Below are 120,790 nucleotides of genomic sequence, written 5' to 3' on the forward strand. Positions count from 1 at the left end.
TAGTCTCATAACATTCAGCTTTTGCCATACATTCGCTAGAATACCTAAACTAAGAGCATTTATATTTCTTGGAATCATACGATTATGTTTTCTATTTCGTGAGGATCAATATTGTCACAAGCTTCTCATAGTATTCAGTTTTTGGCATGCACCTTATCTCGAGGTTTATAGCATTCAGCTTTTGTCATGCAGCTGCCTTAACTCAAGTTTCAAGATTTGTTTTTGTACCACTCACGGAAAAGTTGAAGTCTATGACTTCATATGAATATGCCTTTTGTTTAGCGATCAATTATTTTCTAATCAATATTTCCACAAGTTTGATTGATGTACGTTATATCGAGTGTCATATCAGTCAGCTTCTGTCATGCAACCTCACAGCATTTAGCTTTTGCCTTACATTCGCTAGAAGACCTAAACTAGGAGCATTTACATTTCTACAACTTCATTTATATTATCATACGATTGATTACGTTTTCTATATAGTAAGAAATGTTTATCATTATTTTCACAAGTTCCATAGTCTTTTGCATTGATACCTTACATAGAGTGTCATATCATTCAGCTTCTGTCATGCAGTCTCAGAGCATTTGCTACTATCATAAACTCGTTAGAAGCACATACAAAGAGCATTTATACTTCTGTGAATCATATGATTGATTATGATAATATTTCGAGAGAAATGTTGATCATTATTTCCAAAAGTTCCATCTTTTGCATTGATTTACCTTACATAGAGTGTCATAGCATTCAGCTTCTGTCATGCAGTCGACTTAACATAAGTTTCAAGTTTTGTTTTATAACATTCACTGGAAGAGTTTAGCACAGTTCCATAACCATTCATATGATATGTACACATATCATTTCGTGAACAATGAGTGCCTGTATTGCCACAAGCTAAGTATTCAGCCTTTGGTTTGGCATTGATGTATCGAGTCTTGTAGCATTCAGCTTTTGTCATGCAGCTAGTGTAACTCAAATTTTCAGCTCATGTTTCGGGTTTGTCACATTTACACACACACATATTGATATTGTATTTATGTAACGTAGTCAGGGCCTCTCTTAGTCTGATCCGAGTGACGGAGGGTCGATAAATATTTAACCGGTAAATAGTTATCGAAAAAGTTATCGAAACTGGTAAAAACCTTTCGAAAAACTTTACGAAATCGATAATAGTTATCGAAGCCGATAAATAGTTCAATAGTTCTGTGAGTCTGATAAAGTGTACCCGAAAGAGTACTTCTGTAATTTTGATAATTAGTTATCGAAATCGATAAAAATTATCGGAATCGATAAAAAGTTATCGAAATCGATAAAAAGTTATCGAAATCGATAAAAAGTTATCGAAATCGATAAAAAGTTATCGAAATCGATAAAAAAGTTATCGAAATCGATAAAAGTTATCGAAATAACTATCGAAATCGATAGATAGTTATCGAAATAGTTCTCGAAACCGATAAATAGTTCTGTGAGTCTGAAACTAAGAGCATTTATATTTCTTGGAATCATATGACTATGTTTTCAGTTTCGTGAGGATTAATATTGTCAGAAGCTTCATAGTATTCAGTTTTTGGCATGTAACTTATCTTGAGGTTTGTAGCATTCAGCTTTTGTCATGCAGCTGCCCTAACTCAAGTTTCAGGATTTGTTTTTGTACCACTCACGGAGGAGTTGAAGTCTATGACTTCATATGAATATGCCTTTTGTTTAGCGATCAATTATTTTCTAATCCATATTTCCACAAGTTTGATGATGTACGTTATATCGAGTGTCATATCCGTCAGCTTCTGTCATGCAACCTCACAGCATTTAGCTTTTGCCTTACATTCGCTAGAAGACCTAAACTAGGAGCATTTACATTTCTACAACTTCATTTATATTATCATACGATTGATTATGTTTTCTACATAGTAAGAAATGTTTATCATTATTTCCACAAGTTCCATAGTCTTTTGCATTGATGTACCTGTCATAGCATTCATCTTCTGTCATGCAGTTGACTTAACTCAAGTTTTAAGTTTTGTTTTATAACATTCACTGGACGAAAGAGTACTTCTGTAATTTTGATAATTAGTTACCGAAATCGATAAAAAGTTATCGAAATCGATAAAAGGTTATCGAAATCGATAAAGTTATCGAAATCGATTGGTTGTTACACCAACGGATGGCTTGATGGGCTGTTGATTGTCAGACGTATATTTATAATGCTTATGTATCGTAGTCAGGACTTCTGTAAGTCTGATAATTAGTTAACGAAATCGATAAAAAGTTATCGAAATCGATAAAAAGTTATCGTAATCGATAAAAAGTTATCGAAATCGATAAAAAGTTATCGAAATCGATAAAAAGTTATCGAAATCGATAAAAAGTTGTCGAAATAGTTTTCGAAACCGATAAATAGTTCTGTGAGTCTGAAACTAAGAGCATTTATATTTCTTGGAATCATAGATTATGTTTTCTATTTCGTGAGGATCAATATTGCCACAAGCTTCATAGTATTCCGTTTTTGGCATGTACCTTATCTTGGGTTTGTAGCATTCAGCTTTTATCATGCAGCTGCCTTAACTCAAGTTTCAAGATTTGTTTTTGTACCACTCACGGAAGAGTTGAAGTCTATGACTTCATATGAATATGCCATTTGTTTAGCGATCAATTATTTTCTAATCAATATTTCCACAAGTTTGATTGATGTACGTTATATCGAGTGTCATATCAGTCAGCTTCTGTCATGCAACCTCACAGCATTTAGCTTTTGCATTCGCTAGAAGACCTAAACTAGGAGCATTTACATTTCTACAACTTCATTTATATTATCATACGATTGATTATGTTTTCTATATAGTAAGAAATGTTTATCATTATTTCCACAAGTTCCATAGTCTTTTGCATTGATGTACCTTACATAGAGTGTCATAGCATTCAGCTTCTGTCATGCAGTTGACTTAACTCAAGTTTTAAGTTTTGTTTTATAACATTCACTGGAAGAGTTTAGCACAGTTCCATAACCATTCATATGATATGTACACATATCATTTCGTGAACAATGAGGGCCAGTATTGCCACAAGCTAATAATTCAGCCTTTGGTTTGGCATTGATGTATCGAGTCTTGTAGCATTCAGCTTTTGTCATGCAGCTGGTGTAACTCAAATTTCCAGCTCATGTTTCGGCCTGAAACTTTCGGGCTTGTCACATTTACACACACACATATTGATATTTTATTTATGTAACGTAGTCAGGGCCTGATCCGAGTGACGGAGGTCGATAAATAGTTAACCGATAAAAATTTATCGAAACCGATAAAAAAGCTATCGAAGTAGTTATCAAAGTCGATAAAAAGTTATCGAAATCGCTACACAGTTATCGAAACCGATAAATAGTTCTGTGAGTCTGGTAAGGTGTAATTAGTTATCGAAAAAGTTATCTAAATCGATAAAAAGTTATCGAAATTGTTATCGAAACTGATAAAAAGTTATCGAAATCGATAAATAGTTGCCGAACTCGATTGGTTGTTACACTGATGGCTTGATCATTGTTAGACTTATAGATTAATGTAACGTAAGTCAGAGCTTCTGTGAATCTGATCTGTGTGACGGATGGCGAAGATACATTGGTGGATGGATGGATGAGTTGATAAATTGATGGATTGATGGATTTATAGATGAGTCTGCCGGACTGCTTATTTGACACCCTTCTATTATATTTTAGTACCATCAGTTTTCTTAGTCTCTGCCAAGCCAGGTGAATGTATTCTAAAATGGTTTAAAACGGCATTCAAATATATGTTCATTACTAAATATAGCAATTTCCATTTCAGCAGCAATATTATTAACATCATTCACATGGCAACAAGCTAAGTTTATTACAAATGTTTATAAGCCCCCAGAATATAAAGCTTCAAAGACTGGAAATATCAAGTAAAGGCACAGTTGAATTGGCATTACTGATTGAAGCTTGATTACAAACGAATTAAATATGCAATAATTGCTGATTTCAATATCCGGCTTAAACGAACTTAACGCGTAAGCCCTATTAAAGTCGTTTGATGTGAAATTTAATTATTAATTAAAAAATTATTTAATTCGCATAAAATACGTTGACAACCAACACGTTTTCCATTGGAATGCCAATGGAAACTTCTCTTAATTCAAAAGTGAGTTTTAGGTTTCGTATTGACTCGACTCGAGCTTTCATCAGAGATATTTAATGCATGGCCCTAACCCACCTTAATTAAAATCTCGCTGGCTGGTAAATTTCAATTATATTGTGTGACCTATCAGAGGCACAACAGTAAACAAGCCAGTGTAGCACGCCCCCCAAAAGTCAACCTCATTTGCCCCCATGCAACGAGCTGCCGCTGTTTCGCTCTCTCTCTCTCCCTCTCTCTCTCTCTCTCTCTCTGTTGCTCTCCCTGGTCACAGTCATTCGTTCGTTCGTTCGTTTGCTCGCTTGTTTGTTATGAAATTCGCATATAGGTAAAGGTCTCAACGCCAGCACCACTGTCCCATCCCGCAAGCACAACACATATGTGTCATAAAAACAGGCAGCGCATAACTCTGCCCCACATCCAAACCAGACTCGACTACCAACAACAGCAGGAGCAGCAGCCACGGCAGCAGCAGCAGCAACTCTCCCGTTTGCCGTATGTTGTTTTGTTTTTTATGCCACACCTCGATGCAAATCATTGCCACATCTGACGCACATGTGGCACGTAACAGACACAGAGACATGCTTCCGTACATCGCCTGCCAGCGTCGCCAGCAACGCCATCGTCGTCGTCGTCGTCGTCGTTGCAGGATTTGTCTGTTTTGTGATTGTCGTCGACGGCGGCTGCTGCCTGGACCAGTCCCCCCCTTGCTCCCCTCTTTCTCCTGCTCCTCCTCCTCCTCCTCCTCCTCCTCCTCATCCATCGTCGTGACATTCTGTAGGCGCTATGGCGTGCGAAATTGTAAATTTTTGCAACTCCCGCCACTCCGGCTTCAGCCTCAGCTTCAGCTTGGCTCCCACTCTTACAGCTGTTGCCGTCCATGTTTTGCTTTGGTGTTTTTTGTGTTTTTGGGCATATGCATTATTAAGAATATACTCAGCTGTCAACAAGTCAGCGTCTGGTGCACAGCCCAAGCTCTCTGTGTTTCTGCGTCTGGACTTTGATTGGCCCCCGCCAAAAACATTTGAATTTGCGTCTTTGATACGGGGGAGCTTAGACTTAGGCTGCTCGCTTAGTTTAATTCTCAGTTACTTTTGAAGTTGACAAATTTTGATGAAATTTCAAATTTGCTACAACCTTTAATAATCTCTCGCTCTCGCTCTCTCTCTCTCTTTCTCTCTCTCTCTCTCTCTCTTTCTTTTTCGTCTTGCCTCCTTTTAGGAGCCACCTAACTAACCCTGTTTTCCGTTGGCTGGTGCTAATGATCGCAGTTATTGAACTCGCCTGTCCCTTGTCTGGCCGTCGCCCTAACTGGCCCGTCGATGAATCATGAGTACGTGCCGAAAGTTTCACTTTGGGTTTTTCGCTTTTCGGCTTTTCGCTGCATGAGTTGAAAAATAAGAAAAAACCGTTGACTCCGCTTGACCTGCACCAATAGTGTGCGCGCCTTTTTCGAGTTGTGCTTAAAAATTTATTTCATATTTCTGCTGACAGCACGCGGGGTCAGCGAGCGGGTGGCCGGACAGGCGGACGGACAGCTGCCGCCACAGGAAGCTGCAGCTGAGCTGGCCGCTTTGCTATTTACTTTTCATTTATTTGAAAAAAAAAAGAAAAGAAACTCAAAAAAAAAAAAAAACAGAAGAGAAAAAAGCGCCGCTGCTGCAGTTACATAGACCTGCCCGCTGCCACGCCCCTCCGACCGCTCCGCCAACATTTTGGCTCGTCACTTTTGCTCATTGGACACGTGTTCACAAATATTTGTGCTACGTGGCTGCACACCTTTTCGCATTCCCACTCCCCAGTCATTTGTGCCTTTGTGTACCCTAGACTCTTTAATCCTGCAAAGGGTATACAACTTCTAATAGCCAATTACATCGTTTCCTGCCAAGTGCTCCGTAAGCCTCCTCCATTAACAATGAAAATTGCCGATTTTTTGGTTGTAAAAATAGACTTGCCTACACTTAGAGCGAAGCCTATTGGAAAATAGTTGCTTGATAAAGAGAAGAAAGTGGGAAAATAGACTTGAAAACATATTTCAGGTGTGGAAAACATTTAGTTTAGAAAATAAAGTTTTATTTTTTTTTAGAAAATTTTCAAATCTATTATAAAGTTTATTTAATAATCTGTCTGATGTTCAGTTTTTACCAGCAAGCTGAATAAAATACTAATAAAATAAAATCCTTAATAAATACTAATAAATTCATCGGCAGATCTACGAAACTCAATGAGAACAGAGCAGGAGAAAAGGATACTTTCTGATACCCGAAGTCTTGTCAGTCACATCATATGAGAATTTTTTTTTTTTTTAGTAGATGTTTAAAGCTCGACAAATCTTAAACTTAAAGTTGGCATATGTGAACTTTGCAAGACTTAGGAAATCTACCATGAATCTATGCTCGTCTGCCTCAATCGTACTCTATACCTAGTATATATTCTAGATCATAATAGCTTTAATGTACTAAAATCAAACTACTCCAAATTCAACAGCTAAACTAATGCAGCAAACAAATTTTTATTTTAACACAATTTCATCTATTATATGAATGAAATTTTTAATACAAGGCTCATAATTAATTGGTTGTTTTGACTAAAATAAATGAAAGATTGTTAGGTATTCATTAGTTTGACGAAATGAAATTAACCAAAAATTCTTAACATGACTCTGAAGTCAAATAACTTAAATTTTATATCGATACTAAGTTATTTTCAGTTTATTGTAACAATATAAGAACATAAGAAATTTTTGATAGTTCTGGATACTCTGTTCGCTTTTAATTAATTCATGATCAATTTCCAATAAATAATTTATGAATTATGGATAATATTGAGAAATGCTTGATTGATTTTTTATAAATTTACGATAAAGTCCTAATACGCTCTTGAACAATTTCTAATGAATTCTAAAAAAAATCTTCATCAATTGTCGACAGATTCTTGATTGCATATTATTAAAATCCTGATGAATTTCCAATAAATTCTTGATAAATACCAGATAAATTTTAAATAAATTCTAAATAATTTTTTTGATAAATTCTAGTTTGGACTCGTGATAAGTTTTTCATACATTTTTGATAAAATCTTGATAAACTCTGCAATAATTTCTTATAAAGTCGAGATAAACTCCTCATCAATTTTGGCTAAATTCTTAATCATCTTTTGTTTTGTCCTTGAAAAAATCTGGAGTAAATTTGGATTGATTCTTCATAAAGTCCTCATAAATGTTAGAGACACGCTCATTCAATTTTTGATTAGCTTCTGATAAGTTCTTGGCGCATGTTTGATACAGTTTTGATAAATTCTGGACAAAGCTGTCATACATTCTTGATAGATCCTTGAAAAAGGCATCAGCACCTGAATTATCGTTGCTACCCATTTCGTATTTTTTAAATGAAACACGCTCTATATAAATATCGATATCATATTTATATGCTCAACTTTATGAAGAAAGGCCGAGTGCAAAAGCAACGCAGCAACTGATATTTGAATTTGGCATCAAATAGCGTCAAAAACAATTTTTTTATTTTATTTTGTTTTTAATATTTGCGAGTCCAACTGAAAATGATTTTATGCGATAGTTTTAACAATCTGTCGACTTTTTGGACAACGTTTATTTACACAAACGCTGCGAACGTATAAAAAATGAAGTGAAATAAAATAGAGACAGCGGAAGCAAAGAAACCCGAGCATCGACAAATTTACCGGACGCATGATGTTTCCTATACAGCCAGCTGCTATACATATATGTATGTACATATATGTATGTATTTTGCTGTAGTTGTATTTTGTTCGATCCGGATCTGATTTTCAATAAGCACGGGAATCGCATACGCCGAGTCTCGATGGCAAATGGGCTTAAAATCATTTGCCGGTTGCTTGGCAGCTGATAATTTTCCGATTTTCATTTGTGGCCGTTGCAATTTAATTTTTGTTTAGCGCCAATTTGAATGCCAGCACGCAGAGTGCGTGCGTATGTGTGTGTGTATGTGTGTGTGTATTGGTGTTTGCTAGGCCATAGAGAAATTTAATTGCGAGGTAAAATTGTAAACCAACTCCGCGGTTTGCACTTTAAGCTGCAGCCGAACTGCAAATGGGAAATGCGAATGTGTTTGCCAAATGTTGGACCCCCACAATGTTTATGTTTATATTGGAATTGAATGGGTTAGAGCGATGCGATACGCTGGACTGGGCTGCACCGCTTTGGCAGCCCACTTGCGGGTTAAATATTTGCCGGCGCCTGCTTTTGAGCAAGGGGCCAAACGCTTATTGGTGTGATTACCATTTGGATGGCGTCTATTTGCCATTGTCTGTGTTGACGCAGCGGTTTGCTTATTGCTGTCAACTTTTCTGGTAAATTATCTGCCAGTAATCTGTGGGGCTCACACTGCCGCACGCAAGTATTTCCACAAAGAATTTTCAGTCAGTTGAGTCAGTTGAGTCAGTTGAGTGAAGTGTGGAGTGAAACTCTTTTGGCCAAATTGCATTCATCTGGCTTAGTCAAGAGTTTCGTTGGCCAAACAGCATTCCAGTTCATTTGTTCTTAACAATGCAACACTCTATATATATATACTGTGTACATACATATAAACATGTATATTGATATTGATTATATGGGCGCCTGGCTGACCCATATATGCGTATAATTTACATTTACGCTCCGCTCAACGGCTGCCATTTGCTTTCGCCTAGCTTTAAGCTGTCAATTTATTATAGCCCAGTTTTAAGCTGTCCATTTAATATTGCTGTTGCATTCAGCTGACTGTTGGCTGCGTCCCATTGGCCATTGATATGGCAATAGGCAATAGGCGGCCCTTTAAGCGCACACTTTATGCCATTGCATAGCCTCAAACGTTATCTGAATGGGCAGCTGGCCTTATGTGTGGACAGGCGACTAACACCGTCTTTTTTTCTATTTTCTATTTTGTTTCTTTTTGTTGCCCTAAGATATAGATAGCTGCAAAGGTATAGGTAACAGGGCATCTTGGGCATCTCACATGTTCCTGGGGTGTCTGTATGTGTATGTGTATGTGTGTGTGTGTGAAATTCAATTGCAAAATGTCGAAGACAACACGAGGCTCTGCTCAAACTGGCAAAACTTACCCGCTGTAACTTTTCGACTATTTGCACTGACATGCAAAGTAGCAGAAAAATTGTCTAGCAAAGTTGCCAGCCAGCCAGCCAGCCAGGCAGACAGACAGACAGACAGACAGACAAACGGACAGACAGAGAGACGCTGAGCCAGACAGCCATCTATAAGAAGTGCCCCTGCTCCTGCTACTACTCCTGCTACTCTGCCCTAACTTTTCAACCAGACGCATAAAATAGCTGCAGCTGTATCTGTATCGTGTAGCTCGCTGTAGTTGCAGCTTGAAGCTGACTGCTGCAGCTGCCGCCATTGCTGCTCCTGCTGCTGCCATTGCTGCTCCTGCTCCTGCTGCTGCTGCTGCTGCTGCTGCTAAAGCTTACGTTTTGGGCTTCTTTTGGCATATCTTAAAGATTTTTCACAGCACACAGCGCAAACTTGTCGAAAATGCTCGTATATACGAAAATTGTTTAACAAGTTGAATGCTGCCAACATTGAGCTGGCAGCCGAGACGAGTGAGGCAACTTTTTCACCTGTTTTCTTTCCGGGCCGTGTTGAGCCGAGAGCTCGGGCTTGGCCTGCAAAACTTTTCACACCGGGCCATAAGTTTTGGCGCTCTGTCTTTGCTTTTTGGCCAACTGCAAATTCTAGCAGACGCAACGGCTTTAGTTTCAGTTTCAGTTTGCAGCTTCAGTTTCTCAGCTTTTAATTAAATAATTTCTGCTAACAACGGCAGCAGCGGCAGAAGGCGGCAATAAAATGTTTTTTACTCAGTCCAAGTCTCTCTTTCTCTCTCTCTCTCTTTCTATATTTCTTTCCCTAGTGAACATTTCATATTTGATTTAGCTTTGCGTTCGTTTCGTTTCGTTCGTTCTCTGCAATTATTTCGGCTGGCAAAATATTTAACTGCATTTCCTATTGATTTTACTGCTTTGTAATCAACTTGGCTACCTGCAGGCAGCCAGGAAATTGACGATCTCCTGCAATTGTTATGCCTTGCCAAAGCCGGTGCCCCAGCCGAAGTCGAAGCCGGAGCAGGAGTCAATGTCGACGTCGATGTCGATGGCAAAGTCAAAAAGCCATTGCTATAGCCATAGCCATAGCCAGCAGTCATCCAGGAAGTGAGCGCAGCTGCATTTGTCTATTTTTCTACAGTCTTCTTTACACTCACACACACCCTCACACACACACATACAGGGCAAGTTGCAGCGTTTTTAGCAATTTTACTTGACTTTTGCTGCTGCTGCTGCTGCTGCTGCTGCTCTGTTTGCGCTTGGTCAATAAATGAGCGTAATATTAAGACATTGATTCGTATGGCTAAAACGACATTGCCAACTCAGGTGGAGCAGAAAAATGCAATGCAATGTTTTCCGTTAACTTTGATTCGTATGGTCAATAGAAAGCCGGCCAGCCTAAGGGCCATTTGCTGTTTTTTGCTTCTGTGCTTTCATTCTCTTTTGCTTTTTTTGTTGTTGTTCCTTTTGCGAAGTGCAAGCAGCAACTGGCAAAACGTTTCTTAAAAACTGTAAACAAAACGAGGACTAAAGCAAGCAAATAGTAAACTGTTTAAACAGCATCTGAATAGCCTCTCTCTTTATTTTTTTTTTTTTTTTTTTTTTTTTTTTTTTGAGTCGATGCGATTGTGTTTCATAGTGCGAAATAGACAGTCTAAACTGAAAGTTGTTAGCCAAGGTTATCGCATTGCAATGCATTGACCAGTTCTTGAATTGCTCTTGCAACCACAGAAATGGCAGTGTTAATTGCCGCATGAATGTTGGCTAAAATCTACATATGCTTCTGCCCAATCAGCTGTATAAAAAGGCAGCCTTGGCTCTATATACTATATCTACTCACTGTAAATAATAACAAGAGCATTCGTTGATTCTCAAACAGCTTGGGCAGATGCGGAGCTATGTATATGGGGACTTGGATTGGAGACATCAAATATGTATTTGACAGTCATCAATAAAGGAACTGCAAAATATAATCACTAAAAAAAACTGAGCTTCAATTTAGAGAATTTGGTAACATTTGTGCACGTTATCCAAAATTTAACAAAAATCAAAATCATTGTAAATATTCATTAAAATTTTGTATACATAAGTATTATACTTTTAAAATACATTTCATTAATTTAAATTAATTAATTTAAAACCAAATCCTTTTATTGAAAGACGATTTTGGATGTGTTTGTCCTAAATTTAATCATTTTTATTTATTTATTTATTTATAGAATGACTATCGATTAATTATATATACGATTATTATACAAACTTGATCTGCTTGGGTTTATAGGGACTTCAGCAAAATTATATGTCGTTAGCTCCAAAAGTTTCTGTGCTCGACACTTCCATACATAGATAGATAGACGGACGGACGGACGGACAGACTATCTCATTCCCCTACTCAAAAATATATTCACTTTAGGGTCTGCATTGGCTTCTTCTGCCTAATACATACATTTTACCAAATTTTTAAATATAATAATAACATTTTTTATTTTTTTTTTTTTGTTATATTTCTTTTACCCGTTGAATCTGTACAATGCAAGTATAGTACCTTAAGAACACAGTTAGATTATATTATATAGAGCCTAACCTTCTGATATACTCAGGAGGACTTACAATAATGAATAAAAGAAATATATTTCAAAAAATTTAACCATTTCTCGCCAATAATAATGCCGTCAATGAGAGGTATATCAATAACTTGTGCGCCAAAGTTTCAAAAGTTTCTCAACAATCTTAAATAGAGGTGGATGTGCGCAGTGCTTACCTTCAAGTGGGCAACAATATTTTGCAGCTCAGTTGCAAGATGCTCAGCCAAATGACAGAACAAGTGTGTGCTATGGTTTTTAAAAAGTCAACTAACCAAACTGGCTGGACCCCACGGCCCACACACACACACATAGACACACGTAAGCACACAGAGAATTTGTGACAAAGCTGCAGCAGCCTGCATAGCCATGCAGCACTTTGACATGAATGTAGTATACCTAAGCATCTGTACATGTATGAGTGTGTGTGTGTGTTTGAACGTGTGTGTGTGCGCTGCCAACGTGTAGCTCAGCAAGCCAAAGTCTAATTCAAAGTCAGGGCGCGCACAATGCGCACAAACAGCAGCTCGCGAGCCCGCCCCCTCCCGCCACGCTCCACTTCCTTCACCTGCCGGTCCATTCGTTGTTTTGTATTATGACAGCAGCTGCACCTGAAAGTATGCACTGATTTTTTTCCACACGCGCCTCTCTAAAAAACTGTAAACAAAAACCGGCAACAATAGGAAAGGTGGCAATAGTTGACAACGACGCTGTGGCATTCCAAGTGTTTATTGTCCAACGCACCAACAGACTGTCCTTGTGTGTCTGTGTGTGTGTTCGTGTGTATTTCAAAGCAGTTGGCATATCAACTGGTCGGACATGGTGTAAACACGTATAATGTTGTTGTCCCTCTACATTGCCTGGGTGCAGTTGCTCCACCTTGGGCTGCAGCTACAGCTGCAATGTTGCTGCGTTTAATTTAATCTACTAGTCGAGCTGCTACCTTGACATGGACTAGACCAGTCACCTCACAGACACACACAGACACAGACACAAAGGCACACGCACATGCACGCATTCGCTTAAAGTCATGTACGAGTGCGTGTGTGTGTGTGTGTGTGTGTGTTGGCTGCTTGAGTGCACCGCAAGTCCATTTAACTTAACTTTGGCCGTACATGCACTCGGTGCGGACTAGCTTCTGGCCATCAGCCGCTCACTCTTGGCCTGGCTGCCTGCCTGTCTCACTGCATCAGTCAAGCGCACGACCAAACGGTGACAGGGCTGCGTTCCCATGCATTCGCATGTATGTGTGAATGTGCGTGTGCGTGTGCGTGGCTGTGGCCGTGCGCGCCTGTGTGCGTCTGTGGGCAACGTAATTTGCATGGTCAGCATGCAACGACAACGGCAATGGCAACAGATGGGGCCTGGGGCCTGGGGCATACGAATGGCAATGGGAATGGGTAGTGGACTGTAGGTGCAGTTGCCAGTTGCCAGGTCCAGCAGTGGCCTGACTATCCTTGCTTAATTGCATGCTACTGCATCGGCAACTTCATGCTAGAGAAATCCAATTGCAGCTGCAGCAAAAAGTGTTGCTTGCTTTCGGACTCGTTACATCTGTGCGTGCGGCGTCCATCGTCGTTTTCTTAGTGTAACTCACTAAAACATGCATATTAGCTTCTGTTGTTCCAATAGTTTATAAGCATTAATGTCAACACTGAGTGGACACGAGGCACAAGTTTTAAAGCTTGATTTCTAGGTGATTATGGGTCCAAGTTTTTCTCCAGCTTGTGCATGTGTGTGTTCACGTGATCCGAAACATGTGCACCGCTTTTTACGACCCATGCGAATAGCTGGAAAAAAGAAGTAAAAAAAAAGGTTGTACATTGCACAAGTGCCGCGACACGCGAAACATTAAAAGGGATTCCTTTTTTTTCCTGCGTCTACAGTGTCGGAGTCAGGGAATCAAAATCAGACCGTGTACATATGTATGTATGTAATATGACAAGAGCTGAGTGAAAAAATTGCAAACAAATGGTGCGGCATTTGCTGTCGAGTATTTTTTCGTAAAACTATCAACCGTACGAATCATTTGCAAGCGATTTAATTTCAATTGCATGGGCGTTAATCAATGCCAACAAAAGCCAACTGCCATTTAAGGTAAAAGAAACAAAGCAATGCAAAATCATACCAAATGCATAAATTCAAATAAAATTAACACAAGTTGAAAGCGCGCAAAACAAACAAATGAACATAAGTTGACAGACGAAAATGCATTGGCAGTGCTCTAAGCTAATATTCAAATACGCGCCAAAGCCAACAGTCAATGCTTACCAACACTGCGCGTGAGCGATTTATCTAATTATTCACGCACGGCCACTGTATATCGAAAGCATATCGAACTGCAGCTCGATTTCCATGTATCAGTCTCCCACCACCAATTAACTACGAGCAGAGCATACAAATTGACAATCTTGGAAAATAAAATTAAAATATACAATAACTGAAATAAGTTAATAACAGCTAACATTCATTAAAAATGGAATTTGAATGTGTTGGTAAGAATTGATTTCCAAATACCTATAGAGGTGCATTCCAAACTAATCTGACAATTATTCGCACTGAAATTCGGATAGAGACAGAAAATAACAAAATATTTAAACATTAATAAAACCAACTGAGAATTGAAATACGTGAGCAGTATTTAAAGCAATAATACAGCTTAAACCAAAGAACCAACCAAATTTGCTAATTTGCAAAAAAAAAAAAAAAAAAAAAGAAAGTATATAAGAATATATATACATTTTTATGTATATAACTAAAAAGAAATGAACGGGAATAGAAAATCAAAATCGCTGCGCCTAGTGCGATTCGGAGAAATATTCTATGATCAGCAGAAGCGTCTCATATTGATATGCCGAACCTGTCAGCGTCATTATTTGTGCCTGGACACCTTTCAGTCGCATCTCAACAAATGCATTGGCATCAGGCACATAGTCACGTCGATTAACGAGCTGCACTACGACGAAGCAAAACGAGAGACAAGATTGATCAATGGCAAGCAAGAGGTAGTCGTGTCCACAGGGTTTATGTACAAGCTAAATATTATAAAGTAAATATTTCTTGCAGCTGCACATTTATGAGCCGAGCGCAGTGCGTCATGTGAACAGTGTCAAATGTAATATTGACTGGGAAGCCGAGCTCGAGGATCCGCGCTGGTATACCGAGGAGAGTCGACCAGTGCCCAACAACAACAAGGCGCACCAATCGCCCACCAATGCCAAAGAAAACGTAGCCAAAAGTCGCCCACGTCATCCAACAGCAGATGTCGAAAAGGCGAAGCGCTCGGATTCAGAGTCGCCTGAATCCTCCGCCAAGCGAATGCGACATTCCACGCCCAAGACTCCACGCACGATTCTCACAAATCAGCAGCAACACAAATCGAGCGGCCCCTTACAAATGCCCCCAATGACAGCTAATATCAAAAACGAAATATATACTGTGGAAAATATCGTTGAGGACTTGAGGCGTATGGATGCCATCCGAGCTGCCGAAGCAGCCAAGGCAACAGCAGCAGCTGCAGCAGCAGCAACAACAGAAGGAGCAGCACCAGTAGCAACTAGTTGTCCAACAACAGTTGAAAATCCATCCCAGTCAACCACACAAGCAACGAGTCCATCCAAAGGCGGCGACACACAGGAAATACTGAACAAGCTGCGGGCTTGCGGCGTGGAGGTCAAACGTCGTAATACACGAGAAAACACCGTTGAAAGCCCTACCCGGGGCGTGGATCCAAAAAAGCAACTCGCTATGGATATAATGCGAAAATTGCAATCGAATGGCATCAAGTGCACCAAAGTCAATAATTCTAAGAAATAAGAAATTCAATATATCTATAAGTGCCCGTGCATGTCTACATTTAAATTTCATTCGTTTATGATTTTTGAATTCATTGTGTTTGCTAAACACTTTGGAGGGAAACAGAGATTTAAACAGCTGTTAAAAGCAATTGACTTGCAAATCAGATTGACTGCCATTCACATGAAGTCGTAGACAGGCTGTCTGCAGTTGCTTACATTAGAGATGAGTAATGTCATAATACTTCATTGTAATTCTTACAAATAATAATATATGAATATTGCATATGAATTTCTTTATTTGAAATACATGTTATAAGTCTTTAATTTCCCTGTACAAACTTTTTAAATTTGACTGTTTTTATTTATTTTATATTGCGTGTATAGCAACTTGTTACTTTCCGATAGTTAACCAAATACTTACGCACATCTGTCGCACACAACTCTCATCTCTAGTTGATTATTATTTGGTGCCGCACGCGTGCCGTTCAAGTCGAAAGAAATTGGTTAAAAATTAAGCTGAATATAACGGCGTTCAGTTTGTTTATATTTAATACAATATTCGTAACGAAATTCACCAAATTCGAGTGTCGCGTGTGGCCAACAAACGCAGTGGTAGTAAAACAGGTAAGACACAATGCCTGGACTTACATAATTTTTGGGCCTTTTTTGCGTTCAAGTTTGTTTTGCATTTATAGATTTGTGTGCCGCACTGCAGGCAGCAAATGACATCATACTTAATATTAGTTTACGGGCGCCCAGAACTGCAATTGCCTAACAGTTGGACTGCTCGAAAGAGCCTTGAAACTGGGGCCAATTTGATGTCTGTTAAACAAAGTTTTTAATTGATAACAGGAACTGATTTTAAATGAAAACAAAATCAAATTTTATGAACAAGGATTTCTTTGCGTAGAATTACGCTTGTGTGTGTTGAGTTGGGAAATATGCCTGTGTTATATGACATTTTATGTGCCCAACTTTCTGACTTCTAAGGGGCATATGTTTTGGAGGGAAACAGCCAACTGCTGTACTAGCTAGAAAGTTTTTTGAATTTTTAGCTATTTTTTTATTCGTTTTGGAGGGAAAAGAGTCACGCTTAAAGCAGCTTTATAGTCAGCTGCTATAAAGTGTTTGCAATTTGTTGTTAAGAAAAGACAGTTTTAGCGGTTAATTTAAAATTTACATTTTTATTTGTTTCATAAATTGAATTTTGTATTCTGAAGTATGCGGAAATAATTGTTTGCCTTATCATTGACATACAATTAGCGCTTACTATTCTTCATAATATTTTCTATTTGAGAACCTTGCCTTACATTATTTAACCGGCTAATTGAATTCGTTTCGTTTGCATTTCTCTCATTTCTTATTTTAACTTTTCATTCCATTTTGTGTTATTTTAGGCTAAACTATTTAGTGCATGTGCCCATTTTTATCATTTGCTCTTTAATTAGTAGGTTGCGTTATTTATTTTTGTTGTTTCTGAATTTTTTCTCCTTTTTGTTTGTTTTTGTTTTCATTCGTTTTAAACATTAACTTAAAGCTGCTTATTGTTTAGTGCCTGTTCTTTTCTTTCATTTCTTTCATTTTTTTTTTTTTTTTTTTTTAGAAATTTGCACACAAAATACAATTTTCGTTTTTCAATCACATAAAAAGAGGACATAAAGTAATTATTTGATATACATTAACAAGTTGAGAGACAATCATTACATTATGCAGGACACTCAACGTTTAATAAACATTTATATTTTAATATATACGAAAATAGATGTAATATTTATGCTAAATGTATTTATGCTAAATATTAAAGCATGTATGTGTACTCAAAATATTCTCAGTGTGTGAACTAAATGCGTTTCATTCATTTTCACTCCATATTTTCACGACATTTCACAATTCATTTAATATAAACAAACTATTAATTTGATTCAAAGAGTCGCTGTCGCTGCCGCTGCTGCAGTCGCTGCTGCTGCTGTTGCCTCAGTTGCAGTTGCTGCTGCTGCTATTCGAGAGAGCGACGTCGCAGTTGCCTGCGCACACTGCCCATGGCAGCGCTGCTGCGATCCAACAGCTCATTCGAGAGTCGGGCCAGCAGTGGCAGCTCCCGCATGGACACATTCACGGATGGCAGTGGCGCCAGCTGCTGCTGCAGCTTCTTGATCGAACTCGCATTGCTGCCCGGCTGGTGCTGCGGCGTGACGGGCAGGCTGTGGGTAATCGATACTGTGGGCACGGCGCTGGTGCTGATCTTGATGACCACATCCCTGGCGTCCACCTCGTCCACATCGGTGTGGCGCTTCAGTGCCTCGGCGCCCAGTGAGTCTGGGCGTAGCTCTGTGGACTTGGCTCGCACATTTTGCTGGTGTTTCGCTGCCTCCTTGAGCATCATCAGATGATCGAGCTTGTCCACCGTGGCCTTCAGTTCGTGCTCCCACACATCGTTCTGCTGCTGTCCGTCGCCGCCCTCGATGGGTCGCACTGCGAGTATTTTGACCTTTTGACGTAACGCCTCCAACTGGCGCTCATCGACCACGCCGCGTAGCTCGTTACCCAATCCGCTCTCATCGTAGTCGCACACATTGTCCTCCTCGGCCTCGTCCTCAGTCTCCACGGCCGACGCCGTGGCGACTGTGCCGCCGCCCAGCGACATTTGGCTGCCCGCTATCGATGGAAAGTCGCACTTCTCCAGCTCCAGCTGGAAGTCGGGCAGCGATGGCAACGTACTGGAGGTGGGTGTATTCAGTTCAGCGCCCACGCCCGGCTCACGTGGCCCGGGCGGCGGCGGAGATCCGCTCATCGCAGGATAATCGCCGCGCTGCCTGTGTATGTCCTCGCTGATGCGCTCTAAATTGCGCAAGGCCGTCGAGTAAGTCGCCTTGGCATTGCTCACTTGCTGCTGCAGCTCCTGGATGCGATTCTTCTGCGTCTGCAGTTGATCCTGGCACACCTGCTTCTCCTCAAAGTACGGACGCGACTTGTTGATGCTGCGCCTGAACCGATCCTCGAGCTGCTGCAGCTTCTGCTCGGCACAGTGAAAGAGCCGCGTGCGTCGCTGATGCTCGGCATGGCAGTCGGCCTTCTGCTTCTCCGCGTCCATCACCTTCTGTGTGGCATGATTTAGCATCTCCTGCCAGGCATTGTCGAACTGCCACTCGTGAGAGTTGGACATGAAGCGCTGCTCGGCCAATGCCACCGTCTCCTTGGCAGCTGCATGGATTTCTGTAAAGAGCACTTGCTGCTGTAGCAGGCATTCCAACAATGGAATTCTCACACTCACCATTCGCTCGCTGGAATTTTACCGCCGCCTGCTGGCACTCGATTTGCGCCTCGCGCAACTTCTCCAGCGCCTCATAGTAGGGACGCGCCTTCTCAATGCAGTTGCCTAGCTTCTTGGAGGAGAGCTTCAAGCGGCGCGTCGACTCATTCAGCAATATGCGGAACGTTGAGTTCGCCTCCTGTTAATGATTAATTTAAATATTGATTATGGTGTCAACTGAAGGTTGCTTTCGATTATCACCTCCAATTCGATTTCGAGCTTATTAATCTCATCCGTAGCGCTATTGAGATTCTCTAGTTCAATCTGTAAGCAAAATGGAGAATATGTTTAGGTGTAAATATATAAAATAATACTTGATATTTTAATTAATTTTTTATTTTATTTATTTTTTTAAAATTTAATAGGACTAAAATAATGTTCTTTTTAATGTATTAAGTCTTTATGACAATTGTGAAATATTAACACATTTATTATAATTATAATATATACACTCATAATAAAACTGAATGACTTAATGTTTGATAAATTGAATAAATGTACGAAAAAGTATGTTATGTAAATTATGTCACGCAAATTATGGTATCTTTAAGTAAAGAGTAGAGTACAATTATTCATTATGACTAAAAATAATGAATTAATTACTACTTAAACTATGTTATATAGTTAATATTATTTACGAAAAAATATGTTATTATACATATTCTATTATTACTATTATATTCAAAAATAAATACTATTACTATTTTTTACTTGAATGCCAAACGTTTAAATTATGTTACTTAACTGTCACACAACAATTCATATTAGCAAACAATGTTTTCTTTATATAGAACACTTATACTCATGTAAATCTATCCATCTTCCACTTGCAGTTGTTGCCAGCCAGTTAACACCCACATCAACATCTGCCCCACGAATTAACCCACTAACACAAAATGTCTACGCCGAAGGATCCGAACAGTAAATACGACCTGAGCAAAATATCAGCCCGGGTGGATAAGGTGAATGTGAGCGGATTGCAGCGCACCCACGATGACTATGTGATGCGAGCAGCCGAGGGCCTGTTCAAGGCGAACAACTTTCAGGAGATGATGCTGGAGGCGATGGCAGCCAAAGCGTACCTGCACGAGTTGGGCATCTTCAAGGATGTGAGCGTGCACATAGATATTAGCAGAGGTGCGGATGCCACACCACAGGGCTATGAGGTGACGCTGAAGGGCAAAGAGTTCACACGCATCATGGGCTCGGCGGGCACTGAAATTGGCCAAAACGAGGGCTCGCTGCGCACCGAGCTGACCATACCGAATATACTGGGACGTGGCGAGAGTATATCACTGCAGGGCAGCTACAGCAGCACCAGAGCAAACGATCTGCAGCTGAAGTTCTGGAAACCCTTCTTTCACACGCGTTTTCGCGAGAATCGACCCGAGTAAGTCCTGATAATTGCTACACTGATTGATTTAAATTCACTTCGATTTTCTACCCAAATAGAGCATCGTTCAGCGTCTTCAGGCAAACAGATCGGTATGACATCAGCTCGTTTCAGACAACCAACTTGGGCTACTTACTGGACTTTAGCGCACACACAATGCTAGGCGTTGATGTAAGTTAACATTAAGGGTCATAATTAATCAAAGATAGAAAGTGGTTTAGTTAATGTAATCGACACAGACAGAAAGCTGTCAAAATAGTCCAAGAAACTAGTAACTAATTTTAATGCTTTTTAACATTTGACTGTGAAGGAAAATAAAGCTGTTAACAGCTGTATCAACTAGCTTTAGCTAAAATACGAGAATTCCCACTAATATACAATCTGTTAGCTTTAACAGAAGAGATCAAATGGGAGCATTCATATACAAGCTGCTCAATTTAACTGTTAACAGAAGAGTATTTCCCTTCATATAAAAGCTTATAAAATACGCTTTAACATTTCACTTCCTTACAAGCTGTTAAGAGACTAACATTTCCCACTCATATATAAGCTGTTATAGGATTAACATTTAACAGAGGCGCCTTCCTTTCTTCTCATATACTAATTGAATGTTTCTCTATTTAACCATCAGCTCACACACTCGCTGCAGTATGAGAACTCGATCAGGGACCTGAGCTTGTTGAACAAATCGGTGCCGTTCGGAATACGCGATCATTGTGGACCCAAATTGGCATCGCTGGTGCGCTATTCACTAATCTTTGACAATCGGGATGCCAGCGTCTTCCCCACGCGTGGCCTTCTGCTGAAGTCAGTGAACGAGTATTGCGGCCTGGGTGGCAACGTTGCATACACGAGCAGTACGGCGCACGGGGAGGTGAATGTTCCGTTATTTGCGGGCTTGGTGGCCCAGTTCTGTGCACGGGTCGGCGTCGTCAAAGAGACGAAAAAGACGACAGTGCTGCCCATTAGCAATCTATTCTATTGTGGCGGACCACTGACATTGCGTGGCTTCAAGTACGGTTGCGCTGGACCCGTTATCGATGGCACGCCCATCGGGGCGCAGACCTTCTGGTGCACGGGCGCCCATCTGTGGACGCCGCTGCCGTTTGCAGGCGTCTTCAAGGGCCTGGCTAGTCATTTTCGCATGCATTTCTTTTACAATATGGGCAATAGTAATTCCTTCTCACTGGGTAAGCAGACAACTTATCTGATATGGAATATTTTTAATTGATTTCAATTTTTTCTTTTTTTCAGACAACATGCGCAGCGCCTATGGCATTGGTCTAGCAGTCAAGCTGGCGGAGCGCGCTCGCATCGAACTGAACTACTGTGTCCCGTTGCAAAAGCAGGCCTCTGACAAAGCCCAGAATGGTTTCCAGTTTGGCATTGGCTACGAGTTCGTTTAAACCGAGGAGAACTTATGTTACTTAGCCTATATAGAAGCCCGAGAGTCCCCCACGAACACAAAAGCGCAATACTAATGGTGCTGCCGAACAATAGTCACATTTCAATGTTACTCTGCTAGTTTGTTGTATTTCGTTGACAATGCATTTTCATCCTAAAATTTATTTGTAAACAAGAACTCTTATTAAGTGTAGTTTATAAGCAATGTGTATATACAAAAAAGTCAAACTTTAAAAAATAAAAACAAATTGCTAAATTTCAATTGTATTAAACTGAACAAGAATTCGAGAAAGAGCTTATTATTATCAAAACTTTGAATTCAACTATAAATAAAATGAATAAACATAATTAATACACATAAATTACGATAACTAAATATATAAAATAAATTTACAAAAATAGTAATGTCGTTTATAGGTTTAGTGAAGAGCTCCGCTAAACAATGAAGTAAACGCGTACCCTCCGTGGAGTGAACAAAACGTGTTGCTATTGCCCCCCATGTAAACAAGAAATTGCTTTTTGAGCAGCGAATTTCCAAAGCAAACCTAGGGGCATTATCATAAATACTCTTAACATAAATTTATAAATAAAAATCCTAAAGTTTGTCTGTCTTTGTCCGACAAGCATCAGACTCGAACCCACGACCTCAAACTGAGAACGCGCGAGCCGCAACTTAACGCACACCACCAAAGTAACATTGCCATAGGCAGCAGAAATTGGATTACTTCAAATAAGAATTAACAGCATGCTGTTAACAACATAAATTTTACTTAACAGAACAGAATTATGTTAACGTAAATACCGTAGCTTAATTGAATGTAAATATCGATATTGAATATTTCCCATGCCATTTATGTGCTTTGAGTGTCATTATTATTCAAAAGGCAAATAATATGTAAATGAATTATTATTAAGTATCAGCCTGTCAGCTGCGCCAATACCATACACCTAAGACGAATGTGTGTATGCAGAGGTGGCGAAAAATAAAATCGCATAAACGAGATGGGAAATATGCTCAATTGGGCATGCTTTGTTGTATAGTTAAAGTATTTTATTACTGTTGTTGCTCTCTTGCTGGCTTGCTTGCTGTGGTATCGAGAAACTACTGCTGGTTGGTAATTTATTTAAAAATTCCCAAATGTATTGTGTGGCCGGCGGGCGTGCACCAGCAGCTCCATTGTCATGGATGGCTGAACTGCATGCGGTTACAATTTTTGTTTTGGTTTTGTTGCGGTCGCAACAACAATAACAACAACAACGGCAACGAAATAAACTGGTTTTAATTATGATATTTTTGAACTGAATTTTGACCGCGTGTGTGTATCCAATAGTCTCGTAGTATATGTATGTTTATGTTGCAGCTTTTATTAAGCTTGTCCCAGTTTGATGATTATCGTCGCCGTTGGGCATTTCTTCACATACCGGATATACGAAAAGGGGCATGTTAAGATGCATACATATTATATGCATATGTAGGTGTATTTGAGTGTGTATGTGGAACGAGCAACGCAGCGCAGGGCAAGTCGGGAATCTGATTGATTTAAAGGCCAACACAGACGCGCTAGCTGCTTGGACCGGTTCCAGCTTACCTTTTGGCTGGCATCACCTGAAAACCAGTTTTCTCATGCCCCACAACAATTTCAACAGTTGAACTTTCCTGGAATTCACTGGCATCTGGCGATTCCACAGAGGAAGCGGTGTACAGCTTTTGCACGGGCTTTCGTCTGGCATTCGCCGTGCTTGTTAATTAAAACTTTTTCAGCGCATTTCTTTTGCAGGTCTACAACAATTTCCTAACAATTTCCATGTGCAACATGCAACGAAGCCTAAAACACAAAGCTAAATTGCAATGCTAGTTAGCAACAATTAAAATGCGCATTAGCACCATAGCGCCCCCTAGCGGCTGCCGTGTGCAGCGGTTCCTCAAAAGGCAAAGACCTTTAAAATAAATATAAATACGAATGGATAAAGAGTCAATGCGACTCTGGAACATTATAAAAACTATATATGACAATGCAATTGAATTGTAAAAACCCCCAACCAGCCAGTTGATAAATTATTTACCAACCATTGGCAGCAGCTGTACTTGCTTATGGACATGAATAAGCAAAAATATTTGACTATCAGCAGAAGAAGCAAACAATACAAATATTTATTGTAGGTAAATTTATGGAATGACGTCTCGGAATTTTACTTATAAATTTTGCATTTTTTTAACGTATTCTTGTTTTTTTGCTACACAAATGAGAACAACGGAGAGAGAAGACAGCGAGAGAGAGAGAGAAAGAGAGAGAGAGAGAGAGAGAGAGAGAAAATTTACTGAGTTTCGCGCAATTACGAATCAACATTGCAATTATATAAATCGTTGCACAATATATATAAATTTATATATAAAGGAACGTTATGTACTTATTGTTTTTCTTTTGTTGATTACAGAATTATTTTATAACGAAAAGCAATTCAAGAATGACAAAATCACAATATTATTTTGTATGCTCTCTTTATATTTACATAACACTCCTTTTATACACAACAAAATTTCAACAGAAGTTTTATTTCTACTCTTAGCAACAAATTATTGATTAATCATTGCACACGTCAAATGCTAAATTGTTAAAGCCTCTACTGCTAACGGGGTCAAAATCACATGAAGCAGGGCTAAGAGCCCTGTAGCTTAACGATCAAATAACACGCGATTTGCTGGCATTACTCTTTGTATTCGTCAAAAGTCGGCTGAGTGAAATGTAGTCGAAACTTAAATCTAAGTCATAGACTATATATATCAAATGCAAAAGGTTACCGCAACCTGGCACATACACAAATATATATAAAAGTAAGTAAAAGTAAATTTTAAAGGCCAGTCAAGATGACGTGTTGCCTGCTCAAGGAGTGAAATGTTTGGTAGACAAACAGGAGCCCCCATAACATCAACCATAAATTCGATTTTATTTTATTATACTCATTTTTACTTGTTTTTACACCAGAACATATCTTGTATGAATATATCTTACAAATTTTATGAATTGAAAAGAAAAATTTAACTTTATACCAAAATTATTCATATATGATTTTAAAAAATTATTTATAAAGTTTATGCATTTGAAATGGGTATAAATGTATTTTAATGCATGTAAGAAATACTTTAAAAATTGTCAAAAATTAAGTGTTATTAATTATTTTTATTGAAATGATTTTTATTTAATTAATTATATCACAAATTTACCTAGACAATATCAAGAATTTTGTCTAGAAATTTCTTATATGAATTTATTGCATATTAAAAGTAAGATGTTTCAGACAGTCATTACTAGTGCTGCAAAAATATCGGATCGGAATCGTTATAATCGATATTTTCGAATTTTGGCAAAAGATCGATATGGCTTTCTTAGTATCGATATATCGAAAAAATGGTTATTCTTGGCGTTGGTTTTAACTGTGTAAGAAGCGCATTTATTTAATTTTGCTAAATTGTATACAAATTGATTGATTTAATTTAATTGCAATAGAAAGAAAAAAATGGATCAGTTTTTGGGAAGAAAACGTAAGTACAATTGATATATACTATTGGAAAAGCTGGGAATCATAGCTTGTGTGTTTTAGGCGCGGCGAGGGTTGACTCCGATGAAGAAAATAAGACCGTGGGAGCCCCAAAAAAATCCGAAGTGTGGAAATATTTTGAAAAAGGAAAGGATGGTTGTGCGGTGTGCAGAAATTGCTTTAAGGTCTGCAAAACAAGTGGAAATACCACAAGCCTTAAAAATCACTTAACACGCATGCATCCATCGCTGCAAGAGAGTGAATTGGCACCCAAGTCCGGTAGCATTTTGCACTTCGTAAATAAAAAATATGAGGCAACGTTCTCTGAGAGCGAGAGGATGTTTAGCAAAGCTGGAATGATTGCTAATTCCAGAAGGGCGTCATTAAAACCGGAAACAGTAAACAAACTAATTTTTTAAAATAAAAACCAATGGGTTTTGTTTTAATTTCTTTTTTTTTTCAAACTGCCATGGAGGCAATTGTTTTTGTTATTATTATAATATAATTTTAAGGAGCATAGTGAATTTAAGCTTTAATGAATTGCTGTTTTAGGTTTAAGTTAATGAAAAATAATTTGTTATACGACTTTGTTCGGTTGAATAAATTTGTTTTTGTTTGATGCTGTTGCTTTTATTTTAATCTTGAAATGGTTGCCATTTTATCCATTAAGAAGTCATAATTAATATAAATATTATAATAGATTCTAAGCAAGAAAATTAACATTTAAAAGAAGTGTTCGATATATCGTTTTTATCGATCTTTTTCTCTGAAAATATCGTGAATATCGATATTACGGAATATCGATTATTTTGCAGCACTAGTCATTACTGTATTTGTGTTAAATACATATATATAGTACTTTTACCATAAAAACAACTGTACATAGTTTGAGTAGATCAACTTATTGCATCTGCCCTAGAGACCTCTATTTGTGCTGACTCAGCCCCGACAAGCTGATCAAATTGGATAATGCTCTAATTTGAATGGTGTAACAACAAATATAATATATAAAATATATAATAATGCCCAGTCTTTGTTTAGTACTGGGCATATCATTAGCTTATTAATTTGCCCGCTCTGCTGGCCAAGGCAGAGCGAATGACGCCAGCAACTCGATTCAGGCCGGGCGTACACGCTCACGGAGTCAGCTGCTGCCGATTTGTGGCGTGATGCCTGCCTGCTGTTTGCGAACAACTTGCCTAGCCCAATGCGACACTGCCTACTCCTTACGCCGCACTAAGCCGACCCCAACCGACGCGACCCGACCTGGCATGACCTGACCTAGTTGTGGTGGCCTCGTACCACTGCGGCGCAGACTTCCTGACCAGCACCACCCCCACCCTCATTGCTGCGTAAACATTGGCGAGTGGCTAAGGAAAGGCGAGCCGTAATGGAAGCCGTAGTCATCGATTCGGTTTTAGCGGCAGAACCAGAAGCAGGAGCAGGAGTTGGGCACGTGTAAAAGGACATTCAACTCTATAGAGCGCTTTTGCGTCATTAACAGCAAATGCTAAATATATACATGATATATAGACAAATATATGGACATGCTGACATGTATATATATCAATTATATACGTATGTACTTTGCGCAGTCAATTTGAGAGAGATAGAAAGTCGCAGCTCCACCCTAGTGGGCTGACAGAGCTAAAACTAAACTAGTGCAAGTGTTGCCATTTTGCCTGGGCTTTGCTGTCGCTGCTGCTGCCTGAGACTGTGCTGAGAAAGTGCTGTTATATAAAAAAGAAAGAGAGAAAAAAAAAAATGTCTTCGGGCGCTGCCGCAACTCAGCGTTCAACGCAATTGACCGCAACAATTTTAATTAGCCTAAAACTTGAACCCAAAACAACAAAGAGCAAAAAATTGTTATGTCAACAGCATGAAGCCAATGGCCAAAATCTGATAATTAACAAGTAAAAGTGTAGGCAGTACACGACTAGCATATGCCCTGACGATCTATGATAGTTAGGGCATAATAATGTTTTATAATGATACTAAACAGGAACTTAAAAGTGCATAGATAAGAAATATTTATATTACACAATATATACAATATATAAATATAAATATAGATATAGATATTCCAATCAGTTACTTATTCTCTACATACACAAAATATTTACTACATACATAGAAGCTTTCTCCATCGTCGCCTAGCTACACTCCCACATCCTGATCTTCCCCCTTTGCCAAACAATTCTAGGGTATACAAATGAGTCTGAAGTGGGCAGCCTGAGATGTCAGACGTCTATAAATTATGAGCTTTGCGTTCAATAGTTAAACAAAAGAGATTGGATAAAATGTTGCTATAGCAACAAACATACTTATATACATATTTACATTAATGGCTTTTTCACAGAATTTGAGTTTGGCTTTTTTCTGAGTAGAAAGCCAGCTAAGTTGAACGACAGCAGAATAAACTGTTTGTTTGCTTATGATTCTTAAAATCTCTGGAATGCTGTCCAACCAAAAGTTTCTTTTTGGATTGCTCAATATGTGGTCTTGAAAAGAAAATTCTTTATGTACTTGAATAAGATATGAGAGGCAATCAAAGCGAAGATAAATTATGGAGATTAATGTCTAAAAATGTGGAATTTGCTTTAATTTCATATTTGACAAATGAGGGCGTATTTTCACTCTGCTAATATAACAACAAGCTTTGACTGCTACAGTAAAGTCCAATTATAATATACTGAATTTTAGCTATAAGTCTGATTCATATTTTTACTTTAAAGTATGGCAAGTTTGATTTAATTTTATTGAAGATTACATTTTTGCAACATCTAATCAAATCAAATAAACAGAGATGGAATCGTAAGTAATACTTCAGATTTCATGGGTTGATTGGCATTGATTGTTTGTTAAGCAGATAAAGACTATGAATACTATATATTTTGTATTCTATCTATTGCCCACATTTCAAAGATAACATTTTACCTTATCGATTCAAGATAAACAAATTGCAAATTGCAATTAGGAAACTGCATCTCATTCTTCCCCCCTTTTTAAAGTTCAAGCAATTGAACTTTCGAATAGTTACGGAAACAAGTAATAACTTTGTTAGATTGATAAGATTGTTTCTGATTGTTTTTTTTTTTTTCCATTGGGAAACATGTTCGCCATGCTATATGAACATGTCAGATAAAGCCCAACAATTAAGATTTCAGTTTCTATTTATATAAACCATAAACAACATAACAAAACTGCTGTGCATTTCGCTTGCGGCACGAATTAATTAAGGCAAAAGCCCCACAACTAATAGCGAATGTAAATTGTGTGCGGTAACCGCGAGCGAAATGTTGGCGACTTTTGCCATAGATTGCTGTTGTGCATCATTGGAGAAGAGGCGAATGATAGAGATGAAGGCGCCACTGTGATGCTATCAAAATACATGAGCATGACAGACAAACAATAGAAACAGACAGACAAACATGACAAACAACAAGGCGAAAGTCATATATTTGAGCAACATTGAAAATACAATCGCAAAATTATATATTTCCTTTGAAAATACTTTAAAATTATGTACATATAATAATAAATTATAAAATGGCAGAGCGAATGATTATACATAAATGCTGTAACTAAGCCCATTTCTCATATGCCTCACAACGTCCGTTAGATCATCTTAGCTTATGAAATTCATAAATTACTGCACTCCAGTGCAAGCGAGACAAAAAGCATTTATTCAAGTTTCAATTGCCGCACTGTCTGCTCGCACGCTGATGGTGTGACAGCGATAAAAATACTGACAACGCTGCGTGGGAGCTTCGCCCATTGTCGCACAAGTGGCAAGCAATTCAAATCTTTTTTTTTTTTATCACTTACTGTTGCCTCTGATTTAAAAATAAATAAAGCCAACAATAAGATTGGAAATATTTTTGTAGGCCTGATAAATATAATTAAGCCCACAGCGACAACGCGATATAGCATGAGAAATGTATTTGAACGCGGCCAGCCATATGGTAGCGTGGCCGAGCGGTCTAAGGCGCTGGTTTAAGGCACCAGTCTCCTCGGAGGCGTGGGTTCGAATCCCACCGCTGCCAAGGGATTTTTTTTTTTTATTTATTATAATAAATTAATTTTTTTTTTTTAATAATAAAAATGTTTAAGCTGCACACAATAGATGTTATTGTTTATTTTACGCCAATTAACTTATCTACATATATTGTTAATTCATTCGTGCTTCCAGGTATTGAATATACGTGTGAATTAAGCAGTTTTCCGTTAATTACTTTTACAGCACTCTCCTTTTGAATCATTAGAATACTATATGTATATAAGTATGCACATTAATGGCTTTGTCAGGCGAGCATTACGTGAATCACTAGAGGTTTTCGTGTTCTCTATATCGCGCCATGTCTCACCTTGCTGACAAAAAAAGGCATACAGGTATCGTGTCTTTATTAGTCATAGGCAAACATTCAGCTAGACATGGATTAAATTTCCTATCGTAATCAAATTATCAACTGGAACAAGGCAAAAATTTTACTGTCGGCAAGTATTGAAATTTAAAATTAAAATATTCAATACAAAACCGTTGATAATCGATTCCATAATTTCATTGCAGGTAATATATATATATGTGAATGACTTATTTGAAGTCATTCTACTATGACGTTATTTTCTATATAAATAAATAGGGAAATAATCATATTTTGCTATTTTAAAAAACGTGATATCATATTTTATCGCTTATATATAGATATTAGTAGTATTAGCCCATCAGTGATAAGTGTTAACTAAATTCATAGCTCACGACGAAGAAAGCTTGATAATTCCATGAAAAATAAACTATATGAAAAATTCCCCACACAAATAACTACACATTGCCCGTGTTGGCACCTGACACGAGTGGGAGGCAGACTTGAGACACAACTTCAGTGGATCGCAAATATAAACACCTAAACAGCTGTCCAAATCGAAGATAAAGAAGAAGCTTTTTATTCTATTATTATTATTTTTTTTTTTTTTCTTTTTTCATTGTTAGTCTATTTGCTTTCTTCATTTTACGCCTGCCTCAGGTAGGTAAGACGTCATCAAGTGTCTTGCGCTCTATTTATACACTTGTTTGCTCATTCTCTCTTTGCACATGTCGGCCTCTCTCTTTCTCACGCTATTGACGTGTGGGCGACATCTTTGATAAGACAACGAGCCACTAAATTGCACGCGCTGAAAATTTCATTGATAAACGTAGAAGCACCTAACAAGCCGGTAGCAAAAAATAAGAGGAAGTGGTGCATAAAGCATAGAAAAGCACCTCAAAGACAAAAATAAATATTTATGATCATTTGGCTGTGTGTGTGTGTGTGTATGTATGTGTATGTACGAATATTTAGTATTGAAGGTGCCTAAAGACGTATTCGGCAATTTTCGCTATGTGCATAAAAACAGGTTTTTTGTTTAGAAGAATCTTAAATTTTGTACATAATACAAATGAGTGAATTCTCTTTCACACACACACAATAACAAGTACACAGACATGACGAACGTTCCAATCAAATTAAAGGCATGTGATTTAGCTCTACATCAATGTAAACGTTTTTACGCAGCGTGGGATATTTATTTTGTATGTATGTGTGTGTATAATAATAGACAAATGGCGGCCGAATGAGAAATTAATGGCACTGATGAGAAATTTTTATTCATGGAAATGTACTGCACCGAATAAGTTGAGCATGAATATATACTTTTCTTATAATATGATTCCATATACATATGTATGTATAAATACATATATAATTACAAATTCTCAATCTTGGCATCATAACAAAGAATATCATAAAGGAAGCAACAAAATACAGCAAATAACATGAGCTCAGCTTAATTTATTCAAACTGCGCACAAGTCTCTGGCAACTTGAAAACAAATAAATACAAAGGAAAGAAATACTTTGATTTTGCTTTGGGCATATAATTTGCACATTTTTGTTTTCATCTGCTTGCGTCGGCGTTTTGGCATTTCCCAAAGCGTTTAATTTCTATGCATGCCGCCGCTGCCATTCCCCGAATATCTATGTGACTGTTGCGTTCTCGCTTGCACTGCATAAGCCACACCTAAGCCACACACACACTGCAGTAATTGAGTTTGTATTTGGTCAAACATATCGAATGGTCACCCACATACATATATACATACAAAGCGTATATTTATGAAGTACAGTATATACATACACAAGCATCCACAATTGAATATGTACGAATGTGAGTTCGGAATTACGCACGGAGTGTAAAATGCAATTACTTGGAAGAGACAGAGGCAGCAAGGCAGAAAACGCACTTGACAAGTAAGGACATTGAAAGGACGCTAAAAAGGAACCGAGAGAAGATGTCTGGAAGTGTACTGTTGTTTTGTCAAGTGTGCTCTTGGCAGCCATTTCCCATGAATATTTAACAGTTTCATTAAAGGAAGCGAACAATTTGTTTAATTGTCAGGCAAAACGTTAGGAAAATTGATGATTTTTGCTTGAGTCGACAAAATGCAGTCGAGCGTAAAAAATGCGCATGCAATAAACCAAAAAATAAATGTTAATGTAAATTTGCAACAAAAAGTGCAATGAATAACTAATGCCGCCTTCCTGTAGAAGGCTTAAGCAACTGTCAAACTAATTAATAGTGAGCACTTAGTAAGGGGTAGAAGGGAGAAAGGTGCAGAATGAGAGACTACGTCAGTAAACAAAGAGAGCGCCACAATAACAACTTACAAACAAAGCCAAGAGTAAAACAAAAACAACAGTAAAACTTGTCAAGGCAACAACAGCTGAGCATTGTTGTTTTTCTTTTATTTTTATGTTTCTTTCTCCTTCTCTTTTGTTGTTATGCGCGCTGGTCGCGGTGCCTGGCACCAAACTCGCACACACGTGCAATTTCTGCCCTGGGCTCACCTGAATTTGCGGGTCCAGCTCGCTGTCTTCAGTGTTTGACATTTTGCACTCTGAGCAAATTTGTTGCCTGCCAAATCCAAGTTTCTCAATTGAAATCGCTTTTCACTTTTGTCGCCAGCTGCTCCTGTGGTTGTTGTTGCGGTTGCTTGCTCTGTTTGCGCCTTTTTCAATTAGTATACATTTGCATTTTCACTTGCATTTATTGGCCAGCGTATTTACTATTTATTTTGGCTCTGCCCGTGATAAAATTTAGTTAATCACATGAGCTTTAGCATGTGTGTTTTGTGTTTATGTGTGAGTTGCCGAAAATATGTAAATATTTTTCACATTGGGAATTTACTAATTTAAGCAAAATAAAAAAAAAATAATAATAATAGTATTTGTTGTACTGCGTTGTTTGTGTGATGCAAGAAAGCGTGAGGGTAAGAGAAGTACAGAGTGTAGACGCGAAGAAATTAAACAACAATTACAATTATATATATAAACACAAATACTATTAATTGTATACACGCACGCACACACACTCACTCACTTCTATTATTATTGGTTTTTGTTATTTTTGTTGATATAAATTCTATGACTATCTTAAAATTATCGGAGCGACCGAACGCGGTGTAAGTGAAAAGCAGACTCAGTGTGACCGCAAGAAGTAGCAATAGATATAGCACATAAATGCTTACATGTATCGATAGCTATCGATAAAAAGCAATGTTAACAGTCTGAATAATTCACTGTAATGTGTAATTTTGTGATTTAATATATTTATATATATAGGCTTTCGCATTAAAAGCAAACTAAACCAAATATTCAAATTTCATAAAATGCATATGCACCATATATTTGGGACTTAGTAGTAATACTGTTATGTGAGGAGTGAAAATGTTAAAAGAGAAGCCAGTGGAAACATTTCATGTTAGCTTATAAAAAATACCAAACGAGATAAAAGTTGGCGCAATATTTAAACTTAGCCAGCTTCGAATTTGTCTTCAAACTCTTCAATAAAATAATTTCATACGTTTTTACTATGAAATTTTATTTTCTTTAATTGTTTTCGTTTTGTTTTTGTCCATTATGTGCTTTACATGTTGTGTGATTTCCTTTGCATTTGATAATATATATGTATGTATATGCATTTATGTATACGTTTATGTATATTTCTTTTATATAATTTTCAATTTCAATTACTAATAATGATATGCGCACCAAAACAAATTAACTTAGGCGCAAACAATACAACTCGTTTTACAACTGAAAAAGTTCAAATCGAAATCAAAATAAAAACAATTCAATTCTTCTCTAAAAAATTGTTTATTTAAGTAAATGATAAAGAAAGGCATTAGAAGTGTATACCACGGAATTTCTATACGTTATTTAGCATTGATGCCCGTATTTCGCTTGCTTAATATAACGCTAATATATATCTTTAAATATATATATATTTATTTATAATGTTCTTTTTGTTTATATTTAATATAATGAATTTAATATATAGTTTATATGGAATAACACTTAATTATACATTCATTCATATAGATTTCTGTATTGTTCTGTATACATATTTAAAATATATATAAAACTCAAGAGTTCAGCTGGAAATGATTGAAATATTTGTTTGATTTGATTTCTAGTTGTTGTAACAAAATCCATTTTGTATCAACTAAACATTTGTTTAAGTAGAAAAGTTTGCTAAATAGTTGTTACTTTTTAATTACTTTGTGTTTTGTTTGTTTCTTGTGTGTGCTTTGCAGTTTCATTTTCATTTTGTTATTCTTTCGTTTTCGTTTTCTTTTTCTGTTTGGTATCAAACCTCTAAATACTTGCCATATAAATGATTTTTTTTAAATATTTATTAAATGTATACATATATTTATATATATATATATTTTATGCTATATATATTAACTATGCAAGTGTTGCATATATGCAATTTGCGCTTACTTTTCATTATCTTCAGATATTCCTTATTGTTTGCTATTTTTTTTAATATTTCTCGATTTTTTTTTTTTTTAATTTTGCGTTTTCTTTTGTTTTTTGTTAACATTCATAGGGAAAGTACAAAAGTATACGTGTTTCAAAAGCTTTTCTGTTGTAGTTTTTCGAGTTTCATTTAATACACAGCTAAATATTGTGTAAATCAATCATAATTAACTTTAAAAAAATAACTGGCCTCGTCATTAATATGTAAAAACTATTTAACTTAGACAGTAACTAATTGGTCTATTTATGCTACAGCTTGTGGCTTAGCAGCCAAAACAAATATACAATTATTCATATTTATTTATTTATATTTTCAAGTTTTCAAGTTTGGAATGTCTGATATTTAGCTGGATTTCTTTTTTTTTTTTTTTTGTTTATTTATATGAAAATTAAATACATATATCGATCTATTGCTTTGTACACGTGAGAGCAACACTTGTGCTGCCATTTGTTTAAAGTTTAACAGATAATTAACTAAATTTAGTTCAGCTCTAAGACTGCCATAACATAAGTAGACCAATTATTGATATAACTACATTTGATGCACCTATGCAGAGCCTTTCGACTTAGGCAATTCAATTATAACTAAGACATCAATAAGAACTAGACAAATGATATAAAAACATAACTGTAAATCGACGCGGGACAGCAAACTAAAAAAAACACATTACACGTTTATGTTTACGTTTACAAACAATTCAGCTACACTACGTGAATGTTGCTCGGGACACGAGTTGCGGGTGTTCATCTTAAGGAAACTTTCTGTGTTCGGATTGTTTGTTGTTGCTGCTGCGATGGCGGAGCGCGCCTCTGCCCTTACTCACTGTCTATGTTGAGACCCACTCGCTTCTCCTCCTCGAGCATGGCGTCGAGCTCATCTGTTAAATTGGCCAACATGTTGCCAATGTCGTTGAGCACATTGACCGACACCTTTGGCGGCACCGCATTGACAGTGGTCGGTGCAGCAGCAGCAGCAGCAGAAGTGACTCCTGCTGGCACAGCTGCCGTTGGCTCTGGTGATGAGGCAGACTCAATGATGCCACTGCCAGCACCACTGGCCATATCTAGGGTGGGTGAGCGCAAGTGCAGCGCGCTGCTGCCAGCGCTTGCGGTGCTATTCATGCTGTCGCTGCGCGCCATTGTGGCATCGTGCAGCGAACTGGAAGATTTCAGCGAGTGGAACGAGTGCGCTATATTGGCAATGGTGTTCGTCGACGACGAACTGGAACTGGAGCTGGAGGAATGCAGATGCGTGCCGGCCGCATGATGTCCAGCACTCGATCCCGCTGCACCGCCGATGCCCGGCAGCTCCTGGCGATTGAGCAGACGCTGCTTGATGGTGCCGGTGTTCTCATTGGCAAACGGTATCGTATCAATCGAATCGATGCTGGAATTCGATTTATTGTCATGATACTTCTCGCAGTGTATCTCGGCCGTTGTCTGCTGTATGGTCGCATAGTTGGCATAGATCGGCTGCTGCTGGGCATTCAGGCCGGCCGCCTGCTGCTGCTGCTGCCAGTGCTGTGCCGTGTGGCCATAGAACATGTGCTGTTGCTGCTGCTGTTGTTGCTGCTGCTGTTGCTGTTGCTGCTGCTGCTGCTGTTGGTTCACTCCGGCAACTGGCGCCTGCTGCGAGCCATCCGTGCTCAACTGCCGGGAATTGCGTATGCTGCAGTGACGCCGCGGCGGCTCCGGCGCAATCTTCTTGCCCGTCAAGGGGCTGCCGCTCAAATAGGACTGCAAGAGAAGGAGAAGAGGAAGCGTTAGCATTTGAGTGCCACCAGAGTTCTTTCTGTCCACTCTATGTGTCGTCTACTCACTGTTGCACCATCAGCACCACCGGCTGTCACATACTCGGCCGCCGCCGCCGCATTCATGTAGTGATGATGCTCCAGTGGCGGCATCGTATTCAGCACGGCGCGTTGCAGTATGCCGCGCTGCTGCCGTGGCAGCGTGCCGCCGCCCTCCTCGTAGAGCAGCTCGCGCGTGGCATCGTTGGTGGGTGTTATGTCGCCATCGTCGTAGGAACGTCGCCAGGCCATGGCTGCCGCATTGCTGCCCAGCAGACGTGCTGCAGCCGCCTGCTGCTGCTGCTGTTGCAGCAGCTGATGATGCTGCTGCTGCTGCTGTTGCAGTGAGGCGGCAGCTGCCATGGCTGCTGCTGCTGCCGCTGTCGTGGGCGGCCCGAAATGTCCATAGTCCGTGGTCGTATAGTGGCTAAAGGTCAAATGGCTGCGCGTGCTGTTGTCGTGGATATCCTCGAGCGATTCCAGGCTCTTGCCACGTGGCTGACGCACCTGCAATGGACAGCGAGAGGGACAGAGAGAGAGAGAGAGAATTTAGTCACTGACATGCGGCACTTAAAGTTCAAGGACGACTACGCCTACGATTGCGCCTACAACTGACATTTGCCAAGTATCCGACCCAACCCAACCCTACCCAACCACCCACCTTAATGAGCACCACATCGTTGCCGTTGCAGCACTCGTGATTGCTGCCCGTGCAGTAGTAGGCATCGCCCCCACCCACAGTGCCCAGGCCACTTCTGTGGCAGCCATTCAGCCCATTGGCCAAGGCATTCGCGCTGTTCGCGCTCGTCGCATAGATCTTTGTGTCGTCCCAGGAGACGCGCGTCGTTGGCACATAGGATGGCGTACTGGGTATGGGCACGTTGAATTGCCAGGGCTTGCGCTGGTATTCCTAATTAAGCGCGTCCATTAATCAAATTATTATGAAACGAAAAGGAAATTAAATCAAATTAGAAAATTATGAAAGCAAAACGATAAAAATCAATTTTACAAAAAGAAATACGCAAACAGTAAAGTTAATTTAAATAGAAAAAATTAAAAAATATAAAAATAACAATAATAATAATAGTAATAATAATAATAATAACTATTTAAAATAATAAATTAGCAAAGCAATATTATAATGGATTTTTTTAATTAAAACTAATTTATTATACAAATAAATATAGACATAAGAGCTATATAGACTAAAATATATTAATATAAAACAAAACAAAAATGTTTAAAAATACACAAAACATAAAATTTACATAACAAATTTTATACAAAATATAATTATTAGAAAAAAGAATTACAAAAATTTAATTATAAATAAGCTTGACAGAAGAATGTAGAAAAAATATGTAAAAAATATTGATATCAATATATATTTGCAAATTTATAAATTAAATAATACAAATATTGAAACGAAATTATTAAATAAATAAGATACATTAAACAACAAATAAATATATTTTTTTAATGTATAAAATTAATCTAAAATGAATGTTTATATTTATATTTATATGTAAAATGCTTTTTAAATAACTTATTTTATTTTTTAAAGACATATTGATTAATAAAATATTTATTATGTTAAATAAATTTAAAAAATCTAAATATAAAATAAAACCAAATTTGCAATATTAAAAAAATACTTCAAAAAATAATAAAAAAAAACTTAAGCATACATTTAAAAAATATTAAACAAATATTTAAGCTGACGCAATAAACGTGATATAATGACCAAAATCTAATTAATTGACGTCATCTTCGTCAGTCTGGCCCAACTACTCTCGCAGCTATTTAATGGCATTTCTAAGTCTAAAATAATGAATTTACCTGTTGCTGATAGGCATTGGCGCCGCCGGGATTCCACTTGCCGCTGATAATGTCCTTGACCCGCTTGATGGCCAGCAATATTTTCTTCTGATGGCCCAGCTTGACAATGCCAATGTCCTCGAGATCCTCCCAGGTCACTTGGGTGACATCGCGCACTGTCTTGTAGTTCTGCTCGAGCAGCGGCTGTATGTACTCCTCCAGGCGCAACAGCTGCAGCCATTCCTCAATTGAACCCTGTTCATGGAAGAGCATAAGAATCATCTTTATTTATGTGTTGTTTTTTTTTTGTTTTTGTTTTTTATGTTTATTTATTTTCATCACTGTCTGTCCATATTGACGGCTAATCGCGCTTGATTAACACAGCGAGAAAGCCCCTCAAGTGCGGGCAGCCAGCCAAGCTACAAATTTGTCCATGAACCAATTCCAGGCCAAAGCGCTGATACTACTGCCACAGTGCTGCGGGCTAAGGGGGTGGGGGGCGGGGCACGGGGCCCTGTGGTACGTTTTGTACACCGCTTTCTGATGAGCTCGTCGCGGCTCTAATCAGTTGTAATTGATAAGATATGACATAAATCGCGTCAAAGCACAAACATAAAGGAACGGGTAAAGAGACAAAACTCGTCGCTGTTTGCCATTAAACGGTAGCCAAAGCTGCCATAGGCAGAGGCAGAGGCAGAGGCAGACACACTGAGATAGAGACAGCGACAGGCATGCACACACAGACACAGACACAGAGGCATAGACACACGCAGCGAGAGGCAGTCAAAAATCATCAGCATCAGCAATTTCGTATACCCTGTAAACAGGCAGCATATGTAGAGCCTGTTGGAGCTGCATAATATAGAGAGTATGTCTCTTTAGTATATTATACTATCGATCTATATACAACGAAGGCTTCAACAGGTCTTATATAGAGCGATACTCATCATCAATGCCACATCTACCCATTCAATTTTGCAATTCAATTGCCTAGTTCTAGGGCATCTGTTAGTCGTGCTTACAGCTTTTACCATACTCATATTCATACTTGTTTTTTCATCTGACGTGTTAATAACTTTTGCAGCTTTTGCTCTTTTGCCTGTTGTCTAAATTGGCGTTGATTTCTATTTAATTAAGCGAATGGAATTGTTGTTGTTGCTGCTATTGTTGTTGTAATGCTGTTTGTTCCGTTCCTTACGGCTATGGAAAACTGATTTCAGCTAGACTTTTCAAGGGTATAGCCTCTGTTTTAATACAGTGCTAAATTATAATCAAATTCAAAAATTATTATTAAGATTGATTCCTTGATTGCTTATGACATCTATCTATAAAGGCTCAATCATTTGTTGGATTAAAGCCAAAGTTAAGCTTAAGCTGGAAGAATTTTTTTGGACTAACTGAAGTTTCAAAAGAAGTTAAATAAGAGTTGTATAAATAGCAAAGATTTTTATTGTGGAAAATTTCCATAGGATTTGCGATAGAAAACCTATAGAGACCTAAGCATATTAAAGAGAATGTCTTAGAAAATGAATTCTTTATTTAAATATTAAAATGGAAATTTCAAAACAATATATTTTTAATTTAAAATAGTTTAATTTTGTTTACTAAAACTATAATAGATTTATAAATAAAGTTGATTTATGTGTGTGGAAAATTTCAATATTTAAGAGATTGGGATTGCGGATAGAAAACTTATGGAGTCTTGGATTATATATAATAATATAAATATATATATTAAGCAGAAAAATATAATTATAAATATAGTGAAAAGTCGATTCTGTATTTTAATTGTTAATTTATACAAATCAATTTTAAATTAGTTAAAGAATTGATGCATAAATAATATAAAATTTATTTGTGGAAAATTTACGTAGGAGATAAGCTTAGCTTGAAAAAATATTAAGAGTTGAATAACATCTGTAAACGCAAGGCAAAAACTTGAGTAAAAACTTTAAAATACCGAAAAATATAAATAAAGAATTTACTTTGGACTGTTTTTGTCCCTAACTAGATTTGCTACCTACAGACTTTGCTATAAGCCAATCGAATAACTGTTGACATATGCAGCTTTATTCAGTTGTTTGTTTATATTTTGCATATCTATGGCAATACTTAATAAATAAATAAAAGTTTGCATGTCTATAGCTATAGTTTATAAACAAATAGTTTGTTTAGCTCCAAGCACCGCTTTAAAGAGATCTGCATATATTTTCTATATCATGTGCAGCTCCAACTCTAATCAGCAAGCATTGAGACAGCTGACTGCGCAACCGAAAGATGTTAATCAAATTTTAATATTTGTAGAGAGCATCTCGACTGCAGATGCCACAGAAACTTCAAAAATAATATTTATTTAACGTCAGTCAGGCGACATGCCGAAGATATGCAAACATATATAAGAGTTATATGTATGTGTGTGTGTATATATATTTTGTTTTCTAATTTGAAAACTCATTAGCAGGTAGCATATGGTATGACACCGAAAAAAAAAAAACAGACCCGCATACAGCAGCCAGGCAAAAGCGGAATGGTCAGAAACTCGTTTTCCAGCAGCAAAAAAAAAAAAAAAAAAAATTAAAAAAAAAATACACACAAATATATGTAGCTGTATATGTATATATAGTTAAATATGAGTACGTCAGGCCGAAAACTAAATACCATTTGGAGTGTCTAATAACGGCAACAACAACAACCGCCAGCAGCAAACGCTTGGTCTGAACCTCAAGGTCGTTGCGTTGATTGCGGTTTTTGTTTTTGCCTTATGGAAAGGTATGAGCCGGGCCCAGAGATTGCCAACGACATGTCGTTGACGCTGTTTAATAACTATTTCTGTTGCCTTTCCTCTGAGTCTGAGGTATTTTGCTTTATTTCCTTTTTCGTCAGATAAAAAAAAAAATGCCAAAGAAAGTGCCGGATGAGGTTGTTTTTTCTCATATCTTAATTTAGATTTTTATATTTTTTTAGAATGTGTGCTAATGAAGCCTTCGTTTGTAGCTCTATATATGATATTTACATTACATATATACATAATATTGATTTTTGCATGATGTAAGTGAAGTTTGCAGCCACACCCAAGGCGTGCTTGTCACTCAAGATCAACTGAATAAATAACAATAGTTTTGGGAGAGCTTTGTGAGAGAACCCAAAGACTGTGAGTAACAACTCTCAATAGCAAATAGAAATAAAATAAAGTAGTAAAACAAGAAACTTGCGAAAACAGTCACGCAGCATTATACAAAGAGCAAACATAACAAATCAAATAACAACTGAAAAATTCTACTAGTAAAATATTATGGCGCGTTTGTATACTCATTCATGGGAGTGAAATGAGTATATTGGCTTTGTGTAATGTTCATTTTAAAATTTTAAATATATATATTGAATTATAAAGTATCAAGACTTTACCATAGCCGCCTACTAGGGGCGTGGCAAATTGAAAAATTAATTTCTCAGTTTTTCAAAGGGATTTTTGAAGGCCTAGAGAGCTGAAATTTGAATTTTCACTCGCGTTGACATTTAAAATTTAAATATACCACGCACCCATTGGAGGCGTGGTAAATCGCGAATAAAATACAGCTTTATGTTTAGTAAATACAGTTTATTGTTTAGTAATTAGTAACTCTAAAATTGACCAATAAATTACTGTTGACAATCTTTATTTATTTAATAATTCAAATATAACAATTGAGGGCGTGGCAATTGGGAAAATAGATTTAACAGCATTTGGACTATGATTGAGTATACTTCAGTCGGTAACGCCCGACTGCAACGAGCTTACTTCATTTTTTTTTTCAACTGAAAAACCAAACGAAGCGCAAAAAAAGTGTTTAAACAAAACTAAAAGCTGAGGTCATTTTGTTGAAAAATTGCACAGCTTCAAAAGCGTCGCAAATCGGTCGAGATATTGGCACATGCTTAAATACAGTCAGCCATCGGTTATTAAACAAATGCCCAACAACAACAACAACTAACGATATACAATGGCAGATAATGGAAACCGTAAAAAAACTGGCAAACAATCAGCCATAGGTTATAATTTGAAACAAGCAATTAAGAGAGCTCCAACCAAATGGAATGTGGACCGAGTTGCAGAGCTGCAGATACAAATAGATAGCCGATAAATGATATTTCAAGTTGCGCTTGCAACCGGCAACAACTGCAACAACAACAACAACAACAACAACAATAACATATGCATTTTGTAAGCTCTTGGCATGGCATGCAGGCAGGTGGGCAGCTGACAGACCGCATTAAGTCCAGCCCAAGCAGGTGGGCGGCGGGAATGTGTGCGCGCGCGCGTTTTGACTTTTCAGCTTTGAGAGGCTGACGAAATCAATGAATCAGACGAAAGACTTCAAATGCAGTTACAACTAGGGTATTATATATGGGGGGGACTATGGCTAGCTGAGCGGGTGGGCGCTGGTTCAGTGGCTTTGTCTGTTTTTTTATGATATTCATAAAGCTGCCATTGAAGGCGGACTTTAAAGTGAAATCCATGCTGAATGCATGACTATCGCATTATAAACGATACGATATTTTAGTTTGTAAAATGTCATAATTGTGAGCGTTACAAGCTGATTCAGTATGCACAGGTAGCCTATAGAATATATAGAAGTAGTCTGTGATTGTTTTAAACAATGTTCTATTATGTGTCCTTAGTGAATTAGGTTTTATTTTTACGTAAAGTTTCCAGATTAGAGATCCAATGGACTGAATAAATATGAGAGAGAATATGAAGAATAAAGAAGTGAAGACAAAACATAGGATATGGAAGATAAAAGATATAGTAAAATATAAAAATTATGTTGTAGAAGTTAAAATATATAGAAGAATATACGAGCCAATTAAAGGATAAAACAATAAAATAATAATAAGATATAAAATATATAAGGTTAAAGATGAGGTCATAACTTAATCACTCAAACCTTCCTTGACATCGTCATACTATATGAATAGTAACTACTCTATATATGATACAACATTTATTATATATACATATATAACTAATTCAACCATATTCTTCTTATCTTAAGCGCAAAGTCCGCTTAATACTACTCTTTGTTTTAATTTGGTACTTTCAGTATAATCTGCTATATATTTTTTATGACTACAATAAATGAAAGCATATTTCGATAACAATCGATAACATGATAACACAAAAGATTGCAAGCCAGTCTATATATTAGTTTTGCGATCATGACTAATGATAATACCCATATATACTTTCTTCCTAGTTACTGTTTTTAGTGTGCCACGAAATGTCAACACGTATCAGAAGCGATTAATATTTGACATTTCGTGAGTTACTTGTATTGTAATGCCATGGATGGGGTTTTAAGAGGGCTTGAGCACCACATTTGGTTATGAGAAACCTGTGTCGAGGGCTTGTTTCAGTTGCACGTGAAATGCATATCGAAACGACAATCGCAATGCACTCGGTTATGTCACGTATTTAATCGGATATTGTAGACGCCCATCAAAAATGATGTGGATAAGGCGACGTTATGCATATTTGTAGCGGAACTTTTTCACTTCTGAAAAGCGCGTGTGTGAATCACATGATATATATGTATATATAAATAAGTAATAACAGATAATGTCAATTTGCTCTATATATTAGCAAAGTTAAGCTAGAGTCTTACATGTTTATCCAGAGACTCGACTACTTTGTGAGGGATAACGTATATAAATTAGACTATATATTATTCTGATATATTACTTCTGAAAACTAGTTTTTTCAAATGACTTAATCATCAGTTGTAGCAGCTTGTTATCTTTCAAGTTCAGTCTTTAATCTTAAAATTGCATGGCATTCAAAAGCCCAGTTCCATTAATTGTTAAGAGGCATAGAGACTACTTTGGTCTGTCAATGTTCAATGTTAACGCGCCGTCGATCAATTAGCCTTGCAAAAGTTTCGAGTCAATGTATTAGCTGATCCGTAAGCCCCGCACACCTTGCCACCTGCGAAATGTCACCTGCGAAAGGCGCCAATACGTTCAGCTTGAGAGAACCTCACAGAGTTTACGTTGATTTTGCATTCTGTTGCCTGTTTATAGACTCGAGTGTTTTTTTTAATGAATTGTTGATGGGAATTAATGTGCGCATATTAAACGAAATTCTTTCATTAACAATAAAAATAAAAATAAAATAATAATAAAAAAAAAAAATGAGTAGAGAAGAGAATAACAGTTTGCTGACGACGGCGCTTTTTATGGTTCGGGGTTGGCGCTCATCAGAGCTCACAATATGTGAGAAACGAGTTTTTGCAGCACGACAGACTGCAAATGCCTTTTTAATGAAATATATAAAAGATAAGCTGCGAAAAAAAAATACAAATACAAATAAACAAGCGAACGAGCGACAGACAGCGAACTAGTTGGGACAATCCCTGGCTAATAGAGATGAGAGATCTTACAAAGGGAGCAAAAACAAAAGGGAGACGAATATGTTTATATATTAATTGATATTTAAGACGTGGGAAGCTATTAAATTACATATACGTGAGGCTATTTAGAAATCAGATTAAACAAAATCTTTCGATTTAATTACTGCTCAGATTTGCTGCTTTTGATTGGGGAATTACAATTAGAGAGTATAAAACTACTGCGTGGAATAAACACCTACACATATGGATATCATTATAATGCTTTTTATTACAAAAGTTCAACTGGAGCAAACGTTATGCAAGAATCGATGGTCTTTAGTCAGGCAATCCCAACTAGAGAATTCGTATTTATTTTTTATTAATTCTTTATCTACTGAAAACTCATGAAATTCCTTAACAACATAGATAAAGATCCATAGATCCATATATCACATCTCGAGATCATCCTACATAGAAAAAGAGAAACTTCTATTGGGTTAATAAGCTTTAAGATATGAGATACGAGTAACTAATTACCGTGCAACATTATCTTAAAGAGAGAGCGAGAGAGGGAAAGAGAGATCATCTGATATAGAGAACAAAAGTTATAGGACAATTCATTTTATTAATTAGACAGAGGCATCCTAGTCAGGCACTCCCTTGTTTTATTTATTTTGAAAACGAACTTTTGATCTTCTAGAAAGTTTCTAAACAACTCTTCAGTTATGAACGAGGCTTTTTTTCTAAAGCTTAAACAATGTTTAAGCAACGATTCGCAGCTGAAGATTCTAAATCCACATATCACACCTTGAGATCATCCTACATAAAAAAGAGAAACTTCTAATGAGTGGACAAGTTTTAAGATAAAGATACGAGTAACTAATTACCACACAACACTATCATAGCACAAGAGAGAGAGAAGCTTATGTTGATAGTCTAAGATCATCTGATATGGAGAAACTTGTTAGCTTTAGCCAAGTTTATCCAAGTGAACTAGAGACTAACTAGAGACCGGCTGTTCTGTATTCAATGAGCTACGATCGTCGGGTAGTGCCCATCTCTAGCTATTTTCACCTTTAGTATGCCGGCAATTAATGCCAATTTGACAAATTGCTATCTGTTGACTTATGACTAAGTTGGCTTTATGCAAATATCACGAGTTTTGCGGCTGATTAGATAGGGAAAAGCGGAACCGGTCGGTCGGTCTGACTATACTAGGTTGCTAGGTTGAGTTGAGTTGGGTTGGGTTGGGTTGGGTTCGTTGTTTGTTTACTTACCGGCACAAAGTGTGGCAGGTTGTCGAGCACCTGCAGCTTGTCGATGCGCTGCTTGATGCGTTCGCGATGATGCGGATTCTTGATGCCGATGGCGGTGAGATCCTCGGGTGTCATCCGTGCAATTGTTGGCAAATCGTAGCCGGCGGCTATGAATAGCTGAGCGTACTCCTCGTGCTTCATTTCGAGCAGCCAATCGATGATGAGCTCATCGTTGCGCTGCCGATCCACGCTGCCGATCGAGCAGGAGCTGACGGAGCTGCAGCGGGGCGAGGAGAGCGGCGCACGTATCGAGGCGCCCGATGAGGAGACGCCCGTTAAATATGATGAGGCACGACCCGAGTCCAAGCTGGCGGTGCTGTGCCGCGACCCCGAACCGGCCGAGCCCGACGATGAGCCAGGCGAATCGCGACCAGGCGATTGGGTCAGATCAATGCCCTGATCCTCCTGCAGCGCCAGCTGCTGGTGATAGTAGACCGCCGCCTTGTGGGTGAGCGGCTCGCGCAGCGTCGCGCAGAATACGGGCGGTGGACAGGCCACAATGCTGGGCGGCAGCGTCGTCTGCGCCGGAGCCTGTTTGCTGCCAGAGCTAACACCTGCAGCTGCTGCCGCTGCTGCTGCTGCAGTTACTCCAGCGCCAACGATTGGCTCATCCTTTAGGCGCAGCGCCACGCTCGTCTCGCGCGGCAGATTGAAGCCGCCCTCCTCCAGCGAGGGCGACGAGACAATGCTGCTCCCACTCATGCTCCCAATCCCATCGTCCAGTTGCTGAAGATGTTGTAGATGCTGTTGTGGCTGCTGCTGCTGCTGCTGCTGTTGTTGCTGTTGATGGTGTCGCAGTGGCCCGCTCAGCCGGTAGAGCGGTATCAGGGGCTGATGATGTCCGCCAAGGGGTGAGCCGGGCGTCGGCTGTTGATCTCCTGGTATTGTGGGCGGCTGTACCTTTTTAGCTTGTGCCGTCGATGCGTGCGGCTTCAGTGAGCGATGCATGGCGCGCTTCTGTGACTGCTGGCCGCGCTGGCCAAATTAGCTGCAGCGACTCCTGCAAGAGCAAAGCAAATAAAAACTGCATTAGGAAAATATGCATATAGAGGCAAAGCCAGATGTGCAGCAGATGTGACTCTATATATATCTATGCATGTGTGCGTGGAGGATGGGAAATCTGCATAATTGGGCATAAATTTTCGTAGCTCTAGCTAAAAATAGGGTCACACTGTTTATGCGCTCGCGCTGCTGCTGCGGCAAGTCAATAAACTGCCATAGGGCACGAGCAGCGCGCTGCACAGTGGGCTGCATTATATGCACTTACGGCCATAAAAAACACAGTAGAACGACGGAGCACTAAAAAAAAATATCAAAGGCAAAAAAGAACTTGGCGATAAGCTAAAAATTTCTCTAGCTTTAATAGTGGCGAAATGGTTTGCGGTCATATGGACAGACGGACGGACATTCCACAAAACGAATATACTCATTTCACTTCAGAGGAATGAGCATAATTACCAAATTAGAGCACGTCTACAAACATAAAATATGACTCAAAATATTATTGCCAACTAGTTTAGGCCATGTTGTTTTATATACACACACACATACATATTAACTGTGACCCACTGTGCGCCCGTAGCATCGTATTACAAATTTCATTCACCAAACACAACTAAAAACAAACAACAAGGGGAGAGAGAATAGTGCCAGAGACGAAGTCAAAGTTCGTTGACTGCGGGCTGCGTTCAGGGCGGCTGGGGGAGGGACAGACAGGGCGTGCGGCTTATAGTTGCGGCTTGTCTAGGCGCTACGTCATAATACACTTGAAAAATGCAGCGGCAGGCGGCGACGCTGGCGCAAATCTGGCAAAAGTCACGAACAGCGCTACTGCCTGGGCCATGTCATTAACATTAGCGAGAACAAAGCCGCAAAATACTCGGAAGCAATAACAGAAATTAAGCTTTAATATGCACAGCTCTTTTCTGGCGAAACAGTTAAAGGCCAAAAACGATTGACTGGAGCATTTATCGATAACATGCTAAGTGCAGCAACGGCCACCTGTTCGAATAACTACTCGATGCTGTGCCCGGCCCGGCCGGACGACGTAGTATACGATACAAGCACGCAAACACAAATACACACACACACGCACACACATGCACCGAGAAGCAGACTTGCCGACTGAGAAGAGCAACGAATACAGCACAAGAAGCAGGTGCCAAATTTCATATCGTATCTGTGTATGCGTGTGCGAGTGGGTGTATAAAGAGAGGCGAAACGTAGCAAAAAAGCAGAGCAAAAGCTAAAAAAGCAACAACAACAACACGTAAAACGGTGGCAGTAGTAAATTTCATTTACAAGCCCGTCGACTGCCTTTAATGAATTTTTATGTATGCGACGTGAAACGAAAATTAACGAAAAACTGCAGCCGAAGGCGCGGGAGAGGCCCAAGCAGCGCAGCTCAAAGTAAAGGAGAGAGCGCACAAAATGGAGAGCGAGCGAGTGTGATAGAGAGAGAGACAGCGAGGCGTGTAGAGCCGAAGCACAGATGGCAGTGGACAGTTAAGTTGAGGCAGAGGGCAGCGTAAGCAGAGGTTGAGCAGAGTTTGCAGTAGAGGCAGCTGGCAGAGGCTGAGCAGCGTCTGTAGTAGGGTAGTATATCAAAAACTGCGAACGATATACAAATGTGGGTTGCGATTTGCTGCTGCCGCTGATGTTGTTGTTATTATTATTACTGCTGTTGTTGTTGTTGTTGTCACCCACACACCCCGTTCGCCCAGCTGCAGCATTTGCAGATGTTGTTGAACCGTGCGGCCGGCTTGCATTTTGGGCTAACAATTTCTGTTTTGCCTGTCTTGTTTCTTTTGTGTCCCGTTTTATTTTTATTTTTGTTTCCGTCTTTTTCTCTTGTTTACTACCCATTTTTATGAGTACATTTTGCCATAGTCTTTTGTTGCTTGCACATTTAATTGCAAACATAGCACACACACACACACACACACACACACACACACACACAGGGCGCCCCCTGGCGTAGATAATACAAAAACTATTGCAATTGCTGCTGCTGTGGTTGTTGTTGTTGTTGTTGTTGTTGTTGTTACTGGTGTTGGGTGTGGGTGGTGAGTAATCATAATGAGCGCAACAACACTTGCGCGTGCAAGCATGTACATACATACACATGTAACTGTGTATGTGTGTGTGCTTGAGCATAAAAACTGATTGGAAATGCAATTGGACGCTTGGGCGGCCTTTTCCTATTAGAAACTCTGCACACAATACAAAACTATTACAAAGGGCAGCGCAGGCTGAAAGATTTATTGATTGTCGCACACACACACACACAAATTGATGAGTGTGTATGTGTATATATACAATGTAGCGGAGTTGCGGTTTTGAAGTTAGCAGCAAAAACGCTGAGCAACTAAAAATAATTATGGTTGCCATTGCTTTAAACACACACATACAAAGACACACACACACACACGCCGTCAACATGCAGACTTGAATGCATATAAACGAGCACAAAGGGACCGCAAAGTTGATACGCTACTCAATGGGGGAGTATTGAGAGTTAGTTATAAAGTTTGAATAATTTTTTGAATGGGCTACGATAAGAACTTGTATGACACTCTCGTCTATCTATAAGAAAAATAAGTTCTCGTATTACAAATGTGGGGTGAAGCCAAAGGGGGAAAATGCATTTCATTTCACTCATCAAATGCTATACATGAGTATGTCGCATTAAGAGTTTTCACAGCATAATAAACTATAAATTTACAGCTCATGTTGTCGAGATATTATAATTTTCTTAGTAAAGAATTTATCCGAAATTAGAAACGACATTTTCTTGGCTTTGGAATTAGTCACATTAAATTTAAGAGATTTTCTTTCATTTTCATTTTCTTTTTTTGATTTGAATAAATTTTGGAATTATTATGTGAATATTTTACTTAAATCAGATTTTATATTATAAATTATTATAAAATAAATTTGATCTGTTTTTAATTAAAAATAATATATTTTATTTAATAATCTTCAATATTTAGATTTGCAATTCCAGTTTATTTTTGTTTTTGAATATTGTTTTGAACTACTTGCTGTATTTTTGTCTATGTAGATCTCCAAATGTAAATGAATAATTTGTTTTCATTTAATATAATTTATTTTACAGAAATTAAAATACTTTTATATTTATTTCTTCAAAACTCCATACACTAATATTCAAAGAAAATCCATAATTGATATTCAGATTTAATTAATTCAATTATGAGCGAAATGAGAGTGCGTAAGTGTATTTGCAGTTCGTTAAGCGTGTCTTGTCGCTGTGAGCCGTTAAAGTTTACTGGCATGAGTAATCAGCCAAATGGAGCGCAATAAAATGGCAACGGCAACGGCAACGGCAACGGAACGGCAACACGGCCAATCTATCAGGCCAGGCAACACATCAACTAACTTGATGTTGCCCAGCCACCCCCGTTAAAGACTGCTCGACCACCAACCACTCCACGGCCAGATTCATATGGCGAACTGGCAATGGGACATGGACCTCAAATGGGTAAGGGGAGCAGCAGCAGTTGGGGGCGGCGGCGACGGCGGCTGAAATCAAATGAAGCGAGTCTCGTTCTCATGTTTATTAACGGTGCTTAACTGGGATATTGTAGAAGAGTGTGTGTGTGTGTCTGTGTGTGTGGGTGTCATTAAGTACGCTAGATAAAGGGACCGCCCAGGCAACACTTCATTAACAGCGCGACTTATTGACAACGGCTTTTTCTAACACCCTTTTAAGATACCCAGAACCGAATGAACAACTTGGACATAAAGTCTTTTAGTAGCGCTTAAACTTAATAGATTTGATTAACTAGTTGTTTAACTAATGCCGAGCTTTAATTGAAATTTACAATGCAGTTTAATAGAAAAGTAAATGCTAACGGCTCTTGGTTAATCCTTTGCAATTTCTTTTCTTTAAAATCTTTATGGAAAAGCGTTAACTGAACAAGCCCAGGCATTAACAGCTCTTCGTAAGTCTTTTGAATAAAGTCTTCAAATTGAATACAAAGTCTTTAGACTCTTATTTCCTTATTTTGTAGGTCTTTCTTTCTAGCTCTTCACAGGGTATCTCAAGTGCGTATCATACTCCATATTTGCTGCTGCTGCGGGTGCTTTGCATATGTCATGAGACGCTTTCCATACTTTCCCTAAAATGCAAGGCTGATAAAAAGTCTTTTCTTTTTTAGTTTTTTGGCTGCATTTTTCTTACATTTCTTTTCAGTTTATTTCTGATATTTTGTTGGTCGCTTTGCCACGCCCCACTGAGTGAGTCTTAGTTTTCGTGTACTTGTACATTGTTGGTAGCGTGTTTTGTCAGCCAGCAGCAGCAACAGCAACAGCAGCAGCAGCAGCGACAACAAAAACAAAGTAAAAGATGGTGTCGCTGCCTGTCGATAACTGGAGATGTTGATCTTGCAAGAAGCAAAGCAGAGGAGAGGACAACAAAAGCAGCCAACGATGGCCGCAGGCCGTATAAACTTGTTTTGCCTGTGTAAAGGGAGTTGTTGTCGTTGTCGATGTCGTTGCTGGTGTTGTTGTTGTTGTTGTTGTTATTGCATTGTCTTGCGTTTTGTTTCAGGTTTCATCTGGCAACGCCAAGAACGGAGCAAACAAGAGCCCATAAAAAGCTCGTAGGAGTAAAATGCAACACACGACGAAGATGTGTCAATTGTGTGGGCGAGAGAGGGAGAGGCAGAGTGTGTGAGCGGAGCAGACGAGCTCAGCCACATACATATGTACGTGAATATACACTGGTCGGCATTAGTATTTAACCAAAATAAAATGGATTTTTGACCATATATTTTTACTTTATAGAGAAATTTAGTTTATTCTGCTTTTTATATTATTTTGTATTATATATAGAATATAGAATATAAAAGAAATTTAAATATAGGCTAATCTTTTTTCCACAAAACATATACCTGGATTTTATTTTTAATCAGGTTCCATGAATTAAGTTTTTCTACAAATAAAGCTAACTATCAAGATTTTTATTTTTTATCTACATAATGGAAATAATAATAGGGATTCCTTTATCAAGTCAAAAGTGCATTAAATTTATTTTGTCAAAATACTTATGCCGTCCACTGTATGTATATACATATTTAGTTGTACGTGCAGTTAACGGTTAATGCAAAGCGAATGCGTACCGCATATGGCACCAGACAAGCAGACAGACACACCGAAGAAGAAGAGACGGACAGACTGACAGACAAACCAAATAAGGTTGTCAGCACGTCTGCACGTCGCAGCAGCGCAGCAAAGCTCCAAAAGCGGCCATCAATTCTGCTTTTTGGTCAAAATACGCGAACAAGTTGTAAAGCGAGCAATGCGAACAAAGCAACAACAACAACAACAACAGTTGTAAAAGTTCCAGTGGAAGAGGAGAGACAGTGCAGGCAGGCAGAGAGCATTTACAGTTATGTACATTGAACTTTTTAGTACCTAAGCACTTGCCACCCACTTGCAAAGTGCGTTTACTACTACGCACGCACGCACACAAGCCCACCTACAGTAGCACACACATACACGTACACACACACAAATTTGCAGAATATGAATCCGCAACAACTGTGACAAAAATATGATAATTACCATTTGAAAACGTCGATTTCTGCAATAACTTTTATGGCGTACACAAAAGCTCAACTGAAATGAGCATTAATTAGATATTTTGTAGAAATTGCACTAGATTTGGTGGCATTTAAACGCGTCCGAAAATTCTGTGCAAATTTCTTTTGCACAAACACACGCACACAAACTAAACACCAACACTGACACCGACACACACGCACACACGAAACAAGTAAAGCATATGAAAAAGGCAGCGCAAAAAGTTGCCGCTGCGGCGACTGCGGCTGCGGCTGCTGCTGCTGCTGCTGAAAGAAACGAAGAACTAGCCGAAAAAGGCGGAGCGAGCGTGCACGAGCCGACGACGACCGCAAGTCAAAGCGTATTGAAAACGCGGCTCAAGTTCGAGTCGTCCAAGTCCTCCGGTTGTACAGTACCAAAGTTGTTCAAAAAGAGAGCGGGATGAAAAGAGATGGAGCGGATAGAGAGTAAAAGAGTGAGCGAGCGAGAGTGCGCGTAATTTTTGCCGCACTCAAAACTCTGCTCAATTTATTTATCCCAAGTCAAACCAAGCCAATTTGTTGCAATTGAAACAATAACCGTTGCCTGACAATTTATTGTTGCTGGCAAATTAGTTAATAAACGAAACAACAGTCGGTCTCCGTTTTGATTATAGACGTGTGCATACAATTTCGCCGCACTGTAGCGCCTGAAGGAGCGCAGCCTGATGAGAGAAATGCATTCATTTCCAGTTGTACAATTTACGCACAGTGGACCGAATGAAATTGGAACGCAACGGAAACCTGTCCGAATGAGATACCTTATGAATATTTACTACCTGTCATTGCTTTTTTTTTTATTATTTCCCCAGATTGGTATGATAAGAATTAGAGGTCAATCCATTGAGGCGGGAAAAACTTAATGATCGTTTGTAATTTGCATTCAGTCGTGTTTAGCATGGGAAAACTTGTAAAACTTGGCCCAAATCATTAACGTAACTCAATTCCAAGGCTAAGCATACAAATTAAAGTTGTTTAACCAATTTACAGCTTGAAATTGTTTAACTGATTTAGTTTTTGAAATAATCTGCCTACAACAGATTTCAAATTGCAACATCGGAATTTATTTTTTAATATATTCATTTCTTTTAGATTTATTCTTAAAAAAAAAAAAAAAAAAACAATATTATATTATAAATATTATTAAATTCGACGGCATAAAAAATAGGCTTAAGCTCTCAATTTGAAAATTGAAAATGATAATACTTTTACATCAAAATGTTCTATTAAGCTTTCTTTTAACAGAAAACGATCCACTGTGCGCTGTATGCCACAAAACATATCCAAACACACACACTCACGTATAACCAGAGACAGGCTAGTCAACCACTTTGCCGCATAAGCCAATAAGAGCCGAAGTCAGAGAGTAGAGATAGAGAGAGAGAGAGAGAGAGAGAGAGAGAGCGAGCACGCGCTCCACACGAGCTTCACACAAAAACTTCAAAAAAAGGCTCCAACTCTATTAAATGGCCTGCGCACGCTGCCGTTCTCTTGCTCTCGCTCTCAGCTTTATGCTCTCTGCTTTTACCACTTACGAGCGCTCTCTCGCTCGTACACAGAAACACTCGCTAAGCTGTCAGTTTACCCCCTCCCCCGCTCACATGAACGACAATTCTAACACTTCATTGGAGCCGTTTACGTTGTGTTGCGTTGCGTTACGTTGCGACGGCAACGACGCGTCGTCAAGTCATTTGATTCCCACACAAATCTCTGCATATTGAGCGTACGAACGAGAGTCGCTCCCCATTATGGCAAGTGAGTTATGAGCCTATGTGTGTGTGCGTATGCGTGTGCGTGTGTGTGCGTATGTTTGTACTGCGCTTTCTATTGATTTATATGAGCTTTATAGCGCAATCTGAGTGCTTTGCAACGGAGTACAAAGCTCAGTTGAACTAAACGCGCATTGAATTTCCAAGTGAACTGCCAAAGACAATGCGTAAATGACAGCTAAACATTTAATTGCCGACGAGCGCGTTTTGTAAAACAAGTAGGGGGAATAAATTATATCAAGCATCAGCAGAGCAGAGCTCAGCGGAGCCAGCGCCAGAGTTGCCACAGCGCCATTGTTGTCTGCAGCACGCGTCAGTAGCGGCGCTCAAGCGTAACGCATCGCTGCTGCTGCAGTCGACGCTGACACGTGTTGGTTTATTAATTACATAAGCAGATGCAGCCGCAGAAGCAGAGGCAGCAGCAGCTGCATATTGTCTGGAAACAAAAACCAATTTCCTGCATAAGCGTATGGCAGCTCTGCCACAAAGGACCCGAACAGCTGGCAGCCACTGTATACAACAGGGTATAAGAAGCAGCAGACAAAATTGACAGATGGCGCAGTCGCCGCCGACGTCGACGCCGGCAGCAGGACACGAGTGTCAAAACAAAACATTTCAAACACAATAGTTCAATGGAACCCAAAACAGCCGGTTAATGAAGACTTAGAAAATTTGCTGAATGTTTAGTAAATTAGATTGTTAAAAATAAAAAATAAAATGTACCAAATAACGCTCACCTTTAGTTTGTATGGAAAATCTATTTTTCTCACTGTTTGCCTCTTTCAATTTCCAACAAAAAAGACCAATAACAAAGAGCAAGTTAATCACATTAAAACACAACCGCGACGAAAGTTGACACACAAAAGTAAACAAATGTAAAAACTGTAACAGGGCATTAATTATTGTATTTGTCGTTGCCTGTTTTTATGGTATTTTCTTCCAGCACTCTTTCACTCACACTCACGCACACAAATGCACAGATACAAATGGCGCGCGCGCGACTCATAAAAGTAAAACATAAAACCAGATTAATTTTTTGTGCAGCCGAAAAGAGTTTATTAAGCTGCGCTGCTTACGTAGTTGTTCCCGAGTTGTTGTTGCTGTCGCTACTTTTTATTGTTTGCTACGCCGCCATTTTCTTAGTTGTGAACTCGTTATTTTAACTAATTTTGTGCTCGCAGCTCACATTGGATTTAATTTATACAATTTTTTGTGCTTTTATTGCAAACATTTATTAGCTGTATGTTTTAATATGATCAATTAATTTATGCGTTTTTAATCACAAAATCTGATCTGCGCGACAAAGCGACGCGAACCAACGCAACCACTTAGCAAGAAAACAAAAACACAACTGAGACTGGCTGCAGACTTAAAGCGGCAAAATACCAAGTCCAAAATTAGAGTTATCGATAACATGTTATTATTTTGTAGTATATTTTTCGGAAATCGTTTTAAAAAATCTTTCTAAAAAAAATCTGTATATTTGAAAGAAAATATGACAATTAATACAGAAATGGATTTTAATTGATAATAGAAATGAAAACCTGAAAACTATTTCTATATTGCAGAATATTCATTTTTATTAGGGATTCGTATTTTAAACTGATATGCAATTAATTCATGATTTTTATTAGAGGGAATATGACTAATGACACTGACCAAACAACAATCGATAGAACTTTGAACGATAGACTTGAGCAATTTGCGCCATCGATAAGTATTTAAATGTCTGTAGTCCCACCATTAGTTTTCAGTATAAAACAGCGCAATTCGTTAGCAACATACAGCCACACTTGTTGCATTTGTATAAAATGTTACAATTATTTAAACAAAATTGATGGCAAACAAATAAGTGGAAAAGTGCGTGCGCTTAAACCGTTTTTATTTAATTATGTGTTACTTTTGAGTTTAGACTGCAATTAAGATTTCTGTTTCTGTGCCGTGCCGTGTTCCGTTCGCCTTAGTATTTTCTCTAAGTGTGTGTGCGAGTGTGAGTGAGTGTGTGTGAGAGTGCGCTTATTGCTATTGCCTTGTGCGGCGGCATTTTTGGTTAAACAAATTACGACGACTAACAAAAGTAAGCATAATCAGGTGAAATTAAGTAAAGCGACGGCTTATTGTCTTGCAAAAATACGAACGTAAATAGAAACTCAAGAAAGCGCAGATTTGCTAAATGCAAATGAGTCAAAGAGAGAAGAAAAGAGGAACCAAAAAAATACAGGTTGTCGCGGCTACGCTTTGGCATTTGTTGGCTTGGCTTGGCTCTCGCTCTGTTGTTGTTGTTGTTGTATTGGACTGCCTGCCTTTTTAGTTGGTCAATGTACGGCGTTAATTAAAGCTGTATAAATTCTCGTAGTTTTGTGGGCCTAGGGTTGTGTTTGCGCAATAAGTATGCTTAACACTGTTGTTGTTGGTGTTGTGTTCTAATTTTCTTCATTATTTTCTATTCTTTTGCGTTACTCTGAGAAGTGGGCGTAACGCCTTTTACCAGTTGATGCTATGAATCATGGCATTGCAATGTTAGTTGGCAGCAAACAAAAAATATACTTATGGCGCAAGCAACAGCAACAACAACAGGCAGACACCTGTGGCATCTTGTTTATGTTGGCGGCAGCTTGAACCGGTGCGGTTCAAAAGTCAAATTTGACAGCTGCGTGGCGCATCCTAAAATGAGATTTGAATTAAAAAAGCTCTGAACGAGAGCAATAGATGAAAAGCGTTTCATCGTAAGCTTTAGCGCGCGCGTGTGTTCATGTGCTCATGTGGCTGTGTATGTGTGTGCCTGTCTGATGCATCTGCAGCGGGCTGGAGGAAAAAGAGAATGAAAAAACGCTGTTAAGCCAATGTCGAAGCACTGCATAACAGCGCTGTTAAATATAACATTGAATCTGTTAAAGTACTTGAAGTTAAAATGAAATTTTAAATATTTGTTACACTTTAAAAAGTATATAATTAAACAAAAAAAAAATATATTATTCAAAATTTATATATTATTTATTATATTGTCTATAATTTTAATACAGGCAGCTCATAACAAACAAGATAACATTAATATGTTAAAAATACAAGACGAAATCAAATCTATTTATTAATATTACGTATAATATAATTTTTTTTTCTTTTTTTTAATATTTTTTTTTTTTTTTTATAATTTTATTTATAATTCTATATGCTTTCAGTTTCGTTAACTGTGATTTCTGTGCTCGTTTTTTGACTACAACTTTAAGGATAATAAATATATCTAGATATTGAAAGAAGCGCTCAATAAATTTTACGGACAATCAGTTCACGCCTCCGTCTCAATTGTCGTTCTGTACGTTTCCGTCCCAATGCAGAAAATGCCCTCGCAAATTTTAAACGATGGCAGTGGGTCTGGCAGCTTGCACAATGCGGCTTCATTGCTGGGCGCTTCCCCAAATGCCATTACAGTGAAGACTGCCTACAATGGTCAAGTGATCATAACGACTATAGACAAAAACATTACCTACGAGGATCTATGCTATGAGATACGCAATATTTGTCGCTTTCCCATCGATCAGGTGATTGAGATTATACTCGTGTTCATATGTTGATTTCATTGTAATTGTGTTTTACTGTCTGTTGTAGCCCTTTACCATCAAGTGGGTCGATGAGGAGAATGACCCGTGCACCATATCAACGGACATGGAACTGAATGAAGCCATACGATTATACGAGATGAATTACGATTCCCAGCTAGTTATACATGGTAAGTGAAACAGTTTAGCTTATCGTATATATGTATATCAATATGTTATATATACATACATGTATATTTATTATACTGTAAGTACATTATTTGCTTAATAAGATAAGATGTTTTTATAATTCCACGTAATATTGAAGACACAATGCGAAAAGTTTTGTGTCACTCATATGGCTTATTCTTGGATGTCGTAAGGCATAAAAAATATTCAGATTCTTAGGAAATACCGATGTAAAAACAATCAGATACTTTATATATACATATACATATATATAAAAAAAAGAAGATATATATTCAAACTTTTACATATTCACTTCACACATCATTTCATTATCAAAGTAATTGAAATATAAAAGCTGTTTCTTATAATATAAATGATTGTAATTATGATTATTATCATTACCTGAATGAAATCTATGCATCCTATGTATTGCATATAATGTATTTCATTTAAGTAATCATAAACTTATTCATTTATTTATATTATGTGATTATGCTTTTACAAAGTGTTTGTTTGTTTTTTGTTTGCTTTGTTTTTGTTTTTTTTTTTCCTTGCAAACTTTGCATATATTTGTAAATTATATTTGGAATGCTTATTTGTTAATGCGCTTCACGTGTTGGCTAAATGCATTTTGCCAAGTTAAGTTAAACTGCGCCAGTTGGCTTTATGCCGTGCGCAGTCTGTCTTTAGGCCCCAACTGTTCATAAATTGAGTTTTTCTCTTATTCTAGTAAAAGCTTCATGAAAGTAAAAAAAAACTTTTTAATTTACAGATTCAATTTGTAATTATTAAAAGTGCTTATCGAAAATTATAGAATATGTATATACTGTATGTATATACTGTATTACAAATAATAGTTAAGTATGATATAATATATAATATCATCTATATCAATAATTTCATAAGCTTCATAAGTTCGGTAGTTTTTGAGAGTTAGGTAATATATACCAAAATCTTACTTAAAATGCTCATATAAAAGTTTTAATAATTAAGGTTAGGTAGTTCTAATATATAAATATAAGTTTAAAATATTTCTAAATGTTAAAATATTATATATTTTATGTTTTCATATTATTTATTATATTTTATATATAAAAGAAAATTTGTATTACAATATAATTCTTATGCCTTCTCCAATGTGAAGATATATAAATGATATTCGGAACATTTTCTAGAGCGTACAGCTCTGGCTATAAATCGTATAAAATAAGTTAAGTAAGGTTTCAAATATAAATAAATCTTAAAGTTAATAACGATTGAATGAGTTTACATTTACCAACTCTAAATGGTTTCTTGGACTAGTTCCACCCATAATAATGTAAACAAAACCCGTTAATTAAGCAGTAAATTTATAAAACGAGCATGTTTTTGGCCACAACAATTCTTTGAATTGTGGCTTAGGTACATGTGTGCATAGCTAAAAAGGGATTTGTTTTATGTTGCCAAAAGGATGTTGTTAGTTGGGGCGAGTAAATAACACACACACACACACATGCACACACATTTTGCGTTTGTTTGGCTTAAGCGAAAACTATGCAAAAGTTTTCTATAATTTTGTTTTAAATTTCAGAAATTTCATTACCAACGTTGGCGTTCATTGGCGCCTGTTGAAGTAGGTCGCCTTGCCTGCTGGGCCTTTAGGTATATGTAGCACAATTTAACCGCAATTTTGTGCACAGTTTTAGCCTGGTTAAACAATATGTTGCTGCTGCTGCTGCTGCTGCTGGCGCTCGTTGCTTTATTAGCCCAATAAACCGTGGCTGGCATTGCCTTTTGGCTTACGCCCGCAGCTCCCTGTGGGCCGACAGCATGCGCAAATTCAAACAGCAGTCGGCCATGTTAATAACATAAAATATTAATTAACTTGTGCAGGCAAATACATTATAGACACACACACACACATACACACACACACACACACGCTTGGCTGCGGGCTAAATGTTTTAGCTCGTCTTTGCTCCTTTAGCAGAGTTTACTGCTTTCGCTCGTATCTCTCCTGTCTTTTCGCTGCTGTTCTTAAATGTTTTTTTTTTTGTTGCTCTCATCATATCTGCCCTTTGACCCGATTTGCTGCTGCCGGCTTCGTTTATAATTCATTATAATTAAATTGTTTGCTGGCAGCTCGGTTAGCTGCGTTTTCAAAAATTCAATTTTTCTGCGGCTTATTTGAGCTGCTTAGGCAGTGCAAGCACGCCTCAAAGCATACACACACACACACACTCACACTCACTCACTCACATACTCAGGCACTCCATCTGCTTAGTTAACTGTCTGCGCTTAATTATCCTTGCCGCAAAAAGTTTTTGGCTTTCGCCCCATTCGAAATTTGCCTAATGACAAAAACAAAATGTTTCGACAACAACAATAAATAACTGTAAAACACGTACAACAACAAAATGAGACAACACCAGAATTTTATTATGTTTTTGCTACCAAATTAACATTTTACAGGCTTACAGTTTTTTGTTTTTATTTCTTTTGCTTTTAACTTTTTCCGGTTTCTTGCAATTAGTAAAAAAGGGTTGCTTAACTCTTAATACATTTTAATTTAAAATTTTGTTGTAAAGAGTCGATTTATTATAGAAGCTTTACGAGAATTTTTTGGATATCAAAGAAGTAAAAATTATTTAAGTAAATTATTATTTTTTTGTAACAAAAATTAATGTGTTTCTCTTTTGATTTTATTATACATAAATATGTATTTTGTACATTTTTAGTAAGAGGGCGAAATTAAATACCTACAATAAATCTAAATAAAATAAGTACTATTTTTATTATAATTTTTTTTTTTTTTTTTTTAATAATAAATGGAAAATTTATATTCATAAAAAAGTCTAATTTGATGAAAACAAATTATTAAATATTATATAAATATTTTTTTTTTTATTAAATAAATTGAAACTAATATTTTTAAGATAAAAAATCTTCATTTAAATTTCTAGAGAATTTGTTTTGTATGACATTTTATTATCTAATAATATCGTTTTTACCGAGTACAAACTGTACTTCTCTAATTATGCTCAACTATATATTTTTTAGTTTTCCTAGCCGAAAAGTTCAATGTTTGCTTATCACTTAACCGTTATCTATATTTGATTTATGAATAGAAGTTGGGGTTTATAGAGATACCGTTTGGAATGCTCAAATTCTAATTCATGCTTCGAAAGTTTATCGTGTTATTACGGCCGGTGTTTGCTTTGTGGTCGTTTTTTCTCTATATTCTCTTTTTGGGTTGCTGCAAATGGCAAAAAACTGAGTTCAGCTGGCATAAAGAAAGAGAAGGAGGAAAAAAACTAGCAGATATAATTTCGCCACCGCGAAACACTCAACAAAGTTTGAAATGTTTTAGGTGCTTTTTTTTTAGCAGCAGAAACAGCATTCCGGCTTCCTGGTTGTCCTCTACATATTTCTATCTATGTATATTTCCAGGATTTGTTGTAGTTGTTGTTGTTGTTGAGGTTGTTGTTGTTTTGTAGCCACGTGTGAAAAAATGCGGCTTAAAATGTATTAAAAGCATTTTCTGTGCGGTTTCTCTCCGGCTCCAGTCTGTGTGCTAACATATTATGCTACTACTACTACTACAAGCACACACGCACAGTGGCATACAGAGACACACATTTACATGCATATACATACATGTACAAACTCATACAAGCGCCTTAAAAGCATTACACGACGCGACTGTTGATGTTTTGCTACCTTTGCATGTTTGTTTTTGTAGTTATTGTTATTGCTACAGTTGTTGTTGCTGGTGCTGTTGCTGTTGCTTTTGCTGCTGTGTGTTGATTAGTAAATGGCCATGTGTGTGTGTGAGTTTGTGTGTGAGGCTAGCGTTTTTATAAGTCGTTGTTTTGGTTGCCTTGTGTTTTGTATTCTACCTTCCGGTTTCATCTCCGGCTAACAATGAAGCGTCTGCCCTCTCTGGTACACGCTCTCTCTCTCTCTTTCTCTCAGTTGCTTTTCGCTTTATCTCAATGCCTGTCGTTATAATTTATGCGCCTGCAATATGGCAACGCTGCCCACATGGACACATATACACACAAACATACACACACACACGCGCAACAAACTTTATCCAGGCGTACAAGCTTTGAAACACATAAGGTCGATATACAAGATGCCCTCACGTCAGAGCGAGATAGACAAGAGAGAAAATTTCCCTTGTCAATAGCGGTGACTGTGAAATAACACAAAAAGGAAAAAACAGCTGAGCGCTGGCTGGCAGGCTGGCAGGCTGGCAGCATTGCCAGCTAAGCTTTTGAGTGCGCTCAATGGCTGGCAATGCTGCGCCGGCGTTTGGCTTTTACTAGGCGGGCGGCAGCCAAAGTTTCAAAGGAAGTGAAATTGAGCGCAAGTGCAGGAGCAGAACTTTAAAAGGCGTCCGGTGCTGTTATTGCTGTTGTTGTTGTTGCTGCCGCTGCCTGCGTCACCTGACATTGAACAGCGGGCAGACTCACACACACACCCACACATACATAGACCTTCTCTCCATACGTGTGTGTGTGTGCGAAAATATCCCTAGCAAAAGTTTTGGACTGCGTCGGCATTCGCCGTCCTGTCGCAACACTCGCGCCGTAACTGTTCGCCTGTCTGGTAGTGCCGTGCGGAAAGAATAACACGGGCCGCAGAAAGAAAGAAGAAAAAAAAGCTTCGCGTTTTTTTCCTGCTGTTGCTAACGTCGCGTCGTCGCGCAAAGCAAATATACCAGACCAATACACAAACGCATACACGCACACACAAATTATACATAATATAATATAATATAATATAACATATATATACAAACAAATAAACTGAGTGAATTTAACTAAAACGTTGCCAATTGTCAACACAAAAAGCCAAGTGAAAAGCCAAGCTAAAGGGTTTGCTAATTTCTGTTTTAAAAACTCCAACTTCTTGCTGCAAAGAATAGAAAGAAAAACGAAGTAAAAAAAAAATTGAGTGAAAAAAATCAATTGGCCGAAGGGAATATATATATATATATATATATATCAATATTTTGTTGCTGTATTATTTTATATTTGTTGGCTGGATCGGCTTGGCTATTCGATTAGTTTGCTGTCGTTGCTGCCCCCGCCCCGCCCCCGCACATTGCTGTGTGCAACGGGGCGTATGAATGCTGAGCTGATCCGAATCGAAATCCAAATATATTTTATTGTATTTATGCGGTCTTTGCATCGCTTGAATAATTCAAATGCTTAAATGAAACGGAATATTTTTACGAAATTGAATTGGAGTGTGTAATTAAGTCAGTTGTTTGTAGGTTGAGTTGGCAGAGAATAGAAATTGTTTGATTTAGAGAAATTTAAATAGGAAGCAGTTGATGTGTTTATTAATTGGAATTGTTTTAGTATGAAGTGTGCTGAGTTCATTAAACTTTTATTACATTCATTTTCATTATAATTGAGTAGTTAAATTAGAAATATTTTAGGTAAAGAGCAGCTTATGTGCTTTGAATTGAAATTGATTTAGTATAAAATATTTGAAAAATTCATGTTAATACTATTATTATTTTCTTTCTATTGAAACCCAATTTAAAATACATTTTATTATATTTACATTTTGTATGTCCTAGCAATGTAATTCTTTAAAGTCTTTTATGATATGGAATATGTGCAAAATTCCAATTATTAATATTATTTTTGATTATGATTATTAATTTATAAAAATATTAATTAAAGAGCAGTTAATCTATTCATAAATTTAAATTGATTTAGTATAGAGCCTTTGATTATGATTGTATTTTTTAAAATAATTAATTTAGAGAATTATAAATAATAGTGCAGTTGATGGGTTGGGAAATTCAATTATTAATTTTGAAATCAATTATTATTGTTTTTATTACAATTATTTAAAGTAGCGGAAACTGCTTGATAAATTATTATTGACAATTCAAAAAAAATTTTAATTTTAAATAAATTCCTCCTATTTGTATATCATATGGAATATGTGCAGGAATAATATTACATTATTAGTATAGAATATTGACAATTTTTCTTATATATAAAAAAAATATATATTTTTAATATATTAATTTTTAGAACTTCCCGGTTTATTTTAAATTTGATTTAAAGAGATTTAATTGATTGCTAACAACTTTCTATAAAGCATCAGCTGCTTTCACTTGAATTTCTCTCAAACATTTCTTCAAATATTTATATATATATATGTATATATTTTTGTGACTTAAGATATTAGGTCGTCAGCTCGTCAGTTGTCGTTAGCAGCGAATTGATCTGCGGGCACAGGAGAATGCGTTGTCGCCCTTCAATTTGGGGCTTTACCCGCAAGGCATGTGTCATGTTTTACATTTGTCACTTAATCAAATTCCTGGGCTGCGACTGTGAATCCGGTTGATGTTAGCGTCGCACCTCATCGTCGTTGGCTTCAGTTTCAGCTTGAGCAGCAAAATCGAATCATTGATTTTCATTTGCTTCGCTGATTCGTTATTTCGGCTGCTGTGCCACAGCAGACACAAGCAAACAAACAAACTCACACACACACACACACACACCTATACATGCAAGACAGACAGACAGACATTGAGGCGGCAAAGGCAGCAAAATTGAAAAAATGAAAGAAAACATCAGTATGTCACTCCTCTCTCTCTCTCTTACTATCTATATATATATGTGTGTGTGTGTGTTAGCGGCCTTCTCACACCAAACTTGACCCTAGCAGGCATTTGCACTTCATCCAAGCGTTGATGACGCCGTCGCCTGCCTGCATTACCAGCCCGAAAGCTGTCTAGGCCAAAAAAGATGCCCAAATACTTGCTACTTGACCAGGCTAACACACACAACGTGTGTGTTTCTCCTCTGTGTGTGTGTGTATGTGTGTCAGTGTGTTGCCAAGACGCTGCAGGGCGCACAATTTGCTCTTGCTCTCATGCGAGCGAGACTCTCCCTTTCTCTCTCCCTTTCCCTCTCTCTTTATGCTTTCTCTTTGTGTGCTGTGTGTGTGTGTGTGTGCAAATCAAATGCCCAAAATCGACAAATTTTGTTGGCCAAGCTGTCGCCTGCAAATGCGCTGCCATTTAAACTCGTTGTCGTTGTTGTTGTTGCTGTTGTTGTCGCTAGCAAATCAACACATTTACATTTTGACATTGCATACTTTTTGGGGCTAGCTTAGCTCGAACAGCGCCCCTCAAGTCCCTCATCCCCTGCTGTGGCCCGAAACTGGGCACATTATGATTGTTTGGCATATTTTAATGATGCCATTGGGCTTAATGAAATTATTGTTAGCACTCGGAGCAGAGCCGCACAGCCTGAACGACCTCTCGTCCCGCCTCCGCCTGCTCCTCCTCCTCCTGCTCGTCCTCCTGTCCGGCCTCGTTTCGAATTACCTCCACGAGCGTTACTTAAGTATGCACATGACGTACATTTTGACTCGTTTTGCATGCATGGCCAGCTTCAGCATGCGCTGCTTTGGATAAATGTTGTTTCAGTGTTGCTTCTTTTATTTTTGCTGGCTCTTTTTTTTTGTTTTTGTTTTTTGCCTCTCTTACTTGAGTTCTTTCGTTCGTTCTTATTTGTGGCGTGAAATTTTACAGTGTGAAGCGTTTCCGCTTTATGCGAAGGCGTCCAAAAATATCGGACGCAGGTGGCCCAGCAAAATGGCCAAACATTGGGCCAGGCCAGCCAAGCTGGCTCCCAGGCACAAGCACAAGCACTTACAAATTTACGGTCCTTGCCGTCTCTGACGTCATTGGCAGGCAAATTTCGTTGTTGCTTAACACTATGGGTCAGAGCGGAGGCTGCCGCATAGCCAAAACGGAACGGAACACGAAACACACCAGAGCAATACACGGAACGTGGCTTTAAGATGGCCCCGCGTTCTCGTTGTTTTATTTATCGTTATTATCGCTTGGAACTTGAGTGGATTTCGCTGGGGCGTGTCCCGATAAACATCAACGGCTGACTGCGCTCCGTGTGATGTAAGGCCATTGTTTGCAGGCCCTTAAGCATTGTTGATTTGCCAATTTGCTGAAGTAGCATCGTCGCAGCTAGCCAGCTGAATATTGTTGTTGAATTGATACTTTGGCTCGGCCATCATTTAATCAGTGAACGTTGACTGCCATTCAATAATAATGGACTCGGAGCATATCATAATGCATTAATTATCTATCTATTATCTTAAGGGGTTTTGGGCGCTGTCGCAAATTATCCTCCCTATTGCTTAGTATTGTCTGTATCTATATCTTTGATTGATTGGGGCCATTAGCAGGCATTGCGTTTCGTTAGGTTTGTTGTTGATAATTTATGCAATTACGTATCACTCAACATGCTTCACATCAATTTCCACTTCGATTACGTGTCGTATGAGTAATGTTTGCTAATGTGCTAATCCTTAAAGCTACGTTGGAGCTTGTTGTAGAAGCCTCATAGTTGTATATGGCAAATGGAAATGGTTTCAAGTTATTAAAAGTTTCTAAATTATTTGTGTGACTTATACCCTGTAATAGCAACATATAAAAGGGGTATATTAGGGTAAAATAATTTTTAGAAGTGCTTTAAATAGCAACCTAATTGGAGTTAAATTTTTAAGTTTGAAGCAATATTGAAAATGAAATAAAAAAAGACATGCAAAGCTTTAAATTTTTAATAGTTTTTAAATATATTTTCAATTTTATTCATAGTTAATTTTCTGTTGTTTTATTTTATTTATTTAAATCAATCAATAATATTAATTTACAAAACTTAAAAATAAAACTTAAAATTTTTGTAAATAATAATGAATATTTTAAATTTAATTTCTAATATATATATGTAGCTTTATTTTTTTATTTTAATAAAAAAAAAAACATTTTTTCTTTTAATAAGCCGAATATTGATTAATTTTTTTTGTTATTTTAATCATTTATTCATATACATATATTTGTTTGACATTTTCAAGTAGTTGCGGTCTTCTGTCAGATTGGTCTATTCACATAATTAAAAGTACGGTAGAAAGTTTTGAATACTCATTTACAAAGTGAAAGGGTATATTGGTTTCAGACAATGTTTGTCTTCCTATTGAAGCTTGGCTTGAAATGTGGAATATATTATTATTTAATTACTGCAGATTCTCGCTTGACATTCAGCAAAAATTATATGGTTTTGAGACTATGAAAGGGTATAAAGTTGTCGTTGCGGCAAAGTTATTAACATATACAAATATTTTTAATAATTTTAAGCTCTTATTATACAAAAAAAGACCGCAAATAATCAGATGTAGGCATATATTTGTAACTACTCCAATTAAATTTACAAGTCTTACTCAACTCTATCATAGATATTGAAGTTTTCGCTTTCGTAATTTATGATTGTATAAAGTTATTCTTAGCTCAATGTGCAATTAGATCATTAATTTGAAAACTTTGAATCGCAGCTTTGTCAACAATAATAAATAACTTGTTTAATGCCATAAATCCGTCGGCTATAAACACTCGGAGCACTTTTTCCATTGCAGAGATTATAATTAAAGACTTAAGCTAACGAATCAAATATTGTCCTTTTCAAGACAAAAGACAAATAGCCGAAAATTCATAATTTCGCAACTTTCCATTGTTTGGGAGTATATGTGTGTGGGTGTGCGTGTGGGCGGAAAAGTTTGTTTCATGATTTAATTGTGGAAAAGCTGGAAAAGTTTCTATTCCGAGGATTAACCTCGTTTTGTCAGCGGCATGGAGAACTGTACAATACAGAGTCACTCGTATAAATTATATTCACATTTCGAGTTTATTGCAGCGTCAAAGGATCTCTGGGGTCAGCCACTGATTGATTTACCGCACAAACTGTCGCTGTTTGGTGGGTGGCTGGGTGGTTCGTGGGGCTGCTGTTAATGCTGTGCAACTAACCAACTCAGTTGTCAGTTCATTCTGACAGGCAGTCGGCCAACCAGCCATCGCCAACCAGGGGAGCCGACCAATATTCATGCTCCAATTGCACTCGCCAAACAATGCCTGGGAAGTGTGTTTATATTTAGCAAACGATGTTACCCAAAACACAAGGCCACCCAATGGGCGGCCGGACGAGCTCTCGGTCGCTGTGGGTCCTTATATCTATTCCCAATTGGTTGGGGTCTTGCAGCATCAGCAGAAAAGTGGGGATCGACTGGCTTGTCACGACACAAACCACTTGCCTCAAGTGGATGCTGATGATGCGGCTGCTGTTGCTGCTGCTGCTGTTGCTGCACTGGGAGCCCGCCTCCTTGGTCGCCTCGTTAATCATGCGAATTATGCATGAAAGTAGAGTACTTAATTTCAATTGTCTCAACAAGCTACAAGACCAACGACAGCAACAACGACAACGACAACGACAACAACAACGTCAAGTAGTTTCGATGTGACCTACCAATACACTTGAAGAAATTTTCTATTTACACTTGACTGCACTGGGGAGGATTATATTGCATAGTTTCTCGGGGCGCTCTGGGAGTAAAATTTCCCTGCGCAGTTTGGCTCTCGCTCTCTCGATTTCTTTGTCTCTCCCAATTCGATTTGCTCTCTTGCTCTATATCGTTTCGACTCTCTCTATCTTCTTGGGCCTTCACACGCCTTTGACAATTTGCAGCAACTTGTGCGCTCGTTTGACTTGGGTTCAATTGTTTGTGATTGTCGCAGCGTCGCTGCTTGTGTGCGCGTCTCTGTGTGATTGTATGGCTGGCTGCTGTATGATGTGTGTGTGTGCTCGACTTTCTGTTTGTGTGCGCGCTTGAACAGAGTTGTCAGCTGTTTTGCTTGCATTACGCCGCTGCGCTCCCTTCACGTCTTTGCACAGTTTTGCTTCTTCTCATTCGTAGTTGCGCTGTGCTGCCCATTATTACACAATTTATATATATGTATATGTATATGTATATAGTTTTTTTTAGGTGTGGTTTCTGCGGCGATAGCCGCGTCTGCATGACGCCCACTGCCGGCAACGCCCCGAACCGCCCACTGCCTGCAGTTTTTAATCAATCATTTTAAACTATAGAATTTGCACGCCAGGGGGCGCAGCTGTCGCTTGGCTTTGAAAACTTTTGCATTGCATAGTTTTAGGCGGCCCGTGGCGTTGCCTGTGCTCAACTGTAAAATGCAGCAGCTGCACCAGCAGTTGGGCCTTGTCCCGATTCTATTCTTTTTCCTTTTTTTTTTTTTTACTCGCTTCTCGTAGCTTTCGTTTGTTATGTGCGCTGCCATGTGCCGCACAATTTGCACTTGGCTTAGCACAGTGGGACAGACGTTGACAAATGGATATTTCATTGATTTGCTTAAATATTATTTATTGAAATTAATTTGAGAAATGGGCTATAAACTGGATTATCCTTTTTTTGCTGACTGAAATTGGTTAGCATAAGTTTAATTGTTTAATTTTTAAAAATATGTAATATTATTCATTTGTAAATTATTTATCTTATTTTTCTTTTTCAAAATATATTGTGTTTGATTTTTAATATCTATAATTATTTTATATTTATTATATTATTAATAATTATTATGTATGTATTTTTTTCTATAATTACTATTATTATTATTTTTGTTTTGTTTATACATATGTCATTAATTGTTTTAATACTTTGTGTTATTAAAAGTTGTACTAAATATGTTATAATTATTATGAAATTTTACATGCTTTAAAAATAAGGGCTGCCTAAACGATATTTGTCATAATGTATCATATCAAATGAGAGCAGTCTTCACTTTAAAACTGCATTTAAATTTAAACACTTAAAATTTAAGATGTGTTCCATTTTTTTCGCTCTTGCCCCACTGTGTAATTTGGTCAAAAGTTTTCATTCTCTTTGCCTTGCTTTGTAATTCAGTCTTTGTTGTGCTTGTTGACATTGCCAGTTTATGCAAATTCGCGGCAATTAATCGCAACTAACGGCAGCACTAGCAGCAGCAGCAGAAGCAGCGGCAGCAGTAAAAGTCAAGTGCAAAACAAACCGAACCGAAGCGAACTTTCTACGCGCCGCGTACAAAACTGAAATAGCAAAAACAACAGCAACAACAACAACAGCAACAAACACACGCGCGAGTTATGGCTTGGGGCTATTGGTCCGCCACAACAGTGGATCGTGGACGCTCACCACGGCGCTTGACGCAGTGCACGCCGTTGCCAGTGAATCTCGTGCAGCAGGAGGAGGAGGAGGAGCAGCAGCCGTCGTGTTTGCCACAACAGCAGCAACAACAACAGCCGCAACAGCAGCAGCAGCAACAGTCGCAGCAGTCACAGACCTGCCCCAGCACCCCCTCGGCCAGTCAACAAGGCGGCGGCGGCGGCACTCTCTGCTACAGTCCCACGTGTCGTTCGCGCTGCTCCAGTCCCTGTCCGGGCTCGCCGTGTGGCTCGATAACGCCGCCGCCGCCGCCGTTGCTCACATCCTCGCAACAGCATCTGCATCAGCACTCGAACAAGAATTGCCCGGCCGCACAGCAGCTGCTCACGCACTTGGATTACGCGGCACGCAGACAGTCCCTGGATCAGCTGGACAGTCCGCAGGTACTGAACACGGTACTACAATGAACAGGGCACCAGAGCTGTGCACGGTGGGAACAGAATTAGCGTAGCCCACAAAATTGAGATCCATTCAAGTTGAGAAAAGTCTAGAAATATGCGATGAATGAGTAGAGAAAACTAACTGCAATTGCGTATGACTAGAAATAGTTGGAGTTAGAGAGATTTGTATATTATATTTTATCATTAACTGAAATTCTTAGTAAAGAGTTTCTTTAATGCAAAGATAAAAGAAGTTAGCAAAAAAGTTGAAGATGTATATAAATATAGATGAATACCTTTTATATATTTTATATAGATCATATATATCATGTGACATATATTCTATCTGAAATTGGCAGAATATTGAATTAATATTGAAATTCGGGCCATATATTCTTAAAATTCTCATTTCAAAATAGTTCATACTCGTTTTTCTGCTATGGACCAAATAAATCCTTTAGTAAAAATAAATCAGGTTTTAGTTCCTATAAATTTAGAAAAATTCTTACAAAAATTTATATAAATAGACATATATAGTAAAAAAAATTTACATGTTTTATTCTATATATGTTTTATTATTATTTATGTCTATATATGTTTTATTTAGAACTATTTAAAATCATTAAAGTAATTTAAAAATTGTGCAAGAGCTATGGAGTATTTTTTTTTTTTTTTTTTTCATATATATTTGTGAACATTTTTAGTTCAAAACTTTAATTTATATAAATTCTTATACAAATATAAATGTTATATAAAATATTCTACAACAAGGAAATTTTTCTTAAACTTGTACTATGAAAGAAGCTCTTAAAAGTATATTTTTATAAATTTTAAAATGAAAATACTAAACTAGTACTAGCTCAGCTTCTGATCTAGCACAGATCAAAAAAATTTCATCAAATATTTTAATGCCCCATTGAATCGAAATAAATCCTTTTAAAATAATGCCCAAGCCAAGAAATTTCGAGGTCAAAATGCAATTGCAGTAACAGTAAAGTAAATAAATAGTTCATGTAATTGGAATATGTAACAGCAAATTGAATGGGTAGTCAAGGCAACGAATGTTATGAATCATGCACAGCTCTCTCGCAGGAGTCGAGCGTAACATCACTGACATTTGTTCCTCTTTTTGGGTGCGACAGTCGAAGTACTTTGATATCCAGGCCAATCAGCTGTCGGACATCATGTGCCGCGGCGCGGTGGTCAGTTCCATACAGTCGGCCAATAATACGCTGACCAGGGGCGTCTCGCTGCACAGTCGCAGCGGTAGCGCCCATGGCAGCCATCACAGTCACAGTCACCATGGCAGCGCCCACGGATCGTTGGGCTGCCTGCAGGGCGGTGTGGGAGTAGGCGTGGGCACAGGCAGCACCGGCAGCATTGGCATGATGTCTGCCAGTCACATTGATACCGGCGATTACGATGTGCCGCATCCGCATCCATATACGCATCACTATATGCAGACGACGGCATCCGTGACGCCGCCGCATGCAACGCTGAGCAGGCCGGGATCGGCTGGTGCCGTTTGCACCGGCCACGATTCGGGCTCGGATTCGAGCCAGGGCTGCGGTGGCTCCATTATGGGTGGCATGCTGGTCATGGGCCATGCCGGACACATGGGCAGCCTAGGACATCATAGTACCGGGAGCGGTTCGCTGGGTCGCTGCTCGAGCCGCTGCCACAACACCACCACCACCGATGACTCCGGTGGCGGCAGCAGCGGCGGCGGTGGTGGTGGTGGCGGCGGCAGTGGTGTCGGTATGGGCACCACTGTTGCTGTCGGCGGCCCCGGCATGCTAATGGACTATCATCATGGCCATCATAGCGGCAGCGCTGGCAGCGGCCTAAACGGCTGCGGCGCCGGCGGCAGCATCGCTGGCGGCAGCATCGGCGGACGCAGCAGCGTCCTGGGCACCATACACAATGGCCACGGCCATCATCATCAGCAATACCATCACGAGTGCATCCACTACGAGCGGCTGCCTATTCCCGTGCCTATTCCCACGGTTCCCATGGGCGTTACGCAACAGCAGCAGCAGCAGCAGCATCAGATGCCCTCACAGCATCAACTGCAATCGGAGGAGGAGATCGAACCAGCCTATGCAACAGGTATAGTTTGAGGTTTGAGCGAAGATTCTCTTAATAAAGTATTAAAAGTGAGACAAAGCAAATATCAGATACTTTTATATATATTTATTAAAGCTGTTTTTTATTTTAAATAAATTTTGTTTTATTTTTACATGTTTTTAACTCATAATTTAGTGTCAAATTTACATTTACCTGCATGCTCAAATCGATAATGAAAACATCATTATAAAAGCTGAAATATATCGATATATACATACATAAATATATAACATATACATATGTAGAATATGTTATATATTGAATAAAATACATTTTTGCTTTATATAAGCTGAAATATATGGTATATATATCCAGCTTTAAAATTTAAAAAAAAAATAAACTTAAAAAAAAACCTTAGCTGTAACTTGAAAAGCCTTAAACAATATTGAAAACATTCGTTTGCTAAAAAATTTAACATAAATATTTATAGCAATAATTTTTTGAAGCTAGTTAAACACACTTGAATATTTTTTGCTTGAACCTAAATGCAGAGAACGTTGTTTGAAAGTGCTGCAAACTCGTTTTTTTTTCACGTTTATTTCGTGATAGACTCTTTTATTATTATTAGCTTAACTTAAGTTAATAATGCTAGATATATTATAAATGCGTATATTTATTTATACTGTGTATTGTTTAGGAAATGTGTAGTGAGGCAATATATAATAGGAATACCTAACGAAGAATTTTTAAAATATTTTTTCTTCGTTAAAAAATAAAAATTGTTGAAGGCGTACTACGTCTTTATGAAAGAAAAAATGGTAGTTATATTATATTTTGTATATATAGCAATATTATAATTGATGGGAAATATGATATCCCGCCCACTATTTTTGTAAGCATTTATAAAGTTATGCCCTAATTTTAAAAATTCTCTCGCTTTAAAAAATATATATTTATTTATCTTAATATATTTAACCTTATTATTAATTATAAGCATATCAAATTAATGATTCATACATTCTTAAACTATCTGCATTTTTAGATCTTAAAGAAATATTTTATTTTTATCAAATATCATAAAACAATTTATACATTTTATTAAGAGCAGTTTCTTAATAGACCTTGCTCTGATTATTAACTTAATATATGATGTTAAGTATTTCTATTTTTTGTCAAATCTGCAAAGTTTATAACTGGATTGCAAAACCAGTATTATATGCAAAGCAAAGGTCTCTTGCGAATCTTTAACTATTTCTTATTAAGTTGTATTACTATTTGAAATATGCCAATAAGAATTTGCACTTCTTTCCAAACCACTAATTTCCAGCCCTGATCTTATCGTCTGCGCTTGCTCGTTCCGCTCTCACTTGCTCCCAATTAGTCTTCTGCACGTCGTCGTCGTTGTCGTCGTTGTTGTCCGATTCTTGTGACATTTCAATAGCCTCTTGAGTCTGTTAATTCTGTTTTCTTTTATGCGGCTTTTTGTTGCTGTTGTTTTTGCCCCTTTTGTTGTACTTTTTGATTTCGGTTCTTTTGCCCGCGATTCGCTGCTTTGCCGCAGTTCGCAGCTGAAGCTCGCGCGGTTCAGACGGCTGTCGCGTGCCGCAAAAAAAAAAAAAAAAAAAAAAAATATTCATAAATTTTATTTTACTTTGTTGTGCATAATTTGTTTCACTTTGCTTTGTTGTTGCTGTGGTTTAACTAATATTAATTGGCAACAGTTGTGACGCCGCTGTCTGACCCGCGCTGAACTGCCGCACAGAGACACGATGATCATCTGGAGCGGTTTCTGTGAGGCGGCCCAAATTTACAGCAGCCAAACGGCCAGTTTTATGAGCGGCGGCGTCTCGTGTTAGTATTGATCTGATGGAGCCACTTAAAGTGTCAATGGCTGTCTCTATTTTGATGCCACATTCGCGTGTGTGAGATCAGTGTGGAAGTATTTATGAATCAATAATAGACTCATTGACAGCTAATAGCCTTTGCTTCTGCTTTATGATTTTTTTTTGTTTTAGTATAAGTATATTTGTTTTATCAGCATCAGTAATCAGTGTTTGGAAATATGCGTTGGTATTGCCATTGTATGTGATATTTACATTCCACATAGACTCCACATGAATTGTATACTATGTCAGGTGTTTGAAGTCCACACGAAATACGTTCCACATATATTTTATAGGCATTTAATATAGCATATACAATGCACCTGCTTTCCGCTTACACTCCACATGCGTTTCACATATTTATGAGGCCAAATGCGCGCTGTATACATATATTCCACATCCCTTTCATATAGCTCATGCATATTGCCTACATTTCACATGCGTTCCACACTCACTACATATTCTAAATGCAGTTTACATAGCCAGTGCAAAAGCATATCACTTACATTCCACATGCGCTCTACGCGCTTATAACATCCCAAATACATTCCACATATATTTCTTTTATATGGCCTACGTTCCACATGTGTTCCGCACACATACATCACACCTTACACATGTATTTTATATGTCCTATACATTTATTTTGCATATATACCAAATACGTTCCACATACATTCCACATGTAGTTTGTGCAGCGTATATATGCAGTGCACCTGCCGACCATATCAGTTCCACATACGCTCCACACATTCATACCACATACATTTCGCTTATTGCACAGGAACACACACATTCACACACATACTAACATGAGTACGCGACCTTCACACTTGCCCAGCCACTTAGTTCAATGACTAAACGAACTGCTGCATTACGCCGCGCCTTCAGTGGGCAAGCAAGCTACTTACATTTCCCAATATTTTCATCGGCTCTATAAATTTACAGTGTTATCTGAGGGCAATGAGTGTGCCTAGGTCTGTGGCTTTGGCTATAGAACAACACCCATACACCTAGCACAAGCCAAACAAATTTTGTCATCCATATCACAGTGCGGCTGATAAGGCTGGCAACACAGAGCAACAACAACGACAACAACAACAACAACAGTTATATGTATCTGTAGCAGATAAACGCCTACCAGATATGTACGCTCGTACGTAATGTAGGCAGTCGATAGATAGCTGATATGGCATTAGAAACTGAGAATTCTAGGTCAATGCAAGGCATGGACTCTACTCCATACGGATTGTTACAATTTTGTGGCCTTGTGGCCAGTCAAATGATGAAAGAACCAATTGAATACGATCGATGTAGCTGTAGAGAACATCATCATCATCGTCATCGTCATCATCAACATCAACTCTTTGGTGCTGCGAACAATTGAGCTCAATTGAAGCACTGAGACACTGAGGGAATCGTTGTGTTTGTTGCTTCTGTTGTCTCTTTGCCTGTACGGAAAACTTAATTAACTGAGGCAATTACTTGGAAAAACTACTCAAAGAGCGCAGCGCTCTCGCCGGTTGTAGTTGACTTTTTTTTTGTATTTTGTATTTTGTATTTTATACATGGTGCGTGGCCGTCGACTCCGGGAGATAAGAGTCGAGCGCTTACTGTTTGTGCGCCTCAGTCATGGAGTTGGTTCTGTCATGTTAACAACTCACATCAGACACACAATTCACTGGGCAAATGTGGCTGGGCAAAAATCCGTTTATAAGTAAAGCAAAAAGTAGATAGATACAATAAAAATATATGTATATGTAGAGTAAATTTATAATAAAAAGATTAATTCAATTTGCTGGGCTTTAGCCGGCAGTCAATTAAATTGATAAGGCCAAACTCGAGCATGGGCAAAGCAAATGGCCGTAAGCATGACAAATAATTGAAAGTGAACAATTTGGCAACAATTATTGAAGATTTATATTTGTATAGAAACTAACAGTTAACAATTAACATTTTCCATAATTTGTATCTTTGCAGTATTTCCGAATGTTCCTCAAGCGCCCGGCTTGTCCTGCGATGGCGAAGATCGTAAGTAGCTAACCAGATGTGAATGCAATCCGATTTATTGTTTGCTTTTCTAATTATGATCTCCATTTCCGTCTTATATAGGCAGCATCTACAGAAGAGGCGCCCGCCGCTGGCGAAAATTATATCGCGTCAATGGACACATTTTCCAGGCCAAACGTTTCAATCGCGTAAGTTTGCACCCATGCTCGATATCTAATGAATATAGAGCATTGCACGCTGGTAATATGCAATAAAAAAGGCATGCATTATCAAGTGAAATAATGAGCAATAATAATAACCAATAATACTGTGATGATCTAATATTTATGATTAATCGAAACGTCTTTTGCTTCACCTGTCGACTTTATAAACAACAATTTAAATAGTTTTCCAACAGGCAAACACTCAGTTGCTACACAATTTGTTTTAAATTTTTACATAAACTTTACTTTCCTTATCAATAAATTACAGAAGGCAGACACTTTCACATAATGATTATAATTGTTTTGTTTTACATATATAATCAAAAATCTCTAGATAAAATTGTACATTATTAAATCAGTGCAATATTCGATTTGTGAACAACAAATATTTAGTTTAAATATTTTAATATGGATTGAATATAATTGAAAAAATTAGTAAAGCAATCAAAAATAGTTACAAAATATTAAACAATTCTTTTAAAAATAAAAATAAAAATTTTAAATAAAATAAAACTATAAAATAAAATAAAACAAAATTCTTGAATATTTTTTTTTTTATTAAAACTTTATTCCAAAATAATTTAATATTTTATTTGTAAAGGAAAGATATTTCTAAATCATAATAATTATTAAACATTTCTTGCAATTTACTAAATATGCTTAAATCAGTATTACAAATAATTAAATTATTATTTAAATATTTAGATAAGTTTATTCAATGCGTTTCATAAATTCTTAAAAAAAAATTATTAAAAATGCTAAAATCATATTTAATAATTTGCAAAATTTAGTAATTTTATTATTTACGTGAAGAAGATTAAAGTATTTATAAAATTGTTATTTTATCCATACAACATTTATTTAATTTTGCTTAATAATATAATCAATCATATTTAATATATTATACATAATAGTAAGAAAAAATAATAATTAATTTTTGTATTCCCTTTTTGCAGCGTGCCTTCTGTGCGTATTGCCAGGATCGCATCTGGGGCCTGGGTCGTCAGGGTTTCAAGTGTATACAGTGCAAGCTGTTGGTGCACAAAAAGTGCCATAAGCTGGTGCAGAAGCAGTGCACCGATCAGCCGGAGCCGCTGGTCAAGGAGCGCGCCGAGGAGGCAAACGATCCGATGCCGGTGCCACTGCCGCCGCTGCCATACGAGGCGGTTGCCGGCACTGGTGATGCGTACGAGTCGCACGAGCATGCGCATATTGTGGTGCCGCCACCGCCTGAGGACTCCATGGAGCCGGCCACACAGCGTCAGTATTCGTTGAATGACTTTGAGCTGATACGCGTAATTGGACGCGGCAGCTATGCGAAGGTGCTGATGGTGGAGCTGAGGCGTACGCGTCGCATCTATGCGATGAAGGTGATCAAGAAGGCGCTGGTCACCGACGACGAGGACATTGACTGGGTGCAAACGGAGAAGCATGTCTTTGAGACAGCCTCCAACCATCCGTTTCTCGTGGGTCTGCACTCTTGCTTCCAGACACCCTCGCGCCTCTTCTTTGTCATTGAGTTTGTGCGCGGCGGCGACTTGATGTACCACATGCAGCGACAACGTCGCCTGCCCGAAGAGCATGCCCGCTTCTACGCTGCCGAGATTAGTCTGGCATTAAACTTTCTGCACGAGAAGGGCATCATCTATCGTGATCTAAAGCTGGACAATGTGCTGCTGGATCATGAGGGCCACATAAAGCTCACGGATTACGGCATGTGCAAGGAGGGCATTCGTCCCGGTGACACGACCTCAACGTTTTGCGGCACACCCAACTATATTGCGCCAGAGATATTGCGCGGCGAGGACTATGGCTTCTCGGTGGACTGGTGGGCGCTAGGTGTGCTGCTTTATGAGATGCTCGCGGGTCGCAGTCCCTTCGATATTGCGGGCGCCTCCGAGAATCCAGATCAGGTAAGTTCCATTGACTTATCATGACGTAACTCTCTCTAATAAATTCTGTTTGCCATTTGTAGAACACTGAGGATTATCTGTTCCAAGTGATTCTGGAGAAGACCATACGCATACCGCGCTCGTTGAGCGTCAAGGCTGCTTCCGTTTTGAAAGGTTTCCTCAACAAGAATCCCGCTGATCGCTTGGGCTGCCATCGTGAGTCTGCCTTCATGGATATTGTAAATCATCCCTTCTTCAAGGTCATCGACTGGGAGATGGTAAGTCCAAGGCCAACCTATGTGGACTCTATGTGTTTTTGTGTGTGTGTGTGACTGTGTGTTATTATGATGATGTCAGTGTTGGTAATAATGATGATAATCGTTGTGCTTCAAACTGTTTAGCCTTTTTGAACATCTCCCATTGATGTGTTGAAAATAATTTTAAATATTTGTTTAGTTGAAGTGGAAGGCTCTATTATTCCCATGTGAGCTTACCATGTTTTCAATGTAAGTGGAGAGGAAAGCTTTTGTTTGAGGCTTTTTTTTTTTTTCTTAGATTTTTTAAGAATTATAAAATGAATATAGTTGACTTTGCTTGTAAACCCAATGGTTCTATTTCTTTAATGAGCTATCTAAATTATCATACAAAACAATTACAAACATAAGATTTAGATCAATTGTTATAAAAAATCCCAAAATTTAACTGTTAAGAGAAAAGAGAAAAAGAAAGAGTTAGAGAGTTATCGTAAACGTATATAGACAGATATATATGGTATAGTAAGAAAGTAAGAAACAAAGATAAGAAAAAGGCAAACCCAATATATATTTTTTTTTTTTGAATTGGCATTTCCGCAAGTTGAAAAAAATCGGTAATAATAATTATAATATATTCTATAGTAACTTGAAGATAGGCTAAATTGGAGACAGAACATAAATTAACTTTATCTCAATTTACTAAAAGTTCCAAATCTGTGCTAATTAATGTTGTGGTTATACTATTTATCAATATTGAGCCATTTGCTGTCATTTATAATACTAAGTGTTTACTATATATAATTTTGTGTATGAAAAGATTGCACAAAAGGAGGTACAACCGCCTTATATACCAAGCCTGGATCCTGGCGATCCTTATATGACAACAAACTTTGACGTTCAATTTACCAGAGAACCGGCTGAATTGACGCCAGATGATCCGTAAGTTTTGTGTCAAGAAAACAAAATGAAATGAAAAAAAAAAAAAAAAAAAAAAAACAAAAACGAAAAAAAAACAATGCCTTTTCTAGTTTTGGTTATTTTTTTCTAATTGTACCACGAAGCATGAGACAATATCCCCCCAAAAAATATATAAACTGTAAAATAAATAATAATTTCATAGCATTAGTGGTCAGACTAACAGCAGGTAATGTTCGCTCTCAGCCACATTGTGTATCCGCCCGCTGTCCCCTCTCTTATCAGTAAAGAACACACGTCCCCCTACCCCGCTCGCTCTATCTACTTATCATCATTATCATCATCAAAACACACACAGACAGACACCCACACACACACACATAGAACTCACACGGACATGCATTTGAAATGTGTCCTGAGCCTTATTGAATTTGATTTTTACGTTTGCCGAAATTGGCTGGCACTATCTTTAGCTATAATCATATTATTTTTACTATCTTTGCATATATATCCTGCGCGCACACACACATACACTCTCTCTCTATCTCAATATACGCACCACCAAACACATGCCAATTTCAACCTCATGCAGCTCGAACGCAAACAGGTTTCGCCTCCATTCAAGCCACGCCTAGACTCTGATCGTGATCTGGCCAATTTCCCGATCGAGTTTACGGGCGAACCAGTGCAGCTGACTCCAGATGATGAGTAAGTTTTTCCCATTCTATTTTCTTTTTCATTTTTGGTATATTCCTTTCTATACAATTCGATATTGATTAACTGATATAACAAGCACTCAAATTTGAATTTCACTAATAAATTGTTCTCTTCCCATTAGCCATGTCATTGGCAACATCGATCAATCGGAATTCGAGGGCTTTGAGTATGTCAACCCCTTGCTCATGTCCTTGGAGGATTGCGTCTGACACCACGAGACGTGTGATTTGCATCCGTATAATATACGTGTAAGTAAAAGATAAACGACATTAAATTTAGTTAAGTCAACTCTTAAAATAAATATTTAATAAATTCCATTTGAGATCGGAAGAGTTTTCCAAGGCTATGCAGATCGAAAAGTTTTTGGAATGTTTACTGATTGTTGACTAAACAAGTTCTGGTTTCTCTTTGTTGTAGATTTTGAACTATTTTAAATGGCTCTTAGTCTTAAAGCGACCCTGGCTTCATTATTTTAATTTCGACTCTTCAGCAATTGCTCTTCTTATATCAAGTTCCATTGTGCGCTCACATTGTTTATGTCATTCAAATAAACTTTCATTGCGAGCTGTTTGTTTGACAAGCATACAAAGTTCTTTGCAAAAGCTTTACCGGGTATATTCCTTTAGCTAACATGTGCAGGTAGTACGAAATTGGGTTTGTTGTATGTTTCAATGTACTACATAAAGTAAAATAAAAGAGGTGTAGGTTGAGTCAACGATTGCAAAAACGCTTTTAGCCATTTATTTGCATATGTTGCTCGACAATAGTTGGAACAGGTGGAACAGAAAGGTGAGGCATGTATCCAGCATGATTCATGTATGAAAAATGAAAGGAGTAAAAAGAGAGAATGCATTGTCAGCACTTGTAGGTGTATGTAGAGTAAATATAAAATATAAAAGAGCGTTCCCAAGCGACTAAGTAAAGTACAATATAAAGTTTATAAAATATTTAAATTAAATATATTTAATTTATTTATTAATGAAAATTACAATTTACAAGTTAGCTTTTTTGATATATTGAATTTAAATTTATGATATAAATAATTTATGACACAAATAATTAAAATAATATAAAATCTAAAAAAAAAGGTTTATAATTTGATAGAATATAATTAAATTAAATTAAATATAAATAAAATAAAAAATAAATAAATTACAAAATAAATAACATAAATATGAATTCTATAATAATAAAATAAAATGCAATAAATACAATAATAATAAAATAAAAAAATATATATATAGAAAGTCTAAAAAAAAACAGCAAATACATTGAATATATTTATCAAATTAAACTGGAAATTAAATACTAAAATTAAAATAAATTTATAAAGTGCTGAAATCAAATCAATTTATTAATTTGTATTATTACGAAATATAAGAAAATAGGAAAATTAGCTTAAAATAAAAAAAATTAAATTAAAAAAAAAAAACTACATAACTTTAATAGTAATTTCTAATCATAACCCACAGAATATCACTTCGCCGTTATACTCTCTACGCTCCGTTCGAGAAATCAACACAAGAATCAGATTCAATCGTTCTTGCTCTGAGCTAGAGCCTTCGTTTCTTTTCGTTTTTGTTTTCTGTTGAGCTCTTGGAGCTGAACTATTCGTGTGGCGCTCTTTTCAGGAACATTAATTGAGAAACGATACGATTGGCGTTCGTTCAATGAGAGCGAGGGAAAAATCAGAGCGGAAAAGGTTTTCTGTCCGAGTTCGTTTGCACTTGTTGAAGAACCGAAGCAATTGGTTGCCCCCCAGACTTTTTTCTCAGAGTGTCGGTCAGTCAGAGACAGTCAACAGTTATTTGCGAGCTATGTTTCTTATATATAGATTTTCGTATATATAGATTTTTCAACTCTTAAAATATATATATATTAAATAATTTTTATTATTGCAGCTTTATGGCGAGGATTCCAGTGATTATGATTCTGTGGCTGACGATTTGAGTCTCCTGCATTTGAATAGCGCGGGAGGCGCAGCCAATACCAATAATAATATAAGCCAGCAGCAACACTATCACCAGCAGCAACAGCAGCAGCTGCCACAGGCGCAGCAATATCATCCATACCAGCAGCAGCAACAACAGCAACAATTGCAACAATTACAGCAGCAACAGCAGCAGCAGCAGCAGCAACATCATCATAATGGTAACAATAACAATCATAATAATCAAATGCAAGCAAATAATAATAAAAGTCTACTACAGCACATGTTTTGCCTTCCATTGAACTAATTAAAATAACGAATTAGATATTGAACAGCAACACGAGCAACAGATAGCAGACAGCAACAACAGCTAGAAAGTGCAACAAAAATAATTCAAATATATAAAACACAAAAAGCAAAAAATAAAAACAAAATAAAGATATATATATATATATTAACAAAATTAAACAGTTATAATCTTCTACATAAAGAACAAAAGTCTTAAAGCAAACTACTTTCATACCAAAAAGAAAAGAAAAAAAAAATCGAAAAGAAATGAAATGAAAACTGTCACAAGCTGCGAGTATTACACTAAACTACAAATGATTACTTTACTATTTAAGCACCTAGGCAAGCTAGGCAAAATCTATGCATGCAACAAGAAGAGAAATTTATAATAATAATAATAATAGTAATAATAATAATACAAAAGCAACAGAGAACATTTCATAACTCAATTCAAGACTTTCAGCAACGTTCACCCAAAAAAGTATGCAACAAAATTTTTAGCTAATAAATCTACAAAATTATACATACATACGCATCTAAACAAAATATATATATACACACATACATATAATTTTTAAATATTTAAAAGCGAGACATTTAATTTTACTACAAATTAACAAAAACGAAAAAGAAATAAATAAAAAAATAAAACAGATAGATAAACTACTAACAAAAGAAAAGGAAAATCAATCGATTATAATTAAGCGCGTAATTATTATGTAAAATGTATGTGTGTGTTAGTGTTAGTAAGCAGAACGGTTTTTAAAAGCAACAACAACAAATTGATAATGATAAATTGATTATGTGTGTAAGCAGTAAATGCATTAAAGTCTAGACCTAATCGAACTGGCAAAAATTATCAAAAGCAAATAAAATTAATTATCAAAGTTTGATGACAGGAACAAATGTTGAATCGCTCTAAAGAAAAAAAAAATATATATATAATATAAATATAAATAAATATATATATATATATTTCTAAGCAAATGATAATTTATGTATTTTCTGTATTATTATAAAAAAATTACACAACAAAATTGTCATCGTGCATCGTTTACTGGCAATATTTCTTTCTGTTTTTGTTAAGTATTAGAAACTTTACGTTTTCCAACCCACACATTCCACACATTGTACTTACTATACACGAATTGTTGTTAAATTATTGTAAACTACATATAAGTATGAGATTTTCAGCAAGCAATAAAACGATTATTTTGTATTCATGTCCCAAAATTTATTGCTCGTTGTGAAACAAATCAAAATTGAATTATTTTCAAAGCACGCGAATTTTGTGTGTGTACCCTAGAAAATTGTTCCAATATTTCTGGCACTGCGTGAGTTTTTAACATATTAATATTAATACTAATATATATATATATATTTATATATATTTAAATAAAATTGTAAATTATGTTTTAATAACCCTTAAATGAGTAGACATATTACAAGCAAGCGAAAACGAAAGAAAAACAGAATTAAATTAGTAATTAAACAAAATATCATTGTGTTGCTTTAAATTTAATGAACGGTTAAATGAATTGTGTTTTTAATTATCTACAACAATTTTTGAAATAAGATACATAAAAAAAATTAAAACGAAACATAACAAAAAAAAAATGTTAAATTGTTAATTGTATTCAAAGTGACAAAACACTAAGCAATTTAAAATTATTAAACACAAATACAAAGATTCCAACAGCATATTTTCAATTAAACAGAAATAATAGCAAACAATCAATTAAAGCGTAACATAGTAAATCATTTATATAAAAAGCAAGTCGATACACTGAACAAATTTAGTATGCACATATTTTAATTGTAAACAAAATGAAATGTAGAGTCAGCATATGAATGGATAAATGAAAAAAAATGGTTTTAAATCTAAAAGGAATTTTCCAAAAAAGTTTTCCAAAACTTCAAATTAAATTACAGACGGCAAAACTTTTCTAAACAACTATATTTATACAGTAATATGTTTACACTTAGATTTTTTTCTTTGATTATTTTGTTAAAATATACAAATACATATATATATATTTTTTGACTTTAGTAATATTTGTATGCCTATTGCCACACGCTGTTTTTTGATACATTTATTTATTCATCTGTTATTTGTATCTTGTGTTTTCTCATTTTTATACTAAATGCACTTTGAGTACTTTGAATGCTAGCAAAATGTCAAATGAAATTGAGAACGTAAACGATTTGCGATTTGCGTTACAATTATGCATATAAACGAACGAATAAATTATTGTGTAAGTAAAACTTTTAACACTTTCAACTTCATTATGTTGATGGGCTGGGAGCGGCTGGGAGGGGTTGGGATATAAAACATTTGCAATTAACATGCATATTAGCCGCAGGATATATGAACAAATGCAAATTGTGATCCCTTTTTGTTTTTGGTTTCTGATTACTAGGAGACTTCAGTTAGTTTGCAGTATGGAGACGGGTTCCTGCATGATTTGCTGTATCTTTGCTTCCGGCACGGGCATCCCGTTAACGAGCAGTGTGTGAACGATGCCGTCGTGTTTGTTGCCGCTGGAGCGTGCCTGCAATACAAATGGTGTGTCCTGCAGCACGAAGCTGGTGTCGGTGCCGCCCTCCACAAAGACGGCCTGCAAAGCGTAAAGCGGGGGAGACGTGATTGATGGGCAGCCTCGTTTTTCGGCCTGCATCCGGTTCACTTACCGTCTCCTCGCGCAGCTCATCGTTCACATACAAACTCAGCGTGTCCAGCTTGAGCATAATGCGGTATTCCTGCGGCGCATCCGTTGACCCGGCCTGCTCGCTGCCGCCGCCGCCGCCGCTGCCGCTGCCACAGGTGCAGAGCCACAGGCGATACTGACGTGTCAGCTCCTCGGTGTACTGGGCATGCGGTTTGCCGTCTATGTACAGTGAATACTCGTACTTGAAGCCTGGCGCTGGATCGACCCGTATAATGCAGCGCGCCTGATCTATGTCAAACGTATCCTCGCCCACCAATTTAAACATCCAATCGCGACGCAGCACTTCCTGCAAAAGTCAAGCGGGCAGAGGTAGAGGATTAAACAGTGTGGAGAATCTGAAACCTTTGCAATTAAACTAATAGTAGGGCTTCGTGTGTGTAATTTGTTTGACTCAGATTTTCTATAGTTTTGCAAGTCAGCAAATTGCGAGAGGTTAAACAAAAAGAGAAAGGGAGACAGTTTTCCTGGGCAATGCTTGACTAAGAGATACCGTGCAGCAACTAAAGGGATGTCAAAACATATACTTAAGCTCCATATTATATATCTATACATACATATAAATATTTAGTTGAAATGTTTATTTATGTTTAATTATTAAATTAGTAATTAAAATATGTACGTTATATTTCTGTAGGGAAATAGTATAATTATATAATGACAGATGGATCCCATTCAGTTCAGAATCTATGGCGAAAAACTACAGCTCTCACTAGATAGCTGGAAAGCATTATTAACGAATATTTGTTGATTAACAAAATATATATTATATTATATTTTTAAAATGTTTTAGGAACTTTCAACCTACCCAAGAAATCTTTAAAGATTTATTAAATAAGATTTTTATCCAAAAATAACAGAGAATTTTAGTTATATTTTAAAATATTTTTAAACTTCTGGATTTAAAAATATTTAATTTATAGATATAAATTTATATATCAATAATGTATTTCTTGTTAAGTTACCACTTTGATTAGCAAATTTTTATTTTATATTATATAAAATCAAAAAAATCAATTAAAGACTAAACTTGGAAAACTACAATTTTTCCTGTTTTGAGAAGAGATTTAAATTTTTGAAATATGTATTAAAAAATTAATTTTTATTATAATATATATATTTTTATTTATTTCAGGAATTTTAGTCAATAATGCTTGAATGTTAAATAAAATTTCTATATTAAACATATATCAAACTTAATATTTTTAAAAAGCTTTAAAACTTTCAACTTTCAGAGGCAACTTTAAAGCTTTATTGACCAAAATTTCTTGATAAAATATATATAATGGTTAATATGTATTGTTTTTAGTATTTTAAAAAGTTAAATCTCTTCTAAAGACTGGTAGAGTTGTATTCTTTCAAGTTTGGTCTTTAGCAGTGTTTTTTTTTTTTTTTTTTAATTTTATATATGTGGAAGCAATAAAAAAGTTGAAGTCGACTTATTAAAATGATTTATAACAATTGATATCCTTGCAGGAATCAGTTTAGTTAAACTTTAATGGGAAAATATTAAAAATTTATGATTCTTTCCTTTTATTTAGAATAGAAAAGCTTTCCTTAACTACCATTGTCTATGTCTCCACTTTTAAATAGTTCCGTCAGCCACTTCAGTTGAGTTTTCTGTGAACTTTGACATTTTATAATAAATGTTCATAAAAATGCTACCAATGCTATCTATTATTGTAATAGCTTCAAAGTGTTATTAGAAATTACCCCACAGTTAAACTGAATTACCAAAACTTTTGTCGTACAAATTATAGAAAAGTGTAGTTCACCAATTTAGTATAAGTGCATAACTTAAAACATGCATAGCGATTCATTATTTTTTTTTTTCGTGGCCTCATGACTAATTGCCATGTTATTTGGGGCGTGCTGGGAAAGTGCATTCGCCACTTACCCGACCATTGACCCAGATCATGCGGCGTCCACTTGTGGTGCCGTGCTCCAGTTCGATGCGATACATCTGGGAGCGAGCAGAGAGTTAGAGAGAGAGAGAGAGCGGACGAAAGTTAATTAAATGTTAATCAACATGCAGAGGGGCTTAGAGTGTCTAGTGGGAATTGATTTGAACCTTGCCATTGATGGGCGCACACCATTGGGCGACGATGTTGTCTTTGTTGTAGCGCTGCGCCTCGGGCACATGATCCAGACTCATGATGGGCACCGTTGACAGATTTTCCATGCGCAGCGTTGGCGACAGAAACGACATGGCCGGGCCGCCGCAACTAAAAATCGATTTCACTTAATAATATTCCTGATTTCTCTTTAAATACTTTTTAGTTAATGCACTCAAAATGCAAGCAACCAAATGGAGATTACACAATGCAAATCAAAGTGGGCAGAAATAGTCGTCGATTAGAATCTGAATTGAAATGCCAAGTGATTTACGGAAATAGTTGTTATAGTTAGGGCTTATTAAGCGCTTTACACTTGGCCCCACTAGTTGTGCTACGTTTATTTTGTATTTTTTTTTTTTATATTTTGTCAGCGCTTTGGCGGCGGCAGGCAGGCAACGCGAACCGTTAGCATTCAGCGTCAATGGCACACTAAACAACACACAATAATGGCGAAGGAACTGAAGAAAATTTGTATAGTTGTTGTTGTTGTTGTTGCTGTTGTTGTTGTCGTTGCTGTTGTTGTTGGCCCCGCGTCTGGTCGGTTTCTGGTCGAGTTGCGTTGTCGATGGCTCTTTCTGTTGTGGCTAGAAAAAGTGCACAGCCAAAGCCGGAGCCACAGCCACAGCCACAGCCATAGCCATAGTCATAGCCATAGCCATAGTCATAGCCATAGTCAGAGTCAGAGTAGGGCTGAGGAGCACCGCATGGCGCCAAAACAGAGTTGATTTGTTTCACTTTGAGTGTGCGTGTGAGTGTGTTGATGTGTGAGGCTAAGCCCCACTTCTGTTCTCTTTATGAGTATGTGTGTGTGTGTGTGTGTTGACTGTGTGTTAACATTTGCACACATGTCGCCGACGTCGTCGACGTTGAGCATAAAAATAAACTTTACTTTTTGAACAGACCCCAAGCGCCGACAACTATGCAATTGTTATGGCCAGAGCTAAGTGGGTAGCTTAACTATTTAATGCGTTTGGCATTATGCCAAGACAGAGCCGCTTTAGTAGTCAACAAAATATTGGTAATCATCAATCAATTGAAAGCCGCATAACAAAAGCGAGAACAAAATAAAAACTAATCTATATAATTAAGTGATTTTGATGACATATTGAGATACCCTGGAAATATACTCAAGCAGGCTGTGTCTGGATGCGTGAAAAGGAACTATAGTAGAGATAAAGTTAATGGAGGACACCAAGATTTTGTTCATCTTGCGAATACACCTGGTAAGTGTGGATGCTCAATTATATGATATATTTATATAACAGTTTATTTTACTGTTCAATCTGTTAAGAACCTAAAAATGATTTATTTTTATAGCCTGGACCCCTTGGAAAATGGAATATCATAATAAAATAAAAAGTTAGGTAATATAAATATTCATATAAATATTATACAATTTTTATGTTTGTTAAATTTAGTAATAAAAATTTCTATATATGCGCAAATTTTCTAAATTGAAATTAGTATTATATTAAAATATTTAATTATTTGTATTATTATTTTAATATTGCTAATATCATAATTAATAATTATATTAATTTGTCTAATATTATTTACCTTTAATAATAATAATTTTATATACTCCAATTAATAATCTAAGAATTAGGTAAAGTAGCTCCGCTTTTCTCCCTGTGCAACTTGCATTGCCTTAGTCTGCTTTCATCAATATCAGTTAGGGTATTTGAGAGTTGTGCATTGCTCCACATCCTTCGCTTAGCTGTCCTCGTAACGCATTGCAATTGAATCGAGCCAAGAGTGTCTAGTGCCTAGTGCCTTGACTCAAATTGAGCGTAAGACAACACTTTTCGGTTGCTCATATCAATTGGCTGCGCTCTACTTTGTGCTGTGCTCCCTCTCTCTCTCTCTCTCTCTATCTCTTTCTCTCTCTCTATCGGACTAGCTGCCAACAGCTTTCTACATATAAATGTGACAATTATATTACTCGCGGTGGGGTGGCATAAATTTGAGGGCATTCAACAAACGCCCGGTACACTCTCTCTCTCTCTCCCTTGCACACTTCTTTTCGTCAGTTGAGCGGGGCGTAGCAAATTTGTCGCATTTTGTTTTGCTGTCATGTTTATGGCGTAATATTTTGCGGCCGTAAATACACGCCAAAAATGCTAATGACCGGCTCCAAGGGCAGGGGGTGGACTCATCGGGGTGTAGCCCAAGCTTGTTAGACGCCTGGGCAGATAGTGTGACAGTTTGCGTTAGTTTTGTATTTCAATTCGCCAAAAAAGAGAGGTAAAAGGGAAAAAATAAAGAAAAGCCAACAAAAACAAAAACAAGTATTGATAAATGTATTTGGCACACAGCGGAGCTGCAGGCACATCATATGTCAAATTCGGGCCTTGGCGATTATTCTTAGCACTTCGATTGTGTCTGCATGTGTGTGTGTGATAGAGCCTTTGTGTGGGTGCTCGGATATATGACAGAGAACAAAATGAAAAAAAAAAAAAAAAAAGAAAGGGAGAAATGCTGGCATTTTCCACACGCGAAGGTCAATGGAAAAGCGCCTTTTCAAACCGCTTACAGTCGATGTGTGTACTTTTACAGTAGTTATTGTTGTTACCGCCAAAACGGCTATATCAGCAACAATAACAACAATTACAACAACAACAACAGAACATCAACAATCACAACAATGGGAGATAACGAAGCGAGACATGACAAGGACAAAGCCCCCCAACTGGCAAAAACCTCATGGTACGAACTTAAAGCTTCTGTTTGTGTGTGGATGTATGTGTATATGTATGTGTGAAGGCTTAAATATGTTTTAGTGTAATTACGGTACATATACATTTTTGGCAAAGTAATCAAAATAGTAAATCAAATAAAGACTCCATTCAGCCTTTAAAGCCGTCATCAAATTTTCATGCCTCTGGCAATTAGTGAATGGATGATAAATAGAAGAGAAAGACTAGTATTAAATCAGCATATATGACTATCCTATACTATACTTTATTTGTATTAGTATCATTGCTAATAGAAATCTAAGAGATTTGACAGCCACAGTCGAGGGACTTAACTCTACTTAATGCTAAGTGCAAATTTGACATCCAGAGAATATTCTTAGAGACTAAAAGAATTGTTTGTATGCTCTCTGAGTGAGTTGCGATGAGCTGCGACAATCTATGAAGAGCTCACATGTTTGAGTTCAAGTGGTTGGGGATGTTCAAAACGGTTGGAGAACTAGTTGATGGAATTACAACGTCTTAAGCTCAAAGAGCATGTTATGTTCTTCTACATATACATATGTAACATAATGTCAACATGCTCTCCTTGTATATTGCATTTAAATCGTTCATTTCATTTAAGTTTTAATTTTTTTTTTTTTATGATACAAAGCACGCGTTATAAAATTTTACTATTATTTTTTATTTGAATAATTAATCCCTAAGAATTAACACTCCAAACTCCAGTTAAATGAAATGAATTAATTATAGTATAATTAATTATATATATATATATTATATTAAATAATAACAGTAGGTCTGTCCTAATCTCACTTAAATTAATTTAATTTTCTCTTTGGAGTCCTGTTCGTGTTGCATCGACATGCGTTCATTCCGCATCAAGAGACAAGTGGAGACCACTTCGTAAATTCGGTGATCAATTCTATTAAGTTTGTATGTGTTGCTACGCTAGATTTGAGAGAAATTTTCTATTGCGTTCTCTAATATCCCATGCTCGTTGCTCAGCTTCTGTTTGACAGTCCTGAGGAAAATTGGAATCGCCCAATCCATATGAAGTAATAAGGCCTTGTTTGATCGTTAATCGTAAGGCTTGTAGCTCCAAATGTATTGGATCGCTCCTCGTATTACTTTCATTATCCAATATTATATTATCAATCAAACTCGCATTACAATATTAGTTCAATCAAGCATTACCTGCAATTTGATTTCGTTTTGCACTTGGAGCTTTCTCCAAACACATATTGCTCTTTGAAGTCCAATCAATCAGCTGTGAGAAACAGTGAGAAACAGTAAAACAGCTGTTCGCAATGAGCAATGGGCACAGATTTTAGCGAGCTTTTTGCATGTCCATTGTGAAATGCAATTCAATTTCGCGATCTCTGTTTTAGTCAAGTTCTGTAACTCAAAGGCTTTCATACACTCACAAAGTTAGTTTATGTCTATAAAAGTAGAAATGGAAAATGATAATACTGAAATTGAAAAAACATCAAGTAATTCAAATGTTTATTAAAGACTTTCAGTGCTCGCCTTAACTGACTATCTACATTATTTTTTTCCGGGCGTAGCCGCAATCACGTTCACATCCAACGTATTGTCAATTGGGAATGATGATGAATTCTTGAGCTGCAAGAAACCAAAAGATGCTAATTATAATACGAACTTCATTCGCGATGATTTCAGAAAACATTTATGTGCAATATTGACGGGTATTAAAACACCTATAGATGCAAAGATCAATTGGAATTTAATGGATCGATTTGGAGCGGAGAGTATTAAGGAAAATAATAAGCCCAGACAGTATCATTTTTATGCCCAAAAAGGCGGCAGTGACTGGAAGACTCATACGATTATTTCAATTCCCACATTCAATGCAAAAGAAACTTTCAAGTACCTGAGAAATAGACTGAGAGAGGAGAATTGGATATCCGAGAGTGTCATAGAAACACCGCTTCGAACAAATGTTGATAGTAGCCTTTATTACGGCTCCGACCAGTACATTCAAACAATTGTCTCCGAAGCACTCCATGCCGAATCGAAGAGGCTTGTAAACTTTGTAAAATATTTACACAGGAATCATAATAATAAATAGTTATCAAATTAATAGACGAATGCATTAAGCAGCTCATTGATGATAATATTCGTAAATTTACATTATCTTTATAAATTATTCAATAAATACATTCGTACATACATTTTAAACGACCACTTCCGATTACAGTACTCTTACTCTCTAGTTTTAGATCACTCTCTTACGTACGTAGAATCATTGCTTGAAAGCGCGCAAATCTGAAATGCTTAAACGAACAGCTGTTAGATGTAAACAATTTAATTGAAAACAACACAAGCTTTTACAGAGCTTTCCTATATTTGTTATGAAATTGTTAGTCTGCCACATATTTCTGCTATATAATAGAAAGCTTTATTGCCAGTCACAAACTTAGTTTTGGCGTTTTAGCCAGTCAGCTGTGCGGTCTCTTTAGCTTTTATATTGTAAGAGAAATAAGTGAAGAATAAACATGGAAGAAAACAATACAGAAGTTAAAGAAAAGTCAGGTACTACAACGATTTTAATACAACCATCAAATATATCTGATTTTTATAATATCCATTTTCAGACGTCGCCGAATTAACGTCCAAGACAAAAGTCTTATCAATTGGGGATGACGAAAGCCCAGCGAGGGAAAAGAACCGCAACACAGATATTCTGCAAGAGAACTTAAGAAAGCATTTTTGTCAGCTCTTAACTGGGAGCCGAATAGCCATTGACGTTGTCCCTGATTGGGATAAAGTAGATAGATTTGGCGCAGCTAGCATTAAAGAAGGTAATCAACCCAGACGCTATCATTTTTATGTTCTGCACGGTAACAATTACAAACCGGGTGAGATTATTTCTGGACCTGTCTTCGATGGAAATGCCATGATGGAGGTAGTGAGGAATCGATTGAAAGAAGAAAATTGGATATCCAAAAATGTCATTGAAACACCGCTCAAAGCCAAACTTGGTAGTGAGCCGTACGCCTACGATCAGTATATACAACAAATTGTTTCCGAAGCACTTTATGGAGAATCGCCAAGAATCTTTAGGTTCGTGCAATATCTGCATAGAAATTATAAATAAGTACTCGATAAAATTTTGTGTACATGTATTAATTAAGCATAGAAATGGAATGATTTACTGACTGTCAATAATCACACTGACTCATAAAAGCTTTATCATAGTTAATTGTATTTATTTTGGCTAAAACTGAGAGCTTTTATTTGAGTCATTATTAAACTATAACTAATATGAAATTGATTGTAGAATATATTTTTATATTAAATTTATTCATTTACAATAAAAATATATCAAATATTTAGTTTGTATCATAGCTGAGGGCTGTTTTGTTATTTGTTTATTTATTTTGGTTATCCACAAACGTTCAGGTGAACAGCTGTTCGATGTCAACAATTAGGAAAGCTTTTGGCGAGCTTTTTATATATCATGATCTCTGCTTTTTAAGTTCAAGTTCAAGTTAACCCAAAAGCTTTCTGCCAGTCACAAAGTTAGTTTTCACGCTTCAGTCAGTCAGCTGTTTTGGGTTTGCTGATGTCTATAAAAACAGAAATGGAAAACGGTAATACGCAAATTGAAGAGACGTCAGGTAATTTGAAAGTAAAATAAAGTAATTCTCTATCAATGCATCTGCTTAAAAATTTCGATGATCAACGGAAATATGTATAACAAATTCATCACATCTAAATTGTTTTATTTGCAGTTGTAGCCGCAATTAAGTCCGAGACCAAAGTATTGTCCATAGGAGATGACGAAGACCTAATTACAGATAAATCAGAAGAAAACAAGAACTCATTTCATGATGTTGTCAGAAAACGTTTGTGTGTACTAACAACGGGTATTAAAACTCCCCTCAAGGTTATTGATATAGCAAATTCGGTGAATAGCTTTGGTGCGGCTCGTATTATGAAAAATAAAAAGCCCAGTCAATATCGTTTTTACTGTCTAAAAGGCAACGAATGGAGATCTCATATGATTATATCTGGTCTAACATACAATGCAAAGGATGCTTTTAAATATGTGAAAAATAGACTAAAAGAGGAAACCTGGATATCTGAGGATACAATAGAAGCTCCACTCAAAACAAACGGTAATGGTGGCTTGCGCCTCGAACCCGATTTGTATATTCAAAATATTGTTGCGGAAGCCCTTGATGCAGAATGGAAAAGGTTGCTTAATTTCATAATATTTTTACACAGAAATTATCGATAATATTCTAATATATAAAGACCAATCTGATAGCACAAAAGTGTATTGCAGCTTTATCTAGCTGAAACGAAAAGCTTTAATTGAAAGCTTTTGACACAGTTGCGAAATTGCTAACGATTAGTATTTGGCTGTCTGCAGTGTATATATAGCGTCATCGAAGACTGTTGCCAATAACAAAGCCAGAGCAGTTCCAACATAACAATAGTAATAAATAATATGAATAGCGAAAACGAGATAGAAGATGAAAAGGGTAATCGAAATTTCGTGTATTGCAAGACAAGAAAAAATAAATAAATAAAACTCCCATTGTTTACCATTTAAAGCTCTGGCGACACAGACATCGACTACAAAAGTTTTGGCCATAGGAAATCCGACAGAGGTCATAAACTGCCCAAGCCCGGAACATACAAAAAATAATAATAATAATTCCAACAAGGTAAAACAATTCAATGAGGAATGCACCAATTATTTGAGTTTAGTTCTGATGGGAAATCCAACGCCAGTCGACGATGTCAGCGGCTTGTGTCCCATTGAATGGTTTGGAATGGAAGTTATCAGCAAAGCGAATCAGCCTACTTGTTATAAGTTTTACTGTTTTCCCGCACAGAGAACCCAACCTAAGCACGTTAATGTATATTACTTCTACCAGACAATTAATGCAAATGCCATTTTGCGTGATGTTAGGCGATTTTTGAAGGAGGAACGTTGGATGTCTAAATATATTTTAATGGGGCCACTGAAGGCTAAACTAACTCCTAGTGCCTTTAGCTCTGAGCAAACTCATATTGAAACTTTTATTTCTAAGGCCTTCGATATTGAGAGAAGGAAGGCATTACCGTACCTGCTATACTGTCACAGAGAACATGTACAAAATAAGAAGTATCGTAAATAAATTAAATAATAGCTGTACTTTATGTATTTTTTTTTATTTTGATTAATATAAACAAAACAACAAACTTACAGAAATACATATCTTTGGTGATAGTATATATGTATGATTAGATCTCTCATTTCTGAGTACGTAATATATCTACACGAAAACATTACAGTAAGCTCAAGCGAACAGCTGTTGGGTGTAAACAACTAACTAGAAAAAAAAAATAAATAAATAAAAAATAATAATAATAATACAAAAAGCTTTAAGAGAGTAGCTTACATACATACATGTACGAATAAATAGCAATACGATTTCAAAGTGAGATGCACATGTGTAAACGTAAGCGAAAAGTAAACATGGAAATCAATAAAACAGAAATTGAAGAAAAGCCAGGTAATACGAGCATTTTAGAAGATAGAAGATATCGGGTTTTTATGATGCACATTTACAGCCATACCTAAAATGACATACACTCAAAAAGTATTATCAATTGGAGATGACGAAAGCACAGCGAGCGAAAAATCTGTTGAGCACCGTAACGTGCATATTTTACAAAAGAGTTTCAGAAAACATTTATGCCAGCTCTTAACTGGGAGCCGAATACCCATCGAAGTGGTCGAAGATTGGAATAGAGTGGATAGATTTGGAGTAACTAGTATTAAAAAAGATAAACAGCCCAGACGTTATCATTTTTATCTGGTACATGGGAATATTTACAAGCCGGGTGATATTTTCTCTGAGCCGGTATTCGATGGAAAGGCAATCATGGAGGTTGTAAGGAATCGTCTAAATGGTGAGAATTGGATATCAGTAAACGTCATTGAAACACCTCTCAGAACTAAATTCGATCGTATTCTATACCACAGCTCCAATCAATTCATTCAACAAGTTGTTTCGGATGCTCTGAACACAGAAGCACCGAAACTCTTTACGTTCCTGCAATTCTTACATAGAAATAGGCATAAATAAATACATTGCAGATGTGTATACTCATATTATGCTCGAACTATGTAAAGTAAAATAAATAATAATTATTTTAAAAAAGTACCAAGTACTGTACAAAACTTGATACTATATAAAACTTATTATATTTGAGCTATTGTAAATAAATATCATTTCTTAAACACATGTAATATATATTATATTCATACATTGTGACGTCATAGCTTCTGATCGGCGCTTTTTCGTTTCGGCACTTCGTAATGCAACCATGCTAAAAAGCTTCGTTTGAGCTTTCAACACATTTGGTGAAATGTTTGTATTTCATTCATTCAATGTATTTATACTGGCGAACGAGAATGATATTGAATTGTCGTAGTGCATTTCTAGCCAACTGTGATAAATAATATCGAAGAAATGATGAAGACTGATGAAGAACAAATAACGGATACTAATACTGATAAGACAGAAACAAGTAAGTTACAGTTTCTATATTCCTATTTTATAAAATTAAAGTTAGATTTCTTTTAGCTGTAGCTTTAGTGACGTCAAAAGTCAAAGTGTTGTCCATTGGAAGTCAGGAAGAATACTTGAAGCCAGAAAAGCCGATGGAAACTGAATTTGATAAACAAATCTTTTATGATGAATGTAGGAAGCATTTTGGTCAACTCTTACTGGGTAGTAAAACGCCCCTTGCGTCCAATAATTGGTTTGTAATGGATTTGTTCGAAATGAAAAAAATTGAGGAAGACAATCAACCCAGACGATATCAGTTTAAGTGTTATATTGGTGGTTCCCCGGGTAAGTATGTGGAGCATGGCGTATTCGGCCAGACCCTGTATGCCGACGAAGTAATGCACGAATTGAGAAGCCGCCTGAAAGACAAAAAGTGGATATCGAAGAATACATTGGTATTGCCAAGGAGAACGGATCTTACTCGGTCGACCTATCGCTTTGCAGACGAATACTACATTCACAATATGATTGTTGGCATCATCCAAGAACAGAAATTCAAAATATTTAAGTTTTTGCTGTATTTACACCAAGAATATGTACGTGAAAGGATTAAGAATAGATTTTAAGAACCGTAAAATAATTTTCTATATAAGCATTTCCATCCAATAGTATATGCTCTCTGTAAGATATATTATATAAAAAAGAAATTGTTATTAAATTGATTTTTATGACTCACAACACTAAAAACTTTATGATTATGATAATATTAATATTTTCATTAGGCTTCCAACTAACAATTCTTAGTTGACTTGATTAGATGATAGACCTTATCGTGTGAATTCCCAAATTGATGCAATTTCCTATGATAAAGATTGCTAACTCCGACACAAGGAGTCTTTAACACTTGTATCAAAGATTTTGTTGGGCTTTCTATACTTTTATTATGCCTTAAAATACAGCATATAAATGCAACGGAAACGACAGAAAATTGTTAGTTGACTGCGATGCATAATGCCAAGATAATGGATGAAACTAAAACTGAATCAATTATGCACAACAATAATGAGTAAGCTAAAATTTTTCTTTTTATTTATTTGCCTCATATTAAAGTTAATTTAGCTTCAGCTGTAGCTTTGTTAACATCAGAAATGAAAGTGTTATCCATCGGGAATCAGGTAGAATACTTTAAGCCAAAGAAGCCTTTAGAATTCGATAAACAAGTTTTATTTGGATGACTGTAGAAAGTATTTTGGTCAACTCTTATTGGGAAATACAAACTTTAAAATGGGTTTGTTTGAAGTGACAACTATTGAATAAGATAATCAACCCAGGTTATACTATTGTCACCCATCCGAGCTTGACATTCCGTATTTATGTTATGATATCCGTCGAGAACAAAGCTTCAAAGTTATGAAGTTTTTGCTTTATTTACACAAAAAATATATTTGAACGAAAAATAAAATTATAGGTGTTTTTCAAGACAATTAAAATAGTGAAATAAACTGTCCTATAAGATTAAGAATTTTGCATACAATATGATATTTTATTCGTAGATATTTATGAACAGTTTAGTATTAAATTTATTTCCTGGGCTTAAAGTAAAAAATGTTGAACTTGAACTTAATTTAAGAAATCTCAGAGTAGATATTAGAATGTAAATATGTATGGTATGCTTGTATATACATATGTACAAAGGTATCTCTTTCAAAAGCTGTAATTGAGCTTTCTAAGCTTTCTTATGAAATCATATATTCTGCGGCAAATTTAGTATATAAATACAGCACAAAGCAGCCAGACCTGTTGTCAATCTCTGTGTTCATTTTCAACAAATATAGTCTTAGGATTAAAAATATATATATTATTTATTATATTTAAATTAAAAGTGCAAATGGATGCAAGTAAGAATTAATTAATGTTTCTCTAAATATAATTAACTAACATCTTACATATTTACAGCAATGAATTCAACGATATTAGCTATAGGAGATAAGTCGGAGGCCTTAGAACATGAAGGGGCTAAAATGAAAGATAACATACGAAATTTGAAGGCCGACTATAAAGATTATTTAAGGCAACTCTTAATGATAAATCCAATACCTAAAGACATGGCAGATGGCGAGTATCCAATTGAATGGTTTGGCATGGAAACCATTAGGAGGGAAAATCAACCCAATCTTTACAAATTTTACTGTTTCCCCGCAAAGAAAACTCATCCCACGAATACCAATTTATATTTCTTCAATCAGACAATTAATGCATATGCCTTATTGCGGGAGGTTAGAGCAATCCTTAAGAATGAACATTGGCTGTCAAAATATGTGCTAACTGGACCTCTCAAAGCCAATTTAGATGGTTGGGGCTATAGTCCCGAGGAAAATTATATTCGGAACGCAGTTTATAGGGCATATCAAGCCGAAAGTCGTAGACGATGGCAGGCCATATTTCCCTATGTGCTCTATTTACACAGGCAGCATGTAAAAAATAAATAAATGAGCTACGAGCCACTCACTATTGCATTGCTAATAATTTGGGAACTTTAATATGTATATGTATGGTGACTATTAATATTGTTTGATAGATCTTATAGAGCAAAAGCAGGTCAAAATTTTTATATTTCTGATTTATTGGGTTTTAATGAATCATGCAGTATAAGACAACTTTAAACGACTTAAGACTAACATTAAACACACATATATCCTAATAATAGTATTTAAAGCATATATGTATGTATGTTCAAAACAATATTAAAGCTTACATTGGGACGTCACAGGCTGTGAATCGCGCTGTCTTGTTCAGGCCTTTCATAATGGAACCTTACTCATAATGTAACTTTACTAAAAAGCTTTATGTAAACTTTCAACACATTCATTGTGAAATCTTTGTATTACATTCATTCAGTTTAGTAGTTCTGTCGGCGCAGCGGAGGGCTTTTGGCATTTTCTAATTGCATTTCAACCGAGTAGAGTTAGTCACCAATGAAATGATAGAGACTGCAAGAACAAGAGAACCAGCTGCGGATAACAATACTGATAAGGCAGAAACAAGTAAGTTAAAATTTCGTTTCTGCCATTTGAAAATAATAAATTTTGATTATTTTCAGCTATGTCATTATCAGTGTCAGAAATCAAAGTATTGTCCATCGGAAATCGGAGAGAATACGTGAAGCCAAAGAAGCCAGCTCTCAAATTTGATAAGCAAATCTTTGGAGATGCCTGTAGGGGGCATTTTGGCCAACTCTTATTGGGGAATAGAACTCCATTTGTATCAAATAATATTTTTATGATGGATTTGTTTAAAATGGACACAATCGAGAATGATAATCAACCCAGACGATATCACTTTGAGTGTCATCACTGCGCTTGTCCGGGCAGCTCTATGAAGTATGGCATATTTGGCCACACACTGTATGCCAGTGCAGTAATGCACGAACAGAAAAGGCGACTGAAAACCCACAATTGGATATCGAAGAATACACTGGAAATGCCAAGAAAAATCATTGGTCGTTCATACTATTGCCATGAAGACGAGTATTACGTGCAGCATATAGTTCACGACATTCTCCATGAACAAAGACTTAGAGCTCTTCAGTTTATACTATATTTACACAAGGAATATGTAAACGATAAGCACAATTCTTAGAAATCTTTAATTTATGTTTTTTGGTGTTGTTTTATTAAATTAGTTAGGTAAGATAAATAAAATAATAAAAAAAAGTTTTTTAAGTTATACTTTTCATTAAATGTATGTTCAATAAGAAGACGCCATAAAGCTCTAGTCGGGTGCAGTGTTGTCAGCTGTTGGGCTCCGCTCTTTGGCTGTCTGCATATCAAGAGTAAGGGAAAAGAAGAGATACCGAAGTTATGTATGCAAGGGTATTCGTTTCGTATTTATATTCAAGTAAAACGAAGCTAGAATGCTTGCAGCAGCAGCGAGTGCTCCCATTGGTCACATAGATCTCGATTACAACGATCTCTGTGCTTAGTAAAGTGAAGTGAAGTAGTGTGTGTAAATATTTGATGATCGTTCAGCTCAGTTAAAAGGAAAAACTTAGAGGAAATACTTGGAAGAAAAATACTTTTTAAAAAATGCTTTGAAGAAATACTTAAAGGAAACACTTTGAATAATAACTTTGAGGTAATAATTTCAAGCAAAACTTAGTAACGTAGCCACTCGTATCACCAATATAGTATAATTTGCTAGTTGCTTCAAACGAGTTAGTCAGCTGTGATGCAATTGTATTTTCATTTTATTAACAACTAAAAAAGTTAATCATAATATAAATATTGCAAAATTTTGTATTTTACATTAACATTTTAAGCCTATTTATTGATATTCCAGATATTCTGATTATAAATATTACAATATACATATAAAATCATTCAAAAGCTTTTCATTCAAACTGCAGCTGTTTTTTAACTGCAACTAAAAGCTTTCTTTAATGCCTTTTGCCAGATTTGTGAAATTACTAATGATTATCATTGTGCAGTGCATTGAAGACGTTTGCTAATAATAAAGTCAAGGAACTCAAACCAAACCCACAAAAAAAATATATATAACAAAATAATTATGTACAACGAAAAGGAGACAGAAGATGACCCAAGTAAGTTGCATTTCGGACATTGCAAGACAATAATAAAATAATGAAAATTCCAATTGTTACCCATGTAAAGCTCTAACAACACTGACCTCTACAGCAAAGGTATTAGCCATTGGAGATCCGAAGGAAGTCGTAAGTCGCAGAAAAGCTAAACCAGTTAAGATCGAGAATAGTTTCAGCGCGGACTGCACAAATTATTTGAGTTTAGTTTTGATGGGAAATCCAACGCCAGTCGACGATGTCAGTGGTCTGTGTCCCATTGAATGGTTCGGAATGGTAACCTTCGCCTTCGAGAATCAGCCCACTCGCTATCAATTTTACTGTTACCCCGCACAGAAAACAAAACCCAGGCATACGTATCTAAAATACTTCTATCAGACAATTAATGCAAATGCCGTCTTACGTGACGTGCGACGGTTCCTGAAGGAGGAAAATTGGATATCCAAGAGTGCTATAGTAGGTCCACTCAAAGGAGACGTATACCGTAATGCCTATAAGCCTGAGGAGTTTTATATTTTAGGTTTTGTTTTCAAAGCCTTGAATATTCAAAGAGCGAAGGTGCTTCCGTACTTGATGTACTTGCACAGAGAACATGCACATAATACGCAGCATAGATAATAAATTAGTTAAAATCAATAGATTAACTGAAAGCTGTAACTGAAAAAAATTAAAACAATATTTTCTGAAAGAAAGAGTCAATTTAAAACTTGTAAAATATTATTAATATGAAAAATAATTGACTAATAATTTTTTAAATAAAAAAATAAATAAAAAAAAAAACAACATTATTTTTCATATAGTAGGGAACACGTTTTGAACTGCCTTTCAGCCAAAGCTTAAGATCTATTTATCTTGTTTTATTTTTATTCTTATATTATTATGTTCTTATTATATTTCTTGAGAAAATTTAAATTCTTAAAAGCTGTATAGTTGATCGAAAAGTCTTATGTCAAATTCGAAAAGTATTTAAAATCTACTTATATATTTAAAATCTACATATATCTACATAATATAGAAACTATAATCAAATTTACATTGTGACGTCACAAGTTGTGCTTCGTGCTGCTTTGTTTCGGCATTTCATAACGCAACCATGTTAAAAAGCTCCAATTGAGAATATATTTGTTGATATTTGTTGTGAAATGTTTGTATTTCACTCACTCAGTTTGTTATTTATACCGGCGACAGAACTGTCCAAATTGCTAGTCAGCTCTGATATAAATTACCGAAGAATGATAGAGACTGAATCTGAATCCATTATGAATAATGATAATAATAAAAAAGCAGAAACAAGTAAGTTAATTGATTTTAAAGTTTGTTGTATTAAACTTGACTATTTTCAGCTGTAGCTTTATTAAAGTCAGAAGTTAAAGTATTGTCCATCGGAGATGGGAGAAAATACTCCAAGCCAAAGAAACCTGCAACCATATTTAATAAAAAAATCTTCTTTGATGACTGTAAAAAGCATTTTGGTCAACTCTTATTGGGAAGTCGAACCTGTGTGCCCAATGATGATTTTATGATAGACGTGTTTGAAATGAACAAAATTGAAGAAGATAATCAACCCAGACGCTACCACTTTCAGTGTTTGCCTTGCTCCTATCCGGGTATCTACATAGACTATATGTATGGCGGATTCGGTCAGACTCTTTATGCCGCCGCAGTAATGCACGAATTGAAAAAGCGATTGAAAGACCAAAAGTGGATATCAAAGGATATATTGGAATTCCCCAAGAAAATGAAAGTTTTTCGTTCGCGCCCTTGTTTTGTAGATGATTACTACGTTCACAATCTGGCCGTTGATATTCACCGTGAACAAACGTTGAAAGTTTTTCAGTTTCTGCTCTATTTACACAAACAATATGTAAACGATAGGTTACATTCTAAGAGATTTCAACAACCGTAAACTTTTCTGTATAAATGTTTGATTGAAGTTGTTTTCCATTTAACAGTATTTAAAGATATATCAGATATATATTATATAAAAATACTTGATATTAAATTGATTTGCATGAGTCACAATTTGATTAACTTTTTTGGGCATAGTACGTCTTAAGTATATATGTACATACATATCTACATATGTAGGTAAGTCTGTTATAACAAGTCTTCAATGTTTTGAATAACTTTACCAAAAGCTCTTGCTGAGCTTTCAAAGTTTTTATTATGAAATCATATGTTAAGCGTCAGTTTATAAATACAGCAGCAACGAGAGAGACCTGTTGTCAGTCTCTCTGTTTACCTAGAAGATATACTCTGCAGAAGTAAAGCAAAATAAAATAATAAATATAATATTATGGCTAACGATAAAACAGATATGGATAAAAGTAAGAGTTAATTCATGTCCCTCAAAATATAAGCTAACATCTAACATATTTGCAGCAGTAAGCACTACGATATTAGCAATAGGAGACGAGACGGAAGACTCCAATCAGGAAAAGCCTGAAAGGACATTAAAAGATTTGGAAGTCGAGTTCAAAAACTATTTTAGTGTACTCCTAATGGGAAATCATAAGCCCAAAGACGAAGCCGATGGCACGTATCCATTGGAATGGTTTGGCATGGAATCCTTCAGAAGAGAAAATGAGCCTGTTCGCTTTAAATTTTACTGCGTGGGCGCACAGAAAACAAAGCCCGTGAATGCAAATCCGTTTCACTTCTTCCAAACGATCAATGCACAGGCCTTGATGCGTGAGGTGAGAAATACTCTTAAGGAAGAACGTTGGATATCAAGGTATGAGATGATTGGACCTATTAAGGGCAAACTTAACTCAACTCGCCATGACGAGGAAATGTATGTTCGACGCGCAGTCTATGATGCACTGATTGCTGAAATGCATCGAGAATCGGGTGTATTGCTTCCCTATTTACTCCATCTACACAGGCAATATGCAAAATATAATCCAAGACGTTAAGCCATTGTTGCCTTTGACTCAGGAATTAAGCTCTATAAGGAATACTTAATTATTTTATTAATTACCTTAATTAACTTTTACTCATACAAGTATTTTTTACCTATCTAAATTTATGTTGAGCAATAAATACTATTTATTTATATTTTGAACAGTAGAGTTGCTCGTAAAGCTTTGTTTTGGGCATAGTCAGTCAGTCAGCTGTGCCGGATTTTCTTTCTTTGTATCAATGGAAAACGTTCAATCAATAATTATATTCATATTCTGATTCTAAATATAAAAATATATACTTATAGTCTAAGATAACAGAAAAATAAACATGCTAATTGCAGCTTTATCTAGATGGAACTAAAAGCTTTCTCGAAGAGCTTTTGACTGTTTTGTGAAATTACTAATGATTAGTATTTGGCTGCGTATATAGCGTCATCGAAGACTGCTGCCAATAACAAAGCCAGAGAGAGAGAGTCAATACAAACGTTGCCAAAAAAATAAGAAAAATAGTATAGTTTAAATAATTATGAATGAAGAAACGGAAATTGAAGGTGAAAGACGTAAGTTAGATTTCGTATATGGACAAAAAAAAAAAAAAATAAATAAATAAATATATAATAATAATAATAAATAAAAAAAATAAATAAATAAAAAAAAATAATAATAAAAATAAATAAATAAATGAGAATAAAAAAATAATAATAATAACTAAATAAATATCCAGAAAGAAAAGGTATTGCTCATTGAGGATCCCACAGAAGGCGTAAATCTCAAAAAGCCGGAACAAGATGCCATCAAGAGGAACTACATGAGTTATTTGAGCTTAATTCTAATGGGAAATCCAACTCCAATGGAAGTTGTCAATGGCGAGTATCCTCTGGAATGGGTTGGAATGGATGTCATTAGGAGAGAAAATAAATCAACTCTTTATCAATTTATATGTTTGAGCGATCAGAAAACCGAGCCTAAGAATGTTGACATAGAGAAGTTTTACCAGACAATGAATGCAAGTGCCCTAATGCGTGATGTTAGACAAGTTCTTAAGAAGGAACGTTGGATATCAAAGTATGTGGTAACTGGACATCTCAGAGGCAATGTAGGCGATTGGGCCTATAATTCCGAGGAATCCTATATTATGAATGCTATATATAGGGCAGTTCGAGCCGAAAGGCTGAAAGAAAGCGAAGTGATATTTCCTTATCTGCTCTATTTACACAGGCAGCGTGTAGAAAATAATCGAAGACGTTAAGCCATTTACCTGTAACATTGTTTTTAACTCAGGAAATCCGTTGGAAGACTTAAAATAATTAATTTAATTATAAATCTTAATCAATTAAATTTTTTATATTTAATAATTTAAAAAATTCAGAATGTTAGTTTAAGTGAAAATTTCATGTCTTTATTTTATGAATAAACTTCTTTTTTTTTTTAAATTTCATTTCTGGATGATTTGTTGTAGCGCGTAGAAATAACATTTTTGTTCTTGTAACGTGCGTCCTAAAGCTATCTGTATTTGTGTATGTGTGTGTATGTATTAATGTATTATAAAGATATAGAAATGTTCAACTCTCGCATAATTTGATATTGATAATATCTGCTAAATTATAATACTGTTCACAACGCCAATTTGTTCAAGAAGTGAATAACTTTACATAGACAAAATGATTGCTCTAGACAATAAATATAGAATACATAGATTTATATTTATATATGTATATCGAATTTATATTGCTGCTCCATAACAACTAACATAAACAGCTAATATTTTTAACTTTATTCTAAGCACATAATGATTTCAATTTGGAACAAATTTAAACAACGCTGGGCGTAAAATAGGCGCTAGTTGTAAATATTGTATGTATATATATACTATATATATGTATTTAAGTGTGGTTGTAAATGCTGTTTATGTGGTACTCGTAATTGTATGTACGTATTATCAACGCTAATTGCACTATTTATTAAATGTTCTATATGTTTGCTATGAATTACACTGGCGGACAAAATAGAGGCCCTCTCTTAGATAAAAACTAAACTTAGAGCGACCTTTCTATATTTGTATATGTGTCTATTATAATATTAATATATTAACTGAAGACTCCAACATAATATAGACTATACGAATTTGATACAAATAAATATGTTTAATGTTTTCAAGAAATATACATATATTAACCGAAAAGAAACCAAAATATATTGCTTTACTTTGAATACCAGTTGAGTACTATTTCACTTTGAAGCTCCGCACGAAAAACTAATTCATTCTTAATCAATACTTAAGCTATCAAGTTTAATACAATATTTACGATCAAGTAACAAGTTTGAAAACAGTTTCAGAGGCGAAAAAGTGAAATACATTTAACTTAATTTACAGTTCGAATACCTAAATATAAACCACCGTTTCGCATATAATATAATCAATGTGTTTTAAACCAACGAGAGAATACAATTTGTTGAGAACATAATGGTGAGAATTACACATACATAACGCTTCGCCGCGTATCTTAAATGACATTCGAAATCGTATCTAACTAAATGAAATGCATCAACTGGAAGCTGGTTATGTTATGTCGTCTGTGACTCTAATTACTACAAGTTTAAGGCGCCAGTGCAAAGGACGTTTATGGCTTGGAAATGCATTTGTTAATATTTATGGTTCGCTAAATTTCAATTAGCTTATTGCAAAATTGCTTTAGAAAAATGCGCAAAAGTCTTCGGTCTCGGTATATAGAGGCATGGGGGGAGTGGGGCATGGAAGGGGCGGTCACTTGCGTGACAGCATTATGTTAATAACTGTGCCGCAATTATGCAGAACACGTTTGGCATCGCTCAGATTGGCATTGGTCAGGTCATAGCCGTCGATCTCCAGCAGCTTATCGTTGAGGCTCAGCAGCCGCGCAGCATTCGTATTTGGCGTTATGGCGCTCACAAAGATCCCCACCTGAAAAGCAACCAAATAATGTTTAGTTTGAAGCTCCAAATAATATTACAGCAAATATTCACCTGATTAAGCAGCTCGGCAACATCGAAGCCAATGCTGTGCTCCCATTTGAGGGTCACTTGCTTAACAGTCGGATTCTTGTGCACACCAAATATCCAGGTTGACTTTTTACCACCCCTGGACGTATTGTTGGTGGCCGTGGAGTTGACTGAGTGCTGCGATAACGTATCATCCATTTCCTGCAGCTGCTGCAACTGCTGCTGCTGCTGCTGTTGCAGCTCATCAACATCCTGTTGCTGCTCCAGCTGCTGCTGCTGCAGTTCCAGCTGCTCAATGTTGATATTGTTTTGGTAGTCCAGCTCCTCAGATTGCGCACCGATTGCCGTCGTCTTGAAGTTGCTGTTTAGTGCATCCTGATAGCTCTGGTTGCTCTGCTCGTAAAGCGATTGTGTTGGCGACATTTGTTGTTGCTGCTGCAGTTGTTGTTGTTGCTGCTGCTGTTGTTGCTGCTGCTGTTGTTGGTGTTTGCGCTGTCGCATTGACTCGTAGAGCGTGAGATCTTCCGGCGTCTTCTTTGTATACACTCTCGCTATATGATAAGGCGGCGGCTCCATGCGTGGTGGTGGCGCCGCCGGTGGCTGTTGCAGCGGCTGCAGCTCATAGTTCTCCTCGGTGCCATTGGACAAATGAGTCGTTGGCAGCGGCAAAGTGTTGGCATCCACATAGAGCTGCTGGTAGTGCGCATCGTAATTGACCAACGGCATGCCATAATATTCTTGCGGCGTCTGCTGCTGCGCCGGCTGGTAGACACCATAAATGTGGGCCGCCTCGGGCGCAACGCCATATATTGCACTTGCTGTGTGATCCACAGCGTCCTGATTGCTATCACAGTGTGGCATGGCCACTTGGCCATTGGGCACCACGACACGCGCCTCGCGCACCTCACTCGATGACGCTGACGCCGCAGCCGCTGCCGCTGCGTTCGCCGCCTGCGCCTGTCGCATGTACTTGGCCATTTGACGCAGCTCCTTGGGGTAGGGCGTGGGCGAACGCATCAGGCGCACCGAGCTGCCAGCGGGCAGCTGCTCCGGAGTGGGCGGAGCCGTCACATAGCTGGCGGGGTAGCTGGGCGCGGGATGTGGTGCACTGTTGGTGTTCGTGTTGCTGTTGCTATTGCTATTGGTGCCGCCTGCACTTAGAATGGTCGCCTCTTCGGCGAAGCAAATGCGACGTGATGGGCTCGACGGATGCTGCGGCTGCTGCGCATGATTCGCGTAGACGAATTCGTATTGATCCTGGACCTGCTGTTGCTTTTGCGCCTGCATTTTGAATGTCACCTGCGGCAGCATGAAGCACGTCAGCTGCGTCTTGCTGCTCGCATCCAAATACTGCAGCGGCACCAGGGGCTGCGACTGATTGTCGCTGAGCCACAGAGACGTGAGATTCACCAGGCTCAGCATGGAAACGGGCAGCGCATTAATGTAGTTATTAACCACATTGAGCACCTTCAACTTGGCCAAATGTCCGATATTTTGCGGCAACGCAGATAGCTGATTGTTGGCCACGCTCAGCACGCTCAGTTGGCTGCAGCTGCAGAGCTCGTCGGGCAGGTGCCGCAGCTGATTGTCATCGGCGAAGAGGAAGCGCAGTTTGGTCAGCGATCCAATTGTGCTGGGCAGACGCATCAGCTTATTGTGGCTCAGCACCAGCTCCTCCAGTTGCTCCAGATAGCTGATGCTATCGGGCAGCTCGCTGAGGCCGTTCGACTCGCATTTAAAGGTGACTAGCGACTTGAGCATGCCCACGCTGAAGGGAAACGCCTCCAGGTTATTGGAGCACACGGACAATACCTCGACATTCCGCCAGTTGCTCAGCTCATTGGGAAGTGTGTCCAGCAGATTGCCATTGGCCTCGAAATGCTGCAGATCCCGCAGTTTGCCAATATTGGTAGCCACACGACGTATTTGATTAAAATCAATCCATAGCTCACGCAGCGACTTTAGTTCTCCAACGACCTCCGGCTTTAATAGAAGCAAAATTAGATGCCCTCTTATTTGAGTTTTATTTTATTATGCGCTTACCAGTTCGGTGAACTCATTGCCGCCAATATCAAGTCGCTGCAGATTCACCAAGCGGACCATTGACTTGGGCAACGTGATGAGATTGTTGAGGCGCACCTCCAAGATTCGCAAATTGACGAGACGTCCAAAATTGGCGGGCAAGAACTCCAGGTAGGTTTCGTTCAACAGCAGCTCTTGCAGCGATATCAGCGATGTAATCGCATCCGGCAGACGCTGGAGGCTATTGCAACTGAGATCCAAGTGGGTCAGGTGCTTGCACGCCTTTATCTCCTCCGGCACATTGACAATAACTGCAAAGGGAATAGCATTAATAGATGCATTTTACATAATTATTTATACAACTAACGATTGCGGTTCAGATCCAAATGCTGCAATTGACGCAGCGAACCAATTGCCTGCGGTATGCTCTCCAAATTGTTGCTGTTCACCTGAAGGACTCGCAGTCCCTGGCAGTAGAACAGCTGCGGTGGCAATGTTTGTAGCTGAAATGATTAATCAATTATAAGATGAATATTAATTTCTTATTAGTTTACAACTCACCCGCGCATTGCTCAGATGCAGTTCCTCGAGAGTGCGCTCGTGTTGCCACACCTCGGGAAAGGCATCCTGGAGCGGTGTATTGCTATAGTCCAGCTTGTCGATGACCTCTTCGCGTTTAAATTTAAAGCAAGGAAAGCATTTGGACAGCAGCGGCATTTTACCGTTTCGTGTGAATGGTTTGTTTTATGTTTTATTGCTCTACGTTATTATATTAAGGCACGGCCACGGTTGTTATGGTTGTTGTTGTTGCTGTAACAATTATTGCGGGCTACAAATAACCATATGTACGTACGTACGGTAAGCCAGGCCCATACACACATAAAATTATTTATGTCCATACATACATATATAGAATTAAATATGTGGTAAGCCCGTCGCATAACTTACCTATGAATCATCGCTGCTTTTGCTGCTGCAGCAGCACAAAGGCAGCGGCCGCATTGAACGCTGCTCCGTTATAATTCATTGGCATTTTGCTGGGCTTGTTATTGTTTCAATACTAGCACATATACAACACGCACACACTCACACACACACGCATACATATAGATTTATATTTATACATACGCACAAGCCCAAACAATAAGAAGGCTACGTCTGCTCGGAGCCGATTGCTTAGGCAGCCGGCACCTTGCACGCCTTAGCGGTTGCTACGTTACGCTATTTACGCGTCCTGCCTGTATTTTATGTTTATTTACGCACTTGATTTCGATTTTCTGTAATGTTTTTCGCTTTGAAGGCAGGTTGCGAGTTGGCAGCAGCCACAGTGCACAGGAATGCACAGCAACAAAAGTATCGATAGATGTGCCGATGGTAATCGATATATAGCTGATCAAGTGCACGCTATTGTGTAAGTTCATTATTTGCTAAATTAGTTCATTAAAGTATGTTTATCAATTATGAACATTTATGAACAGTATATTAGTAGATGAAATTTTCAATATAACAGCAATACGCTCAATTAATTTCCATCATTTACAATATACGCGGACAGTGTTGAAAAGCAGGTTGAGTAATGTTAATATTTTCCACTAGATGTCGCCATCACGAATTATTGATATTTAAACTTTGAAAAGAAAAATAATGACAAGTAAGAAAAACAAAAACTTTTGTGCAGTGGCTGTTGCTAATTGATTGGTATTTGCAAATCAATATTTACCCTTTACTTCCTGACTGCGCAACACTATGTGCATATTGTTAATCGCAAGTGTCAACAAAAACTGTGCAAATAAAGGAAGTGCAAATTGAGCGTTTCAAGCTCGATTGCAAACACCATCCACTGCAGGTTTTCGACCAAGCTGACAATTAAAAAAGTAAAAATAGAAAATAAAACCGAAACTTGAAACACTATTTAAAAACTTTGACCCTCCCTTTAAGCGCGCGCGCAGTGCGAAAAATATACAAGCTGCGACCACTTTTCGTTTCGTGCGGCCTCTGACGAATTTACACTTTAGACAATTGAAAAAATTGTATGGCGATGTGTCAATAAGCGCATAATAAACATTGCTGTTGCCATTATTGTTGTTGTCCGTGCCGTTGGCATTCGAAAGAGGCAAAAATGTACTAACTAACCGCTATGACAAGATGGTAAAGTGCATTTGGATTTCGGGGTCTCAGTTTCGTTTTTCAGCTCGCGCGCTGCAGTTGAGATTTAAATAAAAGTCCGTTAAATAGTGGAAATAGATTCAGGAAAACTGCTGCCATCAGATAGTGACTATAATAAAATAAAATAATAATGTAAAGTAAAATTAAAAGAAAATCAAAATGAATCAAATATATTGAAAGTAATTAAGAATTAAAAGCAAGAAAATAAAAATTTAAAAAAAATTCCAATAAATAATAATTTATTAGTTTGCAGTTCGTAAAATATAATCTTTAAAAATGATTGACAAAAATAAATAAATCAATTAATTTCAAATAAAAACAAAAAACAAAAAAAAAAAAAAAACAAAAATTTAACCAAAAAAATAATAAATAAATAAATTCCTAAAATAAATATAAGTACAAATTTAATTAAATAAATTTTGTTAAACGAAATATAAAAAAACATACATTTAAAATTTAAAAATTATAATTAAATAAATAATAATAAAAAAATAAATAAACAATATAAAAATCTATTTAAAAGATAACTAAATATTTAGAGAACAATCACATGTTTATCTTTAAACTTTAACACGTAATTGAAAGCAATTATAATCATTTTCAACAATGAGCACAATGGATGTCAAATCAGTTACAATGTATACTATGTCTATATAGGAATCGTTCATTTGAATTTCAAATTAACATACATCTGTTATATTTCCCCGTACAATAAATAAATTATGATGCGCTCCACCTATTTTAGGTTCAATGGGGTCATAGTTAATAAGCAGATTGTTGTTTTACAATGCATATTTAAACCACCTGTCGGCCTGCTTAAAGTTCCATCGACGTACCCGCTACACAAATAAAGCATGACTCAGATAAAGAGAACTTAGCCCCCCTCCCACGCTACCAACTGCCACCCCCTTTTGACACATGGGCAAGAACTACCCCCAAAATATGTGCTTTGAGAGAGCATAAAAAGAGGGAGAGGAAAAGAGAAAGACGGTAACGGTTTGTGGATAGCCGGTTATATTTTTAATGTGAGTTCAGATCTACTTTTTCCAATGTTAAATTTCTTCTAGTGTTTCGTCATATGCTTGAAGGGTTCTACTCAATACGCATATTGTGATCCGATATTCTATGTTGGTCAAATATATATACTGTTTCAGTGTCTAAAGATAATAATGAAGCTTAATTCAAAATATTTAACTTTTATATATGATATTCACCTTGTTCTGTTGGTTTTACCGTTAATGCTTAAGGCTTCCCTTGATATAGGCGACCTCTTTCTGGCCAGAATGTCTTAATATTATTTTTGATAAAGCCAGCTCTCAAAGAGAGCGTTTACGCTTTCAATAATCAAATTTCTTGTTCTAGGTTTTTCCATATATCGTGCTGGTATTTCTGAAATAGTGTTGATCAAATAAATATAAGCTATACCCATAATCTATAGAAAATACCTGAGCTGATTTTTGGTGTCCGTAGAGCTGCTATGCATCTGTTTCAATATAATTGGTGCTTATCATTTGTCCTGGTGATTGTCGGATGAGCCTATTCCTTTTTGTTCTTGGTCTTCGTCTTGCTCTTGGTACGGCTCTTCTTCGCCTCGCTCATTTCGGACAATTTGGGTGAAGCTGCCAAGGAAACTTCGGGGGCCGTAACGGCACTAGCTTCCCCCTCTTTGGCAGCGGAACTAGTCCGTTTCTTCGAAGAGCTTCGCTTTTTTCCAGGCATGATAAAACACTATATTGTCAATAGAACACGAAACGAAAAATCACATGAATTTTGAAATTTAAAAATAAAAAAAAAAATCAGACAGGCCAAATGGAGTGTAGCTCACAAAATTTTGTAATGAATGAATTTCTGGATACACTGAAGTACCCTAAAAAAATTTGCGCTTCGAAAGTTCATGGATTGCTTAGCTTTGAAATTTGGGCTTCTATTCCATTTTGTTAAGTTTTTAGGTTTTTATATCCTGAACCCATTGAAAATAGTAAATCAGGGTATTATAATCTTGACAATTAATTAAATAATATTTATATTATATTTAATTCGATATAGGTTATATTTTATTTAGTTTACTATAATGTTTTTCTTTTTTTTTTTTTTACGCTGAAAGTTTTATTAACATCTGCTTTTAAGGAATATTAATAAATAAAAACTATTTAAAACCCCAAAATATTCACGGGATCTCCTAGTCGGGATGTCCGACTATAGCTTTCTATATTTGTTAGTTTTCGTTTTTTAGCCGTAACCGTTTGGATAACCGATTCGCTCTGCCCCATCCCCCAGGGGGGCGGCGCTCTCTTTAGCTGCGGCTCGCTCTCTGGCATCGCTGGCAGAGAGCAATGCCAACCATCTCTCCCCCTCTCTCTTTCTCTCTCTCTCTCGCGCTCTCACTCTGGCTCTCTTATTGGGAATGACAGACGTGGTCGAGATACCGAAACCAAAGGGCGTGCAGCAGCTGCCGCAGAGTGTTTTCTTTTTTAGTGGAATTTCTATTTTAATTTAGTTTTTAGTCAATTGCAAAGTACAGGCAAATATTAGCACTAAAGTACTGTATTAACTGAATTCATATTAGTTAACCAATCGATAGCAAATTTAAGTCTGGCCGCACCTCAGCTGCGTTTACATAGCAGGCCAAGTGTTTTCCTGAAATCAAAACAAATTATCGATTTTTGCGTTCAGCGACGAAGTTGACAACGGGCTGTGCAATAATTTCATATTATTAGTTCAAAGTGTCTCTCAGCCAAATAAGCAAATACAAATCGCACAATCAAGCAATCCCTTAGTCCACATCACAGTGAGATGGCAGCCAAGCGTAATACGGTAACCACACAAATACCGGAGACCCCGCCGGAGGGCACGTCCCTGGCACTGGACACACGGCTCTCCCGCCACGTGGAGAGCGTAATACCCAAGAAGCGGTGAGTGTGCATACAAACATACATATGTACATGCATATGTATGTGTGTATGTATGTCTGTATGTTTGTCATCTATTGGCCGCTGTCATTCTAATTCTTTTGGTTTTGCTCACTCTAGCCAGGAGGCGCTCAAGTGGTACGGCTGGGGCTACAACGATTCCCAGTTCTATGGACAGCAGGGCATCATCTGCTTTAAAGGCGACAAGTACGTAAGCTCCATGAGTCCATGAGTCATATTTGTATTTAATTATTAGTCTCAAGACTCTGCGTCGGATCTTTGAGTCTCTATCCCTGTCTCATAGTGTGCCTCTTTCTAGTTTGATCCAATGGAATCTTAAATTTTATTTCATGGTTTTTATCTGAGGGCTTGCAGTTACTTATATTTAGCGACTCTCAGGCAATGTGAGATGTGTTGTATATCATAATAGCTTTTTTATATGCTATTTCAATGTGATTTAACAGCTTTGATTGTCTAAGAAGATAAGTTAGAGAGTTTCTAGATAATTTTTTGCATACTCAGCTATGTAATATTAGTTTTATAGTAATACTAAAAATCTTTAATTACAATATTGCAAAAACTATATAGTCGTAATATTTTCAGAATATAATATTAATATTTATGTATATTTTTATAATATTTATTTATCATTTATAGAATTGACGCTCCCTAAAATTTTAAAAATTTGCATATATAAATTCTTTAATTTAAAAAATAAAATTAATTTAATTAAATTACATATAAATAATATATGTATACAAAGGAATTATATTTTTAAAAATATTTAAAATATTAAGAAATTATTTCTTCAATTAAATGTAACTTTATATTTAGTTTTTACTATTATTTTAATTTTATTTGCTCATTTTTAAATTTAGTTTTCTTCATGTATATCCAAGGCTCTATTAAAAGTCTATATTGGAATAACGTATACCAATCCAATGTTAAGCTCGTAATTATACCAGAACATAAACAGCTTAAGGAATAACATATGTATTTATATTCTTATTAGAATTGGTCAAATGAAGATAAGCTCGTAAAATACATATTCCCTTTGGAGAACTGCATATTCTTATTATTATAGCTTTAATTAGCTCGCAATCTAATTGAAATACGTTAAAAAATATTTAAAATAAACATTATATCAATTAGTATTACTTAATTTTAAAAATTGTATTTCTTTTAGTAATCCATTTCCTTCTAATTCCAGATACCCATTGTCTGGTTGTGAGTTGCCCAGCTTTACGAATTGGGTGAAAAGTAAATTCAATTTGGATCTGGACGCCAAGAGGACGTATCCACAGCTGCCGGAAACGTATCCGAAGCCCGTGCAGAATGCGCCCTTCCTCAATGAGCTGCGTGGCTGCACCAAGGTGGAGCACTCCCTGGAGGGTGTGGATCGCCTGGTGCGAAGTCACGGCCAGACGCTGAACGATATATACAGCCTGTGGCACAACAAATTTGAGCGCATACCAGATTTGGTGGTGTGGCCGCGCTGCCACGACGAGGTGGTGCAGCTGGTGAGGCTGGCGCACAAGCACAATGTGATGCTGTTGCCCTTCGGAGGGGGGACAAGTGTCTCGGGGGCCGTCACCTGCCCGCAGAAGGAGGAGCGCATGATCTGTGTGCTGGACACATCGCAGATGAATCGCATGCTGTGGCTCAATCGTGAGAATCTGACCGTTTGCTTTGAGTCGGGCATCGTGGGTCAGGATCTGGAGCGCGTGCTGCGCGAGCAGGGCCTGACCGTGGGCCATGAGCCGGACTCGTATGAGTTCAGTACGCTGGGCGGCTGGGTGGCCACGCGCGCCTCGGGCATGAAGAAAAATGTCTATGGCAACATCGAGGATCTGGTGGTGCGCGTGCGCATGGTCACGCCCTCGGGCACCCTGGAGCGGGAGTGCAGTGCGCCGCGCGTAAGCTGCGGCCCGGACTTCAATCACATCATCCTCGGCTCCGAGGGCACGCTGGGCGTCATCACCGAGGTCGTGCTCAAGGTGCGTCCAGTGCCACCCGTGCAGCGCTACGGCTCCCTGGTGTTCCCCGACTTCGAGCAGGGTGTGCTCTTTATGCGCGAGGTGGCCCGGCGTCGCTGCCAGCCCGCCTCGGTGCGCCTCATGGACAATGAGCAGTTCCTATTCGGCCAGGCGCTCAAGCCCGAGAAGAGCTGGCTGGCCAGCTGCCTGGATGCGATCAAGCAGCGCTATGTGACCGTCTGGAAGGGCATTGATCTGACGCACATTTGCGCCGCCACGCTGCTCTTCGAGGGCGAGCAGAAGGATGTGCAGCGCCAGGAGGCGCTCATCTATGAAATCGCCGCACGCTACAAGGGATTTCCGGCAGGTGGCCAGAACGGAGAGCGCGGCTACTTATTCACCTTTGTCATTGCCTACATTAGGGTGAGTAGTTGGCGGATATAATCTGCTCGATATATATGCTTGGATGATTTCTATTGTTGAAAGTAAAATTCGATATAATGTTTGGTATATGTTTGAAATGATCTTGAAAGTCTATATGTATTTTGACGCTCCCAATTTTTACTTACCAAAAAAATAATGCATTGGGCAACAATTGAAATTTTTATTATGTTGATATATATCTCAACTTTTATATTTGCCGCCTTGCTGTGACGCAAGTGTTATGAAATATTTAAAAATGTTTATTGCAAATAACATTTTATGTCCACAAAGTCTGTGTAATCTTTGAATCTACTTGTTATATTTATGGTATATTTCGCATTTACTCAAATTTATGGCTTTTCGCTTTTAGAAACGTTATCGTACATGTGAAGTTTGTCAAAGTACTTTGGATTTTTCTTAGTATAATCTGATATTTGAAATGAATTGGTTTCATAGGAAATTAATTTTATTAGAATTAAATTTTAACCTCTGAACCTAAATTTAAAAGTTTTATATTTGCAGCATTTCGTTATATATTTTTGAGGGCTACGACTGCAGGAAACTTATTTAAATTTTTATATACGTATTTAAAAAAATATATATATGAAATTATTTTTATAAATAATTTTATATTTAATGTATATATTATTAACTAACTACAGTTTTATACATATTGCATTATTAAATTAAATACCAAAGGTTTTGATTTTTTTTTTCTAACAATTTTTCTAATGTATTTAGATTTAGATTTTATTCACGTTTTTACCATTAAAATATTTCAGTTTCTTAAATCGATATGAAGACTTCTCCTATTTACATTTATTTTCGTCTTTATTTGAAATGTCAACATAAATATGATATAAATCGAATGGCGTTAAATTAAAATACAAACTGAAATATTTGTATTTTTAGCTGTGATTTTTTATTTCATAAATTTATAAAGACTTTATTTTCTATAGATTTTTTTTTAAATAAAAAATATAATTGTGGGCATTAAAAAAAAGAATAATATCAAATAATATTAAAAATTAAACGTATGTATGATTTATTTATTGAATATTAATTATTTAATTTTTTGTTTTGTTTTTTATTTAATGATTTTTTGTCTAATTAATTATTATATTAATTCATTATTATTTATATTTTTATTTTATTATTTATTTTTATTATGCTGCTATATTTATTTATAATTCATGCTATATTTATTTATAATTCAATCATTTAATTAATTTTATAATTTTATTTATTTATTATTTTTATATGAATTTATAAGTTATACAAAAATAGGATATCCCAGATATTTTTTACTTCAATTATTATACATCCTTTTTCTACTCTTTACAGGACTTTGCTCTGCATCAGGGCATTGTGGCCGAATCATTTGAGACCTCTGTGCCCTGGGATCGCTGCAGTTTGCTGTGTCGCTGTGTGAAGCAGCGCGTTGTTTCGGTTAGTAGAAAACAATTCACAATTTCCCCTTTCCATCTATGTACTCTATTCAAATTCTCAATTTGTTTGCAGGAGTGTGCCAGGCATAACATTTTGCACTACACGATCTCGGCGCGAGTGACGCAGACATACGATGCGGGTGCGTGCATATACTTCTACTTTGGATTCCGCTACCTGAACATACCCGATCCGGTGGAGGTATTCGAGGCCATCGAGCACTGTGCACGCGAGGAGATCTTGGCCTGCGGCGGCTCCCTGTCGCATCATCATGGTGTGGGCAAAATACGTAGCCACTGGTATCGCAATGCGGTGACCGAGACGGGCAGCGCGCTCTACAGTGCCGCCAAACAGCATCTGGATCCACGAAACATTTTCGCGGCAGGGAATCTGCTGCCAGCGCAGGAAAAGTTGAAGAAGCCTGCAGCAACAACAACAACTCCTACGGCAGCAACAGCTGCTCTGAAAGCCAAACTTTAGAGTATATTTCTAGATATCTATATATAGATACATATATAGAAATACTAGTCAAAATCTCATAACAAATACCTTCGAAACATTTCTAGCTGCTTCAAACCATTCGCATTTGGTTTGCAATTTAAGTCGGGCTCACTTTTGTATGGGTGTTACAATTTTGATAAATAAATGGAATATTTGTATAACGAAATATCGCTGCTTTGGCACTCACTATCCCCATGCGTCCGGGTCTAGCCTTGACAGTCCACAGATAACTAGAGTTCGCATTGGTCCTTGCTCCCTCTGCTGCTGCCGGTGGTCTCCGCCTTGGCCTCTTGTCTGCCGCCAAACCACAAAGAGCAACAAACTCTACCGGAGACCCGTCTGCGAAGCCGGTGTCAGTGTCGCGGCATGTGCGTTAGCCTTGAGGTAGTGGCTAATGACTATCTGGAGGTTGTATAGGGCACTTGAAGCTTATGGAGCTTCTAAGAAGCTGAGAGGCCTGCCGAACGACAGAGAAAATGCCCAATTGTGGTATGTAAAATACATTATAAATGTAAATCATATATGAATTTTAAAGTTATTGCACAGGAATTATATATGCAAAAAAAAAAAAATTTATTTATTTATTTTTTATTTCTATTTATATCTATTTAAATATAGGTATTATTTTAACAAATATTAGATGATGTATATTATTAATTATTCATTTTTTTTATTATATATATTTATATATTTTTGAAATAATATTATATCGATTGAGGGCTACGACTGCAGGAAACTTATTTAAATTTTTATATACATATTTAAAAAAAAAAAAAAAAAATATATATATATATATATATATGAAATATTATATTTAATATTTTGTTAAATTAAAAAAAAATAGTATATATTATTTATAACTACAGTTTTATACATATTGCATTATTAAATTAAATACCAAAGGTTTTGATTTTTTTTCTAACAATTTTTCTAATGTACATTTAGATTTTATTCACGTTTTTACCATTAAAATATTTCAGTTTCTGAAATCGATATGAAGACTTTTTCTATTTACATTTATTTTCGTCTTTATTTGAAATGTCAAGCGCGTGACATACATTTCTACAGAAATAAAAAATATGCTAAATGAAATTGATAAATTATATTATTAATAAACTCATGTCATATTGCAGTCTATCATTGACCATCTTTTGCCGTACAATATAATATGCACCTAAATAAATATAGTACCCAGTTTATTCCACACGTACTTTATTCATGCATTTAAATCAATTCGTTTAACTGTAGTTTATTTGCTTAAGGATTTATAGTGTAGCGCCCCTGCTGAGTGCATGCAATCCAATTGCAGCTCTAACTCCAATTGCAAATCCAACTTGAATCCAATCTGAATGCTGTGCTGTGCGTGCCTAGACCAAAATCAAGCCAACTGACCGTCTGACCGTCTGATCGTCTGATTTTCTGAACGTCTCATCTGATCATTGCTCTGTCATTTGCGGTTTGCCTTTGCTTAGGCTTTGCTTTGTGCCTGTCTGCAGCGTCGTTGTTGCGATCGTTCAGGCCCAGAGATCAAATGTCATCAAGTTGTCAACTTCGTTAGCTTGCCAATGGCAGCAACAACAACAACAACGACTTGCAAATCTCTTTTGGCCAGCTCCTTGCGCTCGTTAATAGGCGAATGGGAATAGGAATGAGGCGCATGCGCAGTCAGCAGCCGGCAGCTGCTTATTGATGGTCGGACTGTCTTGTCTTGTTACCGTGCCAATGGCAAATGTTAGTTACTCCCCGAAAAGACTTTCAACACGCACACACACACACACACTTACACACTCTCACATGTGGCAGCACGCATGCAAGACCTATAAATAAAGATTAACATCGGAGAAGTGTGCAAAACTTAAGCCTGGTCTCTCTAAGCTGTTTAAGTTTTCTTCTTCTCTTTTTATGTATTTCTCTCCTTTTTTCTTTGAGTGCCAGCCTCAGCGAAATTGTCAGCAATTAACCTTTGGGTCAGTCTCTAGTGTTCAGAGTCTGGGGCTGGCTCTCTTGCTTTCGCTCTCCGGCAACGCTTGCAGTCCTGTGATTTATGCCACAAAGTGCCTTCAAGTCAAACACAATCAAGCTGGTAAATTTATGGCACAGTTCGGAACGCTGTTGCAGTCCTGCGCAGAGAGACGTTGGCCGGGTCCACCCTGCGGAGAGACGTATTCATTCATATGCCCATAATGGCCATTCACATCGTGCACTGTCACATTACTCAGCCTCCGGTTTGTTCTGGTTCCATTTTTCCATTTCTGTTTGTTTTTGACGAACAACTCGGCGAAACCTTGAGCTGCCGAGATGCGTGCAGCACGCTGTGAGCTAAGGATTTGTCTACCTGTGCTCTGGCTAACTCAAATTAGCATAGGTGCGCTAGAGGATGACTCTTACGGCTGTAATCCGATGCTCATTTATACCTGTGACAGGTATTTGGGTGGCTCATTCGAAAGGAACACCATTTTGTAAAATACTAGTTTTAGTTTGTATTAGCTCGAATCTAGGATTAGAAATAGACAATAATAAATAGATTATAAATCTGCGCAAATTCTACTTCATTTATTACATTAAATTATATTTTGTTATTTATATATAATTATAAAAAAAAGACTTAACATTTTAAAAATATTTTGAATCAAAATTTTTCCATTTAACAA

The 120,790-nt window shown here is 37.1% G+C and overlaps 11 protein-coding genes, 3 long non-coding RNA genes and 1 other non-coding gene across 34 annotated transcripts; 10 read left to right on the forward strand and 5 right to left on the reverse strand.

The window, feature by feature from the left end:
• The first annotated feature begins 14,161 nt into the window (after positions 1-14,161).
• On the forward strand, positions 14,162-15,679 carry LOC108615156 (uncharacterized). The gene is made up of 3 exons (XM_018009462.2): positions 14,162-14,313; positions 14,392-14,823; positions 14,885-15,679. The coding sequence occupies exons 2-3, from the start codon at positions 14,584-14,586 to the stop codon at positions 15,632-15,634; spliced, it is 990 nt and encodes a 329-aa protein (XP_017864951.2). The 5' UTR covers positions 14,162-14,313; positions 14,392-14,583; the 3' UTR covers positions 15,635-15,679.
• Positions 15,680-16,019: 340 nt separating this feature from the next.
• LOC108615154 (SAM50-like protein CG7639) lies at positions 16,020-21,978 on the forward strand. Its single transcript, XM_018009459.2, has 5 exons — positions 16,020-16,239; positions 19,759-20,315; positions 20,378-20,489; positions 20,950-21,508; positions 21,573-21,978. Exons 2-5 carry the CDS (start codon positions 19,822-19,824, stop codon positions 21,722-21,724), a joined length of 1,317 nt encoding a protein of 438 aa, XP_017864948.1. The 5' UTR covers positions 16,020-16,239; positions 19,759-19,821; the 3' UTR covers positions 21,725-21,978.
• Positions 16,780-32,800, reverse strand: pcs (SH3 domain-binding protein parcas). 2 transcript variants are annotated; one of them, XM_089471252.1, is made up of 5 exons: positions 32,675-32,800; positions 32,143-32,375; positions 19,127-19,189; positions 18,887-19,064; positions 16,780-18,828 (listed from the first exon to the last, which is right to left on the reverse strand). In XM_089471252.1, the coding sequence occupies exons 2-5, from the start codon at positions 32,182-32,184 to the stop codon at positions 17,612-17,614; spliced, it is 1,500 nt and encodes a 499-aa protein (XP_089327378.1). In that variant the 5' UTR covers positions 32,185-32,375; positions 32,675-32,800; the 3' UTR covers positions 16,780-17,611. The 2 variants fall into 2 exon arrangements, with proteins under 2 accessions (XP_089327378.1, XP_089327377.1); XM_089471251.1 differs by having other exon boundaries at positions 32,143-32,481.
• On the forward strand, positions 24,914-25,878 carry LOC149268591 (uncharacterized). The gene is made up of 2 exons (XR_016270486.1): positions 24,914-25,263; positions 25,323-25,878. It is a non-coding gene; the product is annotated as an uncharacterized LOC149268591 (long non-coding RNA).
• Positions 29,224-29,305, forward strand: TRNAL-AAG (transfer RNA leucine (anticodon AAG)). Its single transcript has one exon. It is a non-coding gene; the product is annotated as a tRNA-Leu (tRNA).
• Positions 32,801-33,431: 631 nt separating the features above from the next.
• Positions 33,432-55,165, reverse strand: ckn (CRK like proto-oncogene, adaptor protein). 3 transcript variants are annotated; one of them, XM_018009447.2, is made up of 6 exons: positions 54,538-55,165; positions 45,370-46,408; positions 37,749-37,982; positions 36,571-36,819; positions 35,940-36,416; positions 33,432-35,856 (listed from the first exon to the last, which is right to left on the reverse strand). In XM_018009447.2, exons 2-6 carry the CDS (start codon positions 46,354-46,356, stop codon positions 34,936-34,938), a joined length of 2,868 nt encoding a protein of 955 aa, XP_017864936.1. In that variant the 5' UTR covers positions 46,357-46,408; positions 54,538-55,165; the 3' UTR covers positions 33,432-34,935. The 3 variants fall into 3 exon arrangements, with proteins under 3 accessions (XP_017864936.1, XP_017864937.1, XP_017864938.1); XM_018009448.2 differs by lacking the exon at positions 54,538-55,165 and adding an exon at positions 51,997-52,363; XM_018009449.2 differs by lacking the exon at positions 36,571-36,819.
• Positions 55,166-55,540: 375 nt separating this feature from the next.
• aPKC (protein kinase C iota type) lies at positions 55,541-84,410 on the forward strand. Of its 8 annotated transcripts, none has more exons than XM_089471246.1 (11): positions 55,541-55,877; positions 56,980-57,339; positions 57,407-57,527; positions 75,917-75,967; positions 76,049-76,134; positions 77,106-78,062; positions 78,125-78,319; positions 79,113-79,234; positions 80,049-80,175; positions 81,829-82,078; positions 82,138-84,410. In XM_089471246.1, exons 2-9 carry the CDS (start codon positions 57,130-57,132, stop codon positions 80,134-80,136), a joined length of 1,830 nt encoding a protein of 609 aa, XP_089327372.1. In that variant the 5' UTR covers positions 55,541-55,877; positions 56,980-57,129; the 3' UTR covers positions 80,137-80,175; positions 81,829-82,078; positions 82,138-84,410. The 8 variants fall into 8 exon arrangements, with proteins under 8 accessions (XP_089327372.1, XP_089327373.1, XP_089327369.1 ...); XM_089471247.1 differs by lacking the exon at positions 79,113-79,234 and adding an exon at positions 79,803-79,918 and having other exon boundaries at positions 55,543-55,877; XM_089471243.1 differs by lacking the exons at positions 55,541-55,877; positions 56,980-57,339; positions 57,407-57,527 and adding exons at positions 61,890-62,387; positions 69,310-70,001; positions 71,129-72,095.
• Positions 83,233-87,080, reverse strand: LOC108617240 (fas apoptotic inhibitory molecule 1). Its single transcript, XM_018012962.2, has 4 exons — positions 86,943-87,080; positions 86,769-86,834; positions 84,837-85,160; positions 83,233-84,763 (listed from the first exon to the last, which is right to left on the reverse strand). The coding sequence occupies exons 1-4, from the start codon at positions 87,078-87,080 to the stop codon at positions 84,572-84,574; spliced, it is 720 nt and encodes a 239-aa protein (XP_017868451.1). The 3' UTR covers positions 83,233-84,571.
• Positions 87,081-91,015: 3,935 nt separating this feature from the next.
• On the forward strand, positions 91,016-92,438 carry LOC108617241 (uncharacterized). The gene is made up of 3 exons (XR_016270485.1): positions 91,016-91,174; positions 91,250-92,232; positions 92,300-92,438. It is a non-coding gene; the product is annotated as an uncharacterized LOC108617241 (long non-coding RNA).
• A 727-nt stretch (positions 92,439-93,165) lies between these two features.
• On the forward strand, positions 93,166-94,854 carry LOC108617243 (uncharacterized). 2 transcript variants are annotated; one of them, XM_089471254.1, is made up of 3 exons: positions 93,166-93,325; positions 93,440-94,195; positions 94,269-94,854. In XM_089471254.1, the coding sequence occupies exons 2-3, from the start codon at positions 94,162-94,164 to the stop codon at positions 94,835-94,837; spliced, it is 603 nt and encodes a 200-aa protein (XP_089327380.1). In that variant the 5' UTR covers positions 93,166-93,325; positions 93,440-94,161; the 3' UTR covers positions 94,838-94,854. The 2 variants fall into 2 exon arrangements, with proteins under 2 accessions (XP_089327380.1, XP_089327381.1); XM_089471255.1 differs by having other exon boundaries at positions 93,206-93,298.
• Positions 94,855-95,005: 151 nt separating this feature from the next.
• Positions 95,006-99,945, forward strand: LOC108614972 (uncharacterized). Of its 2 annotated transcripts, XM_018009365.2 has the most exons (5): positions 95,006-95,215; positions 95,274-95,615; positions 95,689-96,236; positions 96,293-98,115; positions 98,174-98,743. In XM_018009365.2, exons 3-4 carry the CDS (start codon positions 96,179-96,181, stop codon positions 96,841-96,843), a joined length of 609 nt encoding a protein of 202 aa, XP_017864854.1. In that variant the 5' UTR covers positions 95,006-95,215; positions 95,274-95,615; positions 95,689-96,178; the 3' UTR covers positions 96,844-98,115; positions 98,174-98,743. The 2 variants fall into 2 exon arrangements, with proteins under 2 accessions (XP_017864854.1, XP_017864685.1); XM_018009196.2 differs by lacking the exons at positions 95,006-95,215; positions 95,274-95,615; positions 95,689-96,236 and adding exons at positions 99,116-99,261; positions 99,318-99,945 and having other exon boundaries at positions 97,837-98,115; positions 98,174-99,042.
• A 1,953-nt stretch (positions 99,946-101,898) lies between these two features.
• LOC108617604 (uncharacterized) lies at positions 101,899-105,731 on the forward strand. Of its 4 annotated transcripts, none has more exons than XR_016270194.1 (3): positions 101,899-102,107; positions 102,158-103,141; positions 103,197-103,883. XR_016270194.1 is itself a non-coding variant. In XM_089469436.1 (3 exons), exons 2-3 carry the CDS (start codon positions 104,248-104,250, stop codon positions 104,964-104,966), a joined length of 555 nt encoding a protein of 184 aa, XP_089325562.1. In that variant the 5' UTR covers positions 102,882-103,141; positions 103,197-104,247; the 3' UTR covers positions 104,967-105,731. The 4 variants fall into 4 exon arrangements, 2 of the variants coding, with proteins under 2 accessions (XP_089325562.1, XP_017868931.2); XR_016270195.1 differs by having other exon boundaries at positions 103,200-103,883; XM_089469436.1 differs by lacking the exon at positions 101,899-102,107 and adding an exon at positions 104,442-105,731 and having other exon boundaries at positions 102,882-103,141; positions 103,197-104,277.
• On the reverse strand, positions 105,089-110,988 carry Lap1 (leucine rich repeat containing protein 7 lap1). 4 transcript variants are annotated; one of them, XM_089469432.1, is made up of 7 exons: positions 110,852-110,988; positions 109,667-110,577; positions 109,280-109,547; positions 109,086-109,221; positions 108,740-109,029; positions 106,721-108,679; positions 105,089-106,658 (listed from the first exon to the last, which is right to left on the reverse strand). In XM_089469432.1, exons 3-7 carry the CDS (start codon positions 109,433-109,435, stop codon positions 106,482-106,484), a joined length of 2,718 nt encoding a protein of 905 aa, XP_089325558.1. In that variant the 5' UTR covers positions 109,436-109,547; positions 109,667-110,577; positions 110,852-110,988; the 3' UTR covers positions 105,089-106,481. The 4 variants fall into 4 exon arrangements, with proteins under 4 accessions (XP_089325558.1, XP_017868716.1, XP_089325559.1 ...); XM_018013227.2 differs by having other exon boundaries at positions 109,667-110,345; positions 110,439-110,886; XM_089469433.1 differs by having other exon boundaries at positions 109,280-109,528; positions 109,847-110,886.
• On the forward strand, positions 110,892-118,305 carry Agps (alkyldihydroxyacetonephosphate synthase). Of its 2 annotated transcripts, none has more exons than XM_089469435.1 (6): positions 110,892-111,016; positions 113,558-113,796; positions 113,914-114,000; positions 115,004-116,192; positions 117,537-117,641; positions 117,714-118,305. In XM_089469435.1, exons 2-6 carry the CDS (start codon positions 113,678-113,680, stop codon positions 118,116-118,118), a joined length of 1,905 nt encoding a protein of 634 aa, XP_089325561.1. In that variant the 5' UTR covers positions 110,892-111,016; positions 113,558-113,677; the 3' UTR covers positions 118,119-118,305. The 2 variants fall into 2 exon arrangements, with proteins under 2 accessions (XP_089325561.1, XP_017868795.1); XM_018013306.2 differs by having other exon boundaries at positions 110,897-111,016; positions 113,451-113,796.
• LOC108617495 (uncharacterized) lies at positions 111,882-112,718 on the reverse strand. Its single transcript, XR_001916109.2, has 3 exons — positions 112,330-112,718; positions 112,099-112,273; positions 111,882-112,041 (listed from the first exon to the last, which is right to left on the reverse strand). It is a non-coding gene; the product is annotated as an uncharacterized LOC108617495 (long non-coding RNA).
• Positions 118,306-120,790: the final 2,485 nt, after the last annotated feature.

Source organism: Drosophila arizonae, chromosome 5, assembly GCF_054131065.1.
Source record: "Drosophila arizonae isolate 15081-1271.41 chromosome 5, UAZ_ARI_1.0, whole genome shotgun sequence".
Lineage (NCBI taxonomy): Eukaryota > Metazoa > Arthropoda > Insecta > Diptera > Drosophilidae > Drosophila > Drosophila arizonae.

Bases quoted from the DNA above. Each gene is read 5' to 3' on its own strand.
- LOC108615156 (XM_018009462.2), top strand. From the start codon at position 14,584: ATGAACGGGAATAGAAAATCAAAATCGCTGCGCCTAGTGCGATTCGGA. The intron at 14,824-14,884 runs GTAGTCGTGTCC...TATTTCTTGCAG, and splicing joins TGATCAATGGCAAGCAAGAG to CTGCACATTTATGAGCCGAG.
- LOC108615154 (XM_018009459.2), top strand. From the start codon at position 19,822: ATGTCTACGCCGAAGGATCCGAACAGTAAATACGACCTGAGCAAAATA. The intron at 20,316-20,377 runs GTAAGTCCTGAT...CTACCCAAATAG, and splicing joins TTTCGCGAGAATCGACCCGA to AGCATCGTTCAGCGTCTTCA. The intron at 21,509-21,572 runs GTAAGCAGACAA...TCTTTTTTTCAG, and splicing joins TAGTAATTCCTTCTCACTGG to ACAACATGCGCAGCGCCTAT.
- pcs (XM_089471252.1), bottom strand. From the start codon at position 32,184: ATGTCAAACACTGAAGACAGCGAGCTGGACCCGCAAATTCAG. The intron at 19,190-32,142 runs GTGAGCCCAGGG...TTTTGCTTACAG, and splicing joins AGCTGGACCCGCAAATTCAG to ATTGAACTAGAGAATCTCAA. The intron at 18,829-18,886 runs GTGAGTGTGAGA...TGCTCTTTACAG, and splicing joins AAAATTCCAGCGAGCGAATG to AAATCCATGCAGCTGCCAAG.
- ckn (XM_018009447.2), bottom strand. From the start codon at position 46,356: ATGCATCGCTCACTGAAGCCGCACGCATCGACGGCACAAGCTAAAAAG. The intron at 37,983-45,369 runs GTAAGTAAACAA...TTCCATGAACAG, and splicing joins ACCTGCCACACTTTGTGCCG to GGTTCAATTGAGGAATGGCT. The intron at 36,820-37,748 runs GTAAATTCATTA...GCGCTTAATTAG, and splicing joins CCAATGCCTATCAGCAACAG to GAATACCAGCGCAAGCCCTG.
- aPKC (XM_089471243.1), top strand. From the start codon at position 69,528: ATGGCTTGGGGCTATTGGTCCGCCACAACAGTGGATCGTGGACGCTCA. The intron at 75,968-76,048 runs GTAAGTAGCTAA...CGTCTTATATAG, and splicing joins GTCCTGCGATGGCGAAGATC to GCAGCATCTACAGAAGAGGC. The intron at 78,320-79,112 runs GTAAGTCCAAGG...GTGTATGAAAAG, and splicing joins AGGTCATCGACTGGGAGATG to ATTGCACAAAAGGAGGTACA.
- LOC108617240 (XM_018012962.2), bottom strand. From the start codon at position 87,080: ATGTCGTTTCTGTCGCCAACGCTGCGCATGGAAAATCTGTCAACGGTG. The intron at 86,835-86,942 runs GTTCAAATCAAT...GCTCGCTCCCAG, and splicing joins GTGCGCCCATCAATGGCAAG to ATGTATCGCATCGAACTGGA. The intron at 84,764-84,836 runs GTAAGTGAACCG...TACGCTTTGCAG, and splicing joins ATGAGCTGCGCGAGGAGACG to GCCGTCTTTGTGGAGGGCGG.
- LOC108617243 (XM_089471254.1), top strand. From the start codon at position 94,162: ATGAATAGCGAAAACGAGATAGAAGATGAAAAGG. The intron at 94,196-94,268 runs GTAATCGAAATT...TACCATTTAAAG, and splicing joins CGAGATAGAAGATGAAAAGG to CTCTGGCGACACAGACATCG.
- LOC108614972 (XM_018009365.2), top strand. From the start codon at position 96,179: ATGATGAAGACTGATGAAGAACAAATAACGGATACTAATACTGATAAG. The intron at 96,237-96,292 runs GTAAGTTACAGT...GATTTCTTTTAG, and splicing joins TACTGATAAGACAGAAACAA to CTGTAGCTTTAGTGACGTCA.
- LOC108617604 (XM_018013442.2), top strand. From the start codon at position 103,111: ATGGCTAACGATAAAACAGATATGGATAAAA. The intron at 103,142-103,196 runs GTAAGAGTTAAT...ACATATTTGCAG, and splicing joins TAAAACAGATATGGATAAAA to CAGTAAGCACTACGATATTA.
- Lap1 (XM_089469432.1), bottom strand. From the start codon at position 109,435: ATGCCGCTGCTGTCCAAATGCTTTCCTTGCTTTAAATTTAAACGCGAA. The intron at 109,222-109,279 runs GTGAGTTGTAAA...TAATCATTTCAG, and splicing joins TGCATCTGAGCAATGCGCGG to CTACAAACATTGCCACCGCA. The intron at 106,659-106,720 runs GTGAATATTTGC...GTTGCTTTTCAG, and splicing joins TTGCCGAGCTGCTTAATCAG to GTGGGGATCTTTGTGAGCGC.
- Agps (XM_089469435.1), top strand. From the start codon at position 113,678: ATGGCAGCCAAGCGTAATACGGTAACCACACAAATACCGGAGACCCCG. The intron at 113,797-113,913 runs GTGAGTGTGCAT...TGCTCACTCTAG, and splicing joins AGCGTAATACCCAAGAAGCG to CCAGGAGGCGCTCAAGTGGT. The intron at 117,642-117,713 runs GTTAGTAGAAAA...ATTTGTTTGCAG, and splicing joins TGAAGCAGCGCGTTGTTTCG to GAGTGTGCCAGGCATAACAT.